The sequence below is a fragment of the Nelumbo nucifera genome, chromosome 1, assembly GCF_055504915.1.
Source record: "Nelumbo nucifera cultivar China Antique chromosome 1, China Antique-T2T, whole genome shotgun sequence".
NCBI classification, from domain to species: Eukaryota; Viridiplantae; Streptophyta; class Magnoliopsida; order Proteales; family Nelumbonaceae; genus Nelumbo; species Nelumbo nucifera.
The window spans coordinates 181,520,340-181,664,518 of NC_142649.1; the positions used below are offsets into that span (position 1 = coordinate 181,520,340).

General features: G+C 40.0%; 5 protein-coding genes, 1 non-coding gene and 1 pseudogene across 7 annotated transcripts in view; 2 read left to right on the top strand and 5 right to left on the bottom strand.

Annotated features, from left to right (window-relative positions):
* Positions 1-30,970: 30,970 nt before the first annotated feature.
* Positions 30,971-33,511, top strand: LOC104600250 (putative membrane-associated kinase regulator 2). Its single transcript, XM_010263103.3, has 2 exons — positions 30,971-32,975; positions 33,091-33,511. Exons 1-2 carry the CDS (start codon positions 31,724-31,726, stop codon positions 33,207-33,209), a joined length of 1,371 nt encoding a protein of 456 aa, XP_010261405.1. The 5' UTR covers positions 30,971-31,723; the 3' UTR covers positions 33,210-33,511.
* An 8,611-nt stretch (positions 33,512-42,122) lies between these two features.
* On the top strand, positions 42,123-42,229 carry LOC148804218 (small nucleolar RNA R71). The gene has a single exon (XR_016081708.1). It is a non-coding gene; the product is annotated as a small nucleolar RNA R71 (small nucleolar RNA).
* Positions 42,230-54,784: 12,555 nt separating this feature from the next.
* On the bottom strand, positions 54,785-55,743 carry LOC104600249 (late embryogenesis abundant protein At1g64065-like). The gene has a single exon (XM_010263102.2). The coding sequence runs from the start codon at positions 55,608-55,610 to the stop codon at positions 54,945-54,947; it is 666 nt and encodes a 221-aa protein (XP_010261404.1). The 5' UTR covers positions 55,611-55,743; the 3' UTR covers positions 54,785-54,944.
* Positions 55,744-78,354: 22,611 nt separating this feature from the next.
* Positions 78,355-79,377, bottom strand: LOC104600248 (late embryogenesis abundant protein At1g64065). Its single transcript, XM_010263101.3, has one exon. The coding sequence runs from the start codon at positions 79,226-79,228 to the stop codon at positions 78,593-78,595; it is 636 nt and encodes a 211-aa protein (XP_010261403.1). The 5' UTR covers positions 79,229-79,377; the 3' UTR covers positions 78,355-78,592.
* Positions 79,378-86,843: 7,466 nt separating this feature from the next.
* Positions 86,844-87,329, bottom strand: LOC104600247 (late embryogenesis abundant protein At1g64065-like). Its single transcript, XM_010263099.2, has one exon. The coding sequence runs from the start codon at positions 87,327-87,329 to the stop codon at positions 86,844-86,846; it is 486 nt and encodes a 161-aa protein (XP_010261401.2).
* Positions 87,330-98,942: 11,613 nt separating this feature from the next.
* Positions 98,943-101,048, bottom strand: LOC104600246 (UDP-glycosyltransferase 88B1). The gene has a single exon (XM_010263098.3). The coding sequence runs from the start codon at positions 100,945-100,947 to the stop codon at positions 99,508-99,510; it is 1,440 nt and encodes a 479-aa protein (XP_010261400.1). The 5' UTR covers positions 100,948-101,048; the 3' UTR covers positions 98,943-99,507.
* Positions 101,049-139,300: 38,252 nt separating this feature from the next.
* The window catches only part of LOC104600245 (UDP-glycosyltransferase 88A1-like), a 5,542-nt pseudogene continuing 663 nt past the window's right edge, over positions 139,301-144,179 (bottom strand). The window contains exons 1-2 of the transcript XR_016080736.1: positions 141,462-144,179; positions 139,301-140,172 (exon numbers count right to left, since the gene is read on the bottom strand). The exon at positions 141,462-144,179 is cut by the window's right edge and continues 663 nt beyond it. The product of XR_016080736.1 is annotated as a UDP-glycosyltransferase 88A1-like (transcript). The remainder of the gene's footprint in view (positions 140,173-141,461) is intronic.

Below are 144,179 nucleotides of genomic sequence, written 5' to 3' on the forward strand. Positions count from 1 at the left end.
CCCTGTATTTGTCAGATGTTCCCAATACACGATTGGGATTATTATGGAATGTGAAAGACATCTATCCCGTCCAGATCAATGTCAGGGCTTGTCATTGCCCAATACATATTTCAAAGTTGAATCCAAACTCGATCCAGAACAAGAGTGGGAGCAGGCTGAATTGGCCCGGCCCTATTGAAACCCAATTTACAAATTAGGCTCAGTTTGAAAAAAGTACAAATACAAATACATACAAAATAAATACAAAAAACAAAGTTTTGCCCTCTACATATTTGTGTTTATACTCTTACCAAACAGAGCCTTAGATTCTCCAATGTAAAGGCAATTCCTTCCATGCAAAAATGACTTGTACTTTCAAAGTTAGGGAATTAACCCCAAAATTTGTTGAAGCCTTGAAGGTGACGGGGGTGGTTACCATAAATTTTATTAACGATTACCAAATGAAAGAAATAAAACTACAGGGGTGACCATAGCTCGCCTTTCCCCAAACCCAAATTATCTACCAAAAAAAAAAAAAAAAAGAAAAGAAAAAAGTTAGGAAACTAAAACTTAGAGGGTATTTAATAAAATGATTGGTTTTATTTAAAAAAGAAAAAGCAAAACCATACATATAACATATAACATACTGGTGAGCGGAGAATGCTTGAGCCTGCTCCCAAGCTCCTAGTCTTGACTCTTGAGCTGATGAACTGAACAACAACCTTACTAGGAAGCCCAGCCCAAATGTGTTCACTGAGAAAAAAACTTGATCTATCTAGGTATCTCATATCTTGAGTCCTTGACCGAAAAAACCTTAGTAGAGGCATTTAAGGCAAATTTATTGGTTTTTTGAATTGTATTATTTCAAATCCTCACCTACAGTACCTTTTTGAATTGTGATAGATTTCTCCACCTAATACTATTACTCTTCTCAAATTGCGATCCATCACTACATCATCGACACATCTGGTAGTCTCCGAGAATTGGACAGACTGGATTGAGGTCACATTGACCCTCCTGTAATACTGCAATCTGGACTCGAAGCTGGGCCAAAGCTGCATGCTTAGCTTTTGATCGTGGAAAGCAGGGCCCAACCTTGCCAAAAGCCGGGTTTTTTCCCCTCAAGGAAAGGGTGGAATTCAGAGTAGCCCTAGCCCAAAAAGCACATAAAATGGATGGCTAGTATCTATGTGAATTGTGAACCAACTACCCAGACGATGGGCTAGCTGGACCTATGATAATATGTGGTTTCAAATTCAATACAGCCCAGTCATGAATGCAACCAAGGCAATGAGAGCTCAGATCTAGCTGGCCAGGTAAAGCCATATTGGGCTTCCTCGGACGCTCTCTTAAATTGAGAACAAATGGAGAGCCATTTGACGTTCCGAAGTGATGACTTTGAATGTTGAAACCCAAGCAATGAAGAATTGTAGTAAATGGGAAGCAGGTTGTTAGTGGAATCGTTAATTAAACAGTAAGCATCATAAGCTCATCATCTCACTTGAGACTTGGCCCACTTGGGAAAATGTTAGCCTCAAAGCAGTAGAAAATGCTTGAAAGCTGCCCACCCACTACCCAGATGGAACTGGGAGAGTGGGAGTTTCCCCATGTGAAACCATCAGAGAACGAAGCATCCAAAATCCGGAACCCAGTCAGTTACAGTTACGTTGCTCACACCATCTGGGTCAATGCAAGTTTGAAAGCGCAACAAAAGCAAAGCATTTCCAAAGTGGTGACTGAACAAAGCACTTTTCTTGGTCAAGTTTTGTATTAAACCGCAAATTTAATTTTTAGTGGAGGAAGCACTAATATCTGTATGTAAGGTGGGATGTAGGGATACTGCAGTAACGTGAAAAGGGGGACTGAGAATTGAGGCAAAGAGTCCTGTACTCGATGAAATGACAATATTTAATCTGCCACATCATCCATCCACGTGGAAGAAATTGATCAAATCGTGTGGGGAAACTCCCTGTTTATCATGGAACCGCTCCAACTTATAAAACTTAAGCTGTTTGGTGGGTTCTTGAATAGTTTTTTTTTTTTTTTTTTTTTCTAACACTGTTTAACCCAAACCAAACTCCTCCATATAAATTAGATATTTGCCTGAATTTCTCATAAAAGTTAAATCACTTAATTCCATACATACAATAAGGATGTACTTTTTATCCTTATCATGTACATGCTCTTACACTAATAATAATGAAGCAAAACTTCATGTGGGATCTCAGCGACCTAATTCTCTCTCACAGAGAGAGAGAGAGCAAAGTTGTGTAACAAGAAGGCAACAAAGCTAGTGGACTGGTGGGCTATGCACAACCCGCCACAAAAGAAGAACATAAGTTCAAAATTCTGAAATCTCAATAGAAACGGAAAGTTGGTAGGATAGGAATTGTCATGATCACGAGACAACAAACGAGGATGACACATAAATGGACCTGGTAGAGTGGGGCGCCTTTCTCAGTTTCTCTCTTTGTGCAGAAATAATAATAATAATAAAGGAGAAACAAAAGTATCCTCGCCAAATTTTAAAATTATCATTCACAACTACCCTTTTAATGATAAAAGGAATGGTCTCTATAGTTGATGTTCCTCAAATAACACATAATTTTTGCTTACCACAATGAAAACTGAACATAGTTTCCCACGATGTAAAATAATTCCTACGTGATTAACTTACATTAATGGTCACTAACAGTGATCCAATGGGGGGATATTGACGGATGGTGAGTTTTGGGAAAGGGTGTCAATAGTATTCTAAAATCCAATTTTGAATTCGAGATTCGAGATAATCGAATTAAATTGAGATAATTTGAATATCTAATCAGTCAAATTCGAATATGACCTTATTCGATTCAATAAATATCTGAATTCAACTGATTATTTAATTTTTATATATAATAAATAAAATATTTAAATATTTTATATTATTTATATATTTATATAGTTTATATAAATAAAATATTTATTAATTACCTAAAATAATTAATTGGTCGAATATGAATCAAACCGATTATTCGAATATTAAATCGAATTCGAATCCAAATATTAATTTTCAATATTCGTCGGATATTGAATTTTTAATTGGATTTGAATTCAGATATTGCCTGATCCGATTCAAATTTGATTCGTTTATACTCTTAGTTTTGAACAATAAAACTCACTGACAAATGGATCTCTTGAGGTTTTGAAAAGTCATGGTGAGTTTTAGATAATATCCCTTTTGAAATACCGATTGACAAAATTATTTATGGTTAAATGGATCGTTGAAAAGTGGCATTGAATTGGCAATTGGACATGAATAGACTAGACCTTATACATACTTGACCCATTTGGTAAAAGTGTCATAATTAGCGGTGTCATTTGGACCGGAATTGGCTCGATCCTATCCATCCAATATGAGTCCATTACAGATGGACCAAGTCAAATCCAACCCAATGAATACTCTGGACCATATTGGACCACTCCAATTCAATGTCTAGACCTTCTAATCTATTCAAATCTGTTTTAATTTAGATTGGTTCCAATGCATATATGGTCCATTGACACCTATATTCTTATCTTTTATCAATGAACTATATATTAGATCAATCCAATATAAATCCATTGCAAATGGACCAGGTCCAATCCTATCCAATAAATTCTTTGGACCTCTGGGCTAGTCTAATTCAATGTGTCTTATTGGTCCATCCGATACGTCCAAATTGATTTTAATTTGGATGTGGTCCAACCCAAAACCGGTTCATTGACACCCCTACATACCATTTAGGTGTTGTTCGGTTTGGTGTTCATCTCGTGGATAGGACCATTTTGGTCTAGTCCACGGGATGAACACCTGTTCGGCTGGCTGTGGACGGGACCGGTCCATGCTAGATCGTGGACCAGTCCCGTCCACACCCCAATTTAGCGGCAATGAAAAAATATCATGGTTATGTCCCGTCCACAGGTAATTCTTTGATTCCCTGCTTCACACTCTCCTTGAAACCCTATTATGCTTCACACTTTACTATTGGAGGTCTCCACCGCTTGCTGAAGCTCTCCATTGCTGCAACTCTCCTCCACTGGTCCACCTACCAAGGCTCCATCTTAAAGAAACTCACGGTATAAGTTTTTCTCTTTCTCTCTCTCTGTTCAATTACGTTTCAAGTGTTGTTCTTGACAAATGTTAGATCAGCATCCGAAAATCCTATATATTGTGTTTCCCTCTTGATGCAGTCCTTCTTTATTGTGCAAATAGTACTTTGTTTCCCTCTTAGCTATTGAAAGATGCTAAATCCTGAACATCCGATCGTTTGTTTTTGTGCTCTTGATGCATCCATCTGGTTTGTAATTATTTTATTTATTTTTTAAATATTATTATTTTTAATAAAATATTAATTTTAAATATTATTTTTGTCAATAAAATATTAATTATTTTATTCAAATTTTTAAATTTTTAATTATTTTACTATTATTTTTATCAAAATTAATATTTATTGGTTAATATTAATTCATTGATGCCTTTTTCAATATATTTATCATATAAAATGCAAAAATTAGATATTTATGATTAAATGTATAGATAATTCATAAAATTATATGAGATACATGGAATCAAAAAGTGTGGTGTGGACTAGTAGAAGCCATTGTGGATCCAATCCACACAGTTTGTCCATAGTTCAGAATAGATGTGGACTATGGTGTGGTGTGGATTGGTCCCTGCCATAGGGTGTGGTGTGGACCAATACACACCCTTAGTTTGCAATTACAGTCTATTTTATCTTTTTAAGTGCTTAAGTGAGCTTGATTTTAGGCCAAGGTAGCGGAGAAACTGAGCTTGCATCCAATGAACTCTTCGGTTCATAGGAAGCATGTACCATCCAATGAGAGATGAGCACATCCTCTCAACAGTCTTAACAACAACTTAATGGGTTTTCGGCGTTAACAGGGTTAGGAACCTATCAAAACCCCAAAAGGCAGAACTATAACTAATGGTACCCTTGATCTGAACTCCCTGGAGGTTTCTTTCCACTAGGATGTGTCATAGGGATTCCTGTTATTGACAACAATAGACTATGTTGTTTGTTCCTGATCAAACGCTTCTGGTGGAAATTAGATTCATTCCTCTTGTTTTGTCCATACCATTAATGTCGTCAGTTGGAAACGAAGAACAAATCAAGAAACAACACATAAGTTTTACAATTTGGTTTGATTATCAACAATATGAAATAGATCGGAATCATCTAGGCTTTCCAAGTCAAATCAATCTTGTTTAGTTACTTGAGCTATAGGAGATTCAATCGAGGAATGAGATGGTTAAGATAGAGAGTTTGTGAAAAGAAAAAAGGGCTTGTTTGCAACTTCTCCTTTCAATGAATGCATAATACGTTGGGGTGTCATTAATGATGGAGCTCAGGAATTGTAGACCCTAACTAGAGATTCACAAAATTACAGAATCTCATCTACAATATTGTTATAGTGAATTGTATGGACTAGACCAAACTATAGTCCACAGTTGTTCTAAACTATGGACAAATTGTATGGACTAGACCAATCCACACCTACAATGGCATTCTATAGCGTGGTGTGGACCAGTCCACACCATAGTTTTTTTATTCCATATATCTCATATACATTTTATGAATGATATACACAATTAATCATAAATATCTAATTTTTGCATTTTATATGATAAATATTTTAAAAAATGCATCAATGAATTAATATTAACCAATAAATATTATTTTTTATAAAATAATAGTAAAATAATTAAACAATTAAAAATATATTAATTTTTAAAAATATTATTTTATTGATAAAACATTAAAAAATTATAAAAGAAAATTAAAAAATTAAATAAAATAATTAATATTTTAGATCATACAACCAAAATGCTACTATAGGAATTTCAGAGATAAAACTGAAGGCGTATCTCTGTGTATCTGCAGTTTGTCTTAGATTACATAGCCTTTGGCCCCTACTCCTTGAAGCATGGGATCAAAAATAAACTGTAGAGGGGACCGATCCATGCTATATTGGGGTGTGGATAGGACCGGTCCCGTCCACACCCAATCGAGTGGATCTTCATCCCGTGGATGGGACCAAAACGGGAGTGCACATGCTCTCCATGAACCAAAGGGTCAATTGGATGTGAGATTTGAGAAACTTGCGTGTGAGAGTAAGAGTGTTTCATTAAATTTCCTCGTGTCTCAACAACAACCTATAATCTCATTTCAAGTTCACTACCATTTCATTGAGCTTGTGTTCTGTGGACTAGTTCACCTTTTATGTATACCTTTCAATAAAAATGTGCCACATTTTTATTTGTAATTTTCCAATATGGGACAACTTAAAAACTGGTTTTAGTAAGAGAAAAACTATTTTTCAAAACATGTGTGCAGATATATTTTTTCATATAATTGACCAATCAAACCCCATTGGATTTAATATCTAATGAGATCAAAATCCAACAGTAATCTTGAACCCCCAGTTGTTCTTTGTGGCTCTCTCATTTTCTTCTTCTACTTCTACTTCTTCTTCTTCTTCTTCTTCTTCTTCTTCTTCTTCTTCTTCTTCTTCTTTGTTTCTTTGTTTTGTTCCCTTCATTTCCTGACCTTTGGTTTTTGGTGTTTCTTGACTTCTACAGGAGAAGATTGGTAGTAAGAGTTGGAAGTGGAAGCTTTGGAGGAGTTCTTTTGGTGATATTGGATCTTCATGGAAAAGTTTCAAAGGGGGATCAAAAGCGGCATCAGATGCATTTGATTCTTCATTTGTAGTTGATGTCCTTGGTGTTGTAGTTGCCACTATTGTTAGAGATCCACCTAAAGAAATATTTCAAGTTGTGACTTGTAAGATTGGAATGGGTTGTGATACAGGTCCAAACATTGTTTTTGTGCCATTTTGGTAAATGGATTTCTCTGCTTTGTAGTTACCTTTGTTCATATTTTTCCTTGGTTAAATAGACTAGATGCATCCTTAACATAGACCGATAGTTTGTATTGGAGAAGACAGATGGTTAGTCAGTTACAGTCCAGCTATAAATGATGTGGCAATCCATTCCCCCCTCCCCCTCCAATTCTTGATTCTTGAACCCATGATAGACTATATATATATATATTAGTCAGTTACAGTTCAGCTATAAATGATGTGGCAATCCATGCCCCCCCTCCAATTCTTGATTCTTGAACCCATGATAGACTATATATGTATGTATGTATGTATGTATGTATGTATGTATGTATGTATGTATGTATGTATGTATACAACTAAGATTATGAATATACACAAAATTCTCTTCTCTGTTCTCTGTTTTTGATATGGTATCAGAGTGTTGATCGAGTTTTGCATCGATCAAACTCTACACCGCTGCAATGTCACCATCATCATCCATGTTTGATCTTGATCCGGTGTCACCCTACTACCTGCATCCATCCAACAATCCTAGTGTGGTCTTGGTTTCGTCTCCGCTTATAGGGCAAAACCCGACATGGACTAGAGCGATGTGGATCACATTAGAAGCCAAAAATAAGTTTGCTTTGTTGATGGAACAATATTGAAACCTAAAAAACCTCCAGCAGAAGTAAGAGCATGGATCAAATGCAATAGTATGGTCACTTCAAGGATCTTTAATTCTCTTGCATGAGAATTCCATGAAAATCTTGAAGAAAGGTTTTCCCAATGCCACAATCTCCGGTTATATCAACTAAGGCGAGATCTTTCCCCGTTACACCAAGGGACCATGTCAATAACCTCCTATTTCACACAAATGAAGGGTCTTTGGGACGAAATCATAGTTCTTTCTGAATATCAAAATGCTCTTGTTGATCTACAAGAAAGTTGATTGCGGAAAGAGAGAAAGATAAAGTTCTACAATTTTTTATGGTCCTTGCGAACACCTTCAACAATGTCCGATCTGCCATCCTTGCCATAGAGCCAATTCAAAATGTGAATCGTGCTTACGCCATGGTCATACAAGAAGAGCACCACCAAGCCATGGTTTCTCAAAAGGCGCCAGTAATTAACAATGTTGTTGCTTTCTCTATGAATAAATCTAGTATTTGGAATAATGGGAACTCGACCAAACCTAAAACCAATTGTGAATATTGTAAAAGAACAGGACATAACAGAGGTGTTTTGAACTCCTCAGATATCCTAAAGGTTGGGACAAAGGTCGATCAACCAAGAATGGAAAACCAGCCCATGCAACTTGTGTGAACTCCTCATCTGAACCCATTGAGCCCAAATCATATGCACAGGTGGCCCATGATCCAAATTTGCAACATGCCATGAATGAAGAAATACAGGCACTCGAGAGAAATAAAACCTGGTCCATAGTTGACCTTCCTCCGGGTAAGAAGCCCATTGGAGCAAAGTGGGTATACAAATTAAAATACCGTGTTGATGGCATGATAAAGTGCTACAAAGCACACTTAGTGGCAAAAGGATACAATCAAGTAAAGGGATATGATTATCATGATACATATGCCCTCATGGCAAATCTAGTCACACTCTGCTATTTATTGGCTATAACGGCGTCAAAGGGTTGGGAACTTGACAAGTTAGACATGAACAATGCTTTCTTGAATGGGGATTTGGTAGAAGATGTGTACATGAACATACCCCTAGTTTTCCCAATCAACCATGTAGACACCCCATTTTTGCGCTCTTTAGTCTTTCTACAGCACTTTGAGCTTTAAGCATGCTTTAGCTAACCTCGCAGTCGACCTGGGGGTATTTTTGGAATTTTACAAAAATTTGGGCCTCTAGGATCCGAGACCATAGGTACGTAGAGCCCAAAAATCCAAATCCAATGACACTAAGATCACCCAAATCCAACACTGTTTACCCCTCCATCCTAAGACTTGAAGCCGGAATCAATTTTGACCATCCGATCGGAGTAATTTTGATCCTAATCTTCACTTCAGATCAAATCCAAAATCCGAGACCATAGGTATGTAGAGCCCAAAAATTTGAATCCAATGACACCAAGATCACCCGAGTCCGACACCGTTTACCCTATCATCCTAAGACCCGAAGTTGGAACCGATTCTGATCGTTCGATCGGAATCATTTTAATCCTAATCCTCATTTCACATCAAATCCAAAATCCAAGACCATAGGTACATAGAACCCAAAAATCCGAATACAACGACACCAAGATCACCCGAGTTCGACACCATTTACCCCATCATCCTTAGACCCAAAGCCGAAACCGATTCCGATCATTGGATCGAAGTCATTTTAATCTTAATCTTCATTTCACATAACATCCAAAATCCAAGACCATAGGTACGTAGATCCCAAAAATCCAAGCCCTTGCATGTAGAGCCCTGACAACTACCCTTAGGAGTCCCAACTAGGCATTTTAGCACATTGGTACGTATCTGCATTTGCCTCTTACTTGCACTTAGTTCTTGTTGTCTTGCATCTTTCCTTTTGTTGCATTTGTATTCTTGTTTTTGTCATTGCTTAAGCAAGCAGGTAGGAGCAGTTGTGGGCCCACTCAGGTACAATTCTTTCTTTTTTTTTCAAATAAAAGCCTACACAACCCAAAATCATGATTACAGCCCTAGGTCAACTTAACCCAAGTATGGACTTTTCACAATACCTAAGAGTTATTGAACAAATGTATCGGAACCATATGGAAAAATTGCAAATTCAAATAGATCTGATCAAGAGTGAAGTCAAACAGCTCTGGCCCAATGATCAGGCCCAGCCCAACCAAGGGCAAAGCAGTCAGGGCCAACCATTGTGGGCCACATCTATGCCAATCCAACCCAACCAAGGGCTATACAACCAAGCCCACACTTCATGGTCCCCGTTCTTTCCATTTCAGCCTAACCAAGGGCAAATCACTCAATCCCAACCATCATGGACCTCATCCAAGCCAATTCAGCCAAACCAAGGCCAAATCACTCAAGCCCAACCATCATGGGCCACATCTATGCCAATCTAGTTCAACCAAGGGCAGTACAATTAGAGCCAACCATTGTGGGCCACATCTATGCCAGTTCAGCCCAACCAGGGGCAAAATACACAGGCTCAACCATCATGGACCCCAGCTCAGCCCAACCAAGGGCAATACAGTCAAGCTCAACTTTCCTAAGCCCCACCATTGCCAATTCAGCTCATTCAAGGCCATCCAAGGCAAGCCCAACCATCATAGACCACAATTCCAATGCAACCCATCCAAGGATATTCTTGTCCAACCTATCCCTCACCAATGCCAGTCCATCAAGCCAAGCCCAAGTCCTAATACAAGGGGCAACAATAGCCCAACCAATCCAGACCCAAACACCCTGGTCCTCTACTCCAACACATCCACCAACCCAAAATTCCATGCGAGGGGCAACTTTCTTGCCCGTGACCCCAATCGACCTAGGGTTGGATCAACGGTTAGACCGCAAAGAGCAAAGGCTAAGAAAGTTGCAAGGCAACAACCTTGACTTAGCAGACCTTGATTTGACTACTGGATATAGGCTACCTCCAGGATTTAAGTGGCCCAACATGGACAAATATGATGGAACAGGATGCCCAAGGGCCCACATCAGAATGTATTAACAAATACTAAGGCCCATGGGCTTAACTGATGAGCTTCTAGTCCAATCATTCTTAAGGAGACTAACTGGACATGTTGCAACTTGGTTAATGAACACCGATCCTAGCCTAGTGAAGACTTGGCCAAGTCTAGTTGAAGTTGTTAACCACTTCTCGTATAACACAGACATCCTATTGTAAAGGCGTAAATTAGAATTGGTCAAGCAAGGACCAGAAGAATCATTCACAAACTTCATAGCTAGGTGGAGGGCCCAAGCAGCCCAAGTCCTTAAGAGAACTAGTGAGGAGGACCAAATTTCAATGGTCTTAAAGAGCTTGAATAAAGAATATGCTAGCAGGTTTACTCTGACTCATCACCGTACTTTTCAGGCTTTAGTTTGTGCAAGTTGCCAAGTGGAAGACTCTCTAATAGCCGGTAATGCTTCCACCATGGAGGTATCACCAACAATTGACAACACATCTAACAATGAGTAGATCATAGATGTCGAGTCATTAGAAATTGAGGTGGACCAACTAGGGAGTGAGCTTCGAACTCAAGCAACAATCTATAGTGCATCACCTCCTAATAGTCAACATCAACAAGCAGTGAGAATAAGCCGATCCAAGCTCTAGAAGACCAACATCAAATTGATCCTCAAAGCCCAACAAAGCTACAACAAGCCTTACCAAGTCATCAAGTCAGCACCATGCAACAAAAGAGCCAACAATTTGATCCCATCAAGTACATCAAGCCCATCCAATCAGTGGAAGTTGTATCGAAGGCTAAAGAAGACAAGGCTTTTGATCCAACCCAACTCATCAAGCCGATTCAAATCACAAATGTCGAGTCGTTAGAAATTGAGGTGGACCAACTAGGGAGTAAGCTTCGAACTCAAGCAGCGATGTATAGTACACCGTCTCCAAATAGTAAACCTCAACAAACAATCTATGAGGATAAGTCAACCCAAGCCCTAGAAGACGAGCATCAAGTCAATCTTCAAGGCCCAACAAAGGAGCAACAAGCCCTACCAACTCATCAGGTCAGTACCATGCAACAAAACAGTCAACCGTTTGATCCCACCAAGTATAGTAGGCCTATCTAGTCTATGAAGTTGTTATCAATAGCCAAGGAAGATGAGGCTTTTGATCTGACAAAACTCTTCAAACCGATTCAAAGGTCAGGAGAAGAACCCCCCAAAATGGTAATACACATTATCACTGTGATGCAGCAGAAAACTAAAGAAGATCAACCGTTTGATCCAACTCAATTCATCAAGCCCATAAAGTAGATAGACATCAACGAACCGGTTCAAAAAGAAGAACATAATATGCAATCTGACCAACTAGACTTAAAACAAGGTTCTATTGTCTCAATTCAAGCGATTCCCACAAACTAGAGGCAAGAAAATCTTAGTACAGGTCTAGACCAGGGGAAATTATCTGCCCTAGAATCTCAGCAGGCCACCTCTGAATTTGGTATAGGAGATCAACATGGTATGATGCAAGACATAGACATAAGGCATGGTACATGGAAATTGGAGCAAGACTCAAATTGGGTCGATACAGACCTCATCATTGAATTAGAAGGTTAGCATGGTGCATGGAAAGAAAAGATAGAATTGAAGCAAGCTGACCTAGAGCCCATCTCAAACACTGACACAGAAGACTAGCATGACACAGGGCAAGTAAATCAAGAGCCTCAATAGAACAATCTAGAGCCTAGTCCCATCATAGAAATACAAGATTGGCAGGGCAAAAGGCAAGGAAAGAGAAGCCAAAACTGGGTTGACCAAGACTCCACCATTGGCAGAGAACCAGAAGGCAGTAAACAACAAGAGTGGATCAACCGTGACCCTTATCAGCCTAACTTGGGGGTAACTGACAACTTGAGTCTAGAGATGCAACATGGAACCCATCATGCAGAATGGGCTAGCCATGACTTGTATCAGTCTAATCTTGAGCCCATTTATGACTCAAATGCAAAAAAAAATGACCCCCGATCTCTTACAAGAAATTAAGCAAATCAAGATTCTCCTAGGTTGGACTAATTCAAATCTTGTCATTAACCCAGACATCAAGGTAGAACTCTTGGATCACCAACAAGGTATGCCTCTCAAACCTCCTGACCCACCATGGATGACACCCAAGTCATCTTTGGTCAAGGCCCAAGTCTGAGGCCTCAAGACTCCCTACAACTACCTGAGTAAGGTTGCCTACTTCCTGACCCAACTCTAGGTAATCTGAATACTGATGCTCCATGGGCTAGTCTTAAGCCCAGATTTGACCTCCGCCCTAGTCTAGGCCCTCACAATTTATCGCAACAACTTGATTCACTAGATCCACCATGGGTTGGACTTAAGCCCAAATTTTTCTTTGACTCAATCAAAGGGCCTCACAATTTTTCAAAACAGCTTGACCCACCATGGGCTAACCTTCAACCCATCTTACGCATAAGCCCAAATCTAGGGCCACACAACTTCCAGCTACATCAGAACTTTAAGAAAAACTCCCTTGCTTCAAGCATGAAGCGGTCCAACCAAGGACCCGTTACTGACTTTGGCCCCTGTCTGGAGCCTTCACATGTTTTCAGGATGAAAACACTACTAGTCAAAGATAACATCATGATCCAACTAAATCAGCATCACCCAATAAATCAACACTCTCAATTAAGCAAAATACTAAGTCATGCATGATCACCTTTTTCTGGTGGTTGTTTCTCATCATTACTTTCATCCTTTTATGTGGCCTGATCAACAACTTTCATATTCAAATTCTTTTTGCATTTCTTACTGCTTTTCCCCATCCCCTATGCACTTAATTCAACCAGGATCCCCCATTAGATATAATGAGTCAACTATTCCTCCAAGTACATTCATCTTCAAACTTAGAGACTCATTTTTGGATTTAAAGTGTGTGAATTTCCTCAAACATCCCTCTTTGGGGTTCTTTATCTTAATCTTTGATCCAGGTGGTTACTATCTTTCAAAAGGGGATAGCTTTTCTTAGCATCATTTTTCAAAAAGAAAACAAAAAAAAATTAAATATTTTCTTAAAAACAAAAAATAATCAAAAAGTTTTATAATACTAAAAAAATAAAAAAAATCCTCAAAACCCAAAAAAATCAAAAACTTCAAAAATCCAGAAAAATAGTTTTCATTCATCTATTTCCAAAAATGAAGTTGGGATTTCTTTGTCTCTAGAAGCAAGGTTTGAGCAAAGGAATTCATTGGCATTGAAGCACATTGAGAAGGATTTGACCGATTGACATGCAAAGTTAAACTGCATACTCAAGATCAAATGGATCCCAGAAATGTTGAAGTCTATGGCTACCTACCAAGGAAAGTTGGCCAAGTGTTGGAATCATAGCAACAACAAAAGCGCAACATTATTGATCATTGTCAACACACACTCATCAACACTTGGCATATCATCAATCATCAGTCTAGTCCACAACATGGCAAGTCACTAGCATGACAATGCACCATGATCCGTATCATGTCAAGACATTTTATCAGAATGACATATCAACATCGTGAGATCCTCAACGTGACAAGTCAGCCTATCAACTCTCAATGCAACTCCTGAGCATGACATATCAAGATAGTCATATCCAACAAGTACCAAATGTGTCATCAATTCAAGTATGAATGAATGGACTTCCTAAGCTCAAAGTACCTAGAAAAAATGAAAAAAAGAACAAAAAAAAAGCAAAAAAAAAAAAGGAAGATGTCCTTTCCATCCCTTCCCAACTTTATTGAGACTAGGGGCAAAGTAGCTAATTAAGGTTCACCAAAAGAGAGGCCACCTTTGGCCGATTGTCACTCCACTAAGCCACTTATGTTCAGACATTCACCACTTGCGACCCATGAACGAACCTAAGCCCTTCCTTCTTGAACCACAAAATCTGACCCCTAAACTCTTTCCTAAAGTGGATAGCTCACCTTCTCAATCTCTTTAAACAGCATAGCAAAAAAAAGAAAAAAAATTCAAGTGAGACAAGGATTCTTTGAGTTCACCTCTTATGTCTTAGGCAAGGGGCAATGAAATCCCTACGGGATCCACAAAATAGGAGGCCATCTTTAGCCCAACACTTACCCTGAGCCACCCATGATCACATCTTAATCCAATGCAAGCCACTTTGGACCTAGCCTTTCCTTTCTAAAACCTCAACTTTTTTTTTTTAAAAAAAAAGGAAAAACCCAAAAATATTTCCCTTTTTACACCCTTTCACCTTCCCTAGGATCCTTTTGAGGAATATTCGCCCACCTCCATCCAAACTTGGGGCAACATGGTAATGAGAACAAAAGTTTAGTTTTGACAAAAATTCCATGAAGAAAGCACAAAAAAAAACAAAAAATCAAAGAAAGAGAAGAGAAATCCCAGGACAAGTTGAGTCAAAGATGCAATATATCATGTCCCCAACTATCTAGTTTCTCAAGTGAGGTGTTATAGTGCACTCATAACCCCTCAATAGACCCCTAGGTGCCACTTTCAGTTTGAGCCTTTTATCCCTTCCTTTCATCACCCAAGCCCTAAGCCACATTTTGTCCTATGGAAAAGTCATCCTCAATCCCCTAGGCAATGAAAGCCTCGAATCAAAGGACATAGGTGGTACAACTTTAAGACACTCCCTTTCTCAAAGAAAAAATTTCTCTACAATTCTTAGCAAGAAGGTGACCCTTGAACACTTACACCCCATTGTTTTTTTCATCAGCCTACAAACCATCAAAGCAACCTTATATCCTCCATCGTTGAGCCTTTTTATCCCTCCATTTCCTAACCTAAATGCAAAATCCCATTTTGTCCCAAACAAAGTCCTCTTTGAATCTTAAGAAGTTGCCAAGCACCTATTATCAGAATCAACTTCCCTAGAACTACGCTGGCTTGATCCCACATTGGGTACGTAGGCAGTCTAGACTCTTGTTCTAAATGCAGCCGCTCCAAAGGAAGGAAATCTCCCTAGCCCGCTGAGATGAAAACCCGGAAGGGTAACTCAGGAAAAGATAGGGTACCAAAAAAAATGAAAAAAATAAGCAAACAAAAAAAGGAGAAATAAGCCTAGTAGATGAAAACTTGAAAGGGCATCTAGGCAAAAGATGAGGCACAAAATAATAAATGGCATGAGCAATGCGGCCCATATCCCTTCAAGATGAGCTCACAAAAGAACAAATGACACAAGCTACACATAGTTGAGGACGAAGGAAATTGAAGCCAAAGGCATGACTTATGTTGAGCTTTGCTACATGATTCAAAATCGGGGAACTTGTGAATGACTAATCTTGCGACTAGGCCTAAACCTAGGTAGATTTGGGTGACATGTATATCTTGAGGAAATGGCTAACCTTCTAAGCTAGTGGTTTAGATCAATTCTTTATGTGCAACAAGTTCAAGCAGAGTTTCTAAGGCAAGAAGGTTCCAACAAAAAAAAAAGTGTTTCCACCAAGCCATGCATTCACATTTATCAAAAAAAAAAAAAGTGTTCTTAGCATCTCATATAGTCCATCACCACCATTTACTCCATCGTACATCCCCAAGGCATATTAGCTACAATCAACAACATCAACCATTGAGTGTCAACACAGGTAAGCACCAGGTATGCAATCATCAACTCAAGCATCTTCTCACTTGCATTATCTCGTCTTTACATCAGCATCAACAGCACCACAATCATTTCATTGCATCCATTATGGGAGCCCTAAGTCTCATACGCCCCTAATCTTCATATTAGGTGGTTGACCCAACTCCCAACATCAAAGCATATTTTGGACTTTAAAGCCAAATTCCCAAAGAGCCATGTATATTGACTTGCCCATGTCAAACATGCATGGCTTAGGTGTGAGAACCTGCTAGATGTCTTTTAGTTATGCTTAACAAGAAAATACGTTGGAATGACTTTCCCTCACTCAACAGTTTTCTGCAAAAAAGATTTTCTCAGTGACAAAGGTCTTCTTTCCTTTTTCATCATTTATTTATCAAATCATGTATCCCGAAAAATCTCAAGGAATTGGCCAACGAGAGATTCCACAATTCCTTTATTGCAAGGGCGACCGTAGTCCTAGATAGCCACACAAACGTTGTGGGTGAGAGATTTCATTTCAAAAACCCCTTCAGGAAGATCTGGGGATTGGCCTGCGTACGGCAATCCTTCAATCAACAGTCGAACGAGTGCTAGACAGCTATGGGAGCATACCATAGGAGGAGATTCCAGGGGCATCATTTTCAATAAAAAACAATAATCTTCTTTCAATCATCAACACTTTTGTTGTGAAAAAAGTTTTTTTAAGCAACATTCTTTTGAACAAGACAGTCATTCCATTGCATTTTTGCGCAAAAATGGGTTGTCTCCTCAAGCTTTGTGGTTCGAATTATCATCCTCCAACAAAGAGGGGCAATCTGTAAACACCCTATTTTTGCACTCTTCAGTCTTTTTGCAGCACTTTGAGCTTCAAGCATGCTTTAGTTAACCTCGTAGTCGACCTGGGGGTATTTTTGGAATTTTACAAAAGTTGGGGCCTCAAGTATCCGAGACCATAGGAACATAGAGCCCAAAAATCCAAATACAACAACATCAAGATCACTCAAATCCAACACTGTTTATCCTAAGACCTGAAGCTGGAACCGATTCTGACCGTCCGATCGGAGTCATTTTGATCCTAATTTGTATTTCACATCAAATCCAAATCCAAGACCATAGGTACGTAGAACCAAAAAATCTGAATCCAACGACACTAACATCACCTGAGTCCGACACCATTTACCCCATCATCCTAAGACCCAAACCCGGAATTGATTCTGATCGTTCGATCGGAGTCATTTTAATCCTATTCCTCATTTCACATCAAATCCAAAATCCAAGACCATAGGTACATAGAGCCCAAAAATCCGAATCCAATGACACCAAAATCACCCAAGTCTGACACCATTTACCCCATCATCCTAAGACCCGAAGCTGAAACCGATTTCGATCGTTCGATCGGAGTCATTCTCATTTCACATAAAATCCAAAATACGAGACCATAGGCACGTAGAGCCCAAAAATCTAAATCCAATGACACCAAGATCACCCGAATCCAACACCGCTTACCCCTTCATCTCAAGACCCGAAACCAGAATCGATTCCAATCGTCCGATCAGGATCATCTCTGATCCTAAATCCTAACCCCCATAAAATTTGAAATCCAACCTTATAGATAGATAGAGCTCGAAATTTTGAGTCAAACGGTTCCAAGATCATCCAATTCCAACATTGTTAGCCCTTCCATTTTGAGATCCGAAGCTAGACTCGATCCGGGCCCTCCGTTTAGAATCATCTTCACAATAACTTCGAATCTAGGGCTTTTCACGAACAAAAATTCCCCTCAACCTCTAGAAACATCTTAAAAATCTAAGATTAGACCAACTATAGCTTCCAATCAATCAAGTCAATCACCTAAACTTGGAATATCCAATATAGGTAAATTGGTGAAATTTTTCACTATTTGTCTTGATTGATTGAGAGAATTTCTCACAAAGCTATCTTGACAGCCCATTCTCTCAATCAATCTCCCTCCAAAAACCATTTAAACATCAGCCATTGATCTCCCTTACCACTCATCTCAGCCCCCCATTCCCCTCTCAAAAAATCTATAAATACCACCTCTTTTTCACATCCAAAACACACAATCTAACCTACACAAGTTAGCTTAGGGAGAGAGCTCAACTCCCATGGCCATTGCCCACATCCCAAAACCTCCCTACTCACTCTCCATCATCCCTAGAGTCCCCCATATCATTTTGAAGCCAAAGAACATCCTTGGGTCGTGCCTCAATTCAAGAAAAGAAGCATGAAACATTCTTGAAGTGAAGATCTTGTTGCAGAAAAGTTATAGTCATCCAGCATGTTTCCCAATGCTTAGGCTACAATTCAAATCCAAGAATAGCCAATGAATGATCAAGAGCACATACTATGAAAATTTCCAAGTAAATCATTGGAAATGTCTACGCTGTCAATCTGTCATAGAGAATGCATCGGTGGAGAGAAAGACCATTCCAGCTAGTTAAGTTCTTAAAAAAGGTACGCCCGTTAGAACCCCATCAGCATAATTTCTATTCATCCTTTTTTCTTCTCTTTAAATGGATTTTGTTGTCAAGGTTTCAAGTTTCTTCTTTCGATTAGTTTATTAGTTCAATCATCATTCATCTTAAAATTGGCTAGCTTGGGTTAGATTTCATGTTTAACGTATATTCTCTTCATTCATTGAGTTTTCTTTTCTTTGTTTTGTATTTCATTGGTATGTTTATTTATTTGTTTACCTTTTTTTAGACTTAAGTGGCACCGTACCTATTTAGATAGTTTGCATGCATCATGTTTAAACTTATTTAGCTCCGTTGCTCTCCCTCTCCACCTTTTTCTATTAGTAATTGGACAATGCTCTCATCTAGTGTCGTGTCGTGGCTGTTTGTTTTGTTCATTTTTTTAGTTCAGTTTTGTTAAATTACATGATCGTAGTCTGGTGTCCACAGTATGACCATGTTACTAGTTGCACATTTGGTCATTTAACATGTTTTCCTACCATTCCTTACTAGTCATCTAATTTGCATTAACTATTCAACTCTTTTTTCTTATTCATTTGTTATTATAGTCTTTGTGACCTATCATTTCTTTAGTTTGTTCGTTAATATAGTCATTTTATCTCTCACTCATTTTCTTAATTGGTTTTTTCTTTTGGCATGTTACGGTAGAATAGATCATTTGCATATTTAGTTTAGCCCATTCATTTAATTATTTGTCTATCTTAGCATGACTCTTTAATTGTTAGTTTACTTTTTTATTTGTATAATTCCAATAATTTCAAAAGCCAAAAAAATTATTAAATAATGCTTACAACATTGGTGAAGTAGAGGCTGATTTAATCGGGCGAGTGTGAGGTGCCTAACACCTCCTTACACCGTACCTTGGTCCCTAGACCTTAAGAATCTCATCCCCATTGGGCAACGAGTCACCAAAAAAATAAAATGTTTTTCTTGAAAAACCCGGGTTTTTTTAAATTCCCAATTCCAAAAATTTAGGTGGCGGCTCCATCCAAACTTCATATCAAATCCGTCCCCCCCTCCGGGTCGGGAAGCCACAAACCACAAGATAAACTTTGCAAACTACACAAGTCCTTATATGGGCTTAAACAAGCTTCATGCTACTGGTATGAGAAGTTTGCAACTATATTGACAAACATCGGATTCAATCAGTCCACAACAGGTTACTCCCACTTTACACTAAAGCAAGATGAATTATTCATTGTAGTTCTAGTGTATGTTGATGACCTGGTCATAATCGGAAATGATCCATCTCGGATACATGATCTCAACATCATCTCCATGATTGTTTCTCATTGAAAGACGTTGGCCCACTTAAATATTTCTTGGCTTGGAAATTACATGTAGCGGTTCTGTAATTTTTATGTCAGAACAAATATGCTTTGGACATAATCTCCAATACAAAGATGGAGAATTGTAAATCTGCATCACCTCCTATGGAGCAACAAAAACACTTCGTTGATGACAATAGACTTCTATTGGATGATCCAAGTCAGTATAGGCAATTGGTGGATTGGTTAGTCTACTCAACTGTCACTAGGCTAGAACTCAGTTTTCCGGTCCATATACTGACACAATTCTTGGGCAAGCCGCACACAGAGCATATGGAGGCTGCTGAAAGAGTGGTCAGATTCATCAAAAACAATCCCAATCATGGAATATTCTTTTCAACTAACAATAAGATGTTACTCCAAATCTATTGTGATTTTGATTGGACCTCTTATCCATTAACTCAGAGGTCCACTACAGGTTATGTTGCATTACTTGGCAGCTCCATCATTTTATGGAAAACTAAAAAGCAATCAACCGTGTCACGCCCATGGTTGTTGCCACTAGTGAACTACTATGGCTTAAACGCCTATTCCGCAACTTAAACATTCCCATTTCTGAGCCTATAAAACTTTTCTGTGACAGTTGCCACGAACCCCATCTTCCACGAGTACATAAAATATATCAATATTGATTGTCATTTTGCGCGTAAACACATTCAAGATAAGACCATCCAGCTCCGACATAATTCTACCAAATGTTAGCCTGCCGACCTTTTCACTAAAGCATTGGGCGTAGACCAATCCTCTCATCTCATGTCCAAGTTAGGCATCACAAATGCTCCAACTTGAGGGGGCATATTGGAGAAAGACAGACAGTTAATCGATTACAGTCTAGTTGTAAATGACGTGGCAATCCATGCCCCCCCCCCCCAAATTCTTGATTCTTAAACCCATGACAGACTATATATGTATGCGTGTATACAACTAAGATTATGAATATACATAGAATTATTTTCTCTGCTCTCTGTTTCTGATAGTTTGTTGCCTAAAAGATTAAGTGATGATTGATGAACTTGTGTCCAGTTGAAACCTCTGACAATCGCACTGGGTTTTAAGGTCCAATTGAAACCTCAGCTCAGAACACCTTACTAAAAACTTGACAATGAATTTTGTTGTTCATGAACCACCTCTTGAATAGGGCGGAGATTTGCTTGAATGGAGTGAACCGTCCAATCAAATGGTCGATGCTACTTTTCTTGAAGGAGTGAACCGTCCAATCCCATTAATCTCTATTTTCTGCAATTCTCTGGGTCGAAAACAATATAAGGATGAAAGGTTTGTCATTAACTACTTTTAAGTTTCAAATTCATTTTTAGATGGCGTGGCAAGTTTTTATTGGAAGGTACATGTAAAAGGTGGACCTAGGGTCCACAGAATGCATGTCCCATTTCATTCTTTAACCAAATTTATATGTGAACCCAAGAAGGAAATAAATAAATTCAGAAAAAACTAATCCAAATGGATTTAAATTTATATTTAATTTGTATTTTGAAATGATTTCAGCAATTTACGGTTATTTCACAACATGGCTGGTTTTGTTTTTGAAAGTAGAAAATTCCTAATCAGAACCATGTACTTTAGGGGTTTGTCAAGTCAGTATCGAACTTCAAAATGTGTCTCTGCAATACTTTGAACTTTTAAATTGTGTCTAATAGGTCCCTATCTGGTAACAGGCGTTAACAGATAAGTGAAATGATAGAAATAAATATCCATCAGGTGTCATCTAATTTTCTTTATTTGCCACTTCCACATAAACCAATTCAAGAGCTGAGCAACTTGAAATGGTAGAGAATTGTCGCATTTGTTAATGTTGAGTTCTTGCAGTCTTCTTTTGCACGTCCGGGTATTACATTCCTATTTCATCCATATTTGGCAATGGGTAGTACAAAATTGCACTGATTCCTACAAACTCAGCGAGTTGTTTTGTGGAAGACAAAAATACGTAAACCTTTGCTCCTGATTTCTTGATTAGGGGGTGTTTACGGGTCGGGTTGGGTTGATTTCTTGGGATTTTCCCAACCGACCCGACCTGGTCGGGTTAGCTAAGGTGGGAACCGAAACCGACCCACTGACAGGCCAAACCGACCTGATCGGTTTGAGTCGGGTTAGGTCGGTTTGGGTCGGTTTCGGTTTTGCTCCTGTACAAAGCCAAATAAAATCTGAATTAGTTGATAATTTGATATTCAAGAGTCCAAGATAAATCTAAATTTAATTCATGTAAAGAATAAAATCAATAAATTCTTCATGTAAAAACAAGTGTCAATAATGGGCCTTCTAGAGTAAAAAACTAGGTAAATATAGGTAGGTAAATCAATAAAATAAAAAATTAGAAACCTTCTAAATTCTAATCTAGGTAAAAAATTAAAAAATGACACCTAATTGAATTCTAATTGTAATTGCCTAATGGGCCTTCTAGAGTTTTAGTTCTAGTAGAAGTCTAAAAGTAGAAGACTAGTAGGAATTAGGAAACTACTCAAACTAGGAAATAGGAACTACCAAACTAATAGAATACTAGTTCGGTTCGGGTCGGGTTGGTTTCGGTTTTTACGCAAGAAAACCGAAGCCAACCCGAGATTTCGGTTTATGTATGTGCCCAACCCGAAACCGATCGGTACGGATGAAAACCCGACCGACTCGGTTTGGGTCGGTTTGGGTTGGTCGGTTTGGTCGGGTAGGGCATTCTTATGAATAGCCCTATTCTTGATTGATTTTACCAAGTTCTCATATTTCTTCTTTGTCTCCTCGGCACGACTTCTGAAAAGCTTATCAGTGATTAGTAAGGTCTGGATAGCCATCAACTCGTGCACGATCCCAACATGCTTGGTCCCATAACAGACCTTAACACTCAGATGAAATGGGTAAGATTGTCAAAAAAATACCATAAAGGGTAATTTTACCATTTTGAAATTATTTAATGCGCATCTGATGTCACGTGGCGGCGTTGACCGATGGTCAACTAACAGTAATGACCTATTAGACACAATTTGAAAGTTCAGGGTATTGTAGAGACACATTTTGAAGTTCGATGACTGACTTGACACAACCCCCAAAGTACAAAGTACTGATTAAGAATTTTCCCCTTTGAAAACAAAAACAATTGCCATGTCAGCAACCAACCATTATTGAAATCTCAAATCTTGTAAAGTTTTACATAGCAAAGTAGTAGTTACTTCTTCATATTCTCTTTATTGGGCTGAATTATTATTTAAATGGATCTCAGGATTAAAGGTTGATCTACTTTTATCCCTTTTTTGGCATTTTTTAATCTCCTTTTTTGGTGAAACTCTATTTCATCCCTCTATTTTTTATTTAAGGAGCATTTTTGTCTAGTCTAATACAAAAAAAAAGAATTTTTTCGGCTTTATCATTTGAAAAATGGATTGTGGGGCAAGGACAAGCATGTGACCCATATATTGAATTTATTAAAATACCCTTAGTGCTTATAATTAAATTGTCAATATTCAAAGGGATGTTGACTTCATTGTTGTAAGGCATATCAACTTACGTATTTATGCGTTGAATTTAATAATATTTTTGAATCTCATGTAAAGGATAATTGATAGTTTATATATTTTCTACATATTTTAATCAAATAATTGGAATTTTGATATTTATTCATATTATTTTGCTTGTTTATTGCTTATGTATAACAGGAAATTAGATACAACCATATAGGTTTTAGATCAAACCTGCCAACCTAACGCACCCTACCCTCAAATGCAAGCAATTTAGGGTTAGGGAGGGTTTTGCGTTTTATTGTTTAGGGTGGGAAAATCCAACCCACAATAGGTTATGGAGGGTACGGATCGGGAGGTTTGGGGAGGTGGGAAGGGTCTAGAATTTACAAAACCCTCCTCAAACCCGCCCCATTGCAATCCCTACTCTATACCCATACCTCCCAATCTTAATGGTCACGAGATTCAATTCGGAGCCCTTACAACTGTACGATTTTCCCAATCTAAATCGAACAGGTTTTACATGAAGAAGATTTTGCTCAGCATGTTCTATTCGATACGGGTAGGAAAAGAACCCGACTCGATATTGTTAAAAAAAGAGAGGAAGCAGAACCAAGTCAAGATGATACGGATCAACCCCTTCTTCTTGCACCAAAGATCTTACCATTTCCGAAGGAATTGGAGTTACATCTCTTTTCCATTTCCATTCAAGAGTTCTTATGTGTTTCCACGCCCCCTTGAGACCTCGAAAAATGGATAAATTCGTTTTCTTAGGAACACATACAAGATTCGTCACTACACAAAGGAAAGATAAGATAATGGTAACCCCACCATTAACTACTTCATTTATGAATTTCATAGTATTGAGAAATACATGTCCTACCGAGACAGAATTTGGTCTTGTATGCTCTTGAGGCACCATTAGTTGGTAAAGAAATATTGAATTTGGAATTGGTGGGTTTGCCAATTCAGTAAGGATTTTCTTTTGCACTTGTTTTGTTTAATGTTTTTGAAATAGGGTAGGACAAGAATGAACCATTCTTCTATGCTCTTGTATAGAAATTTTGTTGTATTTTAGCTATCGAGATTCAAAGGTTCTACGATGTGGATATTGTTTGGGGTGATCATCAAAAACCGAAAAACCGAATTGAATTGGAGAGACCGAACCGGTTGATTCAATATTTTCAAAAAACCGAAGGCACTATAATAAAATGGCAGTTGATCGAACCGACCAGTTACATATATTTTTCATATATATTTTATATTATCTATATATTATAAATAAATATATATGCATCATACATATATTTATAATATATAATATAAGATTTTATATGTATTTCTAGTATTTGTTATTATATATTTATTTATAATATATTATAAATAGAAAAAAGTCAAAAGACAAATGAACCAAAGTAACCAAACCGATTGGCCTCGGTTTGGTTTTAATTACCGGTTTTCTAAAAACTGGTAATACCAGTTGGGTTTAGAAAATAGGCCCACGATGCAATCCTTGATATTGTTCTAAGAGATTCGTGGATGAATGGGTGTTTTTCTATTCAATGCAATTTGGTCTACTTTTTTCATAAACCACTATCCATTTGAGCTTGTATAATTTTAGAGCTAAGAAAAAGAAACATAAGCTCTTGTATATTTAAACCCATTTGGAATTTACGAATTAGAACTTATAGATTTAAACCAATCGAGGGCTGTTAGCTGGTTTGTTACTTGGAGAAAGATTGTATAGGTTATGGCAAAGATTGGTACTCAAAAAAAACCGTTTGGTAAAGATTTGTCATCATCTACCTCAAATGACTTCACCAAAATAACAATACTTCATTACCAAATAAAAATTCTGTTAACTTATCTGTTAATTCAAAAAAGTAGTGGTTTTTAATCATTCTTAGTGCTTAAGTTGGATTTGAACTGGGGTTAATGCTTTAGCTTCTTCAAACTGAATAGAATTCAATGGAGCTTCTGGCTTGGCTAATATATAGATATTAGGGTGCACGTGAGGCCTAAGAAGATCCCGGTTGGGTACCCGAACACCCCCCCGCCCCCCGACCCAAGGAATGAGAATGGGGATAACCAGGGTCAGGATTATCCATTATTATAAGTAAATTTATTTTTCAAATTCAAATTATTAGTTTTATTGTAAAATTTCGTTATATTATAGAAACTATAAATTTTCCATCAAATAAATGAAATATTACATCATGATATTTATAAAGTTTCATTAACCCATCTTTTCAGGCCTCTCTGCTTTCCTTCTAGTAGTGGCTAACTTCATAAATAAAATTTTCAACAAAGTAGGACGAGAGGATTTTGCTAGTGTTCAATAAAGTGATAGTTTGCTTAATTAATTTGCTAGCACTATTTCAACCTTTTGAATTTTGACATTTTTCTCCAAATTTGGCTGTGTTTCGTTGCAGTGCAAATTGGAGTGTAAATATTTTTTTTCTGTTTTATGTCTTAATTTATTTCATTTGTATTGCAATCAAACAAAATAAGCTAAAATTAAAAAAAAAATAGATCAAAATTTACACTCAAATCATTTGTATTACCATGATTTTACACTAGTGCAAATTTATTTGCATTGCAACCAAGTACAGCCAAAAGGAAAATAACCTGAAAGAGTTGAAAAATGCACTTGGGCATTCTTTCCACCAAAAAAAAATAATAATAATAAGAAAAACAAGATCCTTAAATTTAACTTTTCTACTTAAAATTTTTCTCGTAACTTTGCATTTAGAGTAATTTTCAGAGTTTAAGTGCCTCTTAGGGACAAAGATAATAATAATAATAAAGGTGCCCTTTTGAGAGGGTTTTTGGGGAGACCGAATCTGCTCCTCCCATAGGGCGCCTCACATGCACATCCTACCATGCACTGGGAACATTTCCCAATGCACCGTAGATCAACATGTGAGGCGCCCAAGTGTGAGTGTGAGGAGCAGGTTTTGGTGTTTCAAGGTGGGCCCTACATGAAAAACCAGTAAGTTATGTTTGGTGAAAGTCTTGAAATCTGATATCAACTCTTCGAATGCTGTTTTAACAACAGTAATAAGAAGCTACTCTACATAGCTTATCTAGACCTTTTATAAAAAAATAAAAAGAAAAAGAAAAAGAAAAAGAGCTTATATGGACCATGCTTGCTCAACCTTGGTGGCTTCTCTAAAACTGTTCCTCTAAAATGCAGAAGCCCTCCCAAACAGGGCCTAAAAACACCCATAAAGCGTAGTAATTATTCTAAGGCTTTTTAAAAGACTTAAACATCTTTACATAAATACTGAAACCTCCCTTAACCTAAGACCCAAGGAGCCAAGTTAAAAGTCGTCTTGAAGGTTATAAATAAAAAAAAAAAGGTGAAAGGTATTCTGATATATACCTGAAAGGGTAAATTTCTTAAACTACCTTTATGGTTTAGCTAATTGATTAAGTGCACCCTTACTGTTTGAAAATTGACTAACACTACCCCTACTATTTCTGACAATTGACTAAGTCTACCCTCACCATTAATTTTCCGTTACATATAATATCATGTGACTAATATATTGATAAAAATTCCAAAAACAACCTTCCCACCTCCTTTCCTAAAAATACCCTCTCTAGCTGTTGTTGGAGTAGTTTTTGCCCATCTTTGTACAAACAACATAGAAGCTTCTAGTTTAATTGAAATTTCAAAGCATATATGAAATGAATAAGCAACTCCCTCAATCATTGGTTGTGGGATAGGGAGAGAATGAGATAGGGAGAGAGAGAGAAATTCTCTTCTTCTTCTTCTCAACCACGACCTCGACATCCCTCGCTCATTTTCTTCTTTCTCCTTGCAAGACCTTCTCTTCAGTTTCTTGTGATCCCTCGTCGACGACGAACACGAGGAGATATCTATAGGGAGGGAGAGGGAAAGAAAGAATAAAGAAACAAACTCGAAATTCAAGAGAGAAGAACTAGAGGATAAAGAATCATGGACGAAAAAAACGCACCGGCCTTCTAACCAACTCTCCACGAAGACAATGAGAACAGTTTGAACAATGCTTCTTCCACCAATAAAGACCATGGCTGGCAGAAGGTTACCTACGTGAAACGCCAGTGAAAGAACAAACCCTCTGACTCCACCGACGATCCCGGCAAATTCTGCCCCAATGGAGTCGTCGTCATCGGCGACAACCCCAACGTTTTTCAGTCTCTCAAAGAACAATCCAAGGAGTGTCGCCGCCGTGTCAAGGCTCAGAAGGCAGCCACTACTACGGCTCTTTCCAAGCTCATTCCCAAACCGAAACACCATTCCGACGATGGTGGTGATGACAGTGATGGCGAGGTTGCTGGTGGTGGCGAGAATGTGGCCAATGAAGTGAAGAAGCTGAAGCAGAAAAAGCCCAAGAAGCCCAAGGTTACTGTTGCCGAGGTGGCTTCCAAGATCGATGCTTCCGATTTGGTAGCATACCTTCTGATGGGGAGACGCGAGGTGGCGAGAGAGAGTACCAAATTTGCCGCTACAAGTTGCAATGGTGGTGGTGGAACAGAGATAGTAAAAGAGGTGGGGAGAGAGAAATAACAAGAAAAGAGAGAATGAGAGATAGGGAAACGAGAGGTGGCGAGAGAGTACCAAATCTTCTGTTGCAAGTTGCAACGGCGGTGGCGGAACAGAGATAGTGAAAGAGGAGGGGAGAGAGAAAAAAGAGAGAAATATCGAGAAGAGAGAGAGAATGAGAGATAGGGAGACGAGAGGTGGCGAGAGAGTACCAAATCCACCACTACAACGGAGTGGTGAAACAGAGGAAGTGAAAGAGGAGAGAAAGAGAAAGAGAGATAAATAGCAAAAAGAGAGAGAGAATGAAACGAGAGGTGGCGAGAGAGAAGTATCAAATCCGCCGCTACAACTTGTAGTGGCGATGGTGAAACAAGTAAATGAAAGAGGAGGAGAGAGAAAGAGTGGGAAGAAAGAATGAAAGATAGAGAGACGAGAGGGAAAGAGAGGTGGCAAGAGAGAGAAGTACCACTTGCAAGTGGTGTTTGAAACAGATGCTTGCAGCAGTGGTGTCTGAAACAAAGGCTTCCAGCAGTAGTGTCTGAAATGGAGGAAGTGAAACAAAGTGAGAGAACCCCGACATGGCCTTCTACATTAGCTCGTTCATCTCTGGCTTGTTTCCATAGTACAAGGACACCGGCTCACTATTCCACTGCCTTGTGATGCAAAACATATACGACTTAGGATAGATACTCGTTAGTCACCAAGGTTTTTCCAATCTCCAACAGGGAATACTTGTGCTCTAAGGAACCATCAATAATTTGCTGGAGGTTTTCGGGGTCATCTATAGTTCCGACAATTCTGGCGAAGAGAATGAGAGGAAGACGGAGAGATCTGAATAGAAAGGTAAAATAGTCTTTTTTTATATCTCTGTTGACAGATGTTAATGACTAAGAAGGATTAGTCAATTGTCAAAAACAATAAGAATACTGTTAATCAATTTTCAATCAGTAAAAATACACTTAATCAATTAACTAAACAGTAAGGTAGTTTAAGAAATTTACCCTACTGAAACACTAGTATGAACAGGCAGATGTTATCGCTTGGTATGGGTTGTTGTTGCAGGGTAATTTCACCCAGAAAGGTTAGTTCCTGTTTCTGTTTTGAAATGATCTCGCTGTTATGAAAATTTAAAATTTTAATAAGTATAAAAAACTTTTTCTTTCAATTAGCGGTCTTAACCAATTTTAAAAAGAGAGGGGCAGGTTTCAATATTTAAGTTAAATTTGAAGAGAGGTTTAAATATTGTATTCTTTATTTTTTTTCGTTTTTCTAATGAGTGGAGACATTTAAAGCTTCAAAACATTAACTTTGTATTTTTCACTTTTTAGACAACATAGGAATCGTAGATTTTTCTTTTTCTTCCTTCTTTCCTTTATTTGGTTTTAAAGAGTGCTTTACCAAATAAGGAACCACGCATTCCCTCTATGGCCCGAGTTCAGATCTGCGCCCCACAAGGGGGCGCCCCCATGTGGGGTGCAGATGTGAACTCCTAGGGTTGAATATTTAAAAAAAATCGAAGGTATAATCGAACCATATATATATAAATATATTTATCATATATAATATATTATTTATTATTAAATAATAATATTATATATTTCTAGTTTTTTATTATAAATTTATACAATTTTTAATATATATTATAAATATAAAAAATTGAAAAATTGATGATTAACCGAACCGATCAACCGGTTGACTTCAATTCGATTTAAGTCACCGATTTTCCAAAAACCAATAATACTAGTTTGGTTTCAAAAATAGGCCCATGGTCGAATCATGAGCACCCCTAATGGTCTTGATCCCTAGTAGAGATGCACATCAACCCTTCACATAATAGGATTTATATTTTCTATTTGAAAAGAACACTAAAAAATAAAATAGAATTTATATCTTGGATCAATGATGTATTAGATTCGGACAAAGGCTATGTTTGGTTGTGTGGGTGTTTATGGAAAAAATGCCACCACATTAGTGCCACATAGGCGTTTGTGTTTATTGTGCATAGAACCATTGTTTGGTTTTAATGTTTATCAAATAAACATTAAAAACACAAAACACTTTGATTTATGTGCATGAAGCATTTGGGAAAATGTCAAATTCTTGTTTCCCCCAATGCCCCAACGTTTTCTTAAAATGAAATGCTTATGTCGCATACTTTATGGGGTGTTAATTTGAGGTGAAATGACTTTATGGGATATTACCTGAAACATGAAACACTCGTGAAATGCCCAACCAAACAACAAAAACAATAAATGTTTAAAGTAGAATCAAACATATACCAAATTTAAAATTGTTTTACTTCATGTAATGGATCAAATGGTACCATTATTTGGTTCAACTTAGCCGCTATATGAGAGTGCTTATTAGATAATAATTACTTGTAATGTTAAGGTGCTGTTTGGAACCGTGGTCATTTATTGAATAAATGCTCCCACATAGGTGCCGCTTCATCATTTCTCCATTATATGGATCCGTACGCATAGAGAATTGCAAAATTAGGCCCTGATTTATATACGTGCCTATCATTGGGAGAAGCTTCATTTTAGCATTTTCCCCAATGGGTAAGTATTTATTCACTGTGTTTTGCTGATGTGGTGTTTAATGACACCTAAGTGTCAATAAATGGGTTCATTATTGATTTTTTAGGTTTTTAAAAACTTTTAGCAAATAAAATCCCACCATTCCAAACACACAAGTGTTTATAAATATTTGGTGCAGACATGCTTATTTTGAATAGATAGTATAGCCGTATAGGTGTTTTGAAATTATGTGGGCTTTTTTTCCCCAAAATCACATGATATAAGTGATTATTGATATGGTCTCATACACTAGGTGTACAATAAATGCTAAAAGATAATCACTTCCAAACGGGTGTTAATTTATAAAAGTTATAAGTTAAACATGATACAAAGATTGCTGTGATGTTAAAAAAAAAATTGAAGTGGTGAAATGATGTAAAGAAAAAAGAGGTAAGATACCCACAAGGTCAAATCTTTTGAGAGAGATCCCACTTTCCAGCTCTGCACGTGCGCCACGTGCGATAAAGAAGCCATGCTTTAAAAGGGGCTTAAGTTTGTAGCTTGTAAGTTGCAACGAAAGCAGCAGCAATAGCATTAGGATGTGGATACATCATACATATGGGTTCCTTTTCTCGGTTTTGAAAATTGAAAGCAAAAGGGAAGACCAAATGGAAATGTGGAATGGCACTGTTATCACCCACACCCAGAAGTCCAGAACCAGAAGGCTCCGGCCTCCGAGGCTGGCGGGTGGCTTTACTGCTTTAGGCTTTAGTGAGAGACTTTACAAAGTTGCTCTTTACCGTTTTTACATAAAAAGGCTTTATCGCTTTGCTTTCTTGAAGCTTCCTCTGCTCTTTTCGGAAGTTTCGCTTCTCCTAAAGTCCTCAACCTCAACCACCGCTCCTCTCCTCTGCTTTTTTATACGCAAATATACTAACTGGTTTATCAGGTACCGTAAAACCTACATACGTACTACTCCAGCCTTCTCTCTCCCCCATCCACATCTCTCTCCCTCATCCTATATATTCCTTCTGAGGCTCTGACTCGCGAAGAATGCCCTCACATGACCGGCCTGCAACCACGTATACGACTCCATAAAAATATAGCGACGAAACAACAAAAATAAAAGCAGCACCCTCTCTCTCTCTCTCTCCTGTTAAAAGCTTGCGCTCTCTGCTCCCCTGTCACACCATTTTCAGTACTGCCAGCGCCATTAAACAGAACTCTTTTTCCCCTCTTCTCCTTTTTACCAATTCTTTCTCAAGCCCTAAAACCCAACCAAACCCTCCAGTCATTACCTCTCTTTTTGCTCTGGCTCTCCCAACCATGGAAGCTTTCAGCCTGCTCAAGTACTGGAGAGGTGGAGGTGGTGGTGGCTTGGCAAACAGCGGAGCCCCCGCCTCTGCTAATGTACGCGCGCCTGCGGCCGTTACTACTATTGACACCACCGTACGACAGGAAACCGACGAAGGCGATGACGACGAAGGGCCCTTCTTTGACTTGGAATTTACGGTGCCTGATGACGACGATGGGGAAGGCGGCGGAGATGACCGCGACAACCACGACGAAGATGACAGCAATAACGGAGATGGCGACGAAGATGACAGTGACTCGGCAGCAACCGATGGAGAGAGGGAGTTCAATTTCACGGTATCTTCTGCCTCCAGCGACGATCGAACGGACCCGAATCTCTCCTTGTCACCCTCTGATGATCTCTTCTTCAAAGGAAAGCTCGTGCCGCTCGAGTCCTCCTCTATCGTCTTCAATCCTTCTGAGCCAAACTCCAAACATCAGTTCCCTGTCTCGTTGCTGAAATCTGCTACCAAGTTCCGCGTCTTCATGTTAGGCTTTAAGAAACCAAAATCCACGACGGCAGCAGAGAAGGCGGACACAAATGGTGCCGCTGCGACTTCCCCGAAGAAACATCAACAGCCGCAACAGAAGCAGCAGCAGGATAATCATCATCATCATCATCATCATCACGGCAAACTTTTTACTGTGAAATTCAAGGTCGAAGAAGTCCCGATTGTCTCTCTCTTCACTAGAGACAACAGTTCCAGAAACTCTAGTAATAAGCAACAGAAACAGAATGGGGACGAGACAGTCACGGTCACGGATGATAAGCGGTTTTCGAAGGATGTAGTGCATAAGTATCTTAAGATGATCAAGCCATTATATATCAGGGCTTCGAGGAGGTACGGGGAGAAGATGAGGTTCCCTGGACATCAGAGTTTGGGATTGGGAAAGGCGGCATCGCCACCGGCGGCAGCTGCCGCGACGACGGAAACACTGGCATCCTCTCCCACAAAAACGAAGAGCAACCTTGGGGGAGAAGCAGGGGACAACGATGCACCTACGAGTAATGTCAAGCTCCTGAACCATAAGCAAGGGAATCTACCGGCGGGATTGCGAGTGGTTTGTAAACATCTAGGCAAGAGCCGGTCGGCATCTTCTGCGGTGGCAGCGGTGCAGCCGGTGGGTTTTCAGGCAAGAAGACGCGATGATTCACTGCTGCAGCAGCAGGACGGGATCCAGAGCGCCATTCTTCACTGCAAGAGGTCGTTTAATGCTTCCATAGGTATAGATCTGGTCTCACTATAATTTCCTTATTTCAGATTTACCATAGAACACGTTTCAACTGTTCTGTCTGTAGTTCAAGTCTGTTAATTCAATTCTGATATTCTCTTCCCCAGATTCAGAGACTTCTCTTCTGTCGCGGTGTGCGAGTGATCCTTCTCACGAAATGTCTATTTGTTCGTCGAGAAATTCTTCCGAGGGTGGAAATGACGATCGGAGGCGAAGCCCCGCTTAACATCTTAGGTCGAGAAAGAGAGAGGCGGGAAGTTGTCTAGGCTCTGTTTTCTTTCTTTCTTTTTTTTTGTTTAAAAATTTTGTAAAAAAAAGGAAAATGAATTATTAATGAGCGATGGTTGTTTTGATGGAGTAGGTGGAGATGTAGGTCAGTCACAGTAGCCACTACTCACCACTTCACCAGTTTCTTCAACTTCATGTAAATAAGCCATCTGTCTGTGAAGATAATTATTTCTTCTGATCTGTGCAAGCAGAGGCAGAGAGAGTAGTAGTATTCGAACCAGATGAGATCTTAATTCTTAACGCCTAAGATTTTAAACAGAAAAGTAGAATTATGTATTAATAATAAATCCACTAAAGCAATCTGCAATATTTTCTTTTTAGTTTTTCCCGCTCTGCGAATCAACGGTAGGACAAAATGCTGTCTTATGCGGTCAGCGAAGAGAGAAAGTAGAGACAAAGATGGGAACAGTGAAAAGCTTTGAAATTCATACTTCATTGATGGAAAGAGAGAAGAAAAGGAAACACATTAAAGTAAGGGGGTTACTGGTTAGTGGCGAGTGACCATTCTTTTTCTTTAATCTTTGTCTTATTACTACCTTGGTTGTCGTGAAGTTACAGATGTTGACGCTTACCATCTCTTTCTCTCTCATCTTGACGTGAAAGTACGTCGGAGATGCAATTTGTCTCCCTCTTATTTGTCTAACTAGGAGGATACCGGTATTAAGTATTGAGTTACGGGTTAAAACTTGTTAGAAATGTATACTACCGGTGGCGGTGAACATACGATTGAGAATGGCCCCATTTCTGATCAACGTGGGTCGCAAACTTGGAGAACCGGTGGGAATGGATCTCATGGTCTGGAGAAAGTGGGCCATGCTACAGTAAAATGACAGTAACTAACCGTTTGATTCCGCTCACGAAGAGCATCATCAGAGAGAGAGAGAGAGAGAGAGATTGGATGAAAGATAAATTTAATTAGGGGTAGAAATGTGATTTAAATGTAGGGGGATTTTACAGTTTACATGGGGAGAGAGGACAAGGGGAGATGGGAATGGGATGCTCAGATGCTGGTGTGGTGTGTGCAACTCTGTTGTAATTTGGAACGGAGAAAGAGGATAGGGCAACTGGGCAAGGTTCAAGGTTGGTTTGTACTTTGTACTTGGTAGAGTAGAAAGTCGAAACACACCGTTCCAGCTTTCATCTCTGCAATTGAAATAAATAAATGAATTTGTGTTGCGTGGGCATCGATAAATGTAAGTTAATTGGAACATTGTCCAGTGCCCAGCATCGGTTCGTCCGCCGTGGAGAGTGGAACCGGAGAGGAAATCCTTGCAAGGTGCAGCCATTGTTTTAAGTTGTTCTCGAGCTACGGGAAATTTACTTTTGTTTAGAACTACTGAATTGTGGTGAGGTGAGGTGTAGGTGTTGGGGGTTGACGTCTGTGATTAAGCAAAAGATGAACATGGCGACACCGGGTCATTCAAAGCCATCAAATCAAACTTCACAAGAAGACTGGGTCTGGGTCACTACTAACACAACAAAAAACACTGTGTAGTGTGCTCTGTACTAGCCATCAGTTGCTTGCCAAATTTTAATCTGTCATTAAAAACGTGAGAAAGAAGCAAAACACCCACATGCTGGTAACAATAATATTACAATTACAAAGTTGAGAAGGCAAAATCTTGATAAGTTTGGCTTGACCCCCATTTAATTAATTAATTAATTAATGTCCCGACTGAATTGAAAATTTGGTTCTGGATGAGCAATTTGTCAAGGTTGGGGCCAACCAAATACTTAAGCAATATCGCGTGACCCCACATGTCCCGTTTACATTTTTGTAACCAACAACCCACCCAACAGGTCTAAGGTTTGATTTCAACGATGTTCGTCAGCTTGCAATAACTCCCATCTGACACCAATCCATTGATTATAGTCTACAAGGGACTGGGAGTGGGGACCCACCCTTAATCCCTTGCCTTGCGTCGGAGGTCATGGAGATGGTCTATGGGAGTTACCACTTACCAGCTAAGCTATAATCTATCCCCTTTTTTCTTCTTTTATTTATTTTTTTTTCCCTTTTAAAGCAGCGCACGTCAGGTTTGAGACAATCAAGGCCATCCACTGGATGGACCATCCCACAATTTCGTCGGAGATTGATCACTCAATCTAAACCATCCAATCATATGATGCTGATGGTCATATAATCATCACCCATTTAGGCATTTACCTCTGCCCCCGACTCTCCACGTGGCAGCTAATAGTACGCTGCTGAGGATTGAATATTGTCTAGACAACTAGACCTCGAGAAAACTGCAATGGTTAAACAAAAGCGAAAAAAGATTTCTTTTCTTCACATTGTTTTTTTTTTTTTTTTTTTTGTTTAATAAAAAAATTATCCTAACACTCTTTAGTATTGATATTGATATTGACTATTGAAATTGTTATATTAAATTAAGGAAAAAGAATGCAAGGTCCAAACATGTCGTTATCCAGTTATGCCAAATGTTGTGAGTTAACGGACAAATACACAAGTGAAAAGTCTATGTATGACTGCTTTCTATGACGTTGGGACTGGAGAAATAGATAAATAAAAAGAAAAAAGAGAACAACAAATTAAAAAAGGAGAAATGGGGTTCATGCACTGTTGTACACTGTGCACATGACATGAGAATATGAGATGAGAGCGTTTTTCTGGGGGTGGGGACCAGGGAAGAAGGGAAGAAGCTAGGGATGGGATGAATGCATGCATGCATTAGGAGAATGGTGACACCATATACAGATGTCTCCGACATCACATCTCCTTCCGAGGACCGTAGATTTTCCCTGTTTCCGGTGTTGATCATGTCTCATTTCCATGCCCTCTACCCTCTATTATGTAAATTCGGGTGAGTAAAGACTAAAGAATATGTTGTATTACAGTCAACTCCATTCAGGTCGTCCATCATTGACTTTGGGAGTCCACAATGACTCCACATCTCACATCTGAGATTGCGATTAATATTTAAAATTGAAATCCTGCTGTAATTGGTTTTTTTCTTTTCCAAGAAGAAGAAGAAGAGGTGGATCATTAAAGTTGGATCGGGCGACATTTTAAGTCCAGTCCAAATGAGCCTAGCTATGTTGGGTTGGGCCATTTCACGGATCACAAATGACAGTTCACAGTTGTACTCACTCCCATTTAATGTAATCACGTGGGCTGCTACGATCTAATCTAACTCTTTACTTAACTTTGTGAGTAGTAGAATAAATAATGTGAAAGCCACAAGTTCTACTTCCACTACATGACCCTCTCATTCACTAAAATGAAAATCAGAATCAAGCTAGTGTTAATTTTGACTTGTATGTTTGTTTAACTCTGTTGATATATTTCTAATGTTACGCAACGCACACATGTGCCCCACGAGTTGATTTGGGTAATGGGTACATGTGAACGGCCTAATCCCGATTATCATAGCATAGGGTCCTAGAATCAGACCTAGAAGCTAGAACCGACCCACTGGGGCAAGGGGGTTGGACCGTTTTGGGTGTATGCACGTATGACACCACATCCTTTCAAATCTGTGACAAGTGAAGGGTGCAATTGAAGTTACGAGCACTCAGTTCGGGCCTTTTGTTCAGTTTCATTCAAAACTTAACAAAGCCCAAACTCAAATTCATCCAAGTGTTACTGTGCACGGGAGGAAACACCTGTCACACAGACTTCATTGAAGTTAGCAATTTTAGCAGATGTGATACTGCCATTTTAAGGGTCGGGAATATAATAATGACAATTTTTAATAGTAAATTATTAAAATATCTCTAAATTTAATATACATCTTTAAAATATCCTTTGAATCTCATATTCCTAAAATCTTAAATATCCTATAATTGCATTTATAAAATACCCTTCAATTTCTAAAATAATCCATATGTGGTGTTTGGTTGCAATGCAAATTTATTTGCAGGTAGTGTAAATAATTTGAATGCTTATTTTGATTTATTTTTGTTTTAAATTTTATCTTATTTTCTTTTACTATAATAAAATAAAATAAAACCTAAAGTAGAATAAAGTAAAATCCAAAATATAATTAAACTGGATTTTGCATTTTTACTCATTTTCAGTCCTATACCTTTGTATTACTGCAAATAAAATTGCACCGCAAGCAAAATCCGCCTAAAATTTAACATATCTTTAAGTGAATTTCTTGGGGCCGGGAAAATTTGGAATTCCCAACATAAATTGCTAATTGCTAGGTAAATACATTGTACATACAGATATATGTTTCCAATGTTACAATTTAAGGTGCAGCCAATATCAATTGTAATAATGGTTCAAAATTGGACTGGATGGTCGGATCTGAAAAATCAGGAACCAATCACTTGATCCATTCTATTTTACCATAGAACTGTTTTTTTTACTAAAAATTGTTGATTCAGTCAATAAAATCGCTGATTGGGGTGATCATACCATTTGAACCGTCCAATAGTTTTTAGTTATTTTTTATTTTTTAATATATTTATTTTTTTTTTGTCAGAACGACCTATTAGAACGATCAAACTGCGAACCAAACCCTTAAACGATTCGTTGTCCGATTCGATTTAAAAACATTGATTGTAACACCCCGTCCCCGCTCAATACATGGACGAGGGATGTCCGACATCATTTGTTGCTTCCGATGAAGGTAGATTTTCTCTGTTTCCGGTTCCATTCATTCTCACTGCGTGTAAAAGTTTTCTGTGTTTTTCTTTTACCGGTTTGAGTCCAACACACACTAGCATACCATGAGGATTGACGATTGAGGAGGCGCATTTTAACGATTATTATGTTAGGTGAAGCGAATAGTGATGTGATTTTTGTGTTTAATGATGAGATGTAGGTTTTGTATTTAATTGACTTGGGAGTTTCATTTTGGTGGCACTGGATTCAATACAGCTGTCTGTATCTGCATCTGCATGTGCAATTTCATTATCTCTGTCTCAAGAAAATTGAAAAAAGGAATAAGTCGGTGAGAGTTTTGTTGAAATTGGAGGGTGGAATGTTGCTTGAGGCAAGGTTGTTGGGACCCAAAAGGAAAGGGGTTAAGGGTCCCATGTGCTTTTCTTGTCCCTCTCTATTCAGTATTCACAGGGCAGGTTATAACTCCAAAACAATGGGATCTGTAATCTGTTTCACTTACCATCCACTTGTATTTATGTTCATGGGAATGGGCCACCTGTCACACATTGAATGGAAATACATCGTATCTTAACATGTTTTTTTGCTGGCAACAGATTTTATATCCAAAAGGTTTAAAAAATCGTTATGTATCGGCTCGTATCGGGCCCTTTCCGATACGTCTCTATAAAGGTTGTATCGGGTCAAGGCCTGGTTCAGAGGACAATCGGGACTTAAACCGGCCCCTCTAAATCAAAATTAGAAAAAAAAAAAGTGGAATTAAAAAAATGAGGCCGATTATCGGCCAGTATCAATACTTTGAACCTCTGGCATAAGTGCAGCACTTCTATACTCATTTTACATGTACATTGCCATGATACCTGACGTAGGGTGATTTGGCCCGATCTAATAATAGAGGGACACGTGGACACGACCTAACTAACAGAACGATAGATCATCCCGACGTGCCCAAGTTTGTGATGAACCAAGCTCGGATAAGTGAATCCACCTCGGGACAAGTTCACTTCGGGGCATGATTTCATTAAGATCACTTCGGCGTTCGTAACAGGTCGGACCCAGGGGGCATCAGTTCGGAAAATATTGACCGGCCTCCACATGCTGACCCCGAAGATCTCGTCACTAGATTCCACGTTTCACGGGATCACGCCTCGTAACAGCTGGCCTTATCTCCTCCGACTGATTTGGACGACAGCGATATGTCTTATCGGCTAGCGACGTTATCTCCTATTAATTCGGTAACGGGCCTCATCACGGCAAGAATCCCGGAACCACTCCAAAAAACCCGCGAGGACTCTAGTATATAGACCCCAACCCTTTGGGGGCAAAGGTACGCGTAATCACTACTCACTAGATTTCTAGCTTTCTAAATTACCTCCAGCTTGCAAGTTACTGACTTAAGCATCGAAGCGACCTCGCCGGGTAAGCATCCCCGGGTTCTCTGATTCTCTCTCTGTGCAGATCCGTCTAGTCCGTCGTCTACTGGAAGCCGAGTTATCTCTAGCTAGGAGCAACTAGATTGCGCAGCATCATTTGGCGTCGTCTGTGGGAAACGCTTCGAAAAGCCTTTTTCCACCAAGCATCTTTAATTCATCTTCAATGGCATCTTCCAGCAATGCCAGACAAAACGCTGACATGAACACCTCCGGGGGACAACCTTAGGTCCCGACTATCTGTATCGGACAGTTCACCGTGCCTCTCTCTGCAGACGAGATCCCCACTCTAAATGTGCCTTAAGTTCTTGCTCCGGTGAATGCCCCACTCCCTCTGACGGTGGGTGAAACTTTTTCCGAACCTTCTATTATCCCATCGGCGGTCGGACAGAATCAATTGGACGACCTGGTACACTGCATGCGGGCCATGCAAGCCCAAATGCAACAGGTCCAGCAGTTCCAACTATATCAACAGCAAGTCCTACACCATGTTTATCAGCAATAGTTTCCCCCACTGCCGCAGAATGAGCAGAATCAGCATCCGGTTCCACCTCGGCATCCGACCACACAGCAAACCAAGCCTCGTCGCCAGAACGAGCGCCCTCCTCGTCGGGGAGAGACCTCCCAAGTCCAGAACCCTCTCGGGAGCCAGGTCTCATCCCGCGGTAAGAGGGAGAGACAGGTTACTCCTCCCAGCTCACAGCAAGTGAACAGGTCGGGAGATACCCAGCCTGCCAGGGCCATATCACCTCGGCTCTCCCAGTTCGAAGTTCCGCTCGCAGAGAACCGATTTGCAACTTCCGATGCTTTCCCCTTCCATCCATCATGGGTGGGTTCAGCCTTCTTTGTGGTTGACAGGAAGGTTTTCCTTGCTATTCAAGTAAGATGCGATGCATGCATGTTGACGGGCTGCTTCCTTTGATATCCGCAATCGTCCAACCAATATCTACCTTCTGCTCCGTAAGAACCTGCACAAGCTTCTCTTCTTGTGGTGCGCTAAGGCTACTAGAGATGATCACCGGTAATGTCTCTCCGTCTCCAAGGAATACGTGCTTGAGGTGATTAGGGAGAGGCTTCAATTCTGGAACGGGGGCCTGCAAAACTGGGGGTAAAAGTCTCCTGTCAGAATTCGGCAACGTAATTTTAGGAGCATTACCTGACTGTGGTAACTCTGGAGAATTATCCAATGCTGCAACAGTTTCCTGTAAATCAACATTCAGAATTGGCTCCTCTTTCTCAAGATGCTTGCTAATGGAGACTTCTAATCCATCATTCCCTTTGAGTTTAAAGACCTCCTGTGCCAAAGAGTCAATCGCATCAATAGAACAAATAGGATCATCATCAGTAGGATATTTCATGGCATCATAAATATTAAACTTAACAATTTTACCATCAAATTCCATGGTGAGTGTGCCACTATAAACATCTATCTTAGTCTTGGATGTTTTTAAAAATGGTCTCCTTATCAGAATAGGAGTGGTTTGATCACCATTATCCATATCAGGCACATAAAAATCAGTAGGAAAACCAAATCATTTACTTTTACAAGAACATCCCCAACTACACCCTTAGGATAGGCATTAGAATATGGAATGACTTTAATAGAAGCTCCTAAGTCTAGCATGGCCTTCTCAATTCTAGTGTTACCTATCATGCAGGGGATAGTGAACATACTTGGATCTTCGCACTTTGTAGGGAGTTTTTCAATGACTGCAGAAACATTCTCCCCTACTCTCACCTTTTCACATCCTTTTAGTTTTTGTTTCCTCTTATGTGTACACAATTCTTTCAGGAATTTAGCATATTGAGGTACTTGTTTAAGAGCATTAAAAAAGGGGGAATTTGCCTTGCATCTACGGAAAGTTTTATAAAATTCTTTGAACTGCTCATCTTTCCTCGTTCCTACTAAAGCATTAGGAAAATGAGGTACCAGTTTATAATTAGAAAGGGGAGGAAACTTACGCTTAGGTACTTCATCGTCACGGGAACGATGTCTTTCTCCTTTCCTTGATTCGACACTGCGGGGGCTGCTCTTGCTAGAGTCTCAAACTCTTTACCACTTCTCAAAACGATGGCACTTACATTTTCTTTCGGATTCACAACCGTTTGAGAGGGTAATTTCCCCGAACTTTGTGCCTCTAACCAACTAATTGTCATCGCCATTTGGCCCATTTGATTGTCCAAACGTTGGATACTGACCCGTGTCTCTTGCTGAAATTGTTTCATCTCCTGTTGAAATAACAAAATGTTAGTGGCAAGAGATTTAACAATATCTTCTAAAGACATACCTGAATTAGAAGTTTGGCCTGGCTGTTGTCTTGGAGGGTATGGCTGATATTATTGGAAAGTCGGGTGATTTTGCGGGTTTCCATAGCTAAGATTGGGGTGATCCCTCCATTTCGGATTATACATAATCGAATAGGGATCATATTTCTTTTGCAGTTGCCCTAGAAAACCACCTGCCGCATTTACTTGCTCGACGGTTTCCTCTTGAAGAGTTGGGCACATATCAGTTGGATGCCCTACTGTCGAACATATCCCACAAGCCTTCACCGTTTGCATGTTACCTACAGCCATTTGATGGACAAGAGAGGTCAGACTTGTAGTTTGTTGTTCTAGGGAAGAGATATTTACCTCGTTAGCATGCTTTGCTGGAGGGTTGAGCCTATAGCCGAGCTGTTGGGAGTTGGCCGCCATATTAACAATCAGAATTCTCGCGGCCTTGGGGGTTTTATCCACTAAAGCCCCTCCACTAGCAGCATCGATCGTGCTCCTATCAGTAGGTTGAAGTCCCTTATAAAAATATTGAATAAGTAGTTGTTCGCTGATTTGATGATGGGGACAGCTTGCACATAACCTCTTAAAGCGTTCCCAATATTCATGTAGGGACTCCCCGTTGTATTGCCTTATTCCATAGATTTCTTTTCTGATATTGGCCGCCCTTGAAGCTGGGAAGTACTTTTCTAGGAAGAGCCTCTTCATCTCGTTCCATGTGGTAACACTCCCGGAGGGTAGATAATAGAGCCAATCCTTAGCCGAATCCTTCAGAGAAAACGGGAATGCTCTCAGTTTGATTTGCTCTTCAGTTACCCCCATGGGTTTCATGCTTGTGCATACCACATGCAGCTCCTTCAAGTGCTTGTGAGGGTCCTCACCTGCAAGACCATGAAAAATGGGTAAGAGATGTATCAATCCAGATTTCAATTCAAAGTTAACATCAGCATCTAAAGTAGGAAAAGTTATGCATAAGGGTTGCTGGTTTAAATCCGGTGCAGCTCGCTCTTTCAGGGTTTGATTTCCTGCCATGATGTCCTCTTCTCTCAAATCAGATCCGCTAACAAATAGAGAATCAAAGGCTGGATCGTTCTCCTCGGAATGACTCTGAGCTTCCCTCCTTAACCTGCGCAATGTCCCTTCTATTTCTGGATCAAACTGCAATTCACCTTGCTTAGAGAATCGAGTTACAGGCATAAATCAAGGAAACCCTAATAAACCCTAAACGACATACCATAAAACAAATAAAAATAAATAAATAAAAAAAAATCTAGAACGATTAAATAAATAAATAAATGAATAAAACATAAAATAATCTATGTTAAAACACAAACAATCAAAATGATCTATAGAAAAAAAAGAATTTTTTTTTTCGAAAATTTCAAGAACTAAACAATGATCACGAGAAGCACAAAACTGATTAGAAAAACTCCCCGGTAACGATGCCAAAATTTGGCGTGCTGTCGTAGGCACCCAAAAATAAGCCTCTACTCGTAAAGATGGAATGTAGTAGTGCGAGTAGGGCGTTACCACAGAGAGTATCTAACCCAAATTATGTGCTACGTGAAACAAAGATGGAGGGGGTGTATGTAACGAAAATCAGATTTAAAATAAGGAAAATCAGAATTAAAGAAAGAACGAAATTTAAATGAGAATTTAGGCAACTTCGAGTGCTGAAATTAATCAAAGAACAATTCTTGGTCTAGGATAACATCCACCATCAGAATTACACTACTGCTCATCGATGCAAAGATAAATCAATTCAGACTTTGAATATTCATCGTAGGAATTAATTTCCTGCATCTTCCTATTATCAGTTAATCGGAAAACAAGTGATCCTCTTAACCCTTACTACTAAACAACCCCTAAACAAGCGTTAAAGATTTAATCCAGCAATAGCATTAAACATTAGGGATCGATGAAGCTAAACAACACAAGCACAAGCAGTTGCATTTAATTTAGTCGACTGTCCTTCCTAGGATCTAACAATTTCTGACGCAGCAAATCATTAAACCCAAGTTGCTTCGCAGATCAGAGGGATCAAACAATTACGTATTTGATATCTAATCTAGCAATAGATTGTAATGAATAATAAACTAGTAGGCCTTCCTAGCAATCAAACGAAACAATCATAGATATAAACATAGAAGAACATTTGATATCCAAAGCATGAATTAAACAATAAAAACCAAATTAGATCTCACAGTTTGGTGGAATTCTGAGGCTTCTGCTTCCTTTGACCAAGTACAAGAGCTTAGCCATGCATGGTCATGGTGCAAGCTCCAAGAAAATCAGAGAACGAAGAAGAGAGGAGAAGAGAGAAGAAGAAGTGAGGTTCGGCCTCCAAATCTGCTTCTTTCTCCCTTGCTTGCTGAGTTCTTCTCCCCCAAGTTGACTGGTCCTTTGGGTGCTAGTCCACCCCCTTTATATAGACTCAGGAGGGAGTTGTCTCCTGCTCCTCTAAGGAGTTCTTTCTTCATTGGGAGTTTAGTTCTCTAGTAGATAATGCCTAGATTAGATCTAATCTACTCCTATCTCCTAACTGGTAATATTAATCTCTTTTATCCTTCTAGAAATACAATAGAAAATTGAATCTGATAGGACTCTTTGATGTTTCTTATTCTTACATTCCTATTGAGCTTCTTCAACGAATTGGGCTGCTGCAAGGCTTCTCTGCAAATTGGGCTTCTGCTGCGAACTGGGCTTCTCTACGAATTGTCTTAGACTTTGGGCTCGATTTGGACATCGATTCATTTCGAATATATCAAAACTCAAAACATGAAAGTTGTAGAGTGTTTCCTTATCTTTCCAATTCATCATGAATCATCTCAATCGGAGTCTGGATGGGAGAGTTATGCCTAGATTACTGCACAGTGCCGAAACTATGCAAAATTATCTGATTAGCCTTATTTTTCACCCTACACCTTCTTTCGTGCCCTAAATCAAAATATGAGAATTATGAGTGCATTTGGGCACAAAATAAATATAAAAGACTAAATATTAAAGGAGAAAAATATGATATTTTTCGTTCTCATCAGCCCCTCTGTTTACAGCAGCTGCCGCCAACAGTCCGAGCAACTCCCTACAAGAATCGTGCTTGATAATACCGAGGCCAATAGCATTAATGCGGAGCCGGTGAAGAAACAACAGAAGCGGCGTCACAAGGCTCGCCGAGATGTAGTCCAAAGCTAGCCTGACCAGCGTAAAGGAAAGGAAGAGGCAAGCTCGGGAACGATGAGGACTACCCCACTCCTCTTTCTACCATCTCCTCTATCCCCCGAGCTCCTGGCCGTTCCAATGCCCAAGGACTTCAAAGTACCTCCCCTGGACAAGTACGACGGGTCATTCGACCCGAATGACCACGTAGACTCATTTCAATCACAGATGCACCTAGCCGGGGCCGATGGACCCTGCATGTGTGTGGCTTTCTCCACAACCTTTAAAGGAGTAGCTTGCACATGGTATAGAAACCTAGCACCCGGGACAATCAAGAGTTGGGCACAGTTTGTGCAGATTTTTACCTCGCACTTCATTACAAGCAAGAGGTGCCCGAGGTCCTAGGAAAGCCTACTCGGCATAGTCCAGAGGGAGGGAGAATCTATCTAGAGCTACATAAAGAGGTTCAACGACGCATGCCTACAAATCCCCGATCTAGATCCCGCCGTGAGACTCACAACGGCCAAAAGTGGCATCACACATAAGGAATTTAAGTGGTACGTGGTTTCCAACAAACCCAAAGATGTTACTGAGTTCCTCAAGCTTGCCGAGTAGTTCATCGGAACAGAAGAAGAGATGAACCCGAAAAGCGAGAGTGCACCAGAGAAGCGGAAAAGAGAAGGTGAGACCTCAACTAACGGGGACAACAAGTGGAAGAAGGATGAACCATCTCGAGGAGGAAGTAAACCGGATCAGCCTTTCCGAGCTCCTCCTACGGAAAGAATAAACTACACGCCCTTGAACGCGAAGCAAGCAGAAATCCTTATGGCAATCAAGGATGCTTCTTACGTGAAGTGGCCACCTTGGATAAGAGGTGATCCGTACACCAGAAATAGGAATGTGTACTGCCACTTCCACAGAGATCACAGTCATAGCACCGAAAATTGTAAGAACCTCCGCAACGAGATAGAAGAGCTCATCCGTCGTGGATATCTGAAAAACTTTGTATCAAATGAAAATAAAAGTCAAACAGGTCAGCAGGGGGAGCAAGGTAGAGATGCTCCCGAATCCAGCAACAGGAAGAACGAGCAGCCATAGAGACAGCTGTCTGAAGAGAGGCCGGTTCGAGGAGTAATTCACATGATCACCGGCAGATCGATTGTCGTAGGCTGCACCTCAGCCACAGTGAAGACATCAGCTCATGAGATGGAAAGAGAACAACAGAATCCTTCGAAGCGACCAAGGTTAGAAGAGCCTATTTTCTTCACCAAAGATGATGCGCGCGGAGTCCAGTACCCCCATGATGACGTGCTCATCATAAAGATAAGAATCAATGATTTCGAGGTGAAGTGCGCCCTGGTCGACTCAAGCAGCTCGATGGACATACTATTCAAGGATGCATTCGACAAGCTGCAGCTCCAAGAGAGCGATATCAAGCCCGTGAACACTCCCTTGATAGGCTTCAGCGGAGAGGAAGTCAGGCTCCTAGGAAGAGTTACAGTACCTGTAGAGGTCAGTATGTGGCCTAGCATTGCGAGGTTCGACCACACTTTCCTACTGGTCGCAACTCCCTCCCCGGTACAAAGACTTGTAAACCGATTGTTTGAGCTGCTGATCAGCAAAAAAGTAGAGTGTTATGTAGATGACATGGTCGTCAAAACTCAGTTTTCAAATGACTTAATAAAAGATTTACATTGTGTTTTCAAAAATTTGCGTAAGTTTAATATGAAATTAAACCCTAACAAGTGCGTCTTCGGTGTCACCTCGGGTAAATTCCTAGGTTACATCGTTAACCGGCGTGGCATCAAAGCCAATCTCGACAAAATTAAGGCCATCCTAAATATGAGACTGCCCCGTAAATTGAAGAAGGTTAAGAGGTTGAACGGCCATATAGCCGCTCTGAGCTGCTTCATGTCTAAGTCGGTAGATCGCTGCCTGTCTTTCTTCAAGGTGATCAAAAAGAGCAAAGACTTTGAGTGGACCGAAGAGTGTCAGCTCGCCTTCGACGAGCTCAAAAAATACCTGACCAGTATCCCGGCTCTAACCCAACCCGAGGAGGGAGATATTTTGAAGCTGTACCTCTTCGCGAGCGACGAGGTGGTTAGCTTGGTACTGATAAAAGAAGTAGATCAGGTACAACGACCCATCTACTACGTTAGTAAAGTTTTGTAGGATGTAGAGACGAGATATCCAAAGATCGAAAAGCTGGCGTACGCGCTAGTCACCGCAGCTCGGAAGCTTCGACCATACTTCCAAGCTCATACCGTCATCGTCCTCACCAACAGACCACTAAGGCAAGTCTTACTCAAGCCCAAGGTCTTTGGTAGATTGACGAAGTGGGCCATTGAACTCAATGAGTACGACATCCAGTACGAGCCTCAGACAATAATCAAGGCCCAAGCCTTGGCTGACTTCATCGTGGAATGTACCTTCAACACTGCAGTTCTTGAACTGATTGAGCCTGAGCACAGAGGAGAAGCTTCAACTAGTGCGGCACCTCTCCTGGTCTGAACAACGCCAACCTAGGAGGAGGAGCCCTAGATCCTCCATGTGGACGGCTTGTCAAATCCGCAAGGTAGCGGAGATGGTATCATTTTGTACAGGCCAAGTGGGGTGAAGCTGGAGTATGCACTTCGCTTCGAGTTCATCGCGTCCAACAATGAGGCGGAGTACGAGGCATTGATAGCCGGGCTTGCCCTAGCAAGCAAAGTAAGAGCCAAGCACATCGTTATCTACAGCGACTCCCAGCTCATGGTCAACCAGGTCACCGAAGAGTATGAAGCTCGCGAGTCAACCATGATCGCCTACTTAGCCAAAGTTAGAGAGGCCGTGCATAATTTCCATTTGCCCAGAAAGCACTCCGACAGGGTTACTACTGGCCAACAATGAAGGAAGATGCACTGGAACTCGTCAAAAGATGCAACAAGTGTCAGAGGCACGCCAACGTCCACCACCAGCCTACTGTTGACCTGAAGTATCTCACTAGCCCATGGCCCTTCGCGCAGTGGGGAATCGACATCCATGGACAATTCCCACCAGCGACAGGACAGAGGAGATTCTTAGTGGTAGCAGTGGACTACTTCACAAAGTGGGTGGAGGCCGAACCTCTGGTGACGATCACAGCACGAAGCATCCAAAACTTCTTCTGGAGGACCACTGTGTGCCGCTTCGGAATACCCCGAGTGCTTATCTCCGATAGCGGCAAACAATTTGAAGACATCAAGTTTCAGAATTGGTGCTGTCAAATGGGGATAAAGCAGAATTTCACCTCGGTGGCACACCCCCAGTTAAATGGTCAAGCTGAAGTTACGAACAAGGTCATCCTCCGTGGACTGAAAGCATGCCTAGCCCGAGCTAAAGGGCTATGGGTAGACGAGCTGCCCAGTGTACTGTGGGCTTATCGAACCACTGTGAAGACTGCCACGGGTGAAACCCCCTTCAACCTCACCTACGGCACGGAGGCAATGATCCCAGCCGAGATCGAGGTGCCCACGCTACACCTGGAGTTATACAACGAAGAGGCAAATGATGACGAGTTACGCACCAACCTCGACCTAGTTGAAGAGGTATGGGACCTCACATACATCCGGACAACAGCATACCAGCAGAGAGTGGCTCGGTACTATTATGCCAAAGTCAAGAAGCGGAACTTCTGCGTTGGAGATCCAGTGCTTCATAAAGTCATGGTGCTTGAGCCCGAGTGAAGCGGGTGCTCGGGGAATGTACGTATGAGCTCGAAACCTTAAAAGGGAAACGGGTGCCTCGAGCATGGAACGTCAGCAATCTAAGGCGGTACTATTTGTAATCGTTTAACTAGAGAGCGGACTGTAAGTCACTCCCAGAAGTCTAAGAACTAAAAGTGCTGAGAGACCTCGGCATTGTTTAAGCCCTAGTTGGCTCTTCGGCATGGGCAGAATCAAGAAGGGTGGACAATAAGTCACCCCCAAAGCCTAAGGGCTAAGGTACCGAATAGTCAGACTCGTCATTATATAAGTTGCCCCCAAAGGCTCGGGATGGGCACCCAAGACCCAGTCGCCTCTTCGGCATGGGCATATAAGTCCTAGTCGCCTCTTCGGCATAGGCAAAATACCTCTAAATGCCCAAGGCATAGACAACTCGGGTGTAAGCCCTACAATGTCTAGCCCACTTCGGCATATAACAATGTCTAGCCCACTTCGGGTATGTACCCTATAACGCTGCTCACCTCGGGGTACATTACATGAAGTTACTCCTACTAGTAGTCTGGGCAGACAGTTCAGAGTAATCTCCACTTAGAAAATTTTTATGGTTGGTTATCCTTACTTATTGTCCAGCTCAATAGCTCGGCAATTCGGGTAACCTATACATTCACTACCTAGAGCAGGGGACACTCACACTTAGAATATTTTTTACGTAAAGATTAATCAAAAGGTATATTTCATTGATAGAACGATTGTAGGTATAGAAGATTTCATTGTGACCCGAGCTCAATGGCTTCGGGGTGTACATCCATGATCCAGAAAGAAACAAAGAGAAGGGAAGACTATCAGGCAAGAGGACTGCCAGCCATGTCCGAGGGGTCCACTACTTCGACCTCGTCATCGCTCTCCTCCTCTGACGAGTCAAGTTCCTCGTTCGCTGCCATTGCCATAGCCACTTCTTGAATTAAGCCCGCCGTTGTGATGGCACTATGGTCGAGATCAGGAAACTTCTGCCAGACTAGATATCTGCATAGTTTGGACCCGGAGCGATAGGAGCTTGAACCGTATTCGACCTGAAGAGCGTGGAATTCCGAGGACTCCTTGAAGTGTTCAACGGACTTAGTTCTCTCTTCTGACCACACCTCCTCGATGGCGGTCTCGAAGATCTGAGTTCACTCTTGGCCTATTGCTTCAAGGTTCTCAATCTCTCGTTGAAACCGTGTCCTCTCCTTGGTCATTTTTGTGATCAGCTCCTCTTCCTTTGCGGCCATCGCAGAAATCTGCTCCTTGTGCTTGGTATTCTCCTCGGTCAACGAGGAGATCTGCCTCTCTTAGTCCAGAATTAGCTGCTTCTAGCACTCAGCTCCCTTCTTTGCCCGAAGTACCTCACCCTGGGCTAAATCCAGCTCGCGATGGAGCTTTCACACGTCCACCTTGGCGTCCCGAGCTTACTTTGACTGGATTATGGACTGGAAAGCTAATGCGTGAAGGGCGGAGTTGACCTATCAAAAGCAAATCAAGGTAAGTACAAAAAAAAGAGGGAAGAGAGAGAGAAGCCGAAGTTAAAATGCTTAACACCATGCAGTGACTAGAAGCTCGTCCCAGAAGCCATCTCGGGAGCATCTCAGTCCATTGCTCCACCACCTTCGGAAAGATAGCACCCCGACTCTTCTGCACCGCGAATACATGGTTCGTAATAGTCTCTTCCCCGTTAGCAAGAGCGAGCTCCGGCTCGGAAGCAGGCCCTTCGGGCACAGATGCATCCTCTGGCTCTTGAGGATGGACTTCCTCCTCGCAGCCCTCCATCGCAACAACTTCGGGGTCTACGGGTTGGGCCTCCTCCCTTGGCGGTTTGGTGGAGATCGGCTCCACGGCCTGGGCCTCAGTTGCTCCAGAAGTCAAAGGCTCGACTTCCCAACGAAGTCTCTTCACAGCCTTTCGCTTCTTCCCCTTTCGGGAGCTCATCAGGAGGCTTCCTGCATCAACCTGGGGCATCGTAGCTGCAAAAAATAGACAGTTAGTCAAAAAGCATAAAGGGTGTTTTAAGCAAAGTATTTGAAAGAAAACCTACCAGGAGGGCTCAAACCAGCTCGCACCAGCGCCTCCTCGGCCAAGAAGCTCTTCATCTTGAGGCCGAGGTCCCTCCAAGAGTTAATCACCGCCTGGTCTCCGCATTCAAGATCACCCCAGGGTCATGGGTAGCCACCCTCCAGTGGGTTGGAAAAGACCACCCTTCCGGGTTACGGACGATGAGGTATCGTCTTTTCCAAGCCAGAACCTTGTTCGGGCAGCCAGACAGGATTTTGAATCCAGGCCTAGGGGAGATGTAATAGCTCTGCCGTACGTCCCCGCGCAGACAGGCTGAGTTTCGCTTGATCGCGTAGATCGAGCTAAAGACATCAAGGGTTAAAGGTCGGTTATAGCGTGGAACAAAGAAATAGTACCAACTATGTTCCGAATAGAGTTCAGATGAAGCTGGTCAATGGTGATGTTGTAAAACTTGACTACTTCTATCAAAAAAGGGTGAAGAGGGAAGCGCAGCCTTGCCGCGAGCTGCTCCTCAAAAACAACGAGTTCGTTATGGTCGTGATCCCAAGGATATTGACCTAATGGAAGACTGAAGACTAAGTTATCAGGAAAACGATAGCGGGATGCTAAGTACGGCAACCTATCTGAAGACAGCTTGGAAGGCCCGAAGTCATCAGGTTTCTGACCTCGAGAAGAAGTCGGGGCCCCTGACTTGGAGGACGGACCCTCTTCCTGGGCTTCGGTTTCCCCGAGCCGAGATGGCCCAACTTCGGGATCAGAGGATCCCTCTGTAGACCGGTGAGGTGAGGCACCCTGCCATGGATTGATTTCCCTGGCAAGAACAACGACGCCCTCCACCTCACTAACGCTATCTACCAATCTATCTATGCTAGAGCTCGACATAATTGGAAACAGGAAAAAGCTAAGAGACTCACCGAAATCAAGGAATGAAGTGGAAAGCGGAAAGAAAACCGAGCTAGAAGACTCCGACGCGACCTCAGAAGAGCTAAATCGCAGAATTTGTGGCGAGGAATGAGTCGCGGACCCTCCTATTTAGAGCCGCTATGTCCGAGAACTAACGGTCGAGATCGAAGCGATCCAACAGCTCCTAAGAAAACCGGCTGCCTGACCCTTGATGGTAAATTTGGTTTAGCGCATTTTTTGACGTCCGCGGAGTTTATAATTCGTCTGATTCTCTCTTTGTGCAGATCCGTCTAGACCGTCGTCTACTAGAAGCTGAGTCATCTCCAACTAAGAGCAGCCAGATTGCGTCGCATCAATACCCAAAGACCTTTGGTCAATCAACCCCCTCATGAGTTTTGATAAAGTATCACTAGGGGTGGAAATGAATAGAGTTTTTTACAAGCTATTCGAATTCGGGTTGTAGACTCAAGCTCGAGCTCATTGAAGTTCAGTTCATGAGGTTTGTTAACTTAATTGAACTAAATACATATATACATACATACGTATGTATACACATAATAATTTTTCTTATATGTATAATATTTTATTTTTGTATGTATGATAATAAATAATTTTTTTTATTTTTATATATGATAGTAAATAACTTTTATATGTATAATTTCTCTTTTTTATAGGAAGCTCATAGTCAAGCTTATGCTGAGCCGAGCTTAAACATATAAGCTTTAGAGCCAAAACGAATTCTAGCTCAAGTCTGTAACAACTTCAATTGAGGTTGAGCCTAACATTTTTGGTGAGCTGAGCTTGGATGGCCAGACATTTGGCTCGGGTTGGCTCGAATCCATCCTAAGTACCTTTGAATTAGTGCAGTTTTATGATACCAGTTATAATTAGGGTTGTTAATGGGCCGATTTTGGGTTAATCAATTTGGATGGATAAGATGGGCCAATAAGACGTATTGAATTCAACTAATCTAGACTTAATGGTCCAATGTATTTATTGGATTGGATTGAACTCTGTCCATCCATAATGATTTATATTGGATTGGGTCATATTTATCCAATATCCAATCCATCGATAGAATATAAGAAAACAGGTGCCAATGGATCAGGGTTGAGTTGGGACCAATCTAAACTAAAATCAATTTAAACAGATTGGACAGTCCAGACATTGAATTGGACTGATCCAAAATGGTCTACAGTTGATCAGATTGGATTGGACTAATCCATCTGTAATAAACTCATATTGGATCAAATCTGGTCTAATTGACATATAAGTTATCCCAATACAGTACTAACAATTATGACTGTACATAATTAGTATTTTTGTTGAGGAAATCACCCGATACAGGGCGGAGCCAAGTAAGAAGGAAGCTGGATAAAAAACGTAATAAAGTGGGTTCAAAACTTGAACTAAGATGTAAAAGATTATTCTTATCCAACTCCTAAAATAAAAAAAATATATATTTATTTTTTCTTTAAAAAAATCTCTAATAAACCCAAACCTTCTGAGGCCTTCTTCCCCAAATCCTACTTCTCCCTATCCCATTTTCTTGTTTAACTTGACCCCAAAATTCCTTGCAATGCCAGCAATGCCGATGCGGACATTATTGGTTTTCGTATCGAAGACCTTTAATCTTAAGTCTTAGGAATAAAGTATGATGCGGAAAAGATATGGTATAGAAAGAGTTTTGACCAATCAAAACCCACCCATTAATTTTGATAAATAACACTTTTTTCGTTACCATATTAATGATTCCAGTTTATTGATTAGTTGTTTTTCGGATATTATATCTTTCCATATCATATTCAAACCATAAGTTTTAGGGAAAATCTATGATGTGAAAAAAATATGGTATAAAAAGAGTTTTGACCAATCAAAATTCACCCATGAATTTTGATAAATAACACTTAAAGACGATAAAAAGTAATGCATTGAGCCCTGAAAGCTAACCGCACGATGCTCAGAAGAATTAAAGCACCGTGTAAGAAATGCCCGTTTGATGTCCATGATAGACTTAGACCAGGCCCAGTCCATCATCGGCCCATTTTTACCTATATTCGTCGTCCTTCATCCTTGACCAACATTGTCCCACTCAGACCGGAGTGGAGTGTCAGGCCAACAATCCCCCCAGATACCCGCAGCCAAAATGGTTTTTACTTGCTGCTTGGTTCAGTCCTTAGAACTTTTAATTAAGTTGGTCAAACTTATCTCAAATACATGCAAAGAAAAATGTGTTTGTACTATTGTATATGTTGTCACTTGTAATTCAGACAAGATAATCTTATCACCTGTAATTTCTATTGTTTTACGCTTTTTTTTTTTTATGCAAAGTAGCTTTAATCTAAGTGAATTCAACAAGCAAAGCAGACGGTTGGACCTTTCGCCCCGTAACCTGGCCATCAGAACTGTTATGTGTCCAGTCCCAGTTAATGATTGGAACATTAAGCAGTTAAGGGGGCATTTTTTTTCGGATTTTGAGAGAAGGGAAAGTTGGTCAATAGGATTTTGGTTTTTATTGACTAAGAATCTCATTTTTTTTTCAGATTTATATGGAAACCAGAGAATGATTATTTTTTTGGATACCACTTACGTGGATAAGTAATACCCATCTCTTAGGTGAATAAATAATAGATTTTTATGGCTAAAATGGTCATTGTCTAAATAAAAGAACATGGGTAAATGTACTTACCGGTTCCGGATAAATAACTTACAGAAAAATGAACAGGGCCTCGAAAACACTTTCCCAGATAACTGCATTTACATGGATAACTTACTTAAAAATGAACAGGGCCTAAGTGTTTAATTTCCTTTTCTATTGTCAAATTTTCATATTCGCCATGATTTCTTTGAATTAATAAACCATTGGATTTAGCTCTGATGAGTCTAATTAACAAACCCATGAAAGCAACGTTGTGGCTAAGCGAGAGAGATAAGAAAGCAAAGTTAATGGCGCCTGTGCGCACTAAGCAAGAAAGATGAGAAAGCTGAACTTCCAGTTAGCAAGTAACCTTGGGTATGATTTTGCCAACGATTTTAGGTTCGTGGGCTTTGGTGAAAGTCGTTTTTAAGTAACTTGAGCTCTATCTTATTTTGAACTTGGGTGGGCCAATCTGTCCAGGTCATCCAGGAAAAACCAATTCGACCCGGCCACCAAATGAGCACAAATCCAGTCCACTCTGCCGATATAAATCAGAATTCTTGAGTCTAGTCTTACATATATGTGTTCACACCAATTTTGTGTTCAACAGTCAAGCATGAAATTCCTGAAAATCTTCTAAAATTTCAAATCGTGAAGCAACTTCTGGTTTTGAATAATCAACTTCGATTGACTGAATAAACTTCACTATGGATTCTTAAGCACTGATGCAGATATTGATTGTTCTTGTGCAGTGGAAAATTAGAAGAAAAAGCAAAAGAGATCTAATTAAAATCTGCAGGTAAAAATTAATATCCAAAATCTGAACATTATAATTAATCGTATATATGTAGCAGCAATACAGTATACAGAGTGCAAATATGTCCAAGTATCTATGGGCAAAAGCAACTGAAACACTTATAATACACTAAAACATGAGCAGAGGAAGATCCTAGAGTTTCACATGTCGCTTGCATTTCTGTTCTTGGATTGCCTGGCTTGTTAAGTTAACAGACATGGTGCAGTTCATCTTGACGTTCACATGTCGCTTCACCAACTTTAATATATTAACTCGGCCACCGATCCTGGTGTAGCTACTCATCGTCAGCATCCTCGAACTGATATCATTCTGTAGGTTTGAATTATTCATTAATCGATCGGTGATAACGTCCACCGTGACATTCATCCGCATCGTTCGCCGGGCTCTGGCGTGCCCAGGTGGATTCCTAGCCTCCCCGATGACTGTACCTCGGTAGTAGAGGGTGGTGCTGGTGTTTCCGTACTTGAACGAAGCAAAGTTTGGATTCTTGACGGAGACATCGGCGGTGAGAGACATGTTGACGCCGGGGCGGGGCACCGTCCCGTTTACAAGGTCCAGGCGGTCGATCGTAACTCCGTTCATCTTGATTTCAGGATCTCTAACGCGAAACACGGTGAAGGCCAGAACTATGATTGTTACGGCCTGTATCAAGACTAAGGCGGTGATAAAACCGCAACATTTGATGCATCTCTTTTGACGAAGCTTCTTGGAGTAGTGGGTAGCTTCTTCTTCGTCGCTGCTGACACGATCTGAAACAGGTGCCAAGGGCCTCACCTGATCCCTCTCCCCATCGGCCATGATGCAGCTCTTCGCAAGAGAGAAGGAGACAGAGGAGAGGATGAGTTGGTTTTGGGTCGTCTTCTCGGCAGCGCGTAGGTGAGGGGGTCTGCTAATTGCTTTTACGTATATAATATATAATATTATTTGTGAGCGAGTCTGCTATAGTTAGCTTACACACCACAGAAGAAAAAATGAAAATCTTTTCATGCAGCATGCAGAAAGTTGGGTTGGGCTCAAAATGGCCCTACACTTTCTTGACACGTGGTTAGATGTCATTTGGCAACAATAATGTCCCTAAAGGGTTGCTAGGTTGACAGTTGGTAAGAATTGGCCACATCATCGTTCCTTGTGGGCAGAAATATGGGAGGTTATTGTGCAGGGACTATGGAATTAATTAAGTTCGCTAATTAAGAGCCTTTTTTTACATATTATTTACTTTATTGGTTAGGTGGGTGAAATTTCTTCAAGGGCTTGATGTGATGTTTTAGTAAACAGATGTTCACGGCATTGACAATTTTGGATTCATATATTTTATTTTTCTTCCCAAATTGAGTAGGCCGAAGACTTGAGAATTCCGTGTTTCAACGTTCAATGATTACTTAACTTTGATGCATTTCTGATACTCAGAATCGGAATAGACAAAATAGCATGTTTTCAAAATCAGACCGGATCGGACGTTCGGACTGGAAAATTTGGGAATCGGTCAGGTGATTGGTTTTATTTTTTTATAAAATCGGATTTTCTCAAAAAATCATTGATTTTAGTCAGTAAATCGTTAAACCGAATGGTTAAATTCAAACAGTTTTGACTATTTTTTATTTTTTTTAAATTTTTTTATATTTTTTGTCAAAACTGAATAACCATTCAATTCGAATAATGGGACCATTCAACCCGATAACCGAATCCCTGGCCGATTTAACCTCTAGATCAGATTTAAAAACCATGCAAAATAGAGACGGCTTGGCTTGGATGCTTCTTCATCCCTTACAAAGCTGTTTTGTTAATTGGGCCTCAGAACTGAGAAGGTAGTATTACTATTCGACCTTAGCATTCAGAGCCAATATTAAAGGCTATTTCCACAATCTTTCAGTTCAGCTGTGGGCCGGGCAGCACGGAAGCAGTGAAGAAGATAGAGATGCCTGAACCGAGTTCTGAGAGTTTTCATTTAATATCTACTTGCTCTACTCTATATTAATTAAATTACATTACATAATAATAGTAAACTATTCTCAAAAATGATTTTCAAAGTTTGAAACCAATTCAAGACTCTAGTGGTCGTTAAATAATAACGAAACCAACCGCCGTTAATGTGAATTCCCAGACTCCTTTATTTTCTTTTTTGTAATTACCTTACCACATTGGTTTATATTTTATTTATCTTGCTAACTTCCTTGTTGGTCATCGTCAAACTCTCTTATTTGGTGTAAATTGCTCCTTTTTACACGAGGGTCGTTCAACCACCTCACTAGGGCTGTCAAATGGAGCGAATGTTGATTCAACCTGACCTGGTTCAATATTAATTCATTACAGATGGATCAGGTCTAATCCAATCCGATAAATACTTTTCACTTTTAGATTGGATTTAGGCCTGTTCGTAGTATTTCGATAAGTTATTTATCCGGATAAATGTATTTATTCAGGTAATTGTTTTTCAGGAAAGATTTATTCGGGTAAGCGCATTTATATATCCATGTTCTTTTATTTTCTATGTAATGATATAAATAAGGCAATGACCATTTTATCCATAAAAATTCATTATTACAAGGAGCACTTTTGTCCCTTTCAAGTATTGGCGACTTTCCCCCAAGGTGGGTAAGTTATTTACCCAGTTAAGAGATGAGTATCACTTAGATACCTAGGTAAGTGATTTACGCAGAAAAATAAATTTTCCTTGATATCCAAATAAATCTGAAAAAAAAAATGGGATTTTTGATCAATAGAAATCAAAATCCGATTGACCAACTTTCCCCCCTCTCAAAATCCAGAGAACACCCCCTTAATGCAAACTTGGTCCATTGAAACTCTTACTCTTATCTTCTACCAATCCAATGTACTGGTTTTCTTATCTTCTACGCTTCACTAATAACCATTTCCTAAAATGAGACCCCAATGAAATGAGATTACTTTTATTGTGATGGTGTTTAATAAGACCCAATGAAATGATATCCCATTTCCGGTCCTCCGACAATAATTGCAAATGCTGACATGTTGGCATTTTATAGATGGCTCTCTGAATTATCCTGCAACCATGGATGGTTGCAAGAAAGAAATACAATCTCTCATTGTCTAGGCCAACTCTGACGACTATGTCAATAGACTTAATACTTAAAACATCCTAGAGCGTTTAAATTAGAATGCCTGGGGCTGGGGTCTTCCACGCATGGTTCAAAGTATCAAGAGGTATCGGCTTTCAGATTTCAAGCATTTAAAGGATTTCAATGGTTTTTAACATTATAATAACCTCTCTTAACATATTTATCCTTGAAATGTATATTGAACTTAAAAAAATAAAATAAGAAACAAAACGTGTCAATGTTCTAAGACACCCGATATTCAATTTTTGAGTATCGGGCTATTGGACCATGCTTCCGATATTCAATTTTTGAGTATCGAACGTATTGATACTATTGGACAAACATATGGATGATGTCAAGGATGTCTATGGGTCGGGTATGGTGGAGGTTTGCCATAACCCTAACCTGTTCTGTAATGCTCCCACCCAACGTGACCTGACTTTTATGTTAAATCCAATACCGAAAACAAAGACAAACATAAACTGTGAGATCATGGAGTTAGGAGTCATACTTACAAGAAGAATGTACTCTATATATGTAGGGGTATCAATATATCATGAACCAGATGATTGGGACAGAATTGGGATCTGCTCCCCACAAATGCGTTTCACACCTATTTCACAACCATATTCCACTCTATATTGAGAATATCTCCCCATAAATAATAAATATAAGTATGGGAGATGTTTCCGATGTACAGTCAGAACATGCTGTAAGGTCAATGTGAGGCACTCTCTGTGAAGAGCAGATCCGGAGTCATTGGAGCAGTGCAACATGAATCTAACCTAGGTTGAAGCATTAAAACCCTAACCCAATCCTACGCCTAAATAGACTTCTCGACCCTTCAGGTCAGGGTTATGTCAGCCCAGGTTTGCTTTTTAAACCCAACCCATTGACATCCTAATTAAATGGCCCAAATTTAAAATAAAAAAAAAACTTCATAACTGGCAAAAATTTGCTTTTGCATATTGCCCATATATACACAATCCCAAACTTTCTATATTTTCTCCCAAAGGTAGGGAGTAGGGTCGATCATTTCCGCTCAGGCCCACATTGCCCAATCCAAGCTGATTGGTTATCTATATTTTGTGTTACTGGTTGATAAGTTTTTCCATTATCATGTCTTTTCAGTCTCAAAGTCAAACCCTTATATTTTAAATTTTACAAATAATTTTATTATTTTATGTATTTGGAACAAATCCGGATGTCAATCCTTACACAACCTATTATCATCATTTTCCATCCAAATGACCCTATGTATTTGGAACTATGGTCATTTATTCACTAAACATTTGTATTTGATTTGTTTGTAAAACCGAAAAAATAATAATAAACCTATTTATTAACACCAAAGCACCATTAGGCACTATTAAACAATACATCAAAAAAGAAGTAAATAAATATCTACCAATTTGGAAAAACGTTAAAATGAAACTTCCCCCAACGATAAATGCACATATAAATTAAGACTTATTTTTCTAAATCTCTATGGATTCATGTAAAATGTTGAAATAGTGCCTATGTGTCAGCATTTACTAAATAAACGCCCATCCAAATCCAAATACCAATAAGTACAGCCCATCTAAAAAAGAAAAGTTTTGAAAACTAAGAAGAAAGTGATTAAATTCCAATAAAAGGTGGATTTCGGCTGATGTACACTTTAATTAATTTTATAATATAACGTGTTGAATAGTCCTAAAAAAGTAACTTCCTCAGTCTATAATTGCGTTTTGCGCCTTCGCTTTTGACTACAACGACAATAGTCTAATTAAACTATTCCAATTTGCAATTTTCTAAGTAAGTTATACTAAAATTAAAAGTTAAAACTTAAAACAGAAGCTCCAGTAGACTAGACCCAAAGTCTTCTCGATGACAACGGGCAGAAGTTGAAAGCAATATATCGAATTTATAGATATGAAGGTATAGTGGAAATTAGGGTGTGCGATTGCCGATTGGTATTGATGAGATGATATAATATTTAATTAATAACCTGATCATCAGGCTTCCTTCTGGCCAAAAGGGCGTCCTTTTTGTGGGATTCCTTCCACAACCACAAGGTTGACGTGGTGATTTTTCATCATTACAGTAGACGAGAGAAAAATCACTACTACAGCGCATTGAGCCATTGACTATTAGTTAAGAGAGATAGGGAAATTGTGTAAAGTTAACCATCACTTTTCACGAATTCTCTTAAATTCATAACTTTTCAAAACGTTCAAAACTTTCCATCATATTAACTTGGATAATGGACGTTGCTGATTTACTATTTTACTCTTATGTTCGACCCTTTTAACAATATCCCAAAATTTACCCGTCATTCTTCAACCCAAAATCCTAATAGTTTGAAGAAAAGAGAACCATTGTCACTACTTTTTCCCCCATTTGAGAAAGAGAAAACTGATAAAGGATGATTTGGTACGACCTAATAAGAAGGGGTTACATAGACAAGATCTGTTTGAGAGGTGACAACTTAGCCAAAGAAATCCAGTCCGCAACAATCGGAGTTCGGGTATTCAGTCATCTCGGCCCAAAAACCACCTCGGCATAAAGGCACCTCGACACCCAATCCAATTCGGGACTAAAGAATCGAAGTACCAGTTCGGAATTAAAGAGCCAAAACGCCACGTAATCGATTCCAAATGCCTCTCCAACGGACCCCGAATTTCTCGGGATCATGACGAGACTCATACTAACTCCGCCTGAATCGAAGGAAAACGATAAACCTTATCAACTAACGCATTGCTCTCCTTAAAAAATGAAACAGATCTTATCTGCATAGTCCGGAGATCCTAGAGCTCTTTCATAAGGTCCACGACTACTCCACTATATAAGGACATCAAACCACAAGGCAAAGGTACGCGTGATTATTTACTCACTAGCATTCAAGCATTCAAGTATTCAGCTCGCATCCATAGTATAGAACTGACTTAAGCATCGGAGCGACCTCGCTGGGTTAACCACCCTGGGTTCTTTGATCTATTATTTTGTAGCTTGGTCCAGCTCGCCGTGCAACTGGAGTTTGGATCATCTTCCAAATAGGAGTATCTAGATCGCACTCTATCAATTGGCGCCGCCTGTGGGAATTCGTTCGAAAGGTCATCCCAATTTTAGTTGCAATTTTAGCTTTCGATTTATCCCAATGGATTCTTCCAGCAACACCGGAAAAAGCATCGAGATGAACATCATCGGGGGGCAAGATCAGCAATCAACCTTCCCCCAAGGTCCCATGGTATGCATAAGCCAGTTTACTATTTCTCTTACAGCTTAAGGAGTCCCATCACTATCCGTACTGCAGAGCACTATGCAAGTGAGCGTCCCACTTCCCCCCGTGGGCATAACTTTCTCCGAGCCATCTGTGGTCCCTCTTGGAATCGGGCACTCCCAATTCCATGACCTCGTTCAGTGCATCCGGACAATACAGATCCAAATGCAGCAGGTCCAATAGTTCCAACAGCATTAGCAATACTATCTGTACCATCAGTATCAGCAGCAGTTCCCACCACTGCAGCCGAACCAGCAGCCAATTCCACCCCAACACCCAGGGTTGCGTCAGGGTCAGAACCCGAATCGGCCTGGAACTAGCCAGAACGTCAATCGATCCCCACATCAGGTTGTGGGGACCTCGCAGGTGTCGGTTCCTCCCAAGGGTCAGGTTTCGCCCCGTGGGAGGAGAGACGGTTAGCACACTCCTCCAGTCTCGCAAGGAAATTTTAGAAACAGGCCCGGGGATAGTCAATTCAATAGGGCCAATCTGGCTCGACACTCCCAGCAGGAAAATAACGGCTCGCGAGAAAATAACAACCAGCCTGGAGTTCGAGGTATGAACTCGAGGTAGGGCCCCTCCGTCCCTCGTGATAGCCGGTGCGAACTCCACAACCAAGAGAACCCGACAAGAAGGAACCAGGTTCCACCTCACGATAATGTCCGTAGTGATGCCGAGATACAGTCCGCCAGCGAAGCCAAGCCAGCAAGCAAAGCAAGTTAAAGAAAAGGAAGAAGTGAGTTCGGTGGCAACGAAGACTGCGCCTCCATTGCTTTGCCGGTCATCTCGTTTGTCTTCCGAGCTCCTAGCAACTCCGATGCTAAAAGACTTCAAGGTGCCCCCGTTAGATAAGTATCACGGATCGTTTGACCCCAACGATCATGTGGATTCTTTCCAGTCTCAGATGCACCTAGCCGGGGCTGACGAATCTTGCATGTGTGTGCCCTTCTCCACTAAGTTTAGGGGGGTATTCCGAACCTTGTATCGGAACCTCGCGCCGGGCTCCATCAAAAGCTGGTACCAATTTGCCGACCTGTTTTCTGCGCATTTCATTACTAGAAAAAAGTGCCCGAAGTTGCAAGAAAGCCTTCTAAACGTGGTTCAGAGGGAAGGAGAATCAATAAGAAGCTACATAAAGGGCTTCAACGATAATTGCCTGCAGTTACCGGACCTCGATCCAGCGGTGTGACTCACTGTGGCAAAGAAAGGAATCACCCATAAAGAGTTCAAGTGGCATGTGGTAGCTAACAAACCAAAAGATATCACCGAGTTCCTCAAGTTGGCAAATCAGTTCATCAGTACCAAGGAGGAGATCAACCAAAAGATTGACAATCCATCGTCGGAAAAGAGGAAGAGATTTAATGAAGGGACGAGCAATGGTGGGCAAAAAAGAAATAAGAGCAAGTCCCCGAGTAGGGGAAAAGCAAGTCAAGAAGCCGGTTCCCTTCGCACGGGCACAAGCCAGGTCGGCGCTCTAGGACCCCGCTTGTGGAGAGAACAAACTATACACCTTTGAATGCTAAGAGAGGAGAGATCTTAATGGCTATTAAGGATTCCTCCTTCGTCAAGTGGCCTCCCAGGTTAAGGGGAGACCCGACAACAAGAAACCCGAATGTTTACTGCCATTTTCATTGAGATCATGGACACAACACAGAGAATTGTTGGAATCTCCGCGACAAGATCGAGGAACTTATCCATCGCGGGTACCAGAAGAATTACATATTGCGAGAAGAGAGGGGGCAAGCAGACTGACAGACAGATCGACAGGGAGAATGAGCAACCACCTCGACAGCTGCCAGAGGAAAGACCAGTCTGCGGGGTGATCAATATTATCACTGGTAGGTCCATCATTGCTGGATGTACATCGACAGCTGGGAGGACCTCGGTCCGCGAATTGGAGAATGAAGGCGAAAACCCGCCAAAGCGACCTCGGCTCGAAGAACCGATCTACTTCACAGAGGACGATGCGCATGGGATCTAGTACCCACACGATGATGCTTTAGTAGTGAAGCTAAGGATCAACGACTTCAAGGTGAAACACATCTTAGTAGACTCAGGCAGCTCAACAAACATACTCTTCAAGGGGACCTTTGACAAATTACAATTACAGTAGAGAGACCAGAAACCGGTAGATACGCCTTTGATAGGGTTCTTGGTAGTCAAACCTCCTGGTTGAATCACAATACCCGTGGAAGCCGACACGTTGCCAAACATTGTGTGATTTGAGCACACGTTCTTGGTAGTCATGACTCCTTCCCTCTACAACGTGATAGTAAGTCGGCCTATCACACATGTTTTATGTGCGATAGTGTCCACTTACTACTTAGCAATGAAATTCCCAACTGACTACGGGGTGGGAGTCGTGCGAGGTGACCAGCTTGAATCCCGCAAGTGCTACGTGGCTGCCTTAAAAGGAAAAGCAAAACTGGCAGAGGACGTCGAACTCGAGCAATCGGTGGAGTATATCGACGAGCGAGTTGCCCCGAAAGAGGAAACGGTCCACATACCAGTCTCTGTCGCCGAACCAACCAAAACTCTTTAGATCGGTGCCTCTGTCAATGAACCACTTCGAACCAAACTAGTAAGTTTCTTACTTGAAAATTTAGATATTTTTGCTTGGTCCGCGACAGAAATGCCCGGGATTGATCAAAAAATTATAACTCACAAACTTAATACCGACCCTTTAGTCAGGCCAATAAGACAAAAGAAACGCAACCTCGCCCTGGAACGTTGGAGGGTAGTTGATGAGGTCGGGAAGCTCCTCACGGCAGACTTCATCAGGGAAGTCCATTACCCGAGCTGGGTGGCCAACCTGTTTCTGGTGAAGAAGGCCAATGGCAAGTGGCACATGTGCGTCAACTACACGGACCTGAACAGAGCCTACCCAAAAGATTGCTTCACGCTACCCAAGATCGATTGCCTAGTGGATGCGACCTCAGGGCATGAGTTGCTAAGTTTCCAGGACGCCTATTCCGGTTACAACCAGATTAGGATGGATCCCGCTGACAAAGACAAGACCGCTTTCATAACTGAGCTTGGGTTATATTGTTACAAGGTCATGCCCTTCGGATTGAAAAAAGCTGAGGCAACATTCCAATGCCTTGTAAACAAAGTTTTTGAGCCGTTGATCGACAATAAAGTAGAATGTTATGTTGATGACATGGTCGAGAAGACCCAGTTTTCAAATTCTTTGTTGAATGATTTAAATGATGTTTTTCAAATTTTAAGAAGATATAACATGATACTAAATCCGAATAAATGTGTCTTCGAAGTCACTTCGAGTAAATTCCTAGGCTATATAGTCAACCGACGTGACATCGAGGCCAACCCAGACAAAATAAAGGCGATCCTAGATATGAGACCACCTCGAAAAATAAAAGAAGTCTAGAGGCTAATTGGCCGGATAGCTGCCCTGAGCCGCTTCATGTCTAAATCGGCAGACCAGTGCCTACCCTTTTTTAAAGGTATAAAAAAGAGCAAAAACTTCAAATGGACTGAAGAGTGTCATCTCGCTTTGGACGAGCTGAAAAGGTACTTAAGTACCGCCCCAGTTTTAACTCGACTTGAAGAAGGGGACGTGTTAAAGCTATACCTCTCTGCGAGCAACGAAGTGGTTAGTTTGGTACTGATCAAAGAAGTAGGTCGGGTTCAATGACACATCTACTATGTTAGTAAAGTTTTGTAGGATGCAGAGACTAGGTATCCGGAGATTGAGAAACTAGCATATGCACTAGTCATAGCAGCCTGGAAACTTTGCCCATACTTCCAGGCCCACACTATCGTTGTTCTCACCAACAAACCCCTGAGGCAGATTTTGCTCAAGCCTGAGGTGTTTGGAAGATTAATGAAGTGGTCCCTCGAGTTGAGCAAATATGATATCCGGTATGAGCCACGACTAGCAGTCGAAGCCCAGGTCTTGGCAGCCTTTGTAGCAGAGTGCACATTCGGTGCAACGACCCCTGAGTTGACCGAGCTCACTCACATGATGAGAGCACCAACCAGTACAGCACCAGCCCCAGTCAGAGTGGAACCGATCTGGGACGAGGAGCCTAGATCCTCCATGTCGACGACTCGTCCAACCAACAGGGAAGCGATGTAGGACTGATATTGTACGACCCAATCAAGGTGAAGCTGGAGTATGCTCTCCGGTTCAAATTCGAGGCATCGAACAACAAGGCAGAATATGAAGCGTTGATCATCGGGCTAACCTTAGCAAGGGAAATGAAAGCAAAGCACCTCATCGTATGCAGCAGCGACTCGCAACTGGTGGTCAACCAAGTCACTGGCGAGTACGAAGCCCATGACCCAACTATGGCAGCTTACTTGGCCAAAGTCAGAGAGATCCTACATAGTTTCATCTCCTGCTTTGTCAGGAAAATTCCAAGGTTCGAGAACGTTGAGGTCGATGCCTTATCACGTTTAGTGAGCACAAGCAACAACACTATACGAACTATGTACATAGAGGACTTACCTCGGCCCAACATTCTCGGGGGGGCAGAAGAGGTCACTCCCGTGTCGCAAGCGGAACCGACCTGGATCGACCCATTCGCTGGTTATCTGCTCCATGGAACCTTACCTGCAGAACACAATGCGGCTTAGAGGGTAGAGCGTTAATCAGTCAAGTACGTCCTCATATACGGACAGTTGTACAGAAGATCCTTCACGCTTCCTTATCTATGCTGCCTGCGACCCTCAGAAGCTGAGCACGTAATTCGCGACACCCATGAAAGCTTGTGCAGTGGACACTTGGGGGGCAGAACCCTCGCACAGAAAGTGTTAAGGCAAGGCTATTATTGGCCCACAATGAAGGCAGATGCACTATAGCTCGTCAAAAAGTGTGACAAATGTCAGAGGCATGCCAACATCGACCACCAAACTGCTGCTGATTTGAAATACCTCACCAGCCCGTGGCCCTTTGCACAATGGGGAATAGACATCATTGGTCCTTTCCCGCCAACAATAGGGTAGAGGAGGTTCTTGGTTGTAGCAGTAGATTATTTTACAAAGTGGGTGGAAGCCGAACCCCTGGTAACAATCACAGCCCGTAACATACATAATTTCTTTTGGAAAAGAATAGCATGCCACTTCGGACTACCCCGGGTGCACAACTAGTGTGCCGAGATGTTAAGTTTCAAAACTAGTGTGCCGAGATGGGGATTCAACAAAACTTTACTTCAGTGGCACACCCCCAAGTGAACAGAAAAGCAGAAGTACGTGACAGGGCGATACTTCATGGATTGAAAGCTCGCTTAGCTCGAGCAAAGGGATTGTGGGTGGACGAACTGCCCAGTGTCCTTTGGGCCTACCGAACTACTTTCAAGACCGCGACGGGTGTGACCCCCTTCAACCTCACATAAGGCACAGAGGCGGTGATCCCGGTAGAGATTGAGGTACCCACATTGCGATTTGAACCTTATGATGAGGAAACAAACGATGACGAGCTCCGTACCAACCTGGACCTAGTAGAGGAGGTGCGAGACCTGGCTTACATTCGGACCACAACCTACCAACAGAGAGTAGGTCGGTACTATAACACCTGGGTCAGAAAATGGCAGTTTCGTGTCGGTGACCTGGTTCTCCGGAAAGTTATGGTACCTGAGCCCGACGTAGGTAAGCTCGGACCGAATTTGGAAGGTCCGTACCGTGTAAGGCAGGAATTCGGGGAAGGCACATATTAGCTCAAGACTTTGGAAGGGAAGCAAGTACCTCGAGCATGGAACATCGATAACCTAAGAAGGTACTACTTATGAGCCCGTGACTCCAAGGAAAAATTTCTCTAAGTCTATGAGACCACCAAACTGGTCAAAAAAGACAACTGACTGGAGAGAGGACTGTGAGTCACTCCCAGAATCTTAAGGGCTACGGTGCCGAGCTGACAAAAAGACCTCGGCACTGCAATAAATCCTAGTCGCCTCTTCGGCATAGGCAGACAAGTCCTAGTCACCTCCTCGGCATAGGCGTAACAATTCCCAATCGCCTCTTCGACTTGGGCAAGTAAGTAGCCCAGGCATAGACAGGTCGGGTATATACTCTACGATGTCTATCCACCTTGGCGTACAACAACACAAGGTTATTCCTACCTGGAGTCTAGCTTGCTAGTCTGGCACTTCAAGATAACCAATCGCCTCTTCGGCTTTGGCACGTAAGTAGCCCGTGCATAGACAGGTCGGGTATAATACCCTACAGTGTCTATCCACCTCGGCATACAACAACATAAGGTTATTCCTACCTCGAGTCCAGCTCGCTAGTCAAGCACTTCGGGATAACCAACACTTTGAAAATTTTTTACTTAGAAAGATTTTTGCACACATAAGATTTTTCGAATCATTATACTTCATTAACAAAAAAGTTCCAAGTACATGGCAACTATTACTATAACCAGGTTCGGCGGCCCCGGGACACACTATATGGGGGGGGGGTCCAAGAAAAGAGGCATGTTTAAACATCAGATTTTCTAGAATCTCCTCTAGCAGGTAGGTCAGTCTCCATGTGGTCCTCCTCCACGTCATCTCGACCTGCCTCCCCTGATGGTGTCGCCTCGAGAAGTTCGTCATCGCTTTCTCCCTCGGAGGAGTCAGGTTCCTCGTTAGCCTCCTTCGCCATCTCTAGAGTAACGACAAACATGGAGATGGATTCCAGATCGAGCTCGGGGAACTTCTGCCGCATCAACCACCTGTAGAGCTTAAAGCCTGATCGGTACGAACCAGAACCATACTCGACCTGGAGGTCGTGAAACTCAGGGGACTCTTTGAACTCCTTGATGGAACGATCTCTCTCCTGAATCCTCGCCTCTTGAATTGCGATGTCGAAGATTTCGATACACTCCTTGATCATCGCCTCAAGGTTTTCATTCTCTGGGAGGAGAGCTTCCTTCTCCCCCTTGAGCTTCTTCTTCTCCTCCGTTAGCACTAGAATTAGCTCCTCCTGGATCCGAGCTCCCTTCTTGGCTCTAAGAACTTCACCCCGAGCTAAGTCCAACTCGTGGTAAAGCTTCTGAGTGTTCTCTTCGGCCTCCTGAGCTCGCTTCTAGCGGATCTCAGATTGATAGGCTAGTGGGTGGATAGCGAAGTTCACCTAAAAACAGAAAGCAAGTGTAAGTATCACTGACAGAATGATAAGAAAGTAAAACGAAGAGGCAAGTTACTTACCACCATACAGTAACTAGCTGCTCTCCCTCTGAGCTGACTTGTTGGCATGTCAGCCCACTCCGCAACCTCTGTAGGAAACACTGCATCTTTGCTCTTAAGACGCCCGAGCCTCGGAGTCATTATGCTCTCCTTCGTTGACGGTGGCTGAGGCTCAGGCACCGAAGTACCTTCGGGCTCGCGAGGTGGGGTCCCCTCATCCTGATCCTTGTCCATGTCAAAAACCGGAGGCTGGGGGCGAACTTCCTCCCCTGGGAGCTCGGCAGAGGATGGCTCTAGCGCTGCGACCTTGGGATCGGTAGGAACCGAAGAGGTGGCCTCCCCTCGACGGGACCTTTTCGAGGTCTTTCTCTTCTTCCCCTTCTGAACACTCATTAAGAGGTTAGTGGCGTCAACACCCGTCATAGCTTTTGCAAAAGAGAAGAAAAGAAAAATTTTAAGTGCAAAAAGAAAAAAAAAGGAGAAGTAATGTGTGCGCCGAGGTAGAGGCCTACCAGGAAGACTCAACCCAGCTCATACAAGCTTCTCCTCGGCTAGGAAATCTTCCATCTCAAGGCCTAGGTATCTCCAAGAGTGAATGATTGCCCTAGTCTCTACATCCAGCCTCACCCCGGGGTCCTTAATGGCCACTCGCCAGTGAGTCAGGAATGGCCATCCTTCAGGGTTCCGAACAAAAAAATACCTTCTCTTCCAGGTCGATACCTTATTCGGGTTACCGAACAGGACCTTGAACCCGGGGCGAGATGAGATATAGTAGCTCTGTCGGGTGTCCCCGTGCAAGCAAGAAGAATTTTTCTTAATGGAACAAATTGAGCTAAAGATGTCTAGAGTGAGAGGTCAGTTATACTCAGGGAACAGCGAAATCGTACCAACAATAGTACGGATGGAGTTTAGGTGTAGCTGATCGATAGTGACATTAAAAAACTTAATAATTTTTACGATGAAGGGGTGGAGCGGGAAGCGCAGCCCAGTTACGAGCTGCTCCTAAAAAACCGTGAGTTCGTAATGGTCGTGGACCCATGGGTATTGACCCAAAGGAATGCTGAAGACAAGAGTATCAGAGAGACGATAACGAGCTATTAAGGACAATAATCTGTCCGAGGTCATCGTGAAAGGGACGAAGTTGTTCGAATCCCGACCTCGAGTAGAAGACGAGACCCCCTCTCCGGAGGTCAGCCTTTCTACCTGAGGTTCAGGTCCCTCAAGCCGAGATGGCCCCACATCAGGTAAAGGCATTTCTCCTAAAAAGTTTAAGGAGGAGCTCTCTAGCGAAGAGTTGGCCTCACCGACAAGAGCTGAGGACCGCACCTCGGCACTCCCAGGCTCGCTAGAATCACTAAGTAACCTATTTATGCTAGCACTAGACATATTGGATAGGAAAAGGAAAATTGAACAACTAGTGAAAGAAGACGAACTCACCAAAGAAGGCGATAACGACATCGGACACAAGGGAGAGAATGGCGAGCTGAAGGACTCCGACGCGATCTCAAGAAAGCTCAGTTACACGTTTTATGGTGAGGATAATGGGCCCTTCGGCCCCAATTTATAGTCCACCACATTCGACAATCGAGGGTTGAGATCTGTGCGATCCGATGACTTCCATGAAAACCAACTACACGCTACCCGAGGACAAAATTGGTTGAGCACGCCCTTTGGTGTCCGCGGAATTTATAAACAGTGTGACATCCGTGCATGATTGAGACGCAATCTGGGTAATTTCATGGTGAGTTAGATGATTGAACAAGTCCGACCAATGGTTTGCCCTCCAAATCGCCTAGACTTCCTGCCAAATCCACCTAGACTCGTCATGAACTCCCCGCACCGGGTCAGGACCCCTGACACGAGGAGTAAGGGGGCAATTGATGAAGGGTGATTTGGCACGACCTAGTAAGAAGGGGTCCCGTAGACGCAATCTGCTCGAGAGGTGACAACTCAGCCAAAGGAACCCAGTCTGCAACAATTGGAGCTCGGGTATTTAGTCACCTCGGCCCAAAAACCACCTCGGCATAGAGACACCTCGACACCCAATCCAGTTTGGGACTAAAGAACCGAAGTACCAGTTCGGAGCTAAAGAACCAAAATGCCACGTAATCAACTCCAAAGGCCTCCCCAACGGACCTCGAATTTCTCGGGATCACGACGAGACTCATCCTAGCTCCGCCTGAATCGGAGGAAAACGATAAACCTTATCAACTAATGCATTGCTCTCCTTAAAAAATGGAACAAATCTTATTCGCACAACCCGGGGATCCCGGAGCCCTTTTGTAAGGTCCACGACTACTCCACTATATAAGGACATCAAACCCCAAGGCAAAGGTACACACGATTACTTACTCACTAGCATTCAAGCATTCAAGTATTCAACTCGCATCCACAGTATATAACTGACTTAAGCACCGGAGCGACCTTGCCGGGTTAGCTACCCCGGGATCTCTGATCTATTATTTTGTAGCTTGGTCCAGCTTGCCGTGCAACTAGAGTTCGGATCATCTTCTAGCTAGGAGTATTTAGATCGTGCTCCATAAAAAAACCATTGTCATTTGACGCTGCTTCTTCCCCATCTGAGCAATATAAAACCATTACTGTTGATTCTTCCACTGTTTGAGAACGTGAAATCCATTGCCTCTGATTCTTCCACTATCTGAGAATGTGAAAACCATTGCTGCTGCTTCTCCCACTGCTTGAGAACAAGACCGGTCAGAATGAAACCAAGTGTAAGAAAAAAATACGATGGTCACCATTGCATCGAATTAGCATTGCAAAAAAACTAATAAAATGATAAAAGTTTTCAAAAAATCAAACAAAAATTAGCCATTGCATCCAATTAATATTGCAAGAGATTTAAAAAAAATATATTTCAGAGAATTAGATAAAAAATTACAAAAATAATTTTGCTTAAATTTGCAGAGCCCTCGATGGGGATATGCATTCCATATTCAAGTTGCAAAAAAATTTTCAGTACATATTTCAAAACATTAGAAATCTCTAGAACTTCTTATCATAATCTTCATTCCTTCACAACTTCAAACCGGATATAGGAGCGAGTGAGAGAGGGGTAGTGGTGGTGTGGTGGCGACCGGAATCGAGATCTAAGCAAGAGAGGGTGGTGCAGTGGCCAGAATCAAGATCTGAGCGAGAAAAGATGCGGCAGCTAGAATTGAGATTTGAGCAAGAGAGAGGTGAAGCAGCGGTTGGAATTGAGATCTGAGCAAGAGAGGGAGGTGCAGCAACTAGAATCGAGATTTTAGCAAGAGAGAGGGTGGAGAGCCGGTTGGAATCAAGATCTAAGCGAGAAAAGATGGTGTGGAGCCAGAATCGAGATCTGAACGAGAGAGAGAGAGAGAGAGAGAGAGAGAGGGTGGTGTGGTTGCTGTAATCGAGATTTGAGCAAGAGAGGATGGTGCGGCATCTACCTACTGTAGATCTAAGCGAGTAAACCAAGAGAGAGGGAGCCAATTGGTGTGGCATCTTCCTTTTGAATATTTGTGCATGAACAGAAAGAGAGAAACTTGCAACGATCGGAAGAGAAAGAGAGAAACTTGCAATGGTCGGAAGGTCTGAGCGAGAGAGATAGATCAGGAGAGAGAGAGAGAGAATTTCGGGAGAATCTATCCCTAAATGACACTTTTCCCTATCTTGCCAGTCAAGAGTACTTTGGTAATGAAAAAAGTTATTTATGCTGATGTGGACAACTTCCGTAAATGAATATTAACAGTGATATAACGAAAGATGAGTTTTAGAAAATAAAAACTTATTGACATAGAGACTTTTGGATGTTTTGAAAAATTATAATGAGTTTAAGAGAATTCAAAAAGTCATGGGGAATTTTAAAAAATTTCTGATAAGTAGACTGCAGTCCACCTTAATAGGCTCAACCAACAACTAGTTAATATTGCTCAACCAGCAACTCATCAAATACGGCGGTCTTTCTTTTTTAGCCTTGCATTTTTTCTTATGTGATGATGCACATGTTCTGTTATGTTCTCATAGAAATACCCATTAAAGAAGAAAAAGCCATCAGAGAGAGAAAAGGTGTGGATATACATGAGCAGGGCCAAATATTTTATTGCTCGAGCTTAGTTCCACACACACACAAAAAAGCAAAATAGAAATAATAGCTTGATTCAAAACCTTAAAAGTTTGAGTTCAACGTTTGACAGTGAACCAAACTTCATACAAAAAATTATAAATATTATATATAAGAAATTATTTCTTGTTATGCTTATAAAAAATAAAATATTATATATAATTGCAATTAGTCAAGTAAGCTTTATGAATCGATCTTTATAGTAATTGAGTTCAGCTTGAATAGCAATTGAGACTATATATTGGATTTGAGTTTGGCTTGAAGCAAATTTAACGAGTAGGTTGAGTTGGGTTTGGCAAAACCGGACCTAAGCTTTATGAATCGATCTTTATATTAATTGAGTTCAGCTTGAATAGCAATTGAGACTATATATATTGGATTTGAGTTTGCCATGCCACCACTTTCTCTTTGTGGTGGTGGCATGGCAAGCTAAATGAAAAAAAAAAAAATCAGTTACATAATTGCTTTTATATTAGGGTCCTTTTGGTTTACATTTAGAATCAAAATCCTTTAAAATTAGAATTGGAATGGTCTATTCTCATAGTCTGTTTGGTTCAGATAGGAATGGGAATTGATATCAGCAAGAATGAGATTTCATTCCCAAGAGAAGGGCAGGGAATGACCATTCCCTTAAAATGGGAGAATGCCATTCCAGTAGGAATGGGAATAAGATTCCGATTCCGTTCAATCAAACAGTTGGAATCGGAATAGCCCATTCCAATTCTGATTCCAAACCCTTATTCCTGCAAACCAAACGAGGCCTTAGTGTATAAATATGTACTATGCACATATACAAGTAAATATTAACCATATGTGATGTGTTATGTTATAAGGATTTTAGTTTTATGACCTTGTAAAAACCAAGACAAGTATAATTTGGGTTACATATGGGTATGTTTACTATGACTTGAACCCAATCGACTTACATTCAAAGCATGCTCCTAGGCTGCTAGACCACTAGACCAATTTATCTTCTCATGCGAATAATTGAAATAAAATAAATTTTATTTTATTTAATTTAACATCTACATCTAATCTATATAAATAATAATATATAATTATGTCCAACTAAATATTAAAAGGAATAATCTTCAAAATTTGTATTTTACAAACATTAATGAAATGAATAATCCATAAAATCTACATTTATGCCAAAAATTGATTCCTAATCTAAAAAAATTATAGAAATAGAAATAGTAATAATGAAATATTTATTTTAGTAATTAAAATGTATGAATTTTCATATTATATGTATCTTAGAGATCCTAATAATTTTGATATATTTTTAAGCTAAGAGATTATATATTTTTATAGAAATTAATTAATATTTTAATTTAAATTAAATAACAATATATTTATAATTTATCAAAACAAAAAATATTATTTACAAAATTTTTGAGAATTTAATGCATTTTTCCAATGTTTTAAAAAAACTGACCCAGAACCAGAACCGTTATGGCCATTGGTTTCTAGGTCAACAGTTCGACTATCCGGTTTGAACGGATGACTCATTCTGGCAAAAAATAAAATAAAATAAAAAACAACCAAAAACCGTTGAATGGGTTGAATGAGTCAATGGTTAGACCACCCGGATCAACAGGTCATTGATTCAATGATTTTTGGTTAGGGATTGGATTTGGGGTAAAACGAAACTAGTTGCTTGGTCGATTCCCAAGCTAAACTGTTTGACCGTCTGGTTTAATGGCGGTTTGAAAACCATGCATTTATCAATAAAAATGAATGATATGTACATATTCTGTTACATTAATTATAATGTATTTCTTTATATGTGACATTCAAATATGCATGTCTTATATATTTATACTTTATTTGTAATTATTTCAGGATTTTTTAATCTAATTGAGTTTTAAGTGGTTCGATGTCGGTTGGGCCACTATGTTTTGGTACGTAGTAGGTATGTAGGTGATTCATGGCTTTTGATGGTTAGTAGGCGGACTGCTCTTTGATCCACACCAAGCTAGAAGCCACAATGATCGATGTGTGACATGAATGAGCATCAAGATGTTGTTGGATTTTCATTGATCTTAATTAGAGTGCGGAGATGGCCTGATTATCGAAAGAGTTATCTTAAAATGAACGAGTTCTGATCTAATTTACCATTATTTAGGTGGAGATTGTGAATGGTTTTGTATTTTAAAACAAAGACAGCTTCCATGCCAACAAAAAGAATATATTTTTTACTTATACGGAAGTTTCTTTTATTACCATTCACAAAGTCCAACACACTTTAGAATAGATTAGAAGGAGTCATTATCTAAATTCAATTAAACTGACCCCTGCACAAACAACTAATAAACTACTAATTAACAATAAGACTTATTCAGTTCAGCTTAAACGGAAGCTTAGAATAATGGAATACTCTCTATAGTAGGGTTAAACCAAAATTTTTGATGTGATTTGTCACAGAAATTCTGTGAATATTTCTTTGTCTCTGTCACTTGTATATTCGCAAGGTTATCACGGGTTGTGACAAACTTAAGTTGCGTTTTGGTTAAGTCTTAGCATTCGTGCTTTTAAAGCCCTAAAGCACAACCTCTAATTTTACGTTTTACTGTTTTGGGATGTAGATAGGAATGGCAACGAGGCGGGGATTACATTCCCCATCCCCGACCCTGACCCCGACCCCAAATCACCCCATCTTCATTTGCTATTCCCTCGAGGAAAGAAATCCCCTTCCATCTCCGATCCCGATAGGGATGAATTCCTCATTGGAGACCCGAATCCCTGAAAAGAGAGACTAAGAAAAAGTTGAGAGAAAGAGAGACACAAAGAGAGAGAGAGAGAGAGAGAGAGGAGAATTGTGAGTTGAGGCTGGCGACGAGAGAGAGAGTCCAATGGGCGACGGCGACAGTGGTCGGCAATGATAGACTGGTAGTTTGAGAGACTAAGGCTGAGTTTCAATTCTTTCTTTTGAGTACCTCTGTCCTCTGTCGAGACTCGAGTGGTAGACCGGTAGTCGGCGACGATAGACGTTTGATGACGTCTGATGTCCAACGGGCGAGTGGTGACATTGACGGCGATCGACGTATCGGCGGCGAAGACTAAGGAAGAAGAAGACTGACTAGGGTTCACGGTTCAGAGTTCTCTGTTTGTGTTTGTCGAAGACTCTAACCTCTAAGTGTCGAGTGTTATTGTTTTTTAAGTTTTAATCTTTAAAATAATTAAATAAATGAATAAAAATATAATATATAATATAATAATATAATAATATAAATATTATATAAATAATATATAATATTATAATATATATATAATTATATATTTATTAATCAGAGATTTAGGGATAGCCCCATCCCCGGCCCCGACCCCGTCAGGTCAGGGAGCCTGGGTACCCGTTGAGGACGGGGAAGATTGCCACATGTAGTTTTAGATTGTTATGTTTTTAAAAGCAACTCTTATCACTTGCTTAAAACAAATTTTTGCTCATTATTTCCCATTACCAAAATCTCAATAGTAAAAGATTATTCAAAAGGAACCTTAATGATTGTTTGTGAGGGCTTTCTTACAATGGATTCTGACTTTGTGAGGTGGACTTTAGATGAAATTGTAGATTTTTCTTTTTGGTAATAGATGAAAGTGTAGAAATTATGTTTTGTGACTTTGCGTGAGGTTGTCTATAAATTGTTCCTTTAAAATAGAGACATAAATCGGGTCATGCCGCACACAGCCCGACATTGTAGCACATGGGTCATGCCGGGTTTGGGTTTTCAAGCCCATAGGCTAGCATGACAACACAGGTCGTATTGGCACAGGGTCATTGATGAGGGATAATTTGGCATGACCTAATAAGTAAAGGTCATGTGGACGGGACCTGCTAGTAGGATGACAACTCGGCAAGGGGAGCCTAGTCAGTTGTTTGGGAGCCCAGGTGTTCGGGCACCTCGGTACAAAGCCACCTCTGCATAGGGTCACCTCGGCACAACGTCACCTCGGCACCTAAGCCAGTTCGATGCCCAGGAACTATAGTGACATGTAATCAACTCCAGGAGCTTCTCAGTGGACTCCGAACCTCCTAGGATTCCACCGCATAACGGCTGGCCTTATCCTCTCCCCGCCCGGATCGGGCGGTAACGATAGACTTCATTGACTGGTACGTTACTCCCCGTTTAAAGCGGAAACAAATCTTATCTACTTAGGCCGAGGATCTCGGAGTCATTTCATAAGACCCACGACAGTTCAACTATATTAGGACCCAACGTTGACTGCGTTGAGTTCATTGTTGGGGACGCCAAATCCATCTTGGTGAACAATTACAAAGGAGCGGATTTTGTGCTCATAGATTGTATTCTGGAAGGCCATGGAAATTTTTTTGGAGTGGTGCATGCGAGTGCAAAGAAAAAGGGTGGAGCGGTGGTCGTGGGCTATAATGCGTGCAAGAGTTCTAGGTGGAGGAGTGATGAGTCGAAGACCAGTTGCTGCCCATTGGGGAGGGGTTGTTGGTGAGTGGTGACCCATATTCCAGTGACTCCCAAAGTTGGGGGTGGACGTTGGTAGCACCAATAGAAGGAGTCAATGGGTTGTCATAATGCACAAGTGAAGAACATGTGTTTAGAATCACATTAGCCCACTCGAATGGAATTCAAACTTAGATCTATCTATGTGTGGTGGTAAGGCTAAGTGTGGTGGTCTTTTTGAAGGATGAAGGAAGGTTGGGAGCAAGGGTAGGCTACGAGCTTCTATCGACAGGGTTGTGTCTTCGTTATGATTCACACATCCTTTTATAGGGAAAGATCCCAAGGCACAGAGGGGAAGGAGTCAAAAGGATTTGATTCCTATTTGGAAAGGAGATCTTTGATTCATTGTCAGTTGTCAGGGGGACACTGTTAAAGGTTCGCCACGTGTCTTATGAGATCTCTCTAGGACGAGGTTTCCTTTCATTTGAGAATTCTCATAATACACGTGTGCTACTTCCTTTTGCAAGTCTCCTATATTGACGTGGCGTGGGTGGCATCAGGGTTTATCTGATGTGTCCCCTGTCACTAGAGGAAGATTCGAGCCGAGTTGAGACAAATAGTATCAGGCTCGAGCTCGGCTCAAGACTATTCTATAAGGCTCGAGCTCTAGTAAGCTCAAGCTCAGCTTGTTTAATAATCGAGCCATTGAATTGGGCTCAAGCTCGAGCAACTCGTGAAAAGTTCCGCTTGTTGCCACCCCTACCTGTCACGAGTGATTTTGTCTAATCATTGTATTTTCGTTCATCGCCAGTCCGTGATGGTTTTGAGCTCATCGCCAATTCGTGGTGCCCTTAATCTCGTCGTAGGTCTGTCGTGGCATTGAGCTCATCGTAGGTTTGTAGTGGCTTTTGAGCTCATCGTGGATCTATGGTGACTTTTGAGCTCATTGCAAGTTCGTGCTGAGTTGTGAGCTCGTTGTGGGTATTTCTGTAACTTTGTATTTGGTACCTTCATTGTCGTCGCAGTCATGATGAATAAAGGCAACAACAACAACAACGAGAAATTTGACAATGATGGCAATGACTTCTAGGCTGAGATTGAGTTACCGGAGTTGATCAACAATGAGGTGGTTTGGTCGGAGACAGTTATAGAATATTTGCCACAATTGTGTTATTGGAATTGTTGTAATTGTAATGACTTAGGGAATTTCTACAAGATTGTTGACAGAAAGAAGGGGGAAAATGAATTGCTTGAAGATTGTATGAGAGAAGGGGGAAAATGTCTTCTTCGAATTGTTGGAAGAAGACATTTTTCGGTCAGTTAGATTTTAAGAGAAAATGATAAAAAAAGAAAATAGAGAAATGTTAGTAGGGTATTTTGGTAATTTAACATTTTCCATCATCTGAATTAACGGTCGAGGTGGTCTTTGTTGCAATGTAAAAGTTGAAAGGGTTATTTGTCGCGAAGAAAAATACAAGGGGGTCCTTTGTTACAGACCCCATATAGTACATGGGGGTCAGTATAATTTACCCTATTTTTTTTCAGTGGAAATATTACCTGAGTCGTGAGTAGTGTCAACGCGTGCACTAAAGAGAAAAGTATATCCTAAACAATGCAAAAGACATGTATAGAACCAAGGAACAGAAACTGATTATCTTACACTGAGACCGTACTAATGGCCTCCGGTCTCTTTATTTCAGGCAAGAACAAATAAATTAAAGAATACTACTCTAATAAATCGACATACGGACTATAACAAAGATACCAATCATAAAGCTAGAAATTTGTATAGGTTGGTCAGTCGCAATTCCAACCCTGGATCGACTTGCTGCCGAAGTTTAGTGTAATGGTGCAGTTCATTTCTGCGGTTTTGCGCTTCTTCATTACCTTCATCAAATGCACCTTCCCACTCAACTTTGCATAACTGTCGAGGATCAAAGTCCCCGAGTCGATATCATTCCTCAGGTTTGAATTGCCGGATAGCTGTTCCGAGTTCACTTCCATGGTAACGTTCATCCTTGTTGTCTTTCTTGCCTTAGCTCTCGCCTTGGGAACCAGAGCCTGCCCGACGGTCGTTCCCTGATAGGAGACAGTTACGGTGCTATTGTCAAATTTGAAGTGACCGAAGTTCTTGTTCTTGACTGCAACTTCGCCAATCAATTTCATGGTGAAGGAAGCATTATTGCTGAAACTGAGGTTCTCAACAGTGACGGACGTCATCCTAACACTGGGAGTTTTGATCTTTAGTACAGTTAAAGCAAACACAAGGATAATTATGGTCTGAAACACAGCGAAAGCAAGAATATAAACAAAACACTTGATATTACGCTTGTGACGGAGCTCCTCCTTAGACCGCAAAGATGCCGATTCTTCGTCGCTTTTCGCTGGACCCACGGCTGGTGCCAAAGGATTGGTCTGATCCTTTTCTGCCATGATTAGTTCCTTCTTTGTTTATTTCTCTCTTACCTTTTTTTCAAGTCTCTTTTGTTTTCTTCTCTCACCTTAGCTTTTATTTGGGTTTTCCCCTGGAATGGGAAAATATCAAAATGGGAACTGGGAACTGAGCTAAGTTGGGGATATTAGATTAGATGTGGTAGATATAAATTTATAGAGATAGAGTGGATATCTAGAAGCATGCGGTGTTGTGTTTTTTTCCACAGCGTGTTGAATGGTGCCGTTTATTGATTCTGTCCGTCGTTAAACGCGTCCTTTTGGGCTTTGGCTCTGTTCTTTTTAATTTTTTTTTTTACTTTCAGGCTTCCCCCCGGAAGTTTCTCCGTTATATGTTTTTTATTTTTTTCAGTTTACTAAATAAACATGTAACGTTCTACTGATGAAAAAAATGCATTATATTAGAAGTTTCAACCTTTTTTTTTGGCTGCAACAGAAGCTTCGAACTTATCAACTACTTTATCCTTTTACTTGTAAACGTTAATGTTTTTGGTTTCATTTGTTTTTTAAATTGCAATATCAGCCAAAAAAAAATAAGATGTTGAAGTGTGTTACTGATAGGGGTGTACAATCGGTCAGTTTGGTTAGAACCGAGGACCTAACTCACTACTCGGTTTGATCATTTTCTCTAACCGAACTGACCCTAACTGAATTCGGTTCAATTTAGTTGGATTTTTAGTTCAGTTGGGCCCTAATTCTACATAAATGATAAATATTGATCTAAGGCTGTTCACGGGTCGGGTTGGGTTGGTTTATTGTTGTTTTTCTAATTGACCTGACTTGGTCAGGTTGCCTGAAAATGAAATCGAAACCGACCCTGTATTAGGCAAAACTGACCCGATCGATTTGAACTGGTTTGGGTTGGTTTGAGTACTTGAGTTGAGGGGCTAAGGGAGTAAGGGTGGGCCAAGTTAGAAGTAACCAAGAAAAGAGAAAGTCAAATTGTGTTAGAAAAAGAAGACTGAAATTTGGAATTTTTAAGAAGGCTTCTAATCTAAGTAAAAAATTCACCTAATTGTAATTACCTATTTCGTGTAAAAAATACATCTTTCTTTAAACCTTCCAAAAAAATGCAAGAAGCTATTAATAGCATTCCTTGTCTTGCAATGCTTGCCATTAATGGCATTCCTAAAAAGAAGATTAGAAAGTAGAAATTATAAGTAACTATAACTAACTAGAAAGTAGAAACTAAATTAGGTACTAACTACTAAGTACTAACTAGGAACTAAGTCGGTTCGGGTCAGTTCAGTTTCCGTTTTCATGTGTGGAAACCGAAACCGAACCGACCCTTTGGTTTATGCTTTTTAGTAACCCGAAACCGACCGACGCTAAAGAAAACCCGGCCGACTCGGTTTGGGTCGGACTGGGCTGGTCGGTTTGCGTCTTCTTATGAACAGCCCTACATTGATCAACAACTAATAAATAATTTATAATTAATAAGTATTATTAATTAAAAGTTAAAATGGCCCCAAAACCCAATGTTTTTAATTAATTGACTGTTATTATTACTTAAAAGTTAGAATTCCCCAAAGCCTAATGGTTTTAATTAATTAGCTATTATTAATTAAAAATTATGCCCAAAGCCCTATGCCAATGGGAAATTGGCAAATTGGGCAACAATTAATAATTGATGAACTATTAATGATTAGTCTAAGTTTTAATTAACAATTATTAATTAAAAATTATTCGCAAACAATTAAAACCCAATGGGAAATTGCCAAATTGATTATTGGAAAATTTAATAATTAATTAGCATAAAGTATTAAATAGATCACATTAAATATTTAATATACTTCATAAACACTAAATCGGTTTCAGATCGGTTCGGTTGAAAATCTCAATCAAACCGAACCGAAAACCGAAAACTTATTTTTTTAAATGAAAAACCGAACCGAACTGATATCCAAATTAACCAAATTGAACTTGCTTATTCGGTTTGGTTCGGTTTATCAACCGAATTTGAACACCCCTAGTTATTGATTTGAGAAGAAAAAAAAACAAGTTGGTTTTCTTTCCAGACTATTTATGTTTTTAAAATTAAATTTTGCAATACAAAGACTAGAGATTATTAGATAATGGGGGAAATCTATGATACCGACTGTACTGGATGAGCTTTGACCAATCAAAATCCACTAATGAATTTTGATAGATACCACAGAGTCTAGATTTCCAACCCACGACAATTCTACCCATACCTACCCACATAACATCACAATCACACATAGGGAGCATTTTATCCTATTACTTGTTATTATGCACAGGGAGATTTTCTTAATGTACGGAGATAGTGTTATGTGGGTAGGCATGGGTAGAAGATCCAGAGTCCGGATATCCTACCCACAAAAACTCTATCCATACCTACCCATATAACATTATAGTCACACATAGTCACATATAGTACTGGTACATGTATTTTAAATTGATATTCTTTTATTTTTATTTTTGAAGGCAAGGATTATATTTCATTCAAACTAAAAAACTTGTATGAATATAGGGAAGTAATCATAGTACCAAGCAAAAAAGCTCAGATACAAATCCTTGGAAATTAAAGAACAAAATATAGACTATGCATAAAGGAGAACAAAAAAGAACTTCTGCAACCGACATAAGGTGGGTCAGAATCACCAACAGAAGAAACAATTGAGCAACAGAATTACCAAAAGGACAAGATACTCTCCCTTTTTAGTTTTAATAAGAAAAAAACACATGCACAACCAATGTTTTCTATGTTTTTATTTTAAGAATTTGTTTTGGAAACAAGATGGTTTTGATTTGTTTTTGAAACTCAAAATAAGAAAACCAATTCACATTAGGGTACATTTGGGAAAAGTGCAAATATAAATATGTACTTAAAATGCAATATTTTGTATTATTTTATATGTATTTATATTGTACATATTACTGTACCCTTAATGAAGAGCACCTTACATATAGATACACGTGAAACTTCTATCCTAGAAAACGATGCAACAATGCAATTGGCGTGATTCATACCCAAGTCTTATCTATCATTCAAAGTAACTAATGATTTAAGCCACTAAGTCACCTTTCATTTTTTAATGATATGTGAAATAAAATAATTTTTATTATATTTATTATAAACGTGCAATATAAAAGAATGTTATATGTTTATGTTCAACAGTTCCAACTTAAAATTAAATATAATGATATTAAAAATTAATATTTATAGATAAAAATGAAATAAAAAAACTACCAATTTTATATTTAAAACAAAAATTGATTGTTTTACTCCCAATAAATTTATACAAATAAAAACATTAATAATAGAATAATTGTTTTAGTACTTAAAAGTCATACATTTATACTTAAAAGTGATATATTTGTATGTATGCATAATTTTAATATTTTTATAAATTATTAATTGATATTTCAATTTACACTAGATAATAAAATATTTATTATTTATAAAATTAAAAATTTTGTTTAAAAAATATTCAAGCATATAATATTATATTGAACATATCAACTACAATAATGTAAATTTATATAAATAATGATTTATTATTTTGGAAAATTTATTGAAATAAAAATGTTAATAATGGAATAATTATTTTAGTAATTAAAAATTATGAATTTGCATATGATATGCATTTTAAAAATTTTAATATATAGATATGAAATATTTTAAGTTAAGATTATGTATTTTATAAATTATCAATTGATATTTTGATTTACATTTTACAATAACATATTTATTATTTACAAAATAAATATATTGTTTATCAAGCATTTCAAAATTTAATATTTAATTGACTTTTTGATGTTAATATTGAAAAGTAAAAATAGTAAAATAGAAAATAATTGATATAGTAATTATAATATAATAATTGCATTTGTTTGTGTCTTGAACTTAGTTAGAATATAACGTAATAATGGTTTTATGCATGTGTTAATTTTTAAAGATCTATATAATATGAGTCTTGGACTCCTGATTAATGGATTATCAACACAATTGTATGATATCTATGCATGTTATATTATTTGTAAAATATTTCTTTATGTGTACTATTAAAATATACATTTCTTATGTATTTATATTTTATTTGTGGTTATTTTGACCTTAAGGCTAGTGTAATTGATGAATTTACGAAATTTGTATCTATTTTCCTAATGTATCCATGTGTTTTCATATCTTTCATCTATATCCATGTGTTTCCAAAGCATATTCGTATCCATATCTACATCCAAGTTGTGCAATACGATACTCAATACCGATACTTTGATCCTTGATATATAGACACATGTTTAGTGTTGGTGATTACACAAATTGAGGCTCATGTTCGAGTTCAACCCAAGTGCATCAAAATTAGGGTTGGGCCTAAGTTGAACCAACTGATAGTTTGGGGAATGAACCACCTGATGAGATTCATATGTATACATTTCTCAATTTGATATCTACATTCAAACTCAGTTATATCCAAATCCATTGACAACCCTAATCATGACCCACATTGGAGTGGATTCTAAGAAATGAAAATAGAAATTCAACTTGATAATGCCTTTATATTAGGGCTGTAATCGGACAGGATTTAGCAAAACCTGTATCCGATCCAACTACTAAAACCCACATCCGAATCTGATTCGGAATCCAATTAGATTTGAAGACCTCATATTCGAATTTGAATCCTAATTGACTCAGATTGGATTTGGATTTAATTTGACTCTACTTTATCTTTTTTTTACTATAAAAAAATTAAAAACTTAATTACTTTTTAACTTTTATATATAATAAATTAATGTAAATAACACTTAATTTATTATTATATATAAAAATCCATATATAATCTAATATATAGAATATATTTTAATAATTTTAAGTATAAGTATACACAATTTATATATTAAAAATAATAAATATTATAATATAATCAGATTGGATGTCGGATTGGGCCTAAGATTTTTGGGTATCATTGTCAGGACTACTTTATATGCTTCTCCCAATAATTCTTGAACTATAATATAATGGAAAAATCCATGATGTGCCAAAGACATGATACTAGAAAATCTCCCCACATGATGAATAACACTTGATTGGTTATCACCTTTATGATATTGGTTGTTTGGCTACAAGTTTATCCAGTATCATATTCTAATTTTATTATAATAGTTATTTATGCAAAAAAAAAACATTAATATAATACTTAAAAATTATAAATAAAATATTAATTGGTTTGAATATATTCTAGATAGTTAAAGGTAATTAGCTTCTTAAAAGGTCCATTTGGGTATTAATTATGTTCTGACGTTCTAGAAAAAATTATTTGTGTCCTAGCTCAACCAAATTATAACCCGCTTAAGATGGCTGCAGCTTTGGTTGAACTGCTTTTACTAAATTGTTTTTAAGGCTCAGTTTGGTACGAGTACAAATACAAATATGTACTGTGCAAAATGCATACAAAATACAAGGTTTTGTTTTTGCACTCTACAAATTTGTATTTATACTCCTTCCAAACTGAGCTTAAGAAACCACTTTAAAGAGCTTATGAGAAGCCTCATTTTGGGTTGAAAGAAAGCAAATTTGGGCTTCTCCATTTTTTAATAAATACAGTTTCTAGATGCGGTCTTAGGTCTATGTATCTTATAAAACCAAATCTACCTACCACAGCAAAGTCCTTCCAAGCGGGCACTTGATAAAAAAGAAAATAATAAAAAAATTCAGTATTTTTCTTTTATGTCGTTAATTTCAAGATTCATTGAATTAATTGATGCGTTTCATTTCCGTCGTGGTTGAAGAATACCTGGCAAGCTGCTCGCATCGCAAGTCCTAAATCCTAATCCAAGAAAAGAGAGATAACGGTATTGAATCTTGCTTCCCTTTTCACTTTCTTGGAAATGAATTTGTCGAGTCTTGGTTGATGACTAATTGCCCGCCTACACAGTTTTCAATACCGTAATCTCTTAACATAAACCTGGACTTGATTATTTTTCTTCTTGTCAAGACTCAAGATTCAAACTCTTTTTTTTTTTTTTTAATTGAATTAGAATGAAGTGGCCAAAGAGACAGACCGGATCGCTTTCGGCCTCTATCACTTAATTGACTTGTTGCTTTCATGGGTAAAGAGTACGCCCTTCTTCACTTGCTTTGTTGCCTTTTTTTTATTTTTTTTCCCTTGCATTAGTACTAGTATTAGGGGATGCAAGTCGGATGGATAAGATTGGGTTGAGGTCAACCGTGGGGTTTAGGTGGAACCAATATTTGTACTTCTTCTTGCCAAAATGTTCTTATTTTCTACACTCAGCTAACTCAATCCAATCTTAAGTCAGATTCACCACAACCTTAATCCTGAGCTGACCTGGTCATCAAATTTTGACAAAATACCAATCTAAGCTGTCAAAATTGTATCCCTCCCTAGACCTAGAAGCAGTGTTTTCAAAATATCAATCTGTGCTCCAAACGTGTTTTTTCCGTTAAGTGTGAACAATCTCCTTCCTTGAGAGAGTTTTTCAAGGTTAAGACAAGTAAGTATAACAAATGTGTATGTACGGAAATGGTCCCGATGTGTAGCCCCTAAAAAATAAACAGATAAAAATAAATAAAAACCCAAAAATTATAAAGGCTGTGTTTGGTTGCAATTTAAATAAATTTGTATTGATGCGAAATTATGACAATGTAAATGATTTGTGTGTAAATTCTGACTTATATTTGTTTTAAATTTTAGTTTATTTTGTTTGATTTCAGTATAAATGAAGTAAATTAAGACATAAAACAGAATAAAATAAAATCCAAAACAAAATTAAACAAGAATTTGCATTTTTTACATTTGCACTTCTTACATTTGTACTAATACAAATAAAATTGCACTGCAACCAAACACAGTCTAAGGGTTGCTACATGTTTCTCTTTTTTCCTGCTTAACGAGTTTGGAGCTGATGATCAAAACATTAATTATTAGTCACATTCATTCAGCCGTATATTGAGAACATCTTACTTCAAAAAGATGTTTCCAATGTGTTGTGATCAATAGAGTCGGACTTGTAACCCATTCATAACCCCTTCACCCCCAACCCTATTTGGAGTGGGATCAATTTGATCCAAGGTCTCTACAATGTGTTAGGGATTTTACTATCTCATTAGGTTGTTATCTGATAGATCATAGGTAGGTATCGCGATCTAGAGGTGAAATGTGGGGGCCGTGCTGGCCTGGCATAACTCGTGCAGGTTAGGGGTGAAGTTGAGCATGAGCCTGGACCCGTGGCCCATGGGCCTTGAACTGGGCCAGGCTGGCCCATGTCATTTCATCTTCATTCTTTATTTTTGTTTTCACTCTAAAATTTCAAAAAATAAAAAATTTATAAAATAATAATAATAATGAATTGAAGGAAAATAAAATGATTGTAGTAACAAATTGAAGAATAAATCTCCTAAAATTTTATTTCATATGAATAATCAAGTCATACAATAGAAATATGAAATGATTAAGGGCCTTATCGTTTTTGGGATTTTGAGAGAGGTAAAAGAGACAGAGACAGAGAGAGGGAAAAAAAAATGAAAACTAAAACACCTTCCCCCATAAGGCCATAAGTAAAAGAAGAAGAAGAACGAGCGGTGAATAGCGTACAATTCTAAATCCGTCCGTCACAGGCAGCTCAAATTGCTGATATTCATGGTACTCAAATCCGCTGTCATGGTGCAGTTCATTTGGGTAGATTTGCGTTTCTTCATAACCTTGAAGAGATGTACCTTGCCGGACAACTTTGCGTGGGTGCTCAGCGTTATCATCCCAGAATTACCGGAGAACTGGGAGGACGTTGCATTTATGATAAAGTCCAGTCGCTGCGTTTTGCGCGCCTTAGTACGGCCGGCTTGAATCACGGCCTGTCCTACAATGGTGTCTTGGTAGGAAAAGGTTAATATGCTGCTCTCGTATTTGTAATGACCAAAATTCTTGTTCTTCACAGCCAGTAGGGCGTTCAGTCTTATGCTGCCGCTGCTGACGCTGTCGATTTTGACATGGCTCAATTTAAGACTAGGCCTTTTGATACGAAGCACGAATAACGCAAACACCACGATGATTAAGGTCTGCAGTATCACACCGATGACGATGTACGCAAAGCATTTCATGTTCCGTTTCCGGCGGGCCGAGGGGGCGGCCTCCTGCTCGCTGCTCGTCATTAATTGCTGGGAGTGGAAGCCTGGAGGGAGAGGAGGACTGGAGGAGGAAAACTTTAATGAATTTAGAATTTAATTCTGAGATAAGATAGAGCTGGTCATTGTGTTATTTATAGGGAAAAGTACTGCAAACACACGATGCAGAATTCTGAATTCCAGCTCCCTATAAACCACATCCTGCCCGTGAATTTGACATCATTCAGGGTCAGGATGCATTCCCTCTACTTTGGGCCTAGTAAATTCTGAGTTGGGCTGACTTGTACTTCTCCCGTTATTTATAGGTGGTGATGGTGGAATGAAAAGTACGTACAGGTACAACGTAGCCTTATGACTGCTGAGTTAAATTACAAATTACAAATTACAACCCAACCCAAATTGTTAATTCTGCCAAATCTGCATCCCTGATACGTTACAGAGATACCAGATTCCAAACCTTGAGTTGAGAGGAAGGAATTTATCATATTCGCCTGGTCTAGTGTAGTAGTGTAGTGTGTGGGTAAAGCAAGGCACATAGGCACCGGCCACCTCGCTATAATTAAAAGACTAAGCTCCCACTTTGAACAACTTTTGACTCCAAATTTCCAGATTCGGTTAATAGTTAATATATTTTTTGTGATTTGTTTGTTTTCACTCTTCAAACGCGATTATACTGATCTGGTCTGATAACAATAGAATAAAACCAATTGGGTATGTGATATGATGACAGAATGCGGGCTTCTAGAGTGTAGGGACCATCTCTCTTGGTCCCCCCTTTCAAGTTTCAACTACGTTATCTGCGTAATTATCATCAATACTGAAATTGGGAATTTCTTTCAACCCTTTGAAAACATATGCTGCCAACTGCCAAGGGAAAGCTTACCAACTGGCTCCATGTTTTCATCGTGTAATACGAAATACATCGTGTAACACGAGACAATTAGGAGTCATCAGATTGTGTCTACTCCTCTCCGACGTTCTGTTTCCACTAAAATCTGCAGATTTTAGTAGTATTAGTTTCAATAAAATACAATATATATATATATATATATATATATATATATATATATATATATATTATGGGTAGTGTGATATCAATAATTCATTATCATGGCTGTCAATATACAGATGATTATAATACTAGGGAGACTGAGAGGCCGGGTCTTCCAAGGCGGCCATAAAAGTGGATTCCACACGTTGGAAAATTTTACTTGTGCTATTTTTTTTTTTTTTTCCCTTAGATGCTGCTTTCGTGGGACCTCCATATTTGAATTGGTAGCTTAATTCAATCACCTTTTTATATTTATAGAAACGTCTACAAGGTCACAGCTAGACCTGTTCATTGGCCGGGTAGTCCGATAGATGGATCCGGCCTGATTTAAGTTGGGCTTGGACAAAATATCAGACCTGTAGGTTTGGGTTTGGGATTTCTCAAAAATGTTTGGTCCGAACTTGAGCCCAATTTGGTAATGTAATTATATAAAAAAATATTATATATATTTTCTTTATTATTTGTATCTTTTTTCAAATAATAGTGAGATCTTTCATTATTTTTCTTTTAAGTTTTGAGGTCTTTTAATATAAACAAAGCAGTTTTTATTGAATAAATTTTTTTTTCCAATTTTCTGGCTGGGCTCGGGCCTGGGATGGGCCTGGGTATATTCTGTATTAGACAAAGTCCAACTCGAACCCGACCCATGAACAGGTCTAGTCACAGCTTGAGTCAATTGCATTATATTATTGTACTATATTAATAGACCTGCTCACAGGCTCGGCTTCAGGCTCGGCTTTAAAGTCTCAGGCTTGAATTTCAGTCTAGGCCCATTGAAATTTTGACACAAGCTAAGCCTGAACCCGTAGAAATTTTTGTTTTGTTTTGTGTTTTGTATTTCTTGACTTGGATTTTCAGCCCTTGAACCAAGTCTGATCCCAATACTTCAGGTTTTCTTATTCTTTGGGTTGGTCCCAGGCCTAGCTCGCAGGAAGCCCGAGTCCAACCCGAACTCAACCTAACCTGAGCCTAATACTTCAGCTTTTTTTATCCTTTGGGTTGGTCCTAGGCCTAGCTGGCCCGAGTCCAACCGGAACTTAACCTAACCTGAGCCCAATCCAATTATATAAATACATAAAAAACATACATAGACACATACATGTATGCCAAATTTTAATTTGAATTGATTGAACTAACCAGGTCTCAGCCCAGGCCCAAACCCAACCCAAATATGTGAAACTTCAGTATGGGCTAGGCCTGAAATGGACAGATCGGGCTCGAATTAAGTCTCAGTCCAGTCTCGGCTTAGGCCCAATTCTTAAGGATGGGCCTGGGATATAAACTCATTCAGCCATTGGCTAAGCTGGAACAGGTAAGATCCAGAGTCCTTGGCCATACTGGATACTCTTGTCAAGTGTTGTGTTAACTGACAAATAGTTGTTTATGTGTGGAATTTCGAATTTTTTCCGCACGCCTTTCCGTTACTTATTCAGTCATAATTGGCAAAACTTCAAGCATCTCAGTCTCAGCATACCATACCATCTTCACCTCTTCCACCATAAATGAATATGTCTAGGAATTAAAGTGTACTATCAGATGTTGAAGAAAAAGGCGCCACCTTAGGTCGTGGAATTGGGAGACAAAATGAACTGGAGACAAAATGATACACACCCGGCTAATTATATATCATTAGGGCTGTTCATAAAAAAATTCAAACCGATTAATCCGGTTCGATCCAATCTGAGTTGGTCAGTTTTTCTTTATGACTGGTCGGTTTAATGTTGCAAAGATGGGTAAATCGACAGTTCAGTACGATTTTGATTTTCATGTGTGAAAATCGAAATCGAACCAAACTGAACCGAGTTATCTAACTACTTACTACTTAACTAGGTTGTCTCTATCCTAATTAATTACTTAGCTTTTTACTTCTTTGATTCTTTCTAGTCTTCTCTTTAGGATTGGCATTAATGACAAGCATTGCAAGGCAAGAAATCCCTAGTCCCTACACTTCTATTCCTTTAGAAATATTAGCTTCTTGCATTTTTTGGAAAAAGGACCTTTACACCAAATAGGCAATGACAAATAAGTATCATTTCTTTCCTAGATTAAAGTTTTTTTCCAATTTCTAAATTTCTTTCTGCTTTCTCTTTGACTATTCTTTTCATGGTCCGCCTCCCTATTCCTTAAGGCTCATAACTGCAGTTATGACCTTTACACCAAGTAGGCAATGCCAATTGTGCTGCCATTTTCAATGAGCAGTTGTAAGGTTTTCAATTTCATGAGTGTTAAAGCTTGGGGTCGATTGAAACCGACCCAAACCGACTCAAATAGACTAGGTCGGTTTTGCTTAGTATAGGGTCAGTTTCGGTTTCATCTTTAGGTAACCCGACCAGGTCGGATCAGTTGGAAAGACACCAGCAAACCGACCCAACCCAACCCGTGAACAGCCTTATATATCACGACTGTATACACCAGTTCTCACTATGAGCCCCATTTAGGATCTTGCTATACTGAACACTGGTATGTTCAACCATTATAGGTAGTTCCGTTGGATGTGTATGTTTATGTCTCTAGTTAATACGCTCCCGGCCTATGGCAAGTCAAGTCCTAGTCAATAGGAGTGTCAATGGACTGATTTTGGATTGGCCTCTTGGATTGGCCTCATCCAAATCAAAATCAATTTGGATGGATTGGACGGACTAACAAGACATATTGAATTGAACCAGTGCAGACTTAGTGATTGGAAATTCATTGGATTGGGTTGGCATGGTCTATCCATAATGAATTTATATTGGATTGAACCAATCTCTAGTCCATTGATAGAAGAAAAGAATATAGTGTCAATCGACTAGATTTGGGTTAGAACTAACCTAAATTAAAACAAATTGGACCAAATTGAACAGTCCAAAATATTTATTGAATTGGATTAAAACTGATCCATTTGTAATGAACTCATATTGAACTGGATGAGATTGAACCAAATCCAGTCCAATTGACACCCCTCCAATCGGCCAACACCCAAGCTTGCATATACGAAGTATTGCGACTGGCTATGTATCACATAAATGCTATACTCATTAATCTGCATATCGTCGAGATAGGCTTACCGTGAGCCTATAACTAGGCCCATTAAAACACAAGTGCACCCCAATCTTGGATGTGGTGATACTGCGCAATTCTTGGCCCACCCTTCCAACTTGGAAACTTGATCCAAAGAAACTTGTGGCTTTTATATTAACCCCCACAATATACAAAACTTGATTTGGTTTTATATGTATATATGCCACAGTACAAAACAATTAAAATCTTTTTAAATTGACGGATAAGCTACCTAGGCCCAGTTCACAAATCCAAATTGCCAGCAACCCCAAGTAAAAAAAAGGGGGCAATTAGGCCCATGTTTGGTTTACTGTTTTAAGTCTTATTCTCTTAATTCTTGCTCATTTTAGGCAATAATGGATAAGAATGAATACATTAGAGTGTTTGGTTACAAAATTCATCCCAACGGTCACATTCTTTTTAAAACAAAAAATCAGCCCTATAGCACAAAAATTGACTAGCCTACAACATGAAAAATAATCATGCCCCATCTTAGTCATTTCATTCTTTGAGTAAACTCTACCTATAAAACTGTTGCCATAGATGTTTACTTTTACGAAAACACTTTTACAAAAATGCTTTCATAAAAGTACTTTTACAGAACATCTATGCCAATTGGTAAACATTGACTATTGGAGACCTAGGTTGGTGGTTTGTGAATACCGGCACAATTTTTTTTTTTTTTTTGAAGAATGAAAATGAGTAACATATGACACTTGTTAATCTGAAAAGAATTCACTTTTAGGAAAAAAAGTATTTGGTTCATAGCAATATTTTCTCATTTTACCTATTTTTACCCATTTTTTTTCATTTTAGAATTTCATCTTGGGTAAGAATGAGAATTGAACCAAACATGATCTATAATTAGGGTGGCAATTTTCCACCCAACCCGCCCATTTACTTGGTGGGTTGGAAATGGGTTGATCATCCATTGGGTCAATTTAAATGGGTTGGGTTGGATTGGGTTGTGGATAACCATTGGGTTAACCACTACAGATATAAGTATTAATTCCGTAGCATTTTTTTAATTTTCTTCATTTGAATGAAATAATTTATAATTAATGCATTAATTTTCTATTAATTATTAACTAAAATTAGTTTTGTCTCGAATCAATACACTTCACCCAAATCGACAAAAATCCAAATCAACTTGACAAGAGTTTAGACCAGCTCACCTGGTTTAAATATGAACAGACCTGATCACTTCGGTTTGATTCACTTGGGCTGGCCAATCCGAACCCGACTCGACCCAGTACATATTGATCAGGGGTCGACTTGGATCCGAAACGATTCTGGGCAAGGATAATTTGATGCTCCACTTTCTTTGCCCGGTTTGGATCACCCGGTCTGACACGTATCCATACAACCCGACCCGAATCCGGACCGGTCCGATTTACTTCTCCTAACCTGCTTCAGACCAGTCGATTTTGTCCCAAACCCATGCACAAACCCGATATGGACCGGTCCAAGTCAATCCACCATTGACTGAATCGGTTTGGTCTATTCCGACCGAACTGATCCAAATCTAAATGGTTCAACCACCCTTGATGTGATTAGCTCGAAGACAATCCAATTAGATAGTTAAAGTTGGTCTAACCAGTTTGAACCTAAGTGGTTCGGTCAAACCCGAAACCCAAACATAATCAAATGGCTTCGTTGCTTGTATAAAAATAATATGCATGTAATGTGATTTGAACCTTCACCACTTATGTAAATAGAAATTACTATCACCACCAAGCTATGACCAACATATTTATCAAGAGAAAGTTAGTTCCTTTTAAGTATATAAATATAAGATTAATGTGTTTAGATGAATTGGATTGGATTAAAGCGGGTTTGAGTTGAACCCAACCCATTTAATTTTATATAATTGGATCATTAATGAGTTAATGGGTTAAATGGGATTGAATTGAGTTCAACCCAAACCAAACCAAACCCAACCCAACCCGCCCAATTGCCACCGCTACCTAGAATGACACACAAATTAAAAATATTGTTGCAATTTTGTTACTTTCATGGTTGTGGGAAGTCTTTGTGTTGCACCCAACTTTTTCTCTATAAAAAAAAATAACCACTCAAGGACACAGTTTTGTGGACCTGGTGATGGACTAATCAGCAAATTTATTGTCTCACAGCTGTGGGAGATCATCAACATGTTAATACTTCCGTTTCAACTAACTAAGAAACTTGAGTCTTTGATCTTTGAATTATTATTTTGTAGGAGAAATGTTTAAGTTATCTATAGCATATTATATAGCGTTAAAGGCCACATCAGCAGCTCCCCTCCCGTTCTCCCTTCTCTCATCTCTCTTTAAATCTCTCCCCTTTTTCCCTTACCCCTTCATAACTTTTCCATTCACGCTCTTTCTTTCCTCCCCTTCCGCTACCTAGACCTCCTATTTAGCCACGTCACTAGCGTTATTAGCCTTTTGCCACCTCATTACACTATCGTGACAAAAGTGGGCATTTTCGCAGTGGACAATGAAGGGGAAGAGGCCTATGAATGAAGGGCCAGCAACGCAGCAAGAACATCGAAGACAAGTAAAAGATATTACTAGATCTTTCCAAGTTGATGTATGTTTTTTGATGGAAACCAGGGTAGAACCTACAAGTGCAAGGAAAATTATCCACCAGTCTTTTATTTTTGATGACTCCTTTATTATTGACTCAGTGGACTTTTCGGGGGGTTTATGGATTATGTGGAAAAAACATTTTGTGATATGAATGTTATTTGTGCTAATGATAGACTAGTTCATGTGCTAGTTTCAGATAAAGAAAATAATTTGGAATTTTTCTACAACTTTATCTATGCCGCCCACCCAAATAGGCAAGTTAGAAGGCAAACTTGGGATGCCATTAGAACAATTGTTGAAACCGTTCAAGGCCCATGTTGCCTTATTGGTGATTTCTACGCAATCAGAAATGAAGACGAAAAGAGAGGTGGGAGAGAACTGTTCCCAAGCCAAACTAGAGAATTCAACGGGATGATAAATGAATGTAACCTAATGGAAGTTCAATGGAGTGGGGGAAAAATATACGTCGAAATCAAAAGATGCAGTGGAAAAACTAGATGAGAGTTTTGGTTAATAGTGAATGGAGGCTCGAATGCTCGAATGCTCACTTAGAAATCTTACCTTCCCTAGAATTGGAAACCCCCACCCCTTTTGCTAAAAACGGATGATAATCAATGAACCATCCAATCGAAGCCTGATAAAAAAAGAAATTGCTCTCAAGAATTAACTTTGATGGACAAAGCCACCCAATGGACATTTAAAAATTAACTTCGACGGAGCCAATTCCTCTCAGAATTCAGGTGTGGGATTTGTAGTGAGGGATCACACGGGATTTCTCATTTTTGCACTAGTTATTCCTCTCAATCATTTGATTCCAATTGTTTCTGAAGCCACAGTTCTATTGAAAAGTATCAAGTTTGCCATTTACATGAGATTCGCTCACACCATCTTTGAAGGTAATAATTAAATAGTTATTGTTGGAAAGAAACTCTCATTCTGCTTGAAGTATTTTTATTTCAATATCTAGTTGTAAGAGTCTCCTCAATCACCTAGATGGATCCTCAATTACTTTCACTTCTAGATCTGAGAACCAGGTAGTTGTAAGAATCCTTTTTTCTTGGTAAAGAAAACTCTCTGATTCTCTTGTTTTGGACAAAAGTCGAAACTGCGATTAGAATTTGCAATTATGAGAAACAAATAATGCCCAACCTTGTATTAACGAAGATTTATTCATGCTCAATCAATGATTAGAACGTGAATAGCTGAAAGCAATGCCCTCACTTATAGAATTAGCGGAAGTGTTTTGGATCACGGGAATTTAAGGATCAGAACTTCACGGGTTAATGTTGTAGCAATTTTGGTGCCTCGGCAATTGAAAAATTGGAGCCTTTCTTCTTTCTTCCTTGATCTTAATGCAGCCCGTTTCTTCTCCTTTTTATTCAAAAGCAAAAGAAGCGGTCAGAGACGGGCAGAAACGGTCAGAGACGAACGAAAGTGGTGGTTGAAAGGGGGAGCCAAATTGCAGAAAGACCATCCGAACAAGAAAACCCCCCATCCCCGTTTATAGTGAAAAGTCCACCCAATTCAGATCTGAATCAAGCATTTCATTTGGGGGGGGGGGGGGCGGACCCACAAGATTTTAATTTGTTATTTAATTTAAAGACTTGTTAAAAAAGGAATTGGATTTGCCCCCTCCCATCTAGATACACATGCACTTGGCAAAAAGGGGTTGGGCTATGCAACTCTTTGTCTACACTTGACTTCCAAACTTGGCCGAATAATCAATCCTTCTCGTGATCAGTTTGTGATTTCAATTAAAAGTTAATTAGGAAATGGGTTGGATTTGTCTCCCTTTCCTATTTAAAACCAAGTGCCACTTGGCAAAGAGGAATTGGATCCATGCATTTCTTGATTTATTTGGCCAAATTTGACTTCCAAATTCAGCTGATTCATCAAGGATCCTCTTGTGTGATTTCTTTTTAAATGGGATTTTGCATGTACCAATCTAAGAGTTGATAAATCTGTCCATTGAATGACAGATTTGATCTTGGGATTTTCTTTTTATCGCAATGCATTGAAAATCTGAGTTTCTGAGCCCATGTAATGTCACACTCCTTTGGGCTAATGGGCCAATTCTTCTTAATGGGCTAATGGGTCAATTTTCATGTATTTGGTAATTATTCTAATAAATAATTACTATGTTATAATTTCCATAATTATTGGAAGTTTGTAGAAATTTTAGTAATTTATTTATTGAAAATTACTGATTTTGGTAATTTCAAATATTGATGGATAATTATAGAATAGATATTATTGATAAAACATTTAATTAGTGAAAATAATTATCCACCAATATTTGAAATTATGAAATAACGATTTAAAATAAATAATTAATTGATTTGGTGAAAGTTACTTAAAAAATCCATTTACTGAAATTAAATATTGAAATTTCTGAAATTAAAATTATAATATAGTATAATCCAATTACTGAAATTGAAATTAAAATTAAAAAAATCCAAATACTGAAATTCAAAAATTCAATTACTGAAATTAAATATTCCTTTATATTGATATTATTTTCAGAAATAATTAATGAAATTAAATAAGAAAAATAAATTTTCGTAATTTACCTTGGTTTTTGGTAAATTGGAAAGTCGTTAAATTATTGATATTATTTTCAAAAATGATTCCAATTTCCATAATTTTGAAAATTAATTTCAATATTGAAATCCATACTTAATGAAGATTTAAATTGTAGAAAGTTAATACTATTATTGGTAAATACTGTTAGTAATTAAATATTTTATAAATACTATTAATAAAAATAATCAAAATTAATGTTTGAATTTTGCTTATTGAATTGTTTTTGTTTAAATTTATAGATGTTGTGCTTTGAAGATTATTACATATTGTTAGTTTGTTAAAAATATTGTTTTTGATTTTTTTTTTAATTTGATGACTGCTATACTTGAAGTTGTCTAATAATGCAAACATAAAAATTATCAAATAATTAAAAAAGTTATCAAAAATAAATTAAAGAAACTACAAGAAATTAGTAGAAATTATGATGAAAATTACCTAAAATTATCAAATAATGTAAGCCCTAATACATTACAATAATTTACCAAAAGTTTTCATAAATTTGTAGAAAATGTCCAAAAATTATTAATAAATAGATTACCATTAGTTGCTATAATTTACCAATAATCATAAAAAGTTAGTATAAAATAATTAGAAGAAATACCCAAAAATAATTATAAAAAATTGGAAGAAATGTCCATAAATAATTGTTAACTTGCCTAAAATGCGAAACTATCATATAATAAGTATAAAATATTAGTATATATAATACCAAGAATTATCATAAATTAGTATATAATAGAAAATACCAAAAATTATTAGAAATTATTCAAAAATAACTAGTGAAGCACTTTTTGGCAGCTACCATACTGAATAGCGAGTTTAAAGTCGAGTTGGAGAATTCTTGATGGAAAGGTGGCTTGGATGCTATGAGCTGACTAGGCAGTGATAGGAGGTTGTCCAGGTGTTGAGGTAGGTAGGTAGGTGAGCTATGTAGTCTAATAGAGAGACCTGCAAGGAAACAATGTTAGAGTGCCCGAGTAGCTTTTACCCAATGTGAGCGCTCCAATGCTTAATTAAGGTGGGACTCCATCACTTTGGCAAAGGCAAATCATCGCATAGGTGGTGTTTGAGTGTCATCCAGTTGTTTCGAGATGCCATGCGTCATGTTGTCACTAGGCCAAATCTGCCCTCATCAATAACCATCACTAATTTCCATAAAATACGATATTTTTAACTGAATTTAGTATAAGTTAGTAAAAAATAACCACTAATTTCTAAATATTAGTAAAACTTAGGATGATAATTACCTGAAATTAATATAAGCTAAATAAAAAATCCTAAATCTTTAAATAATATAACCAAAACAAATTACCATTATTTACCAAAATTTATAAAAATTACTAGAAATAAATTTAAAGAAAATACCAGAAATACATTACAAAATCATAAATTATTACATAATAGAAATTACCAAACCCAAATACATTACAATAATTTACCAAAAATTATCATAAATTTGTAGAAAATGTCCATAAATTATTAATAAATAACTTACCATTAGTTACCATAATTTACCAATAATTATGAAAAACTATCGTGAAGTATTAGAAATTTCTAGAATTTACCACAAATTAACACGATATTATAAAAGATGTACCCACAATTCCGTGCGGGTCACCGCTGGTGTTGATATATACTGATATTAAATAAAACAATAAAAGGAAAGCCCTCCCACTTTGTTGATATGTCCTAGTTTTGGGCCTATATTGGGTGCAAAAATTTGATATCAGATTTTAAGAATTTATAAAGCATTGGGCCCGGAGGCCTACTTAAATTTCACATCTCCCCATGTATTTTATAGGTTGTCATTTATGGGGAGATGTTCCCATTGCACGGCAGTAAAGTTGGAGTGAAGAGAATTGAAACTGGATTTACTCCTCACGGCACTTTCAGTTTCAGGCGAGCATTGAGAACACTTTCAGTTTCAGTTTCAGTTTCAGGTTGGTGGGAGGCTGTAAATTGGTACAGAGAGATGCGAAAAAAGCTTTGATTCTGGTGAAGTAGGCGGCTAGAGAAAGATTTCTCTGGTTAAGCAATGCAAGGCTTCGTTTCAGTTGATAAATCCGGGGAACAAAGCCAATGTGGAGTAGATGGCAGTTTTATATATCCAATGGTGGTAGTGGTTTTGGGGTTGTATTCAGAATTCAGAAATATTTTGATGTTGTGACACATGATGGCATACCATGTTTGAGAGCATATGCTGAATTTGGTAAATGACAATCTGGATTTCTCTGCTTCATGACAAGAAGAGAGGGTTACAAGGTTGCCCACCAGTTGAGTTTGCAAAGCAAGTCTCTGGCCCCTAGTTGGAATCTGGAGATGTTACTCTGTTAGACATGGATATGATCATTTTATGAAGCCACATATTTTTCTTTTCTTTTCTTTTTGGTCCACTGATAACAAACAGAAGTAGAAAATATAAGAAATAAAAACCGGGATACACACAAGAAGGGGTTAATCCTTCCCCACGAATCACTCAAGCAAATTGAAATAAAAAAAAAAAAAAAACTCGGAAGACATAAATGGACGACGAACAGAATCAGACTCCTGCGCTGCAAAGGAGATATCACAAAGACGACTCTGTTTTGGTCAATAACCTCTCTTCTTTGTGGGTTTGCTTTTTTTGTTCTGGTTTGTGCTTATGTCTCTTCTTTGTGGTTGGTTCGTCTTTGGTGTCTTCTTGTGCTGTTCTTCTTCTTTTCCTTGTTTAGTGAATCGTTCCATCAAGAATTCTCAGGCGGTATGCTTTACGAAAGGCAATTACTACCTAATCGGAATTTTGTTATTACTCATGTCCTCCTCCTCAAAAATCATCATCTTTATCTTCAGCATCATCAGAGCCTTTTTCTTCAATTTAGTTCTTCACAAATCACAAATACCAAACTAAAACAGAGTAGATAAGGGAAATTCATTGTCGCATCCTCCATATGTCCACCAACTTAGCAAGGTCAATAAGAGATGACCCGCCCTCGCTCATTGCAGCACTTGAGCCATCTCTCATGGCAAGAGTTCGCTTTCTGATGGCTTTTCCTTCCTCTGACTCCATCAACCCTCTTACCTGTTTCTCGACCTCCGCTGCACTCACGAACCCGTCTTCCGACTCATGCATCCATAAAGCCAGCTTCATTTCCTCAACCAACAGAACCCTGTTTAACCGCTGTTCGGCGTAGAGAGGCCACGCCACCATGGGGACGCCTGCAGTAACAGCTTCCAAAATCGAGTTCCACCCACAGTGTGTCACGAACCCACCCACAGATTCCCGTTTCAGCACTGCAGTCTGGGGGGCCCATGATTTCACCACAAGGCCTCGGTCCTTTGTCCGTTCCAAGAACCCTTCTGGCAGTAAAGCATCCAAATCGGGTTCCGGCGGCAGTTCTGAGAAGCGCTTGCTTGTGTCTTCGTTGGGTGGGCTGCGCACCACCCACAAGAACCTCTGTCCGCTCTTCTCCAACCCAACTGCGATTTCCTTCAATTGTACCGCAGAGAACAAACCCAAGCTACCAAAACAAAGGAACACAACGCTACGACTCGGCTGAGAGTCGAGCCACGTTAAACACTCGGTTGTGTAACTTCCTCCACCACCTGTTCTATCATCGGCCGCAATCACAGGTCCGATATAATAGATTGGTGGGGTGGGAGCTTCCGGAACGCAAACTCCATTTGATAAGGCTTTGATAGCTCTTATCTCCAGCGACACAAACGTGTTTACGATAACTCCGCTTGATTTAGGAAGATGAGTACTCATGTTTAAAAGTCCTGTGTAGGCTTTGTCAGTTCGATCAAGGATCGGCTTAACCATGTCACGGGCTGGAACTGGTGGTAGGCCCGGGACCTCGAGATGGGCGTCCATATCTTTGAAGCTTTGCGTGGTGTTTCTGTGGATTGTCGGGAAATAAAGGAATAAAGCGAGGCAGGACGCAGCAGACGTGTAGTAGCAGTAAGCAGGGATGTTGAAGGCGGCGGCAACGTCGAGAGAGTTGATGCAGAAGAAATCAAAGATAAATGCACGAATTGTGGAGGACTGAGAAATGGTTTGAAGGGCATGGTGGACGTTGGGGATGTTGAGGCGGAGAAACTCAAAGATAAGGGTTTCGTGGTGGGGAGAGGAATTGGAGTCAAGAGAAAAAGGAACAGAGGGGAGGTGATGGAAGGTGATGGAAGGGGTGGTGGTGGAGACACGGTTAATGTAAGAAGTGACAGAGCCTAGATTAAAGGGTGGGGTGGGGATGAGAATGGTGATGGAGAAAGAAGGGTAGTGATTAAGAATGAACTTTCCTAACTCCACCATGGAGACCAGGTGACCAACACCTGGAGATGGATACAGAACTAAGCTTACGCTGTCTTTCATCTTGGCTTTCGAGTTTTCCTTGCAACAGCAACTATGTGGGTGGCCAGTGGCCCGACTCCTGACGCTGGTAGCATAGCGAGTAGGATATTATATGAGCGCAATTTTTAGGTTTAATATTAATAAAAGTTATATATTTAAAAAAATTTTAAAAATAAGTTAATTTTTTTAAAATAATATTAATAAAAGAAAAAAATACTGTCATCATCTTCTTCTTGCTATTTGTTTTCGCCGCCGCCCGCCACCGCCGTCCACTGTCGCCCGCCGCCGCCTCCGCCTCCGGCAACGTTGTCGGAGGTGGCCGGCGGCGTTGGTGATCATTCCTCTGTCTGCCGCCGCCGCCACTTCTGTCTCCGACAGTTCTGATGAATAAAAGGCAAGAAGAAATTTATTGATATTATTTTAAAAAAATTAATTTATTTTTGAAAGTTTTTAATTATATTACTTTTATTGATATTAAATCACAAAAATTACGCGAAACCCAAGTATTAATCACGAATGGGAGCTGATGACGCGAGTGATGACGGCCCCTCTGAGCCAGTGAAGCAAGTTTTCTTGGTTTTGTCTGCTATGAACTATGATTGATTCTTAAATTTGTTATTTTATGTTTTTAGGTGTGATATCATATTCATATATACCTAACCAGCTAAACTAAATGTCTTAAAAGAAGACTTGTACGTAGACCAACTTCGGAGACAGGTGCAGCAAGACGAATAGGTAGAGAGTTTTGACGTCAGTGATTGCATTACTATTAATCATTAAGCTGATTGACTGATTATATGAGATAGTAGTGTGACCCGTGCAATGCAGGAGTTTATAATTGTTTTATATTTTAATTTTTTAAATAATTAATAATTATTTATATTTTATATATTATTTTTAATAAAATAATAACTCATCAAATTGATAAAATTAATAAATCTAACTCAACTTAACCTGAGATAATCGATTTTTACTACTTCCAATCGGCTTTCGTTTAGCAATTACCAAATCCAATAAGGTTGATTCAATTTTAGCTTGGTCATCTGTAAATTGACTAAAATCGATCCAACCCAACTGATGTAATCGGTTTTGGTCACGTACCATTTTTTGGGATGTGTAAAATTTTTTGGCTAAGTACCTCGTGTTTGACCTGGTGGTGATGTGCCTTGGTGATGAGCTACTTGGTGGCGAACTTCCCGGGGGAGAGCTGCCTGGTGGCGAACTGCCTGGTGATGCTTCCTGGTGGCGAACTGCCTAGTGGCGAACTGCCTGATGGCAAACTGCCTGATGGCGAGCTGCCTGGTGGCGAACTACCTGGTGGCGAACTGCCTGGTGGTGCTGCCTGATGGCGAACTGCCTAGTGACGAACTGCCTGATGGCGAACTGCCTGGTGGTGAACTGCCTGGTGGCGGATTGCCTGGTGGCGAACTGCCTGGTGGCGAACTGCCTGATGGCGAACTGCCTGGTGGCGCTGCCTGATGGCGAACTGCCTGGTGATGAACTGCCTGATGGCGAACTGCCTGGTGATGAACTGCCTGATGGCGAACTGCCCGGCAGTGCTCCCTGGTGGCGAACTGCCTGATGGCGAACTGCCTGGTGGCGAACTACCTGGTAGTGCTCCCTGATGGCGAACTCGTCACTTGACTTGCTCCTAGGCGGTCTGCAACTCAGAGGATGGTGGAGTTCCCTGGTGCAGCGCTACCCGACTACCCCCTGCGTGAGGTGATTTTCTCTCCTTTGTAGACGGCGGGAGCTGAGGGACCTGCGGGAACTGAATCAGAGGACCCGGGGGTATTTTCCCGGCGGGCACTCTTCGATGCCTAAGTTAGCATTCTGATTACAGAGGGCTTGGAGAGAAATGAGAGAGCTAGAGAGAGGGGGTTACCATACCTTTTTTCTCCCCCCATTGGCTTTGGGGGTCGGAGTCCTTATATAGTGGTGCCCTCGCGGGTTAGGTGGGTAAAAAGCCTTCAAATGGTAAGACGTCATATCCCGTCAGAACCGGGGTACGGTGATGAACTCCTCGAGGTTGTCAGGTCGGCGCCTGTCAGTCGACGGGTCGGTGTCCGGGCCAGGTTGCCAGGCCGGCGCCTGTGTCTGTCGGCGGGTTGGTGTCCAGGCCAGGTTGCCAGGTCGGCACCTGTGTCAGTCGGCGGGTCGGTGTCCGGGCCAGGTTGCCAGGTCGGCGCCTGTGTCAGGGTCAGGTTATCAGGTCGGCGCCTATGTCAGGGTCAGGTCACCAGGTCGGCGCCTGTGTCCGGGTCATGTTGTCAGGTCGGCGCCTGTGTCCGGGCCAGATCGCCAGGTCGACGCCTGCGTCCGGGCCAGATTGCCGGGTCGGCGCATGTGGCAGGCTCATCCGGCCAGGTCGCGCCAGGTCGCGCGCAGGCCGCGCCAAGTCGCGCCAAGCCAGCTAGACCGGCGCCCAGGGGGGGGACCAACTTGGTAAGTTGTTGCCTGGGGGCTTGCCTAGTTGTCACGAGGTGCCACGTGTCGCAACTTCACTGGAGGGCCAAATCTGCCCTCATCAATTGCCCCCCACTCCCGAGCTGAGAGTAACTCAGCGAAGGGAGTAGATTTCTTTTGGCCCGTAAGTCGACGAGTTAGTAAGTTTTGATCCAATTCCTTAGGCTTTGGGAGCTGCCTGTATGTGGCGAGCTGCTAGTAAGACGAGGGGGTCTCCGCCGGTTTCAGTAGTGTAGCCCTTAGGCTCTTGGGGCAACTTATAGTTCACTTTTGCTGATTTTGTTCCTGCTGAGAAAGCGATTGGATATTTAGCAACAGTGTGGCCCGCAGGCTTTGGGAGTGACTCATAGTCTACTCTTTTTGATTTTCGCCCGTGCCGGAGAGGCGACTGGGTCTTAAGCAGTAATGTGGCCCGTAGGCTTTTGGGAGTGACTCGTAGTCTACTCCTTTTTGACTTTTGCCCGTGCCGGAGGGGCGACCGGGTCTTAAGCAGTAATGTGGCCCGTAGGCTTTTGGGAGTGGCTCGTAGTCTACTCTTTTTTGACTTTTGCCCGTGCCGGAGGGGCGACCGGGTCTTAAGCAGTAATGTGGCCCATAGGCTTTTGGGAGTGACTCGTAGTCTACTCTTTTTGACTTTTGCCCGTGCCGGAGGGGCGACTGGGTCTTAAGCAGTAATGTGGCCCGTAAGCTTTTGGGAGTGACTCGTGGTCTACTCTTTTTTGACTTTACCCGTGCCGGAGAGGCGACCGGGTCTTAAGCAGTAATGTGGCCCGTAGGCTTTGCCTGTGAGGTGTCGAGCTATGATTGTGCTGCATCAGCTTCGTAATGCCAGTCACCCACTCCTACAAGAAGCTGCTAGGGGCTCGACCTTCGGGGGTAGCACTACTAACTTTAGGTTGCCAGCTCACACGGGAGCCTTGGAAGGCTCGACCGGTAAGGGCGCCTATGTAGCCTGTTGGCCGTCAACTCCCGCGGAAGCCACGAAGAGCTCATCTTTGTAGGGGGACCTTGCGGAGAGGACTGATGAGGCATCATCTGAATCGAAAGCAAGGTTGGTAGAGCTACTTAGTCTGTTAGCCCCCTGCATAGTTTTTGAGTTCATAAAAAATGTAAACTATAAAGTGATATCTTCAAAAAAGTGGGGACTTAGCTTTGGTAGGATGAGAACTTAGCTTTTGTAGGATGAGAACTTAGCTTTTCGTAGCGTATTCCCATAGACGGCGCCAATTGATGTAACCGGTTTTGGTCACGTACCATTTTTTGGGATGTGTAAAATTTTTTGGCTAAGTACCTCGTGTTTGACCTGGTGGTGATGTGCCTTGGTGATGAGCTACTTGGTGGCGAACTTCCCGGGGGAGAGCTGCCTGGTGGCGAACTGCCTGGTGATGCTTCCTGGTGGCGAACTGCCTAGTGGCGAACTGCCTGATGGAAAACTGCCTGATGGCGAGCTGCCTGGTGGCGAACTGCCTGGTGGTGCTGCCTGATGGCGAACTGCCTGGTGACGAACTGCCTGATGGCGAACTGCCTGGTGGCGGATTGCCTGATGGCGAACTGGCTGGTGGCGAACTGCCTGATGGCGAACTGGCTGGTGGCGAACTGCCTGATGGCGAACTGCCTGGTGGCGCTGCCTGATGGCGAACTGCCTGGTGACGAACTGCCTGATGGCGAACTGCCTGGTGACGAACTGCCTGATGGTAAACTGCTTGGTGGCGAACTGCCCGGCAGTGCTCCCTGGTGGCGAACTGCCTGATGGCGAACTGTCTGGTGGCGAACTACCTGGTAGTGCTCCCTGATGGCGAACTCGTCACTTGACTTGCTCCTAGGCGGTCTGCAACTCAGAGGATGGTGGAGTTCCCTGGTGCAGCGCTACCCGACTACCCCCTGCGTGAGGTGATTTTCTCTCCTTTGTAGACGGCGGGAGCTGAGGGACCTGCGGGAACTGAATCAGAGGACCCGGGGGTATTTTCCCGGCGGGGACTCTCCGATGCCTAAGTTAGCATTCTGATTACAGAGGGCTTGGAGAGAAATGAGAGAGCTAGAGAGAGGGGGTTACCATACCCTTTTTTCTCCCCCCGTTGGCTTTGGGGGTCGGAGTCCTTATATAGTGGTGCATTCGCGGGTTAGGTGGGTAAAAAGCCTTCAAATGGTAAGACGTCATATCCCGTCAGAACCGGGGTACGGTGATGAACTCCTCGAGGTTGTCAGGTCGGCGCCTGTCAGTCGACGGGTCGGTGTCCGGGCCAGGTTGCCAGGCCGGCGCCTGTGTCTGTCGGCGGGTCGGTGTCCGGGCTAGGTTGCCAGGTCGGCGCCTGTGTCTGGGTCATGTTGTCAGGTCGGCGCCTGTATCCGGGCCAGATCGCCAGGTCGGCGCCTGCGTCCGGGCCAGATTGCCGGGTTGGTGCATGTGGCAGGCTCATCCGGCCAGGTCGCGCAGTTCGCGCAGGCCGTGCGCAGGCCACGCGCAGGCCGTGCACAGGCCGTGCGCAGGCCGCGCGCAGGCCGTGCCAGGTCGCGCGCAGGCCGCGCCAGGCCAGCCAGACCGGCGCCCGGGGGGGGACCAACTTGGTAAGTTGTTGCCTGGGGGCTTGCCTAGTTGTCACGAGGTGCCACGTGTCGCAACTTCACTGGAGGGCCAAATCTGCCCTCATCACCAACCATTTGCTTTGGTGGCAAGTTTTTTGGTCAACCAAATTGACTTTGTTCAACAATTTCCCAACCTAACTAAGTTGAGTAAGTTTCAGTTTGACCATTTGTATAAATCGATCCAACCATGGATATATATTAATATTTTATATTTTAAATATAATTTTTTAATACAGGAAAGTGGAAAAATTCCCATGTTTCTTATTCTAAAATATTTTTATATTATAAATTAAAATTTTTAATTTATTTTTTAGTAATACCAATGCAATATTTTAGACTTAAATTAATTTTTAAGTTTAAATCTTTTGAATTGACTCACTAAACCAATAATTGACCCAAAACAATAGAACTCAAGTTGGTCGATTTTCACTAATGGTTAGCCGGTTTTAGGTGACCAATGCCCCAATCTCACCAAGTTGATTTGGTTGGCTAAAAAGCCTGCAACCGAACCGAACCAACATGTGAACACTCCTAATTTTAGTTAAATTAATAGTCTAATTTCTAATAAATAACAATAATTTAACCTCCAATAATTATTGAAAATTTATATCGAAAGTACACAATTATTGAAAATATGTTTATATACAATAAATAACTAACATAAATATAATAATTACAATAATTAAAAATACAATAAATAGTGTAATATCAAATAATAGTTTAATCTTTAATAAATATTAATCAATAAATCATAACAAAAATACGTAATTACTAAAAATAAATTTATAACAAAATATAATAAGTACAATAAATTAAATTTAAAAAGTTAAATAAGAGTAGTTCAATCTCGAATAAATATTGAAAATGTATTTATCAAAAAAATACAACAAATAATTACTAAAAATACAATAAAGATTAATTTTAGTATATATAAATATATAATAAATATAGATTAAGAGTTTAAAATTATTATTAGTAAATATTAATGTTTTCAAAAGTTATTTTCTATAATTATTAATTGATATAGGTGAAATTAGTTATTTATAATATTATTTAGTTATTTAAATAATACCATTATTTAAAATTTGAAAATATTGATTATAATTTATACTATTATTACATAATTTTGTTATTATTTTTGTAAAATATTAAATTATTATAATTTTGAATATTATGAAATGTATTATAATTATTTTTTTTAGTTTTAAGAAAAATTTTAAATTTATTACATAATTATGTTAAATATTTAATTATAGAAATATTTAAATAATATGTAAAATGTTTAAAATTTTGTGTTTTTTTTGAGTTTTATTTATTTTAAATTTATTATTACGTAATATTAAATATTTTTTATATAATTATTTAGTTATTTTTAATATTTTATTATTTAAGATATTTATTTATTGAAATATTTAAATAAGATTTTATTTTTTAATGTTAAATTCTTATTATTTGAATAACATTTAAATTGAATAATCTGTTAAATTTTAATTTATATTGTTAGTACATAATTTTGTAAATATATAAAATTATTAATAATATGAATATTATTAAATCTATTACAATTAGTTTTTATGTTTTTAATAAACATTTTAAAGTTTTATATAATTTTGTTATAATATTTAAATAATTCTTAATTAGTAGGGGAGAAGATAAATAGTAATTAGAGATATCTAATATATATATATATACAACCTCCACCATTTAGACACGTGGTTTTTTCAAATTTAGACACATGACATTTTCTGAGAAGTTGTTAAAGTCCATATCCCACTACCTCCATTCATACAAGTGGTCTTCTCATTTTTTAAAAAGCTAGATACGTGGCAATTCCTAAGAAGTTCTTGCTAAAGCCCACAACCCATTACCTGGCTATAGCCCCCCATCATTCAGACGAGTCCAGATCTACTGCTCACACGAACTCTGCTCACATTTATTGCAGCCACACATAGAGAACATCTCATCCTATGCATAGTATTATGCAGGGAGAGATGTTCCCAATTCACAAAGGGTAGTGTGTTGTGGGTAGAGGTAGGCAGGAGATCTGGAGTCCATTCAGACACATGGCCTTCTCATTTTTCTAGAAAGGTTGGCATTTTCTGAGAAGTTGCTGCTAATCATTAACCCACTAGGTATCATAACAAAAGAAAACTATCCATATTGTAATAATTATATTTCTTGAAATTTTAATAATTATTTAAAATATTAATAAATATAAATTTAACATTATTGATTCCACAATGTAAATTTAACATTACTGATTTCCTGTACTTAGTACGAGGTCATTCACTAGTTTTAGGAAATAAATAGGTATTAGAGATAACTTAGGAGAAATTGGGAATAGTGGTGCCACTTGGCTAGACATTGGAAAAGGAGGTAGTTTAGGAAAATTTTAGGAGAGGAGATTACTTGGATTATTGGGAACGTGTATGGGAGAGAGAGAAAGAGAGAGAGAGAGGGGAGGAAATGACTATTGGTTGTTTAAAAAATGACATAAAATTCAAAAAATCCGGTGAATTCAAAAAATGACATTATGGATCATAATGTTGAATATCTGATGAATTCTTATCAAGTTGGACCAGATATACTCTTTATCAAATCCGATATGATCCATTTGCAGCCTTAGGTTGTGTAAGTGTATAACCAATCGTATAGCTCCACGACTGCTTTACATGTTAATCTGCTCCCATGTGTGAATCCCTTGACAAGACTGACAGAAGATGTTGGGTTAGGAGACTATGGGGTGGATCATAAATGGAAAGGGTTGCTCAGGCTGTGTTTGGTTGCAAGCACAACCATTATAGTGGAAATTATTTAGGTGCAAATGCTAATTTATTTTTGTTTGAAATTTTACACTATTTTATTTGGTAAACATAAATGAAATAAAATACGACCTAAAGCAAAAATCCCAAAACAAAATTAAACCAGAATCTGTGCTCTTTTTCGTTGTTGCTCTCCTATGCATTTATACTGGTGCAAATAAAATTGCATTGAGAACAAACAAAGCCTCAGAATCAACCATTTGATGATTCCATTCTACCTCATTACACCAATAAATTTCTACTATGGAGGTATTACTGTTTTCTTTCCCTTTTCTTTTCACATTTTCATTTTATTCCCGTATATAAATGAATAGTTATGACCAATTTGAGTAGATTTCTTGCGAAAAATTTCTTCATAGCTAGTGTGTTTTATTTATCGTACACCCTTCTTGATGGTGCGCAATTTGGAAGCTTCTAGCTGGAGGGCAGCTCAGATGTAGGTCTGCTCTGCTGGCCAGTTGAAGTAAAAGAGAAGGGATGCTCAAAGGACCCAGGGTGGCTTACCCAGTGTGGTAGCTCCGATGCTTAAGTTAGTATATCGTAATGCAAGTTGAATGCTTCTATGCTAGAGAGCTAGAGAGCAAATAATCGCGCATACCTTGTGTCACTTGGGTAGATGCCCTTATATAAGTGAGTTGCTGTAGGTCTCATGAAACACCTCCGAAACCCTTAGCCCGTACTGTTAGGAGTCTGTTCCGCACCAAGAGGTGGACTTAGCAGGAAAAATATCCCCAGACCTATCCAATGGCCGTGAAGATTCTAAACTAACACAAGTCTCATATGTGTCCAGTTTAAGGGTATTACATAGAAACACACCATAATAACATGAATCAAATATGTACTTTAATCATTTACATTAAATGTCATAGTGTACATCATTCTGATTGGAGCTAAGGGCATACATTGTCTAACAGCTCCCACTTACACTTAGGTCCAATCTGGTATAAGCCGGAGTCCCATGCTTTCCATGTGTTCCTCAAACACTTTCTGTGTTAGTGGCTTAGTCAATGGGTCTGCTACCTTCTGAATTAGGACGTCCCCTCTTCCAACTATCTCCCGCAGTACATGGTACCTCCTCTCGATGTGCTTCGACTTTGATTGGGCTCGTGGCTCCATAGCCTGAGCGGTAGCTCCAATGTTGTCACACAACAATGGAATGGGTGATGTGCTGGATGGAACTACTCCCAATTCATGAATGAAATTCTTCATCCGTACGGCTTCTTTGGCAGCTTCACTTGCGGCAATGTATTCGACTTCGGTTGTGGAATCCGCTGTGGACCCCTAATTGCTGCTTTTCCAGCAAACAACACACGATCCGATCGTGAAATACCCAGATGTAGACTTTCAATCATCTGGATCTGACTGGAAGTCAGCATCAATATACCCCTGGATCTGTAGTAAACTACCATCGAATACCAGACAAAACTCCTTTGTCTTTTGAAGGTACTTAAGTATGTTTTTCATAGCAGTCCAATGCTCCTGCCCTGGAGTCTGCTTACCACACTCACTGCCTGAGCGATGTCAGGACGAGTGCACAGCATGGAATACATGATGCTCCCTACGGCTAAGGCATAGGGAACGTATTTCATGCCCTCAATCTCCTCGGGAGTCTTGGGAGACATGCCCTTGGAGAGAGTGACTTCATGCCTGAAAGAAACATTTCCTTTCTTGGAGTTCTCCATGTTGTATCTTTTGACTATCTTGTCAATATAAGCAGATTGGGATAATCCTATTATCCTCTTCGATCTATCTTTATAGAGTTGAAGACCTAGTATATAGGAGGCTTCTCCAAGATCTTTCATGGAGAATTGTTGTGAAAGCCATACTTTCACCGTAGTCAACATTCCTACATCATTCCTAATAAGTAGAATGCCGTCTACATACAGAACCAGAAACGTAATCTTATCACCACTGGATTTTCTGTAAACACAGGGCTCATCCGGGTTCTACTCAAAGTCAAACATTTTGACAGTAGAGTCAAATCGGATGTTCCAACTCCTAGAAGTTTGCTTAAGTCCATATATGGATCTATTTAACTTACATATCGTGTGTTCTTGACCCGCAGCTATGAAACCTTGTGGTTGCTGCATATAGATATCTTCAGTAAGATCTCCATTCAGGAACGTAGTTTTGACATCCATTTGCCAAATCTCATAGTCATGGTATGCTACTACAGCTAGCAAGATCCTAATGGATTTAAGCATGGCCACCGACGAAAAGATTTCCTCATAATCGATGCCCTCTTTCTGAGTGCAACCTTTCGCCACCAGATGAGTCTTGTAGGTCTCAACCTTACCATCAAGGCCCTTCTTCCTCTTATAGATCCATTTAAAACCAATTGCTTTTACCCCAAGGGGCGAATCTACTAGAGTCCAGACTCCATTGGTCTCCATTGAGTCCATCTCAGCTCTCATGGCATCTACCCACTTCAAGTAATCTATGTCCAACATAGCTTCTGTATAAGTCACGGGATCCTCCTCACTGGTCGTAGCTTCCACCAAGTAACTATCCTGGTTATAGCCGAAATAGATTGGAGGCTTGGAAACCTGGGTAGATCTTCTAGGTTGGTCATTATCTAGAACTTGTGGGACACCTCCCACTACCCCTGAGCTATCCTCATCAAGAACAACTTCCTGATGATGATTGTTCAGGATGTAATCATCTTCCAAGAAATGGGCATTTCAGCTACTGAACACCTTCTGTTCTCCTGGGTCATAGAATAGGTAACCCACAGAGCCTTTGGGGTAGCCTACGAATAGGCAACGATTGGTCTTGGATTCCAATTTGTCCGCACTCGTTCTTTTAACAAGTGTTGGACAACCCCAAATCTTCAAGTGTCTTACAGTTGGTTTCTTACCGGTCCAAAGCTCATAGGGAGTCTTCGGAACTGATTTGGTTGGAACTCGGTTCAGCATGTATATCGTAGTCGCCAATACGTAACCCCAAAAGGATGTGGGTAACTCTGAGTGTACGAGAAGTATCAGACCATATCCAATAAAGTCCTGTTCCTCCTCTCTGAAACACCGTTTAATTGCGGTATAGCAGGATGAGCTAGTTGTGACACTATCCCATTGACCTTTAAGTAGTTCCTGAATTCATTAGAGAGATACTCGCCACCTCGATCCGATCGAAAGGTCTTAATTTCTCTCCCTGACTGTTTCTCGACCTCTTGTCTGAACCCTTAAACTTTTCAAAGGATTCAGACTTGTGTCTCATTAGGTACACGTAACCATACCGAGAGTAATCATCGGTAAATGTTATAAAGTAAACGTGTTGGTTATGTGTCCTAACACTCATGGGACCATATACATCAGTATGTATAAGGTCAAGCATTCCTGTACATCTTTCAGGTTTATCGTTAAATGGCCGTTTCGTCATCTTACCCTGAAGGCAAGGTTCACAGATTGGAAGATCTTCTACAGTTAGAAAATCCAAAGGACCATCCTTTACCAACCTTGTGATACGATCTATGTTAATATGGCCAAGTCGGTAATGCCACAGGCACGTGGGATTAACTGTATCATGGGTTCTTTTCTTGGGGATATCGACCGACGTAGTTTCGGTTATGTTAGTTTCCAGAGAAAGATGGAGAACATAGAGACCATTCTCAAGTTCTCTGTATGTGAAGAATTTGTTATTTCTTTTAATAGTAATTGTATTACTAAAGAAAACAGAATATCCATCTGCACAATTTTGAAACAGAAATCAAATTTTCTTCTCAAATTCTATACATAAAGACAATCTTTTAGTACAATATTTCTGTCTCTGAAAATTAACTCTATGGTTCCTAATAGCCACAGCTACAACACTTGCAGAAGTCCCCAAGTAAAGAGTTACTTCTTCGTCACTCAGTCTTCTTCTTACCCTGAACCCCTGTAGTGAGTTACACGCATGAGTTGATGCCCCGGAGTCAATACACCAGGAAGCAGAAATTACCAACAAATTGGTTTATATGACACAGGATTTGAAATTACCTTGTCTCTTGGATTCTAGGTACTAAAGACAGTTCCTCTTCCAATGGCCGGTCTGCTTACAGAAGTGACAAGCCTCTGATGCTCTATCTTTTTTCTGCTTCTTCGGCTTAGTAGCTTTCTTCTGAGGCTTTCTCTTTGCCTTCCTCTTCTTCTTGCCCGATTTGTTGGCTTCAATAAGCATGGCAATGGGCTCATCCTCCTTAATCAGTTCCTCGGCCCTTTGTAACATATTGCTGAGTTCCTGGATGCTAACATTTAGCTTGTTCATGTTGTAGTTCATGATGAACTGATTGAAGAAAGAAGGCAGAGAATTTAGGATGACATCTACCTCCGTGACATGGTCAAGCCCGGATCCAAGAGCCTCCAGTTCATTAATATAACCCATCATCTTGAGACAATGGTCATGAACCTATTGGTTCTTGGACATTTGCGCGGTCATGAACTGCTTCAAGACCTTCTGCCGAGTAGAATGATTCTACTCTTCATACATCGTCCTCAGACAATCCAAAATATCCTTGGACAATTTGATCTGATCGAACTGTCGTTGTATCGGATTATCCAATGAGGCAATGATGTAGCAGCGGGCTAAGGAATTCTTCTCTTCCCATTCCTGGTAGTCCCTCCTACGGGCCTCAGAAGCCCTATCACTCGGATGCTCTAGGGCAGGATTCTTAGCTACTTTGTCCAGTTTTTCAGAGGTCAGGACCAGCATAAGATTACGGTACCAGTCTGCATAGTTTGGGCCCTTAAGTTTGTTGTCGTCTAACAGTTTTGTGAATTGTCCGTCTACCATTTTTGATAAAAAGCAAACATTAGTCCACAACCTAATTTGATTCATGTTATCTACATAGATATGGCTTTTAATCTATGTTCCATTTCCATTTGTTCATCTTCGAGATTTCTCTCCCATCTGAGTGACGGAGATAGCAACATATGTCTTTGGAAATGTGGGAAATCACATAGGGTGCATGGAGCCAACTGTTTTAGCTGCATAACCCCACCACCTTTCTATGAAGGATCATATCCACTCATCGTATGAGCTTTCCCTTTGGCCTCTGTCAGGCAAGGTTCATTGCCATTTTAAGTTAAACCTTTCTGTCCAATGAGTGCTCACCCATCATATTCGTGAACGCCAAGGTATCGTGAGAGAGTCTTCCATTATAGGATAGGCCCCTCCCACATCGGTCTATGACACCCCTATCATCTTATGAAACATTCCAACAGATCCAGCAGCAAATAGATAGCCCAATTTTATGGTGCGTTTCCTCAATACTGAAGTACCCAACTTCATGCTAATGATGGAAGGTCTTTAGAGAGTTCATCATATGAATCTCCCTATCACACGCACTCATATTTCAGGAGGGAACAAAATTTATTATGCCTTAGTTTAATTTAGGTCAAACCAGAGTGACTCCCACTGACTTTCATAAAGCCAGATTTCGGTGGCCCTAAACGGCTAGGGTTCTGCACGGTTCCTCTTGGGGAGGTGTGGGGCCCACCATGAAGGGAGATCATCCAATGATCTTTAGGGAACCATAGAAATGATGTGCATTCAGCCACGGTGTGCGCAAGAGCCACTATCGTTTCAGCATGGGCCAAGTACTTATGGCCCATGAACATTGCACATCACACATCCATACATCACATGCAAAGATAAAATTGATCCAATCGATTAATATCTGTAAAACCCACAGTGAGCAGTTCGGCCCATTTAGCTTTCATGTAGTTAATGGGCTTAAGCAGTTTTAAGACTTTAAAACTGGGCTTTACAGGTGTGGGCCGAATTAGGTCTTGCAATTAACTATCAATCCCTTGACCCAAGAGTGAAAAATTAGGGCTGAGAACAGCCCCCATCGAACCATAGTTTTGGTCCAATCTGGTTCAAATGGGTCTAGGGTTTGATTTTTAATTCAAGAATTAATTTAAGAATCAATCTAAAATTAAATTACTGATTAAAGACAATCAAGAATCAGTACTAGGGTTGTTCACAGATCTGCCACCTGCAAAACAAATGTTAGATTACAGTTTACAGTTCCTCAAACTACAAATCGCAGATAGCGAAATCTCCTCCTTCTGCACGATCAGCTTCGAACTTGATTGAAATAAAATAGAAAAAACCCTAATTTTCTACATCAAATCAAAATGATATACATTCAATCTAGAAAATTAAAAAAAAATTAATTACAGACCATAATGTAAAGAACTGCAAATCGCAGTTTTCCTATGCCATTAAAGAATGCGATCTCCACTGTACAAACAACCCATAAATCAAGATAAATATAAAGAACAGTTCTAAATATATATCAAATTTTAAAGATTTAATTTCAGATCAATAGCCCTTAATCTGGGAACCAATTTCCTAGAAAATCAATTATCTGCACAAATCGGGTAGAACGCCTTCTGTCCATTTGCGCAGTTTAAGATCTGATCAATTTCGGTTCTAGATTTGAACCTAGCTCTGATACCACTAAAGGGATGAGAGATTCATCATATGGATAGTCGAACCCTGCAGGTAGGTTGGGTGAAATTTCAATAATTTCTCTCTCTCCCATGTGGGAATCACATTCCCTGTTTTAGAAAACTGCATTTTCAAGGGTCAATCTTGAACCCTAAACCAAACCAGATTTGAAACCAAAAGGTAGGAGAGGGATATACCTAATACGGAGTAGCAGTAACTCCCAACGAAGGTGTTCATGCTTAAGGAAAACGCCAAAGATTGCTCCCACTAAAGATGACACATCGTAGGGTGGAGTAGAATCAGCAGGTGGTTTTTCAGCAAGAACCGAACTCTTAGCAAGAATTCGATGGAGGGTGAGTGAGCACGACTTCATATCAGTTTTTCACCAAAAACTGATATCCAGAACCCATCTCGATTGCTCCTACAAGTGGAGATCAAACTAGCAATGGCGGTAGCAATAGAAGGAAGCAAGAGCAAAAGATGGCATCAGTCCAACTGTAGTTGTCTTCTCTCTTGTATCTGAAGGGATGAGAGATCCATCATATGGATGGCCGAACCCTGCAGGAAGGTAGGGCGAAATTTCAAAAAATTTTCTCTCTCTCCCATCAAGGAATCACATTCCCTGTTTTAGAAAAACTGCATTTTTCAAGGATCAATCTTGAACCAAGAACCGAACCAGATCTGAACAAAAATAGTAGGATAGGGATATACTTGATACGAAGAAATAATATCTTCCAATGGAGGTGTTCACGCCCAAGGAAGGATCCAAAGACTGCTCCCATTGAAGATGACACAGTGCAGGATGGACTAGAATTAGCAGTGTTCTTCCAAATAACCAAATCCTTCACCAAGAATTCGCTGGAGGGTAGGTGAGCATGACTCCTAATTAGTTTTTCACCAAAAACTGATATCAAGAACGCTTCATGATCACTCCTACAAAACTGGAGATCAAACTAGCAGTAGGCGGCAAATGGAGGAGAACACGGGGAGAAGATGGCACAGTCACACTGTTGTTGTCTTTTCTCTGTATGATCTAAGATCTGATCTCTGGGATGCTGGGCTGGTAGGATGAACTGAATGGTTCGCCCCTCCTCCTTTTATAGGCTTAAAGAGATCCGCTCCTAATCCCATTAGGAGTTTCTTGATTCAAATCATTATTTGAATCTGGACTCTCTTTAAGTGATAAGGATAAATCCTTATCTTATCTGCAGACTAGATCAGCTCTCTCCTAATCTCATTAGGAGGTTTCCAAATCCAAATTCAGATCTGGACTCTCTAAGTGGATAGGGATAACTCCCTATCCTATCTACTGATCCAATCCCAGATCCGCCCCTCTCTTTAATTAGTCTAACTAAACCAGTTCGAAATGGGCTTCAGGCCCAACAAGTCTATGTGCTCATTAACCTTCCAAATTGCTGCCCAGTTGGGCTTCTTTGTATGGTGTGGGACCCAAACATTGATCTACATCAGCCACATGGGTTCAGCCCAGCCTTTGTTACAAGGCTTGGCCAAATTCACTAAAAAGACAGTGAACCCCGTGAAGCTCATCACATGTGCTCCTAATGGGCCCAACACTTACACTAAGTGGTCCCTAGGCCAAGCCACCTTTTAAAAACCCAGGGACTGCGGGCAGATGCAAGATTAGCTCATCAGGTATTACCCTCAATGATCTTACACTTAACCTCTCAATCCATAATGACCAAACACTGCCCGACAAGAGAGGACCTCTCCCTCAACTGCAAAGAACAATGTTGCACTCTCTACTCACATGGATCTTAGGAATTAAAACCTTTTGCAAACATTTTGAAACCATAATATATATATATATATATATATATATATATATATGTACATCCGTATATAAATATATTTTTCAAAACAAATTTCAATTATTGAAATCGGCTGCCGGCAGTCTTGGTTTCCATCAGAGAGAGTGCATCCCCTATCATTACCTTTGTCCGACAAAGGGGCTGATCCTGTCACTATGATCACCCACTCAGATGAATTCTCGGACTGTCCCAACATACCCAGGTTTTGACCCCCTCTAAGGATCTCACTAATTGGCATATTAAAGACAACCCAATCCGATGCCTAGTGCAGTATCATAATCAAGTTTAGGGGTCAAGTGTAACTTTTCAGTTTTGCCCATCAATCTCCAAGGTCCGTTTTAGGGTTTCAAGTAAACCTACACTACATGTACCTCGGGTCTCACCCTGGCAAGTAAGATAGACTACCCCAACCAACTTGGCAGCACATCAGTGTCAGCCTTGGCAGGATAAATCTCCCCAGACTTATCCAACGGCTGTGAACATTCTAAACTAACACGAGTCTCATATGTGTCCAGTTTAAGCGTATTACACAGAAACACACCACAATAACATGAATCAAATATGTACTTTATTCATATACAATAAATGTCGTTGGGTACATCATTCTGATTGGAGCTAAGGGCATACGCTGTCTAACAGCTCCCACTTGCACTTAGGTCCAATCTGGTACAAGCCGAAGTCCCAGACTTTCCATGTGTTTCTCAAACACTTTCTGTGCTAGTGGCTTAGTCAATGGGTATGCCACATTCTCTGTTGATGCTACCTTTTAACTTCAATCTCCCGTATATCCAGTGTTGTCACACAACAGTGGAATAGGTGATGTGCGGAATTCCAAATTCCAGGATGAACACCTTCATTCATAAGGCAGCCTCACTTACAGCAATGTGTTCGGCTTGGGTTGTGGACTGTTATTCTTAATACTCAGGACGCATGTAGACTTTCTATCATTTGGATCTGACTGGAAGTCGGCATCAGTATACCCCTGGATCTTTAGTGAGCTACCATCGAATACCAGACAAAACTCTTTTATCCTTTGATGGTACTTAAGTATATTTTTTACAGCGGTCCAATGCTCCTGCCCTGGGTTGGCCTGGAATCTTCTTACCACACTCACTGCCTGAGCAATGTCAGGACGAGTGCACAGCATGGCATACAAGATGCTCCCTACGGTTGAGGCATAGGGAATGTCCTTCATCCCCTCAATCTCCTCAGAAGTCTTGGGAGATATCTTCTTGGAGAGAGTGACTTCGTGCCTGAAAGGAACATTTCCCTTCTTGGAGTTTTCTATGTTGTATCTCTTGACTATTTTGTCAATGTAAGCAGATTGAGATAATCCTATTATCCGCTTCGATCTATCTCTATAGCGTCGAAGACCCAATATATAGGAGACTTCTCTAAGATCTTTCATGGAGAATTGCTATGAAAGCCATACTTTCACCGTAATCAACATCCGTACGTCATTCCCAATGAGTAGAATATCATCTACATACAGAACCAGAAACATAACCTTGTCCCCACTGGACTTCTTGTAAACACAGGGCTCATCTGGATTTTGCTCAAAGTCAAACTTTTTGACAGTAGAGTCAAATCGGATGTTCCAACTCCTAGAAGTTGCTTAAGTCCATATATGGATCTATTTAATTTACATACCATGTGTTTCTAACCCACAGCTATGAAAACTTGTGGTTGCTGCATATAAATATCTTCAGTAAGATCTCCATTCAGGTATGTTGTTTCAGCTAGCAGGATCCTAATGGATTTAAGCATGATCACAGACGAAAATGTTTCCTCATAATCGATGCCCTCTTTCTGATTATACCCTTTCGCCACCAGATGAGCTTTGTAGGTCTCAACCTTACCATCGTGGCCCTTCTTCCTCTTATAGATCCATTTGCAACCAATTGCTTTTACCCCGAGGGTGGATCTACTAGAGTCCAGACTCCATTGGTCTCCATTGAGTCCTTCTCAGCTCTCATGGCATCTACCCACTTCAAGGAATCTATGTCCAACATAGCTTCCGCATAAGTCATGGGATCCTCCTCACTAGTCATAGCTTCCACCAGGTAAGTATCCTGGTCATAGCCGAAAAGGACTAGTGGTCTGGAAACCCGGGTAGATCTTCTAGGTTGGTCAATACCTGGAACCTGTGGGACATCTCCCACTGGTCCTAAGCTCTCCTCATCAAGAATTATTTCCTGACGATGGTTGTTCAGGATGTAATAATCCTCCAAGAAATGTGTGTTTCGACTGCGGAACACCTTCTGCTCACTTGGGTCATAGAATAGGTAACCCACAGAGCCCTTGGGGTAGCCTAGGAGTAGGCAACGACTGGTCTTGGATTCCAATTTATCCGCACTCGTTCTTTTAACATGCGCTGGACAACCCCAAATCTTCAAGTGTCTGACACTTGGTTTCTTTCCGGTCTAAAGTTCATATGGACTGTTCGGAACCGATTTGGTTGGAACCCGATTCAGCACGTATATCATAGTCTCCAATGCGAAACCCCAAAAGGATGTGAGCAACTCTGAGTGTATGAGAAGTGACTGGACCATATCTAATAAAGTCCTATTCCTCCTCTATGAAACACCGTTAAGTTCTGGTGTAGCAGGAGGAGCTAACTGTGATTTTATCCCGTTGACCTTCAAGTAGTCCCTGAATTCGTCAGAGAGATACTCGCCACCTCGATCGGATCAAAGGGTCTTAATTTCTCTCCCTAACTATTTCTCGACCTCTTGTCTGAACTCCTTGAACTTTTCAAAAGATTCGGACTTGTGTCTCATTAGGTACATGTAACCATACCGAGAATAATCATTGGTAAATGTAATGAAATACATGTGCTGGTTATGAGTCCTAACACTCAGAGGACCACATATATCAGTATGTATAATGTCAAGCGTGCCCGTACATCTTTCAGGCTTACCGTTAATTGGTCGTTTCGTTATCTTACCCTAAAGGCAAGGCTCACAAGTAGGAAGATCTTCTACAGTTAGAAAATCCAAAGGACCATCCTTTACTAACCTTGTGATACGATCAATATTGATATGGTCAAGTCGGTAATGCCACAAGAACGTGGGATTAATTGTATCATGGATTCTTTTCTTGGGGATATTATCCGATGTAGTTTCGGCTATGTTAGTTTCCAGAGAAGGATGAAGAACATAGAGACCATTCTCAAGTTCTTCGTATGCGATGAATTTGTTATTTCTTTTAATAGTAATCGTATTACTAAAAAGAATAGAATATCCATCCACACACAATTTTGAAACAGAAATCAAATTTCTTCTCAAATTTTGTACATAAAGATAATTTTTCAGTACAATTGATCATTCTCTGAAAAATAACTCTACGGTTCCTATAGCCGTAGCTGCAACACTTGCAAAAGTCCCCAAGTAAAGAGTTATTTCTCCGTCACTCAGTCTTCTGTTTATCCTGAACCCCTACAGTGAGTTACACGCATGAGTCGATGCCCTGGAGTCAATACATCAGGAAGCAGAAGTAACCAACAAATTGGTTTCTATGACACAGGATTCGAAATTATCTTTCTTGGATTCCAGGTACTGAGGATAGTTCCTCTTCCAGTGGCCGGTCTGTTTGCAAAAGTGACAAGCATCCGATGCTCTGTCCTTCTAATGCTTCTTGGACTTGGTGGCTTTCTTCTGGGGCTTCTTCTTTGCCTTCCTATTTTTCTTGCCCGACTTGCTAACTTCAAAAAGCATAGCAAGAGGCTCATCCTTCTTAATCGGTTCTTTGGCCCTCTGCATCATGTTGTTGAGTTCCTGAATGCTGACATTCAACTTGTTCATGTTATAATTCATGATGAACGAATTGAAAGAAGGAGGCAAAGAATTCAGGATGGCGTCTACCTTATTGACATGGTCCAGCCTGGATCCGAAGACAATGGTCATGACCCTGCTGGCCCTTGGACATCTGTGCGGTCATGAACTGCTTCAAGACCTTCTGCTGAGTAGAACGATTCTGCTCTTCGTACATTGTCTTTAAACTATCCAATATTTCCTTGGCAAGTTCGATCTGATCAAACTGCCTCTGTATCGGATTGTCCAATGAGGCAATGATATAGCACCGGGCCAGGGAATTTTTCTCTTCCCACTCTTGGTAGTCCCTATTACGGGCCTCAGAAGCCCTATCTCTCAGACGCTCCGGGGCAGGATTCTTAGCCACCTTATCCAATTGTTCAAAGGTCAAGACCAGCATTAGGTTATGATACCAGTCGGCATAGTTTGGGCCCTTAAGTTCAATCTGGAGCATTTAGGAGATGGTACCGTAAACCTTATGTTGGTCCTAACTTCTGAAAAGTTGGATAAGGTGGCTAAAAACCCTGCCCCGGAGCATTTGGGAGATGGGGCTTCTAAAGCCCGCAGGAGGGACTACCAAGAATGGGAAGAGAAAAATTCCCAGTGTTACATCATTGCCTCCCTGGACAATCCGATACAAAGGCAGTTCGATCAGATCGAGCTGGCCAAGGACATATTGGACAGTCTAAAGACAATGTATGAAGAGCATAACCGTTCTACTCGCCAAAATGTTTTGAAATAGTTCATGACCGAACAGATGTCCAAGAACCAGCAAGTTCATGACCATTGTCTTCGGATGATGGGCTACATCAATGAACTTGAGGCTCTTGGATCTAGGCTTGACCTTGTCACGAAGGTAGACGCCATCCTGAATTCTCTACCTCCTTCTTTCAATCCATTCATCATGAATTACAACATGAACAAGCTAAATGTCAGCATTCAAGAACTCTACAATATGTTGTAGAGGGCCGAGGAACTGATAAAGAAGGATGAGCCCCTTGCTAAGAAGCAGAAGAGGGATAGAGCATCAGATGCTTGTCAGTTTTGCAAGCAGACCAGCCACTAGAAGAGGAAGTGTTCTCAATACCAAGAATCCAAGAGACAAGGTAATTTCGAATCATGTGTCATAGAAACCAATCTGTTGGTAACTTCTGCTTCCTGGTGTATTGACTCTGGGGCATTGACTCATGCGTGTAACTCACTGCAGGGTTTCAGGATAAGAAGAAGACTGAGTGATGAAGAAGTAACTCTTTACTTGGGGACTTCTGCAAGTGTTGCAGTTGCGGCTATAGGAACCGTAGAGTTATTTTTCAGAGAATGATCTATTGTACTAAAAGATTGTCTTTATGTACAGATTTTGAGAAGAAATTTAATTTATGTTTCAAAATTGTGTGCGGATGGATATTCTGTTTTCTTTAGTAATACGATTACTATTAAAAGAAATAACAAATTCATCGCATACAGAGAACTTGAGAATGGTCTCTATGTTCTCCATCTTTCTCTAGAAACTAACATAACCAAAACTACGTCGGTCGATATCCCCAAGAAAAGAACCCATGATACAGTTAATCCCACGTGCCTGTGGCATTACCGACTTGGCCATATTAACATAGATCGTATCACAAGGTTGGTAAAGGATGGTCCTTTGAATTTTCTAACTGTAGAAGATCTTCCAACTTGTGAACCTTGCCTTCAAGGTAAGATGACGAAATGACCATTTAACGATAAACATGAAAGATGTACAGGCACGCTTGACCTTATACATACTGATGTATGTGGTCCCATGAGTGTTAGGACACATAACTAGCACGTTTACTTTATAACATTTACTGATGATTACTCTTGGTATGGTTACGTGTACCTAATGAGACACAAGTCTGAATCCTTTGAAAATTTCAAGGAGTTCAGGCAAGAGGTCGAGAAATAGTTAGGGAGAGAAATTAAGACCCTTCGATCGGATCAAAGTGGTGAGTATCTCTCTAACGAATTCAGGGACTACTTGAAGGTCAATGGGATAGTATCACAGTTAGCTCCTCCTGCTACATCACAGCTAAACGGTGTTTCAGAGAGGAGGAATATGACCTTATTGGATATGGTCCGGTCACTTCTCATACGCTCAGAGTTACCCACATCCTTTTGGGGTTATGCATTAGAGACTGCGATATATGTGTTGAACCGGGTTCCAACCAAATCAGTTCTGAAGACTCCCTATGAGCTTTGGACAGGAAAGAAACCAAGTGTGAGACACTTGAAGATTTGGGGTTGTCCAGCGCACATTAAAAGAACGACTGTGGACAAATTGGAATCCAAGACCAGTCGTTGCTTATTCGTAGGCAACCCCAAAAGCTCTGTGTGTTACCTATTCTATGACCCATGTGAACAGAAGGTGTTCTGTAGCCAAAATGCCCATTTCTTGGAGGATAATTACATCCTGAACAATCATCGTCAGGAAGTTGTTCTTGATGAGGAGAGCTCAGGGGTAGTGGGAGGTGTCCCACGAGTTCCAGGTAGTGACAAACCTAGAAGATCTACCTGGGTTTCCAGGCCTCTAGTTCATTTCGGCTATGACTAGGATAGTTACTTGGTGGAAGCTATGACAAGTGAGGAGGATCCCGTGACTTATACAGAAGCTATGTTGGACATATGATCATTGAAATGGGTAGATGCCACGAGAGCTGAGATGGACTCAATGGAGACCAATGGAGTCTGGACTCTAGTAGATTCCCCCCCTGGGGTAAAAGCAATTGGTTGCAAATGGATCTATAACAGGAAGAAGGGCCGTGATGGTAAGGTTGAGACCTACAAGGCTCGTTTGGTGGCGAAAGGGTATACTCAGAAAGAGGGCATCAATTATGAGGAAACCTTTTTGCCGATGGCCATGCTTAAATCCATTAGGATCCTATTAGTTGTATTAGCATACCATGGCTACGAGATTTGGCAAATGGATGTCAAAACTGCGTTCCTGAATGGAGATCTTACTGAAGATATCTATATAGAACAACTGCAAGGTTTCATAGCTGCGGGTCAGGAACACATGGTATGTAAATTAAATAGATCCATATATGGACTCAATCAAGCTTCTAGGAGTTGGAACATCCGGTTGGATTCTATTGTCAAAAGGTTTGATTTTGAGCAGAATCCGGATGAACCCTGTGTTTACAGGAAATCCAGTGGGGATAAGGTTACATTTCTGGTTCTGTATGTAGATGACATTCTACTCATTGGGAATGATGTAGGAATGTTGACTACGGTGAAAGTATGGCTTTCACAACAATTCTCCATGAAAGATCTTGGAGAAGCCTCCTATATACTGGGTCTTTGACTCTATAGAGATAGATCAAAGAGGATAATAGGGTTATCTGAATCTGCTTACATTGACAAAATAGTCAAGAGATACAGCATGGAGAACTCCAAGAAGGGAAATGTTCCTTTCAGGCATAGAGTCACTCTCTCCAATGGTATGTCTCCCAAGACTCCCGAGGAGATTGAGGGCCTGAAGGACGTTCCCTATGCCTCAGTTGTAGGGAGCATCATGTATGCCATGTTGTGCACTTGTCCTGACATTGCTCAGGCAGTGAGTGTGGTAAGCAGATTCCAATCTAACCCAGGGCAGGAGCACTGGACTGCTGTGAAAAACATACCTAAGTACCTTCGAAGGACAAAAGAGTTTTTTCTGGTATTCGATGGTTGTTCATTACAGATCCAGGAGTATAATGATGCCGACTTACAATCAGATCCAGATGGTAGAATGTCAACATTTGGTTGTATCTTCATGGTAGGATCATGTGTTGTTTCTTAAAAGTCAGCAAACAGGGGTCCTAAGTAGCGAAAATATTAGTTCACAACCCAAGCCGAACACATTTCTGTAAGTGAGGCTGCCTAATGAATGAAGGTGTCCATTCTTGAATTTGGAATTCAGCACATCACCCATTCCACTGTTGTGTGACAACACTGGATCAACGGGAGATTGATGTTAAAAGGTAGCATCAGCGGAGAATGTGACAGACCCATTGATTAAGCCACTGACACAAAAAGTGTTTGAGAAACACATGGAAAATCTGGGATTTCGACTTGTACCCGATTGGACCGAAGTGCAAGTGGGAGCTGTTAGACAGTGTATGCCTTTAGCTCCAATCAGAATGATGTACTTTGTGACATTGTAAATAAATAAAGTACATATTTGATTCATGTTATTGTGGTGTGTTTCTGTGTAATACCCTTAAACTGGACACATATGAGACTCATGTTAGTTTAGAATTTCACAGCCGTTGGATAGATCTGGGGAGATTTATCTTACCAAGGCTGACATTGATGTGCCGCCAAGTTGGTTGGGGTGGGTTGTCTCAGCTACCAGGGTGAGACCTGAGGTACATGCAGTGTGGGTTTTCTTGAAACCCTGAACCAGACCAGAATTCCAGTATTGCCCTGGACCTTGGAGATTGATGGGCAAAACTGGAATGTTACACCTGACCCCTAGACTCGATTATGATACTGCACTAGGTGTCGGATTGGGTTGTCTTTGATATGCCAATCAATTAGATCCTTAGTGGGGGTCAAAACTTGGGTATGTTGGGATAGTCCGAGAATTCATCTAAGTGGGTGATCATTGTGACAGGATCATTATTTGAATGGTTGATCATTGTGACAGGATCATTATTTGAATGGGTGATCATTGTGACAGGATCATTGCGACAAAGAAACAAATAAGGATAAATCCAGATTCAAATAAGGATTCCAAATGGTGTGAACTCGTTGCTTTGGCTTCAACGAGCCTGCACAAAGCAAATTCCACCTTTCTCTCCCTATGTACATGTGTTCCAAGGACTAGGGGTGCAAATGGATCGGACCAGATTCGAATCAGAGTATATTTGAATCCAATTTAACATTGTTCATTGCAAATCCGATCAGATTGGATCTGAATTTGATTCATATCAGGAAGTCAGATATTCAGATCTGATCTAATCCAATTTATATTCTTTAAAAATTAATAAATTATTAAAAAAATAAAATATACCAATTTAAATAAAGAAAAACAAAAAATATAAGTATTTTTTAATTATTTTCATCATATATACACATGTTCTTTTATAAAAAACAAATAATACAACAAATTTACAAAAATACAATATAAATGATATATTTATAAATAAATAATATATATATTCGAGAGTTAGATACAGCAAACTTGTTTGAAGGTATTATCAGCTTTTTGACATCTTCCCTTTTGTACATGTTCCTCAATCTTGCTAACTTAACTGTATTCAACAAACCAAAACAGGGGCGAGAGTGTTGGATCGTTTTTTGTTTTTCTTTCCTTCCAGCAGTAGTTTTACTGTTTTTTTTTTTAATTTTTCTAACAAAACTCATATTTGGCCTTGCCAAAATTAAATAGGGAGAGAGTGTTGCGTTTTTTCTATTGTTTCAGAGAGAGAAATGAAACTACTCATTGGAACGTCAAGAGTTTATAGTTCTCGGTCGTTTTTTTGGGCAATCAGACTCTTGGAATTTGTAGGGAGACATAAGAATGACCGAACTCAATGTCACGGGTCACCGCCCACCGGTCATTTGTTTCTTTAAACTCAAATACAGGTACGTACTTCACAGTTCACACCATTTGGAATCTCTATGGATTGCATTTGATGTTTATTAAAGTCAGCAATTATGTCGGATATCATTTGGGAGTGAAAGGAATCAAAACAAGGGTGAAAATCTCACCCCCAGTTTTAGTTTCAATTATTTCGCCGTTCATTTGGGTTGGGAAGATAATCAATATGGATCCGATCCTAGATAGTCTGAATCGAATCCATATAACCACATAACAAAAACCGATTTATTAAGAAACCAGCCCGGCTTCGTCTACCCGGATTTTGGGTATTCCGACCCATGTATACCAGTTTCCATTAATAAATACTATTATTAATAACAATACTGTTAATAAAGTACTTCTTGTATTTTTCGTATTATTAAATACTGTGAATATAAATTACCAAAAAATCTTTAGTCTTGGTAATTATTAATTTAATAATTAATATAACAGTATTTATTTTTGGTAATTTGTAACTTATTTGGTTAATAAATATAAAACCAATAAATACTGTTAATTAATAGTAAAAATTACCAAAAATTAATTAATCTAAATTTATTGAATACTGTGAATATAAATTACCAAAAATACTTTAATTTTGGTACTATTAATTTAATAATTAATATAATAGTATTTATCTTTGGTAGTTTCTAAATGATTTTTGTAATTTTTGTTAATTTTGGAAATACATAAAGTAATTTTGGTGATTTGTTCTGCTAATAAATAAAAGTAAAAACATTAATGTGAGGACAATGAAGCTATCTATTTTGGCAGAACTAAGTGGTGGGTTGGGTAAAATATAATAACTTTATTGTTAATATAACTGTATTTAAATTTAATTTGTAGTTAATATGATTAATATTTAATTCAACCCATATTCAATGAGTATTAAATAGCCTTATTACCAAGAGTTATTAAATACTGTTAGTAAATTACCAAAAATTAATAAATATAGTTATTAATTAACTCATCATGACTATTTAAAGTATTTTGGGTAAATACTGTTATATTCATGTTAATTAACAACATTTATAGAAATTGAAAACTCTTTAACTAGTTTCTATAAAATTGAGAATTATATTTAACAATTATAAAAAAAGTATAAAATTTTAGTTATTGCTATTATTATATTATTATAGTTAATAATTGAATGCAAACGGGGGAATAAAATATTATAAAGTTGGAAAATGAAATTATTAATTAATTTATATTGGAAAATAAAAGATAAATTAGTGTAATTTTGTTAGTAAACTACTTAATAAAAATAAATATTTAATAACAATTTAAAAAAATGTATTACACAAATGTAATAAATTTTTCAAAAATTTTCATAAAACTACATTTTTATAAAATAACATTTTGGAGATTAAAAGATATAATATTGTACATTTGGAAAGTTTATTTAAATCATTATTGAAAATTATTAGAATATTTTGAAAAAATTAGGAAAATTTGTTACATTTTATAGATTTTGGAAAACTATTAAAAATTATAGCATTTTCATTGTAAATTTTTAAAAATTATTAAAGATAAATGAGTATGGGAAGGGGAAATTTGTAATTTGAACCAATAATTGCACAAATTATTAAGAAAAATAAGTATAATATTGGAAAAAGGAAATTATTGATTAGTTTATATTAGAAAATATAAGATAAATTAGTGTATTTCTGCATGTAAACCATTTAAAAAGAAAATAAATTATTTAATAACAATTTAAAAATAAATTTGAATAAATTTTCAAAATTACACAAATGTAATAAATTTTCCAAAATTTTCATAAAATTACATTTTTGAAAGTTAAAGACAATTTAGTGTACTTTTAAAAATTTACCCTTTAGATGATACTCAGTATATCCTTTTGATAATTTTTGTCATAAAATTGAATTTTGGGTTGATGGGGAATGGGTGCCTTGCCTTGAACCCGCCTAACACAGGACGGGGTGGGGAAAATTCGAGGATTCCCCATCCTCGATGAGGAGTGGGTGTCGTGCCCTGAACTCACTTGGCACTAAGGACAAGGCAGGGAAATTCGAGGATTCCCTGTCCCTAACGGGGAGTGGGTGCCTTACACTGAACCTGCCTGACACCAGGGACGGGGTGGGGATGGAGTAAAGTGTCTTAACTACAAGGTGAGGACAGGAATAGAGTGCCCCGTCGAGAACTTGCCTTGTTGTCATTCCTATATAATTGTTAATTATAAGTGAAATTAATAAAAATGTTAGCCTTTGTAATTATTTTTATTTATTTAAAGTTAATGAAATTTTTATTTAAAAATAATGAAAGTAATAACAATTATTAAAATTAGTACAAATGATTAATAAAATTATATTTATTAAAAAATATTTGTTTAGATTAAATTAACAATAATTATTTTTTGTAAATCAACATTAAATGAAAATACAATTATTAAAATATTAAAAATTAACAATAACTTTGAATACTTTTAGTTAATTAACAACAAAGATTGATTATTAATTTATCAATTAATTAATAGTAAATAAAATTATTGAATATTTCAGATTTTCCCATGCATCACATGGGTCCCTACTAGTAAGGTACAATTGCTTGTGGTTTCCCTAATGTGGTCACCCCTCTCACCCCAAGTGTGTTCACTTCCAAACTTTGGACCTTGTGAGATCAAAGATGCTTGATTACCTGTTAATTGCGCCTTCTGGATATCACACGTTAACAAGAATGCACCGTTGTATCGCATTTGCGAGATCTTTGTTCCATGAGATCATCTACTATCGGATCTTACTTAGTCTTGCGAGATCATACTTTTGCAATCTTATGAGCACTATAGAAAGCACTTGGGATTTCCTACTCACTTTTCCTACCCACTCTACCTGCCATGAATTGGAGTTAAAGTGAGTAGAAATCTGGGCTTCTAGTGAAAGAGCAAGGTTTAGCTCAACGCTTTTGCTGTTCAGTGGGCTGTGGAACCAATGATGAGGTTTCATGCCAGTATTAAATACATGGGGCCCATGAATTTATTATTGGAGTGGGTTGGTTCCACAGCTCACTGAACAACTAAAGCACTCAGCTAATCCGAGTTCCTATAGAAAGGCTCTTATGAGGTTATAAATGTATGATGCGGGAAAGGTATGGTATATATGGAAAGAGTTTTGACAAATCAAAACCCACCCATGAATTTTTATAAATAACACCTAATTTGCTACCACTTTTATGATTCTAGTTTATTGGTCAAATGTTTTTCAGATATCATATCTTTTCCATAAAGTTGAACCCTCTTTGCAATATCGAGATTCCGAGACACCTACTTTACTCTGCAGCATTGCTCTTGCTCTGCCTTCCCAGTCAATTCCATGCTCTCAAATTCTTAAATATAGATCAGTCTCTCACAACTATAAAGACATGATATCAAACTTATGACCAATCTACAGGACAAAGTGGGGTGGTTATTGTTTTTCTTAATCATGCACCAAAAGAAAAAAGAAAAGACTCATTTCTAGTCCAATGCCAGCCATATAAATTGCTATGGCCCGATCTCTTGCACAAAATTAGGCCCCATTTGCTTACCGGTGTAAAACAAGGGTAAGTTGGCCAATAGGGTAAATGACCATGATCCCCGCATTCATTCATTGTTATATTTGGTCCTACAATAAACAACAATTCCAAAGAGTATCAATTATCCGGATAACTAATACCTTGGAATGTAGGCAAGCAACCTTCCTGCACTAAAATAATGTTCCCTCCCACCTGCCTTTCCATTTACATGAGTAACCTGTATCACACAAGAACACTGGAACCTATCTTATTGGGACAAATTTTACCTAGAAAACACTTGTCTGGGTAAACTCATGAATGGGACCTTAGAATGAATTGTTTTTTATTTTTCTTAATTAATATATTTAGCTACCTCACTAAGTCATAATTTTCCCTTTCCTTTAACACTCTTCACTTAAATGAATACCCTCTAAACCATAACTCACACATTTCTACAATATCTCCTCTCTTTATTGCAAGTTCTTATCACTTATATCTCTTCACTGTAAACCATAGCTCCCATGTTCGCACAATCTCTTCTATTTATTCCTAGTTTTGCTCACTTGAATCTCTCCCTTCTCCATTATAATTTGCATGGTCCATGTCCATTTCAAAAGATGCCAATTGGTTGATTGGTAAGGTCTTTGGCTTGTTGTAATGAAGACTTGGGATTTAATCCCACCCACACCTGAGCTGGGGGTTATGGGTTTGGGGATGGATTATCCCCATTGTGTAGCCCTTTGGAGCTAAAAAAAATGACCCCATGTCTGTTTCACAAGTGGAGATGAATAATTAGGGTCTTACAACTTACAAGACCGAGTTCCATAACAAATCAAGAGTATACTTGACCTATAAAACAAGATCCACCATTTATAGTACTTAAAGACCTGGACAATTTTGTAACTAAATCAAGAAATGACTGAACAAGCACCATAACATGTAGCTATGAAATTGTCGTTCCTGTTAGAGATTAAATCCAATGGGTTTGATTGGTCAATTACATGAAAAATTGCACATGCACACTTGATTGAAAAATTAGCTTTTCTTTTACAAAAACGCAATTTTGAACTTGTCCCACATTGGAAAATTATAAGCTTTGTTTTTAGTATTTCAATAGGAGCTGATTTACACTCCTTAGAAATAGTAGAGGAGAGTATGGGGGTTACTACGCAACGCGCGCGCACGCGTGTGTGCGGTGCAATGAGGCGCTTTAGAGGCGCACTTTGCTCGCACTTCGCGAGCCACGCAACTTTGGTTTTGGTGCATTGCTAACCGTTGATCACCGTTGATGAGATCAACGGTCACGATTCGATCGGGTGTGATCAAGAGGCACAATTCAAAGTTAACAGTCATTAACTGTTAACTACTTTTTAAACAGTCACAATAAACATTGTGACTATTCAAGGTGTCTTCTCTGAACCAGCAGCTACCTTTTCTTCATACCTCTTCATAAACTATTTAAGGAGCATGAATCAGACTCCAAAAACACACAATTTCGAAATTCACTCTCTCTCTCTCTCTCTCTCTCTCTTAGTCCAGTCTGCTACAGTCTCACAGAAGGTTTCTTTGGAGACTCTTCAACTTTATTGGTTGCAGATTCTCGCCCAAGGCTCTATTGTATCCTGGGAATGAATTTGCTTGTAACCCAACAGCAAACTCAATGAAACTGAGTGGGGGCAAATAACGTTCTAAAAACAGTGTCTTCAGACATGCCTCAGAGCTTCTCCTCCAAATTTACAGTGACCCCATTTCCCAACAGTTCCAGTCCCTTATGACCGCTCCAATAGGTGTTGCTTGTGGATAAGATATCTAGCTGGTTATATGGGAGGCTTGGGTTGAATTTGTGGATGGGTCACCCTTCTATATAGTTCCATGGAAAACAAAGTTAACATTTTGTTGAACTTGTAGACCAGGCCTAGACCCATTTTGGAGAGTTGGGTATTTTGTTTAAATCTTTTATGCAAATTAAAGCCTTCTCTTCCATCTTTATTGATCTCTCTCTCTGAGTGGACTAATGACTGCTAAATTTTTTGTCAGGCCACAATCCAAAGTAGTCAATAGAGGTTTGGCAAGTGCCAATCAGCATATGCTAAATGGAATCAACACAGCAGAAGTCCTGATTATGCACAATGTTCTTGAATCATTAAGAAGACCTAGGACTGGAGTGGTCGGTAGCCAGTTCCCCTCCAGATCCTCTTCAAGTTAGCGAGAACAAGAGCCTCTATTGACCCACTAATATGATGCCAATTCATTTAACTTGGAATATTTGATCCTAGACCCATACCCAATGTGAACGACTAGTTCAAATTGTGGCACAATCAAGTGGATGCACTGAAACACCTCATGGAGGCTCAGATGGCTGGATCTCTAACTCAACTGTAGCAGAGACCTGGGATCAAAATCCATTGCCACCAGGCCTGGAGGGTTAAGGAGATGGGGGATGGGATATCCATCCCTTGGTTGTATAGCCCCATTAAGGACTAATAGAGCCCAAGTTGAAAGGTAAGGAGGCAATGAGGATGGTGATGAAGAAGGAAGGATAGCTATTGAGGATGAACCTTCTAAGATCCACCTTGGAAACTAGATAAATACTTAGAGACGGGAAGAGAATAGGAATGGCAACAGGGCCACGTGGGGCCAGGATTTGCATGCCCTGTCCCTAACCCTGAACCCCACCAGGGCTAGAAATCCTAATTCTATCCCTATCCCCATGAGGAACAAGGATCCCCGAATTTTCCCCTCCTCCCTGATCATTCCCACTTGCATAATTACAAATTTATCTCTTTTATTTTTTGAAACCTACATAAAACAATTATATATTATGTAATATAATGTAATATATATATATATATATATTAAGTGGGTCAGAGTGGGTGGACAAACACTGTCCCCGCCCCATTCTTGACCTTAGAGTTTTGGATTTCCCCAAAACCCACTCCGAGTGCTTAAGAAACCTGCCTAGACTGGGTGGGGCCCCACGAGGATGGGTCAAATTGCCATCTTTAGAGGAGAACTATGCTATCTTTCATATTCCTTTCCTTCCACGACTATTGAGTACTCAACACCTTCCACACTGTCTTTATACTTGAAGGGTAAGACTACGATAGCTCGGAAAGCAAGAAAGAGAAATGATTGGCTCTCTTAATTTCTTGTTACTAGGGCTGCAAATCAGGTGGGTTGGGCTAGGTTTTAGCTCAACTCAAGCCAAGCTTGCTCTAAAATTTGATGCACTTAGGTTTCTCCTAGGCATAGGCTGAGTTCGGGTTCGTCAATCAACCCACTCTAAAATTGTATACATGTATTTGTATATCTATGTACTTATGCATATGTCTATGGTTTATATATATATATATGTGTGTGTGTTTGTGTGTGTATGCGTGTGTGTTATAGAATTGGGCCAGACTTGAATTGGAATAAAGTTGGATCAGCCTTGAGTCAGGCTCAAACTACTTAAGGGCTAGGCCCGAACCCAGATTAGAAAAAATAAAATATGTGAACTTTTGAACCCAAGCCTAATCCGAGAACCAAAAATCCAGGCGCACCCCTACTTCTTACTCTTAACTTGAAAGGCAATGAAAAAGATAAAAACATCATAATATTTGGAGTGGTTCATCTAATATTTGTTTGTAGTCAATATGAGTTCATTTTTGCTAAGACATGGGTTTGGTCAAAATAAAAGGCTTTGATTTTTGTCATGTATAAAAGTGGAACTTTGAAAATGTTAAAAGTACTGATATAGGGTGGCCCTGCCCAGCCAACGAATGCCAGAACTAGGGATGTGACTAGCCACAGCAGGGGCTACCTGCACCCCCCGTATGGATCCAACCGTGGAGTGCCTACGTGTTTCCGCAGAGCTCTTTGACTGCCCTCGTACAGCTCCCATCTCAGGCATTCATCTCCACCAACTTCCAGGCGGGTCAAGTATAAATAGGGGTACCCCCCTCCAGGTGAGAGATCCTGATCCTGAAATCTGATCCTGCTATAGAACATAAGCGTTCTCATTCTGGGAATTCAGTATCTACGAGTAGCCCCCCTCGGAGCCCTCGTTCATACCTAATTCTCCTCTTTGTTCTCTCATTCTAACTTGACCGTCAGAGTCTCCGCCTCGGGTCTGCACCCGGGGCCTCTGACATCCTTTGTCTTACAGCACCTCAGCTACCAGCCATCGGCTTCCTCGGAGCTCGGCTTACGAATAGCCTCAGCCTCCAGTCCTTGGCCTCAACATCTCATCCCCAAATTCTTCAAAGTCCTTAGCCCACCTTCAGAGCTCAGGATAAAATTACTTTGTTGCCCTTAACCAACCCGAGCATCAACAAATACTATTTCGTCATTTTCTATCAAAAAATGTAATGGAAGAAATTTGTTTGAAAAGTGAGGGAAAGTTTATGGAAGGATAAAAACCCAAGGGTGATTTAAGTGATTGTTAGATAACTTGTGGGTATATTGATGCTGTAAGAATTGAGGTGGACAAGCAGAAGATAAAGTCCTATTGACATGGACAAGCTGAGCAGGAAGGACGATGTGGTACACCAATCAGGGAAAAACACTCTTACGCTTAAGTAAATAGAGGATGAAGAGGTTGGCCGGTCCAAGCCGAGTAGGGTTGAGGAGTAGGAGATCTAGTGAGGGCAAATGGGCTAGAATAGAATGCTGAAAGTGGTAGAAGAGGATCATACCTCAAAAGGAGTTCCCCTTTAAATACTTGAGTGTTGTGGTGTGTATAGTTACGTTCCTTGTTTCTAGGGGTATGTGGTGCTCGGCCGAGGAGATCGACAGTTGTGGTCTTTGGGTGACTTTGTGTTCCTCGGCGTGGTTACTTATCAGCAATGTGATGACCATCGTGTACTCTGCTTACATCCGGGATTCTCACATGCTGAGCAACCATCCGGGGTTCTCACATCCTAGGTAAGTGCATTTATCCATGTTCTTTAATTTCTCATGTAAATAAGGTAATGACCATTTTAGCCATAAAAGTCCATTATTAAAAGGGGTATTTTTATCCCATTCAAGTGTTGGCAACTTCCCCTTAGGTGGAAAAGTTATTTACCCACCTAAGAGATGGGTATCACTTACCCGGGTAAGTGATTCCCAGGAAAATAAACTTTCCTTGGTCCCCACATAAATTTGAAAAAAGAACATGGGATTCTTGGTCAATGGGAACCAAAATCCCATTGACCAACTTTCCCCCTCTCAAAATCCAAAAAAAGAACACCCCCTTAGGTCCCATTCACTTTTTGGTAAGTTATTTACCCAAATAAATACATTTATCCAGGTAAGTGTTTCCTAGGAAAGACTTATCCAGGTAAGTGCATTTACCCATGTTCTTTTATTTTCCATGTAAATAAGGCAATAACCATTTTAGCCATAAAATTCAATTATTAAAAGAGGTATTTTTGTCCCATTCAAGTGTTGGCAACTTTCCCCCAGGTAGAAAAGTTATTTACCCACCTAGATGGGTATCACTTACCCGGGTAAGCGATACCCAAGAAAATAAACTTTCCCTAGTCTCCACATAAATTTGAAAAAAGAACATGGGTTTCTTGATGAGTGAGAATCAAAATCCCATTGACCAACTTTCCCCCCTCTGAAAATCCAAAAAAAGGACACCCCTTAATGTTATTGGCAATCCCAGCGGAAGAAGAAATCAGAAGGGCTTTATTTGATATTGGCCCGTTGAAATCACCTGGACCTGATGGAATTGCTTCCTTGTTCTACCTAAAGTGCTGGGCTATAGTCCATGATGAACTAGTTATGTTAATTCAGGATTTGTTTCTCAACCCCTATAATATTGGCTCTATTAATTCCACTAACGTTGTTCTTATACCAAAAAAAAGAGGGAGTCGAAACTGTGAATGACTTCAGACCCATTGGGCTCACAAATGTCGTTTACAAAATTGTTACTAAAGCGATGATTCATAGGTTAAAACCCATCATCTCCCATCTCCTCACTCCCATGCAGACCGCTTTCACTCCAAGCAGACATATAACGGATAGCAATGCCATAGCTACAGAGATTGTCAATTCAATGCTAAAGAAGAAAGGGAGATATGGAAACTTCCTTCTCAAAATATCTCTCCAAGGCATACGATCGAATGGAATGGAGCTTTGTTTTTAAATGCTTACAGTTAAGTGGATTCTCTCCACAATCCTGTGAAATTATATATCAGTGTATGGCTTGCTCTTCCATGCATTTGATGTTGAACAGTGTGCCATGCTCCCCTATGCACCCTGAAAGGGGACTGAGGCAAGGCTGCCCTTTCTCCCCCTTACCTTTTCAATTTGTGCTTAGATGTGCTTTCACGCCCACTTACAAGCAGAATTATGGAAGGGAATCTCAAAGGCTTCAAGTTTGGAAGGAGAGGTTTTACTCTCTTAATCGTCTCTTTTTTGCAAATGATATTTTGGTATTTGGACGGGCTTCTCCGACTGAGCTTCAAGAAATTAAGGACTATTTAAACACTTTCGGTGGGTGGTTGGGTCAATTGGTAAATTTTTAGAATTCATCCATATTCTTTAGTCCCAATGTGCTAAGAGATGTAGGAAAGTTCTTCCTTAATCTTGGGAGTGGAGATCATGAGCAAGACGGAAAAATATTTGGGGTCTTTTTTTGATTATCAATGGGGATTTAAAGAGAACTGGAACCTCATTGTAAACAGAATTTCAAATAAATTGCAAAGCTGGATATCTTAACTTCTACAAGCAATTCCTAACTTCTTTCTCTCTACTGCCCTCATATCCAAAAATCATGGGTTGAGAATTAATTTTCTTTGTAGAGATTTTTGGTTGGGCAGCCTTGAGAAGGAGAAAGAAATTAAACCTTCGGGGGTGTGGACTTTAAGAACATGATGGATATTAGTAAGATAATGATCATAAAACTGATTTGGCATTTCTAAAGGACAGGGACAGCCTTTGGGTTCAAGTATTTATGGAAAAATATTGGAGTATCAAAAAAGGGTATAAACCTTGGGGGGTCTGGGCTTCGATGCTACAGGGGAGAAATTTTATAAAGAAAGGTTTGAAATGGACCATTGGAAATGGATGGTAGGCCAATATAAGTGATGGCCCCTGGATTGAAGGTTGAAATCTAGAAGATATTCGGGACATGGGAAATAATGTTAATAGCAAGGTGGCGACTCTCATTAACCCCCTTACCAAAGAATGGAATCAGACTATGATAGGGACACTCTTCCCACAACATTTAGCAGAGGTAATTCTTCACACCCCTCTTTTCTTCTTATGATGATATGGTAGAAGATACCTTGGTCCGGTTGCCTTCAAATAATGGTGTTTTCTCCTCAAATTCTGCACATAAATTTTTACATCATGACCATCCAAGTACCTTCCAATCAAACAATGCCTTCGGATCATGCCCTTGGGAAAGATTTTGGAAATTTAACCTCCTACTTGGATGTGATTTGTAGTATTTTCCATCAACAAGATGAATCCATGGAGCATCTTTTCTTCCAATGTCCTATGATTGAAAAAATCTGGTTCATGTCTTCTCTTAATCTTAGAATGGAGATTAAGGAAAGTTGGATACTTAAAAAATGGTTCTGGACTAAAATCGATGAACCCAATAGAAGTGATGTGATTTCAGTTTTTTTGAAGTGTTCAATGGTCATGTGGTAGATTTGGAGAGTTCTCTGGAAAGTAATTTTTGAGAAGGCCTCCTTCTAATTTGGAGGTGAAAGGGAGAATTCTCTTGAATTGAATTTGGTAATTAATTTGAAATCTTCCTTTACCAATTTCTGTGTTTTCATTGCATTTTCACTCTCAAGTTCAACCTCTACTTCCTCGTTGTTCTCAAAAGGGTGTTGGACCTCTTTAATCTGGTTGCTCAATTTCTCTATGAATGATCTCCGATCACTAGCAAAATCTCGACGGCTGGTACCAAAATGGATAAGTTTGGGCACTGATAAAAGTTTTGGATTCCTTGCCATCATCTGCAGATGTCGCATGCCTCATCATTTTGGAAAAAAGTTGCTGCCTTTTCAGGGAAATTCCATCAACGAACTCCAAGAAGCGAACCAGTTCTCTGCTAATAGACTTTTTCTCATCCCTAATCATCGGATCGCTGCCCTACAAAGTGCAAGTTAATAAACGAAAGAATAGGGGGTAATCCTGGTGGAACCCCATCTAGAGATAGAGAACAGCGGTGGTAATCCCCAATCTCCCTTTCTCTCCCCTTATCACTGCTATTGTTCGTGTATTGTGAGGTCATGGAAGATAAACAGTGTTTTTCTTATTACAAGGGTAGTATGAGGATTAAAAAATATTGCAACGGCGGATTTCAACGGAAAGCTAACGGAATGGGGTCTTTGTCTCACGGTCATAGTACAAGGGGGTCTTTGTTGCAAAACAAAATGCAGGGGGTCTTTGTCACAGACCCAATAGTACGGGGGTCTTTATAATTTATCCATAAGTAAAATAACACAAACAAACAACAAAATTTCTAATTATTTGATTAAAACATTAAAAAAAAACACATAAACTATCAATTATCATTTACATAAAATTCAAAATATTATTACAGATTTGTAGAATCCTAAAACCTATCTTTCAAGCAAAAAACCCACTTTGTAGGGATGAATACCCATTGGGTTGGATAGAAATTGCCATCCCTACTATTCATAAATTGTGCGCATAAAATAATAACCTCCCTCTCTCCCTCCCAATTGGGGAAGACCACAATCGGAAGTAGCCAATAAAGGCTTGGCAAGTGCCAACCTAGTCAAGTTGGAATCAACATAGCAACAGCCATGATTATGCATAATGATCCTAAACATTCAGGGGCTGAGCCAGGGGGGACCCAGGAGAGACATGGTCTCCCCTATGGTTCAGAAACTCCCCACTGAAAAATAGTTTTCCATGTAAATTTTCTCCTTTTCTCACTCTCCATCTCAATAGTTGCCCTTCCTATAGGCCATTCATACTTCATTTATGTTTTAACCCCCCTTATAACAATTTTTTGGATCTTGCCCCTGTAACCATTCATTAGGATTATCTAGGACTGGTCAGGTCGGTATCCATTAATAAGGAGAGTTTCTTTTTACCTCCCCTATGATATCATATGCCAACTTTTCTTCTTTTTTTGTTTTTAATTTTCTCTTCATGGGTCTTAGAATCTATTACAACATGGGGTAGCCCATTCCCCTCCCTTAACCCCCAACCTGATGGTAGCGGGATTTGATTTTACGTCTCTATTCGGAAGGTTCGCATCTTGTGAACCACCGGATGCATAAAACCCTCAATCAAAAACGACCACGTCAGCCTTTTAAATTTCCTCAACTTTAACGGGTTTTTTATCATTAGGAAGTGGAACCCGATTAAACCGGACACAAAAGGAATGCCCTGAAAATCAGAAATTTTGTTCTTTCTACAGTTAAGTGAAGGAAAATTCAAAACAGGACGAAACGAAAAGAAATGCCCACAAATGATTCAGAAATTCACACCGAGTGCTCTCCCTTCCATCTCTGAATCTATGGTTGGCAACAAAAAATGCTCTGCGCCGAGCTAAGAAGAATGGCTGAAAATGGCTCAGATGCCGCTGACAATCGTTTCTACCAATGTGTTTATTGTCATTCTTCTCTCTGTCTTAATGGCGACCTAGGTTGCATCATCAAGTTCTTTAGTCGGATTGTCTGATAATTCAACGTTACCTCAAACCAAGGATAAGGACGAGATTGTCTCCGAGTCGGTGAAACATAATGTTCTCTGCAAAGATGGAGGATTATACAAGCTCTGTTGTGGCTGTTGTGGTTATGAAATTTTGCTTAATTCGGTGCATGGTTGTGGGAAAGGATCAAAACCTTTCAAGATTAGACGACGCCGCTAAAACAAATTGCGTACCAGATATTTGTTACAGGAAATCGTAGATTTTGCAAATGAAAGGGATGACACCTCCAAACCTACGTTTGGGTTGCAAACAGGGAGGCACCAGTCAAAACCTAACTTTGGCGACAATGAGCTTGACTGAGGATGGCCGGCTGAAGTTAACGGACTTCCTGGCAAACGGAAAATGCAGAAGGGGCTATGGCCGTTTGGCAAAGTTTCGATTTTCCGGCTGATACGTGGCTTCCAGGAATGAACATCACGGGTCGTGTGGTGATAACATCTTAGAGGAGCACATCTGACCCGCCGCCGATAGATTTTGCATCCACGAATGCCGGTGTACAATGAGATCTTTTTGTACAATCAACCTATGTGAGCAACTGGTTCAAATTGTGGTACAGTTAATGCAATACATAAAAATCTTTAAAATGCGGTGCTAACAACCAATATATCAACATCACAGCTCTGGCATTTTTCCACTCACCCATCAAAATACAGGACTTTTTATTTTGGGAAAATTCCACTTTACCTAAACTTTGGGTAGTGTCAAGTTAGTGCCCGATCTTTTAAATGTGTTATTATAATATTTAAACTTTTAAAAAGTGTCAATTTGATCGTGGCGTTAATTATTTGTTGAAAATTTTAAAATACTTTTTAAAAGAAAATATTGTTCATTATCTTCTAAACTGAATTATAGAAAAGAACATATATTTGGTTTCAAAGTAGAAGATAATTAAACGTGTTTTTTTGAAGGGTAGTTTTAACATTTTAAATAAATAACTGATGGTCGATTAATAGACACTTTTTAAAAATTTAAGTACTACATTTACTAAGTTGACGGTTGACACTACCCCCATATTTAAAATACTAAAGTGGAATTTTCCCTTTTATTTTCATATTGAACCAATTCTATTATTTTTTTTCTTTTTTATTCATGATGCTACACAAACCCTCAACCCCCGATCATGGTGGGGGCAGAACGATTTTATCCCAGGTCTCCGCTACAAACAGAAAACATATCAACTAAGCCGCCTGGAATAAATTGGTGAACCAACTGCTGGGAAATGGGGTCACTATAACTTTGGAGGAAAAGCTCTGAGACACATCTGAATACACTGTCTTTAGAACGTTATTTTCCCTCATTCAGTTTCATTGAGTTTAGTGTTGGGTTACAAGCAAATCCGTTCCCAGGATACAACAGAACCTTGGGCGAGAATCTGCAACCAATAAAGTTGAAAAATCTCCGAAGAAACCTTCTGTGACAATTCAAACATTGTGACTGTTTAAAAAGTAGTTAATAGTTAATGACTCTTAACTTTGAATTGTACCTCTTTACCACACCCAATCGAGTCGTAACCATTGATCTCATCAATCGTGATCAACAGTGAGCATCGCACCAAAACCAAAGATACCATTCACGAGCCACGCGGGTGGGAGCAAAGTGTGCCTCATTGTATCGCACACACGCACACACATGTGCATGGTATCAAACCTCCGTACTCTTCTCTACTATTTCTAAGGAGTATAAATCAATTCCTATTAAAATAGTGAAAACAAAACTTGTAATTTTCCAATGTGGTACAAGTTCAAAATTGGATTTTATAAGAGAAAAGCTAATTTTCCAAACAAGTGTGCAAGTGCAATTTCTCATGTAATCGAATTTTCTCACCTGTGCTGCACTCACAAACCCGTCTTCTGCCTCCTTCATAGACAGAGCCAGCTTCATTTCTTCCACTAGCAGCACTCTGTTGAACCGTTGCTCAGCGTAGAGTGGCCACGCCACCATAGGCACCCCTGCAGTCACGGCTTCCAAAATTGAGTTCCACCCACAGTGAGTCACGAACCCACCACCGATTCTCGACTCAGCACTGCGGTCTGGGGAGCCCATGACTTTACCACCATGCCTCTGTCCTTCGTCCGCTCCAAGAACCCTTCAGGCAGTAACTCATCCAAATTTGGTTCAGGCGGTGAGTGCTTGATTGTATCCTCGTTGGGTGGAGTACGCACCACCCACAAGAACCTCTGCTCACTCTTCTCCAACCCAACTGCTATTTCCTTCAACTGCGTTTCAGAGAACAATCCCAAGCTACCGAAACACAGAAACACAACGCTTCGACTTGGCTAGGAATCCAGCCACGTTAAACAGTCGGGCGTAGAAGTAGAATCACGACCTGTTCGATCATCAGTTGCAATCACAGGTCCGATGTAATAGACTGGCGGGGTGAGGGCGTCTGGAAGGCAAACTCCATCAGAGATGACTTTGATAGCTCTTGGCTCGAGCGATTCGAATGTATTCACGATAATACCACAAGACTTGGGAAATTGGGTACAAACGTATGAGAAACATTCATAAGTTTTATCAGTTCGATCGAGCATCGCTTCGGCATGTCGCGGGCTGGGATGGGGGGAAGGCCAGGGAAGTCTAGATCGGTATCAATGTCTTTGAAGCTCTTGGTGGTGTTTTTGTGGATTGTGGGGAGGTAAAGGAAGACAGCAAAGCAGGCGGCAGCAGCAAGAGAGGCAGTGCAGAAGAAATCAATGATGAAGGCATGAATGGTTGAGGATAGAGAGATGGTTTGGATGGCTTGGTGGACGCTTGAGTTGTTGACGCGGAGGAATTCGAAGATAAGGGTTTCATGGTGGGGAGAGGAATTAGAGTGAGGAGAAAGAGGGACAGAAGGGAGGTGGCGGTAGAGACGCGGTTGATGTAAGGAGCGACAGAACCCAAGTTGAAAGGTAGGGTGGCGATGAGGATGGTGATGGAGATGGAAAGATAGCTATTGAGGACAAGTCTTCCCACCTCCACCATGGAAACCAGATGACCAATACCCGGAGACGGGAAGAGTATTATGCTGTCTTTCATATTCCTTTCCTTTCCTTCTGCTTCCACGACTACGAGTAGTCTTTCTTCCTCCACACCACACTGTGCTGATATATGAACGGTGAGGCTAGCTAGGCTACCAGCTCGGAAAGCGAGAAAGGAGTCCAGATTTTTTACTCACCTTTTTTATCCCATCTCTACCTGCTCTGATTTGAGAGATGTGTGTGGCTCCAATTCATGGCGGGTAAGATTTTTTACTCACCTTTTCCAGCATCAGCTCGGCGAGATTTTAAGTACTTGTCTTATTTTGGCTTCGCTTCTTGAAGAAATCGGTTGCGAAATTTATAAGATTGGTGGCTGTAATACTGAGATCGGAATGGATGCCGAACTCGACGATTTCACGGTAACCGTGGCGGAAGAAAAACTCGCGTTTGAACTTCGGTCGCCACTAAAATTGGCTTCGCTTCTCGCCGCCGGGCGGATGGAGAGAGAGAGCGTGAGGTTCGTCTACGAAAGGAGAGGAGAGAGGAGCAAAACTCGCGTTTGAACTCGGCTTCAATCCAGGCGATTGCAGTCGCCGCCGGGCGGATGGGGAGATAGAGTGAGATTAGTCACAGTAGAGCATAGGAGCAAAATTTGTGTTTTGCTAACCATTCATACGATTTGGAAACACGTGACGCGTCCTCCAAATGCGCAACGTTGCCTAGATGCAGCGTCCCTGAACTGAAGCCGAACTCGGTTGGTGTTAAGTAGTGTTCACTCTTCATCCTATCATACGTCTCTGGAATCTGGACGTAGACGGTGAGTCCAGATCTACTCCCCACTACCGCTCCTCAAGCCGACCGCACATGCCTTGGCCGCCTATCGGGAACATCACCCGTAATTTATATACGAGAATTACCCAACTTCCCCTAGGGGTTCCCGTGCTACAAGGTCGGGCCAAATCATCCTACACCCCCCATTCCTTGTGCTAGGGGTTCTGACCCAACGCGGGGAATCCGCGGTCTGCTGGGTGGATTTGGCTCGGGGCTTGAGCTTTCTTGTCTACCAGCTCATCGATTGGATCAGTTTTCTGCTCGGCTCTACCAGACACAGTTCGGGTCATGTACGGTCTACGCGCGAACATTACGCGACTTATGTACTCTACGGATGTCAAAAAAATGCGCTAAACCGATTTTGCCTCGAAGATCGTGCAACCGGTTTTCATGAGGACTGTCAGATCGTTTCGATCTCAACCGTTGATGCCCGCGTATAGTGGCTATAAATAGCGAGGGTCCTGGCCATTTTCCTTCACCACAAATCCTCAGCCATAGTTTTGAGCTTGTGTCTAAAGCCTCCAGCTCGGGTCAGTTCTTCCCAGTCCAGTCCATCTCTCTTTGGTGAGTCACCCTAGCTCTTCTTCAGTTCCGTTAGTTATGTCTTCCTTTGATAGCCAGCTAGATGAGCCCGAGGTGGGTACCTCGGCTCGGGGTGACCCTACTGGAGTCCAGTTCCCCGAGGCGCGGGTGGCCTCGGGTAACTTGGCATTCACCTCTCACCGAGGTCGGATGCCGGACAGGTTCGGAC

Bases quoted from the DNA above. Each gene is read 5' to 3' on its own strand.
- LOC104600250 (XM_010263103.3), top strand. From the start codon at position 31,724: ATGGAAGCTTTCAGCCTGCTCAAGTACTGGAGAGGTGGAGGTGGTGGT. The intron at 32,976-33,090 runs GTATAGATCTGG...TCTCTTCCCCAG, and splicing joins GTCGTTTAATGCTTCCATAG to ATTCAGAGACTTCTCTTCTG.
- LOC104600249 (XM_010263102.2), bottom strand. From the start codon at position 55,610: ATGGCCGATGGGGAGAGGGATCAGGTGAGGCCCTTGGCACCTGTTTCA.
- LOC104600248 (XM_010263101.3), bottom strand. From the start codon at position 79,228: ATGGCAGAAAAGGATCAGACCAATCCTTTGGCACCAGCCGTGGGTCCA.
- LOC104600247 (XM_010263099.2), bottom strand. From the start codon at position 87,329: ATGAAATGCTTTGCGTACATCGTCATCGGTGTGATACTGCAGACCTTA.
- LOC104600246 (XM_010263098.3), bottom strand. From the start codon at position 100,947: ATGAAAGACAGCGTAAGCTTAGTTCTGTATCCATCTCCAGGTGTTGGT.